Source organism: Chaetodon auriga, chromosome 22 (genome assembly GCF_051107435.1).
Source record: "Chaetodon auriga isolate fChaAug3 chromosome 22, fChaAug3.hap1, whole genome shotgun sequence".
NCBI classification, from domain to species: Eukaryota; Metazoa; Chordata; class Actinopteri; order Chaetodontiformes; family Chaetodontidae; genus Chaetodon; species Chaetodon auriga.
The window spans coordinates 9,763,078-9,881,383 of record NC_135095.1 but is presented as its reverse complement, the minus strand read 5'-3'; the positions used below and the strand labels follow the sequence as shown (position 1 = coordinate 9,881,383).

At 43.2% G+C, this 118,306-nt stretch overlaps 5 protein-coding genes across 12 annotated transcripts; 4 read left to right on the top strand and 1 right to left on the bottom strand.

The window, feature by feature from the left end:
• The first annotated feature begins 35,429 nt into the window (after nucleotides 1-35,429).
• On the top strand, nucleotides 35,430-65,614 carry prickle1b (prickle homolog 1b). 2 transcript variants are annotated; one of them, XM_076722480.1, is made up of 8 exons: nucleotides 35,430-35,653; nucleotides 56,310-56,507; nucleotides 57,253-57,366; nucleotides 59,453-59,590; nucleotides 61,914-62,117; nucleotides 62,247-62,433; nucleotides 62,591-63,589; nucleotides 63,683-65,614. In XM_076722480.1, the coding sequence occupies exons 2-8, from the start codon at nucleotides 56,322-56,324 to the stop codon at nucleotides 64,639-64,641; spliced, it is 2,787 nt and encodes a 928-aa protein (XP_076578595.1). In that variant the 5' UTR covers nucleotides 35,430-35,653; nucleotides 56,310-56,321; the 3' UTR covers nucleotides 64,642-65,614. The 2 variants fall into 2 exon arrangements, with proteins under 2 accessions (XP_076578595.1, XP_076578594.1); XM_076722479.1 differs by lacking the exon at nucleotides 35,430-35,653 and adding an exon at nucleotides 52,193-52,315.
• A 1,193-nt stretch (nucleotides 65,615-66,807) lies between these two features.
• On the bottom strand, nucleotides 66,808-84,306 carry pphln1 (periphilin 1). Of its 5 annotated transcripts, none has more exons than XM_076722483.1 (12): nucleotides 84,227-84,306; nucleotides 83,573-83,632; nucleotides 83,050-83,114; nucleotides 82,541-82,756; nucleotides 81,613-81,674; nucleotides 80,648-80,764; nucleotides 79,849-80,021; nucleotides 79,258-79,344; nucleotides 78,066-78,101; nucleotides 77,178-77,233; nucleotides 72,843-72,983; nucleotides 67,278-67,828 (listed from the first exon to the last, which is right to left on the bottom strand). In XM_076722483.1, coding segments are annotated over exons 2-12 (1,227 nt in total). In that variant the 5' UTR covers nucleotides 83,574-83,632; nucleotides 84,227-84,306; the 3' UTR covers nucleotides 67,278-67,555. The 5 variants fall into 5 exon arrangements, with proteins under 5 accessions (XP_076578599.1, XP_076578601.1, XP_076578598.1 ...); XM_076722481.1 differs by having other exon boundaries at nucleotides 79,843-80,021; nucleotides 84,227-84,304; XM_076722482.1 differs by lacking the exon at nucleotides 84,227-84,306 and adding an exon at nucleotides 83,938-83,959 and having other exon boundaries at nucleotides 79,843-80,021.
• zcrb1 (zinc finger CCHC-type and RNA binding motif 1) lies at nucleotides 83,850-86,406 on the top strand. Of its 3 annotated transcripts, none has more exons than XM_076722489.1 (8): nucleotides 83,850-83,940; nucleotides 84,582-84,684; nucleotides 84,833-84,861; nucleotides 85,045-85,156; nucleotides 85,289-85,396; nucleotides 85,515-85,624; nucleotides 85,705-85,780; nucleotides 86,050-86,406. In XM_076722489.1, the coding sequence occupies exons 2-8, from the start codon at nucleotides 84,601-84,603 to the stop codon at nucleotides 86,197-86,199; spliced, it is 669 nt and encodes a 222-aa protein (XP_076578604.1). In that variant the 5' UTR covers nucleotides 83,850-83,940; nucleotides 84,582-84,600; the 3' UTR covers nucleotides 86,200-86,406. The 3 variants fall into 3 exon arrangements, with proteins under 3 accessions (XP_076578604.1, XP_076578602.1, XP_076578603.1); XM_076722487.1 differs by lacking the exon at nucleotides 83,850-83,940 and adding an exon at nucleotides 84,293-84,434; XM_076722488.1 differs by lacking the exon at nucleotides 83,850-83,940 and adding an exon at nucleotides 84,346-84,438 and having other exon boundaries at nucleotides 84,586-84,684.
• Nucleotides 86,407-87,710: 1,304 nt separating this feature from the next.
• Nucleotides 87,711-103,028, top strand: LOC143315049 (YY1-associated factor 2-like). The gene is made up of 4 exons (XM_076722478.1): nucleotides 87,711-87,852; nucleotides 88,311-88,436; nucleotides 99,297-99,452; nucleotides 99,838-103,028. Exons 1-4 carry the CDS (start codon nucleotides 87,827-87,829, stop codon nucleotides 100,088-100,090), a joined length of 561 nt encoding a protein of 186 aa, XP_076578593.1. The 5' UTR covers nucleotides 87,711-87,826; the 3' UTR covers nucleotides 100,091-103,028.
• Nucleotides 103,029-104,036: 1,008 nt separating this feature from the next.
• On the top strand, nucleotides 104,037-112,118 carry gxylt1b (glucoside xylosyltransferase 1b). Its single transcript, XM_076722696.1, has 7 exons — nucleotides 104,037-104,325; nucleotides 105,109-105,322; nucleotides 105,469-105,600; nucleotides 105,930-106,181; nucleotides 106,394-106,517; nucleotides 106,643-106,815; nucleotides 110,121-112,118. The coding sequence occupies exons 1-7, from the start codon at nucleotides 104,123-104,125 to the stop codon at nucleotides 110,280-110,282; spliced, it is 1,260 nt and encodes a 419-aa protein (XP_076578811.1). The 5' UTR covers nucleotides 104,037-104,122; the 3' UTR covers nucleotides 110,283-112,118.
• The last annotated feature ends 6,188 nt before the right edge of the window (nucleotides 112,119-118,306 follow it).

Sequence of the window (118,306 nt, the reverse complement as noted above, 5' to 3'; positions counted from 1 at the left end):
TGTCTTCTCACATAATTCTTTTTCCACTTCCTTTGTCTTTTGTTTTCTCTCCTTCCCTTATGATCTCTTCATACATCTGTCTTTTTTATCTTCTTGCGTCTTTCCTCCCTCTCTAGCTCTGCGAATCAGACCTAACCTTTCTGTCCACTCCCATATTATTAAGGCGGCTCTTGAAATCACATTAACCTAATGCATGAGGCTCGACGCACCTCATCATATCGGAGCTGAACTCTTAAGAAAGCATTATGACATTTCCTCTGGATGAATCCAAGATCAACATACAGTATCTACATGACTGGATGTTGATCCATGAGGTCTATAGTCCTGACCTCCACTGTAGTTCTGGGTACATCAGCCGCCGCACTGGGTGGCCTTTTTCATCATGAGAATGTCCCACCAAAGAAAGAGCATCTGAAATACTTTTTGCACCCATTTTTCAGTAAAGTATTATGGACGAGCCTTTGAATCTAAGCCTAAAAAAAAAAAAAAAATCCATCATTTTCTGCTCTAGACATTTTTCTTCCATACGCTACAGATCATCTCACTCTGCAGTTGTAAGTCCATCACTCTTTGTCGCTCATGAGGCACACAGACTGACCTTTGACCCCTGTCTGCTGACCTTCTCCAAAGGTTGTATGTTTGGGGTGTAACAGTGAGCCAACAAGCACGCTCAGAGTGAGATAGTTATCATCTGAAGTGTCGAGAGGAGGGATTGGTTGGTCGGCATTTTTGTGTGTAGGTGATGGGCGGAAACCACAGTGTTTTTTTCAGTGGGGTTGCCCATTTTTTCATTTTTTTTATATGACATCATATTCCAAACAGATAAATGTCAATTTTGCGTGTGGATGTGTAATACTCACATTCTGGGGACATAAATCTGTTTACACAGTCATTGGACAGAATGTCGCCACAATGTAATTAACAAAATTTTAGGGTGAAGACTTGGGTTAAAGTTGGGGTAAAATTAGGTTAGGTTAGGGTTATTGTTAGGGTTAGCCAAGTAGTGGTTATGCTTATCCAGTATATTAATGTAAGCCCACCACTGCATATGTGCATGTGTGTGAGAGAGAGAGAGAGAGTACATGTGTGTGGGTATGTGCCTGGTGTCCCTGTACCTCAAGGCCCGATAATCCACTTGTCAACTGACCGTAAACTCGAGAGTGTGTGGTCGCCGTGACGGCTGCTGCCTGTGCGTGTGTGATGTGTGACATTCCTGCCATACCAGACGATCACGCAGACTAGGAGAGAGAGAGAGAGAGAGAGAGAGAGAGAGAGAGAGAGAGAGAGAGAGAGAGAGGGACAGATCTCGAAATTTAAAGTCACCTCAAGTGTGACCTGTGTGAAAGCCAATATTGCTTGATCAGTGTTAAAATATGCAAACGTGAAATGGAAACATGGTACACAGGTGTTGGCAGACAGAGATAGAGAAATCCAAAGAGGTGAGAGGAATCAAATGAGTTACAGATGGAGACTACGCCACACTGAACTGGTAAATCTGAAAACGGTTCATGTGTAGAAACACGTCTACGTTGGCACTGTCGACACACTGGATGTGTGGCATTCACCGAACTCCTTTGCTCCATGTTGGTGTGCATGCCAAACAGCAACAGTGAACACAACAGCTGTGTGGAGCTCAGCAGTGCGTGCCAAAGCTTGAGGTCCTTCTGTAGCCTCCGTGCACCATACACAGATCTCTGACAGTTAATAGACCTATTTAGTTGATACGGCGAACTTGTTAGGAAGCAGCATATTTGCTCACCCAGCAGATACAAGCACCAACCAGCATTTGTTTGGAGTCATGTTTCTGGTGACCTGACAAACCGAAGTTCAGTATTCACCCTCTTTTAGGTCTATTTTTGGACTCAACCAACTCCCAATATCTAAGTATTCAACTGTATTCACCAGCTAATTACTAGCTTTGTCTACAGGTAGTGTGCAGTGTGTTTTTATAGCTTTTGCTAGCTGGAAACAGCTGCCTGCTGTGGCATTGCAGTAGTTTATTAATTCTCTGTGGATCTATCGTTAACACACAAGTCTTTATGTGATCTATCGTTAGCGTAAAAATATTGATTCTAGCTGCTTTAAATGATCTGCCCTGTAAAAGTATTTGCCAGCCCAGGATTTAAGTGGTCATGACGTACTGCTGTTTTGCAAGATTTCTTAATGAAACAGCGTGTATCTGTCTTTCATGCCACCAGTCAGTCTGTTCTGTAGCAGTTTATTCGGTTGCTCTCTAATTTTCGGCAAAACTCCTCCACTCCCGTTCCCCAAATCCCTCTGTGCTCCTTAAAGCTTGCAGGATATTCACTGTTAACCCTCTCAAGATGGCCAGAAAGCACAAGAGCATCTTAAAACAATTATGGGCCTCGGCGTCATTAAAACAAAACTGCATTTGAACGGACAAATGAGCACAATGCTCTTTTTTAATGGAGGTGCTGCTAGGCAACCGATTGACAGGGATAATGTAACTGGAGAAAACAGGATCCCAAAACATCGGTGGAAACACATTTAGTCACATCATGCCTGTTTTGTAGCTTAAAGCAGAGATGCAAACACGCACTCTCAGTGGTCAGATTTATGACATCCTCCAACATAACAGAGAAAAATGGTTGTGCATAGTTGTGTGAATGGAAAGATGAATGGTGAAGCTATAAAGCAACACATAGTGCAGCTGACATTGTATGTCTTACCCTGCCTTGCTACGTGCTTACTGGCATGTTACATGAATCAGACAGTGTTTTTCTGTTGTACCATTATCATTCTGCATGAGCCTGCAGTGTTTATGGTTCATCTTACCGGCTCATTTCTCCCCTACAAAAAGGTTTCCTGAGCATCACGGCCTTTGATGCTGAATGTGATGAGTTGCAGTTAGACAGTAAAATCACACCAAAACGATCGATGCGAAGGAAAACCTTAGTTTGCTGAATTATGCGTGACAGCGAAGTGCCACGTTTTAACTCTGGTGTGATATGAGTCAGCTCCACCTTCATGATCCTCAGCAGTGTCATCCTCATCCTCCATGCTCTGTAGCTCTTTATTGATTTAAAGTGCTCTCAGGTATCCAGCTCACTTTTACTGCTCTGTCTTATAAAAACCGCATCCTCCTCCCGTTGAACGGCTAACCACCTCTTAAATCAGAGCAATAAAAAGTTCAATGTCTTGTTTCTTACATTTTCCACTTTAATTTGTCTCTCTCTGGCATCCGTTTTTCCCTCCTCTCTTGCTCTAAATTATCTTGTCTTTATCCACCTCCATCCTCGTTATTCTCTCCATCTTTTTTTATTAATTTTGCATGCAAGCTTAAAGATTCTGGGCAGAAGTTTAGCTTCACAGCCCACTGACAGGATGAAATACTGCCCTCCCAAGTGTTCTGCAATGAGCCTCTCCACACTTACTCAGAAAACCAGCAGGCGGTCTGGGCCAATGTGAAAACCATTTTCACAAGTCTTTACTGCAAGTCATGACACTTGGAAAACACATACATGTTGGTCACATGTGTTATCAAGACATATACTGTATATATAACAAGAACCCTGGTCTTCAAGCCAATTTCCAGTAGTCACTTTGCAACAACACTCAGGACTTAGACTTCCGTCAAGCATCTGTTTAAGATGGCCAGCTAAAAAAAAAAAAGAAAAAAAAAAAAGAGGCATCTGGTGCACACAAGAGCGAACTCCACATTCACACCACAAGCAACACCAATGTCAGCGGAAGTCTATTCACTTCCTCCCGATGAGTGACCACAGCAACTCAGCCAATGTGTGAATGATTAAAAAAGATTGTTAGCTGGGACAAAAAGATGAACAAACTGAACTTGTCGTGATAATCATCCATTTTCCAAATCATTGGTTTGCTATTTGGAGCAGTTCTGACTCCACACCACCAGACAATTCATTCAAGTAATAGTTTGATATTTTTGGGAAATATGCTTATTCATCTCCATGTCAGGAGTTAGATGAGAAGATACCTTTCTCATGTATGTTCATTAACTGGAGCCAGCTGGCTATAAACTTAGCTTCCCATAAATACTGCTGCTATTCACCAATTAGCTCCGGTGCATAACTGAAAACCACAACTTTATGTTTTTACATTGCAGTTTAGTGGTTAAGTAAACAATACAGTGCATTCATTATTGAGCTTCAGAGGCACTGGTAGACATACTTTGGGGTTTTAGCAAAGCAGGCTAGCTGTTTTTCCCAATTTCCAGTCTTTATGCTAGGTTAAGCTAATTGCCTCCTGACTCCAGCTGCTGTACACAGCACACAGATCTAAGCATCTAACTCAAGAAAGCAAATAAACATGCTTCCCAAAATGTCAAACGACTGCATTTATTACAAAACAGCAACTGGATGATTGTTATCTTAAATTACGTAGTCTTATTTTAGCTAACAAACAGGTTTAGTTTGTGAGTCATTTCAGGTAAGGGCTCGCAGTTTGTGTGAAACTCAAACTTTCAAGAGACGCAATCCAGGTCTGTTTCCTCAAAGTACAGGTTCTGTACTCTAAGTGTAAAGTTAAAGGTTTAGCATGTGTGGAAGGCCATCCTCCTCAGGCATTTCTGAGTCAGTGTGATTGATTTACTGTGTGCTGTGGTGAGGAAAATGCCTGCCAGAGAGATGGTATCAGCCTTACCTGCAGACTTAGAGCCCATCCCAGTCCATTAGTCCATTATCTTTCTGTCTCTTTCTCCCAGTTTCTCTTGACATTAATCAACATTTTTATGCAATAGATAATTTGTTTGGCCCCTGCCCCTCCCTGTCTGACTCTCCCCGTCTTTGTCTTCCTCCATCTCAAGTATCAAACCAGACGTTTCTCACTCGGGCAATTATTCAGACGACTGCGGGGTCAAACTGGTCCTTCTGCCCACGGCTACATTTCACCTCCTGGGAATGAGTGATGAGCTCTTGAACATAATCGCAATGCTGCACAGAGGCCATATTTCCCACTTAGCTCCACTTCTCGGTTGCTCCAAAATTTAGCATGAGGCCTGTCTGACCTTTTTCGAAATTTGGCAACACCGCTGATGACTCATACAAACTGCAAATAATTCACGGTTAGGGAGTTTATATAGTTGCTGTCATATGAAAACTGCAATGTCTATGATTTGCTTTTTCTTACTTTAACTGGACATTTGTGCATTTGGGATGTTAGATGATTTCTTACATCATTAACTTTTCTCATTAGTGCCAAACTTACTTTCGTCAGACAATACAGAATAGTTACACTGACCTGGCTGAGGCTAGCTGGCCTGTAATTAACTGGAAAGAGTGTTGCCAGACATCCCCTATCAGCAAATCACTGAGATAATGGTTACATTAGCAGCATCCCTGACACAGAGTGAGGAGACGTAGTGCTGCATTTGTCTGGAATGCGGCACCGACCCAGATAAGGAAACGGCCTGGACAAGCTACAAAGAGTGCGAGAGGCGAAGCACCAATCATATCTGTCTTTTTCCCCCTTTCTTTCCCACACCACACTCCTCATTTTCCTGTCCCATTTCTCTCATCCTACGCTTCTGCTTCAATCTCCTTCCTCCTGCCCTCTCCTCCACTTTTACCCTTTTTTACCCCCTTCATGTCGTGTCTTTCTCCCACTCTCAGTCCAGCTTAAAAAGAGCAAAGAAATGCTCTTTGACACCCTGATTCTCAGTGTAAATCTAACTGTTCACAGTGTAAGGAGCTGCCCTACATTTGGGTATATGAGTTATATCCCTGTGTCTGCCCACACACTGCTGGCCGACCCTACTATGACCACACTGTAATGCAAAGGTGCAGCAGCTAATGGCTGCACGCCCACTCACACTGATAAACACACATTCGCAGTTGAATAATAATGTACCATGATGTGTGAGATTACTTGCGATAAGCCAATATTGTTCAGGACGTGGTGGCATGTCTACTTCCCTCTTCTTCTGTCTATCTTTTGTTCTTATCTTTTTTTTAATTACCTGTCTTATCATCATGAAACCTCCTCCACATGTCATTATGAGGTCAGTGTTTGGCATGCATCGGCCATCTTGGGCTAATCGTGTGTGTCTGTGTGTATGTACATGTAGAAGCACATGAACTTGTGTGTCTGTGCCCACAGCTGGAGTCTGCACACTGTGTTGGGGGAAAACATTAGTAAATCCTGGCTAAGCAGACCACATCCTCTTCACCCTAAAGCCCTGCAGGTAATGAGACAGGGGGGTGTTACCTCTTAAAGGGGCAGCAGGAGATGACACGGGCAGGTGAGACTCATTGCCAAACAGCTCTTCCCACCATGTAAAGATGGTAGATGCACAGGAGGAATTTTTTTCCATTTTGTTGCCTTGTGCTAGTTTGTGGCTTTCCTCCAGTTAATTAACCTGTGTACTAACCTGTGGAAAAGCTGTGTAATTACTCAATTTTACTGTTTTAATGGGAATGCCACCAGCTGAGAGGATGTAATGAGAAACAGGGTTAGGTGATTTATTCAAAATGGCCATCAAACTGAACGTCGGCTTCAGTTGCACATCCTCACCTTTGTGCTCACCTGCGTGTTCAGCGACAGAAACAAGATGCTTCATGAATGCCATTTGAATCAGATTAGCTCTCAAGCATGCAAACAAGTGAGGCAATGCCACCAATGACAAAGCTAATTTGCGTTTGAGTATTTGATTGGGCAGCAACCAACTGTAATGTGCCTGCAAGCACGTGGTTAGAAAGGCAGTGAACATCAGGCTAGTGTCATGTGAAAGTGAGTGACCTCAGTTTACAACTGATTGCCTTAAAAGTGGCAGTCTGCAGCACCATGGGCAAATAAAACAGATTTTTTATGCTTTTTGGCCATGAAGCTCAGAGTCAGGCGAGGTAATCAATATCAATTTCATCTGTCAGTGTCCCAAATATCCAGCACGCATTGAGTGATCCCGGAAAACTTTTAAGTTCCTATAGTTAAGTTCCTATAACCTCTATTTCTGACTTTGGATTGAAACATATGAGACAGATGGAAACATTATTAATAAGAATCCGCAGAAAGGTAAAGAGGCCATGTTAGCCATACTAACAGCTCTGTGAGCCTGTACTGAGCTAACTGCTAATGTCTGCATGCTAACATGCTCAAAATAAAAATGTTGCTGAGTAGCAGGTACCTTGTTTACCATGTTCACCATCTTCAGGGATCAGGGATCAGCAAAGTTGATACAGTTCATCTTAAGGGGGGCGAGAATATCTGTACCAGCCACTAGTTGTTGAGAACTTTCGCTCAAAACCACAAATGTCAACCTCATGTTGGCCCTAAAGGAAAAGTCATTAGTCATCAGGATACATTGTCTGGGAAACCAATGTCTGTACAAGATTTTGTGCCAATACGTCAAGCAGATGTTGGGATATTTCCCTGGATAACTTGAAAACCGTTGACCTGCTGGTGGTGTTAAATGAAAAGTCAGGAGATCATTAGGATTCATCCACTGAGGAGTATTTATATCTGTACCATATTTCATAGAAATCTATCCAATGGTTGTGAACACATTTTGCCAATAAACAAAAATATCAACGTTGTGGTGCCAGTACAGGAAAAGTGAGGGCATCAACAAACTCAAAAGGATTCATCATCTTAGGCCCACGAATGTCTGCATGTTTCATGGCAACCCATCAAATGATTTTTGGACCAAAATGAATGACCAACAGACAGACGCGTTCTCAACACAATACATCATGCAACGTCAAAATGGGTCTATGCACTGAAAAGTGAGACAAATGTTCATTGTCCCAAACGACCAAACTCTGAGAACAATTAAGCATCCTTTTCCAGAGTGTGTGCTGCAAACATCAAGACATGCGTTACTCAGCTATTGTATGGAATAATACTACTTAGTTTCACAGAGGGGATGCTCTGACCACATCCTCTCCTCAGTGAGGGCTTGCGTTTAATCCCCTTGGTTTGATTTCACTCCTCATTGCTGTTTGTCTTCAGCTTAGTGGTCTAACACTGTGTCCACATCCTGTCTTTAGAAGCTGTGAGGGGAAAAAGGAAAAAAAATGCAGCATGAGTATATTGTGCAGTTTACATGCATGCATGAAGAACCCACACACTGTCCATCTTAACATCTTCTGGGTGAGCGCCAGCAAACCGTCAAACTTAAAGCTTCAAATATGCAACGCCTTGTCCACTGCCAAGTTTGTCATATGGAAACGCTACCATGATGAGCCAGCATCACTGCTGTGATTAATATGCTGTTTATAGCACAGCACGATGCAGGTATGCCATTGTGACTGACATTTTACACAAGTACACCACATGTAGAATTAGAAAATTCTTCATAACGGCTGCATTTAACTGAAAGAAGAGCAGCTGTGTAACAATGGTGGCAAACATTTTCACATATTGCAGCAAAAACAGGACTCTAAGACTGAATGTCGGGGTGAAATACTTGTTGAGATGAGTATTTTTTGTGGTGAAAGAGATGCCAACTGAGGACAAGGCAGCGGGGAGGAGAGCAGCGCAGAGGAGAGCTGGCTGTTAGCAGACATAATGGGAACCAGACCTGCTGGTAGAGAGGTAATTAAACTGCGCAGCACAATGGCGTCACCACTCGTAAACTCTTCAAGACACGTTTTTACCTCCTAAGTCTTCCTTCAATTCCTATTGACTCCTGTGTATCCAAGATCTGTAAAAAGTGATAACATTGAATTTGGTGACAGGATTCAGCTTAATGTCATCAAATCTATGTGGGGAAAATACACACACTGCCATCTAAGTCCCTGGATAAAGATTAATTTTATGAGGTTAGCTGAAACAGGGGGACAACTACAATTTTGATGTTGTTAATTTTCATTTCCTAGACTCTTCACAGTGTCCAAATCATTACATGCAAATGATAGCATACATAACTTAAAGCCCTTTAACTCAACACAGTGAACCCCCCTGAAGAATTTCATATTTCATGATAAACATTTATTGTTTTGCTGAAGAATAATTAGAATTATTCTGCCAACAAAGGACAAACAAAAAAATACTTTGGTCCGTGGTGAATGTTACTGTTTTTCCAATTTACCCAAAGTCAGATGAACTCATGGAGGCTATTTTCTACATCTCTGCTTGCAATTTACTTGTGGATGCAGACTGTTCAAGGTTTAGATTAGCCAACTTTAGTCCAATTATTGGATGTCTAGTAAAATTATGGAGCAATTCAAGTGGCAGCTATGCTCAGAGGTGGAGAATTACAGCTTCTGCAGCAGTTTAGCACTTGATTTCACAACCTAATGTTTCCAGCTTTCCTTAAACATATTCACAAGTACAGAAAGAGTCCTGCAGTCTCTGAAATTACTGTACAGGATGTGATGTTTAATCTTTTATATTGTATTATTAAAAGCTAGTGCCAAACCCACAGAGAACTATCACCCAACTCTACAGTTCTTCTCAGCTCTATGGAGAGTTTTAGTGTCTTTTAGCTCATTGTTTTGGTTTAATGGCCCACAACCATCACAACATATCTATTTTCAGTGAAATAGCTCTACAAACTCACTGTGCATTACCTGCCCAACATCACACTGCGTAAAGACGAAGTTTGCAACTAGCTGGTCAACATAATGGAGCCTTTAGCAACTAACATCTAATGTATTTCCTTCAGGAGTCGGTGAGCACAAAAAAAAAAGTGGAAAAGTGAGTTAAGTTTGGAATCCAGATGAATGCAAATCTGTGTCTGCTGGATGTGTAAATAATGATGTGATGGAACGATGAAATGATGCGTAAACGACTTTTAAAAGGTGATAATACGTCAGTGTTTAATGCAGCATGAATGCCTGTTTTAAAGTTTTTATGCCTTTCTGTCAAGGCGAGGAAAAAGACACATTTTAAAGTGGACAATAAAGTTATATTGTACTCTAAATGCACTTTTCTGTGGACACAGGGAGTGGATCAAATGAATCTGATGTGCAATCTCTTTGTTAACATTGAAATTTATGACCTCATAAATGTGTACGTGTACCTTAGATAGACCAGGAGGGTCTGCCAAAGTGTACACTGGTACAAGTCTGTGGAAGTGGTACTTCATTCTGTACATGTCACTATTCAACATATCTTCAGAGGGCATACAGAGAAATCAGACAGCATCCAGTTTGCTTTGCTTTCCCTCGCCAAATGGACCCAAGGTGTTTTTTTTCTGTACTGTAAACATGTCATTTTGGGTTAAACCTTATCACTTGCACTTTTCTCCCACTCACTCCCCCGGTACAGTCGAAGTGAGAGCACACCATTGCACCCTGAGGAGGGTGTCAGGGTTCAGGGGGCATCAGGGGGTGCAGGTCATGACCTGCCATGTCACGCTCTAATTGTGATTGTCATGTTGATGGAAAGGAAAGAGACTGGAAAATTAGCAAGCTAACATAAATTTTAATGATGGGTACTTGGCTGAGGAAATGTGTGTGTGTGTGCGTGTGTGTGTGTGTGTGTGTGTGTGTGTGTGTGTGTGTGTGTGTGTGTGCGAGTTTGAAACAGTTTGTGTGTGCAGGGGAGGAGGAGAGTGAGTTATTTTGTCTCGGGGCAAACGGAAACCATTGTTTAAGCCACAGCTCTTGTCTCATAAGTGTTTGCTGTTGTGGGAATGCTGTGGTTTTGGAGTCACAGAACAAGAACTTAGTGTTACACTAACAGAAACAGAAACAAAATGAGGAGGAGAGCGAGAGCAGTTGGAGGGAAGAGGAGAGCAAGAGAGGGAGCTGCAGAGACAAGAGACAATATGAGAAAAACAGACAGAATGAGACAAAGAAAGACAAAGAGCCAAGAAGAATTTGCATGCAAAGCAGAGACGGAAATAAAAACGAACTATATGAGAGAGAGAAAGACAAAGACAATGAGAGACAGACACAGAAAGAGGAAAAATAAAGGAAAATTCAGAGACACAAAGAGGAGGAGATCTAGGGAGACATGCAAAAAGACACAAAGAAAATGGAGAGAGGACAAGCGAGGTGATTCCTCCCATTCCTGTCTTTCCTATTTTCTGTGATCTTTCTCAACCTCGGGCCGTGCATATCCCCGGGCCAGTCCGCTGCTGGAATTTACAGTCCGGTGGGCCTGCCTGCTAATAAAACACATGTGGACTTGTAGAGGAATGGGGAGGGACAAGGTCCTGAGAACCGCCTCTCTCTCTCTATCTGAGCACTCACAGCACACACAGAAATGCACAGGAACAACCCACTCATATAGCTGCTGATGTGAATGCAAACTCAAACATGTTCTGTATCAGAAAAACGAGACAAAGGGCCATGCTGGTGGCTCTGTGAGGCTGCACAGCGGTGCTTGGAGCTAAATGCTAACGTCAGCATGTTAATGTGCTCACAGTGACAAAGCCAAAATGCTGATGTTTCGCAAATATACTGCTTACGATGTACCTAGCATGGTAACATTTGAGAAAACGTCAGGGGATCACCAAAGGATTCAGTCGGGATCTAAGTGGCAAAAATCTGTTCTGTCAATTAATTAAATGCATTTAACATATTTCACAAAACACAATAATGACTTGCAATAGAGCCCCTCAAATGGTCTCCTTCCTTACCATTGATAACCATTTCTGGACACACAAAAGCTGTCCTGGGATCAGTTAATGCCATATTGCAAATTTGTAAAGTGGATCATTGAGGGATTAGGCTACAAATGTTCCACACATGTCACTGATTTCTACTCAGAGGAGCATGAACACTGGCCAGAACAAAGTGGCCTCAAGTGCAACTAAAATCAGTCCTGTATGTCTTCCCTGCACTGTGGTACCAAATAACAACCGACATGAAGAACGCATGCAGCTCTTCACAGAACTGTCTCACTGTCTCTCCCTCTGCTAATTGTAAAGGTACCGGATTTCTGTCTTGCTGGTTCTCATTTTCTCTCTCTCTTGTCTTATTATTTCTCTGTGATTCATCCACCAGCTGTCCACAAAATATGTCCTTGCTGGGCAGATATGCTCAAGGATTATCCCCTGCATAGAAAAGCTTGCAATTAAATGTTTTATATACTTGTCTCAAGAGGAGTGTGTGTGTGACAGAGGAAAGGAGAGTGTGCGCATGCCTGTGTCATGTTCGCAGTGTGGCTTCAAGCAGAGATCCTGCTCCCAACTCGGGCCCTTCTGAGTTTTGTGAGACTCCAGGGGGTCGAGTGGAGAGACACAGAGATAGAGAGCCCTGTCACCGAAACCTCTCCAACTCAAGCTCTCTCCTCGTTAATCTCCTCTCCTCGGAGAGTTTGCAGAGATGCATGTCTGTGTTAGAGGACGACGCTCAGGTCGGCCTGCTGGTCAGCATACCTGTAAAGTGATGAGAAAGCAGGCACCAGAGTCATCCATGCTGTCTGTCCAATATAGAGGGTGAACTCAGGCGAGACTGTTTCTGTTCAAACAGGACTCTCTTTCATAAATCACGTGCTTCATTTCCACTCCCACGATTATCCTTAAATGGATGTAAAAACACCCTGAGTTTGTTCTTGTGCCTGCTCCAACTCTCAGTATGAGTCACTGCTTCTGCGACTTTGACAGCAGCCTTGGGATTTAATTTGTTTTCACACTGAGATACTATCTATCTATCTGTGTTTCATATGTTATATGATTGGGAGGATGTAAACAAAGACAGCGCAGACAGAAAACTCCATTGTTTCTCAAGCTGTCCTGCATCATCTGGACATGCAGACTGGGGGTTGGGCGATACGACAAGAGGCCAAATTAAGGCTAAGGCTCAGGCTGTATATTATTCGGATGAAGGCAGATAATGATGGTGGGGTGGGGAGGGAGTGTATAGTTATAGTGATTAGATAGACTGGCTTCTCGTAGGAACATCCTTGAGCAAGATCTGGACATGTAGTCGACATTTTAGATTAAAGTATCTGCAAAGTGTCGACAATAAACTCGGTCCACCCATGTTGGTCTGACCCAGGATCACACACATAAAGTAAGAGGGTGGGTGCATGGGAACTGTACAGTACTGGGGTGTTGGGCATCATTCGTAATTGGACAGTGTAAGGGTGTCACGTCAGTGGAAGGAGGGGCTGGAACGGTTATTTGCTCGCTGTATGTGCATTTTCTTTGTGTAATCTGTGATAATGAAGAGAATAGACTAGACGAGGCAGCGTATATGGGACACAGAGCAGGATTAATATATTCATTCATCTCCAAGGCTGGAACTGGATGAACTAAGTCACTTTATTGTGGACTTGTTTCGATATATTTCTGCAATTTAAAAAAAAAAAAAAAAAACTGGAAGCCCTCTGGCAATATTTGTCATTTTGTAAAGGCAGGTTGGATATGTCATTATGAGATAAAACTGTTTTACAGGGCCCAGCAGGCACAGGTCTGTGGAGGGGCTTTTGACCCACCGGTGCTTCAGCTGCGTCTGAACCTCCGGGGACTCATAGGGAATCTTCTCTTTGCATGTAAAAAGGAAATGGGTATTAAGTTCAGGAAACTTCCCCCCTGGTGTAAGTTATATCAGCTGTGTCCTTTATTGTCAGTGTTTATCCCCTTAAACATTTACTGTTCTCACAAAGAGTAAACCAGTTTGCCAGTAGTGAGGTTTTAGTTTTGCTCGAACCACAGCCACATCAAGCCAGCCTTTGAACCCTGTTAAATTTCTTTATTTTCATTTTATGGTTTTAAATGGTTTCTCTAAATTGAATCTATATTAAAGTCTATCTTAGAAGAGCTGTTAAAACCTGAAAAAAAATGTAATAATTTGGGTTCATGTGAGAGTTTGGAGTGAATAATGGAGGTTTGTGCACGTGGACATGAGCAAAACACACACAGGAAAGTTGTTATTAGTTGTATTAGTGGATGTATGCAGGGTTTTTTCTGTCTTTTGGCATGTCTGCATCTCTGTGTGTCTCTGGGCTGAGCTCGGCTTTCCTACGTGCTTCAGTGTGGGCTGGGTTTGTGTAAATGTGGTTTACATAAACCTATAATTGCTTTCACATCTCCGATCCCCGCCGCAGGCCTGTTCCTCCAGTGTCACGCTGCTGCAGTGTCAATAACATGCCAACCCGCATCATGACATACATAATTGATCGGTCTCCATGGTGACGTGGAACCTGAGGAGTCATCACCGTGGTGATCTTGACTGGATACACAGGTTTCTTTTCTGATGATGTCATAATTGCATAATTTGGTATGTGCTGTGTAATTAAAACCTTTTTTTCATGTTTCTGTCAATGACAAACTCAGTTAAGAGCTTTAATTCTGACATTGTTCAGGTAACGTTTGTCATTTTCAATCAGTGAGACACAGTTATTTTTGCCTAAATCTCACATATTGGGAAGATTACTAAACAGGACGTGGTAATGAGATGAGTAATCAGTGAAGCAGAGGCTGGTGAACCCGTCACAAATGATTTGTTTAAAGGCCACTGTGGTCGGCCGAGTCAGTGCATTATCCTAATGCAGTATGTCTATTCAAAGAAAAGAGGTCAAGCTCAGTATTTTTCATTTCATTATGAATAAATTGCCGTCAGCCCTGGGGCCCATCTATTTATGCCTTTTGCATGAACAATGGTTTTATTTGAAACAGTGTGCACAGTAAACCCATGAGAGCGAGAGTGGAAAAGATCCCATGTATGGAAAAAACTCCTTTCCACTAATTAATCATAATAGCAGCAGGTGTGTTTTTGAGCATGAATCAAATGATATCTGTGAAGCGTTATTAGAATTCTGCTGTAAACCGTAAAATGGAACGAAGTTAGTGGAGTAACACTGTGCCACAAGTTGAAGTGTATTAAAATAAACTATCATTGCCACAGGTGCACATGTGTTTCAACGTCTGACAGGTTGAGGAAAGCTGCAGTTTGACAGTTACAAGCTGAGACTGATGGGCTTGTGCTCGAGGACGAATGGAAAAGTCACCCAGAGTTCAGATACAGCTGCCCGTCTATCTGTCTGTCTGTCTTTCGGTCTGGCAGATGATCGATGTGGAGTGTCATTCTGCATAATGTGAAAGTCTCAGAGGAGTCAGCCAGAAAGGGCACAGCTGAAAGTGAACAACAAGGATGAAAGCATGGCACTGGAATCGGGAGGGGGGGGGGGGGATTTTGGCATTTAACTCCCATTAAGGTCATCAAAATTATATATAAAAAAAAAAAAAGTTGGAGGAAAACTCTGTGAAAAGTAGAACATGACTGTAGTTTGTAAGATTTGTCTGTCTCCATCGACGACCAATGAATTACAAAACCATCAAAATTTCTACACCTATTTTAGCTTTAAAGTGGTGATTTGATTTTTCGGGAACCTGAAAGAACAGGTCAGAAACTATGGAGTGATGAACCGTAGCTAAAGACATTTTTCTATGGACATATATTGAAATCATTTACGCAAATATAATACGCAGTAGCCTTTGATTCCCCTCCTGCCCAGACAGCCAGTACAGTAAAGAAATTAATGTCAACACGCGGCCTGCCTCCAGAACAGTTGAAGATGGTGAGCTGGGAAGGCAAACTCCATGGCATGATGGTGTTTGCCAATTTGAGGTGTGATTATCTGCCTATTAGAACAGCAGCAACCGGGCACAGCAAGACTATAATAACTGTGTGCAGTGAACGAAATTATCTCCGTGATGCACGTGTATGAAGCACAAACACACAGGTCTCGGTTTGGCCATGAATTGCATATATCCACTAATAATTACTCATTTGTGCAGGGCAGTAAGCGGGTGTGTTGTGTGTGCAGATTGATTGGCCTTATAGCCTTCATGGTGATGCTGTGGATTTATCTGATCTAAACATGTGACTGAATGGATTCATCTGATGTTGACACATACCGCTGCCCATGTGAAAGTTCTCAACAGCACATTAAACATGGTAGATGATTTAATCTGACATGAAAAGGCTTTACATGCAAGTGGAACCTTCGTGGAATCCTAATCTGGTGGCCCTGTTGGCAAGACTGCAGTGTTTGGCAGCATCTTCTAAAATGTACAGAAATTATTCATATAACTGTTTCTGCTTTGCCACCAGATTTCTATATTTATCATATCAACAGCCAAACATAAAGTAAAGAGAATTTAAAAAAGTAATAATTAAAAAAAGTTTCTAAAACACATTGCCTACCCCATCTTTAACTACATGCTTTATACGTGTAGTGAAGAAATACAGGATGTGTTGTTTTGTAAGGAAACTGGTCATATAATTTTCATCGTTTCAGCATAAACATATTTCAATAAAGGCCGCGTGTTGGTGACCTATATTGCTCTTTGTTATAGAAATAGTAATATAACAAAGGCTTTGTGTCCTCTTGCCCTCCCAATAATCACTCAATGTACAGTAAGTCCACATAATGAACATGTGGCACACTTAATCCTGAATGCACAGACTGTAAAACAAAGGGCTGCCTAATCCTATGGCATCACTTGCTAATTTACAGCAGCTCTTTGTATTAATGAGACGACTGGACTACACTCTTACTACTTTCCCTGTGCCAAACTTTAGCCACATCACTTACAGTTCCTCTCTTCATGTGGTAAATGCTGGCGAGCGCAGGCCCTCAGGCTGTGGAGTGATGGCGTCTGTTGCTCCGCACACTACCTTGTAATTAACCTGTTTATTTTAAATATGCTCTCTAAATAAATTTGACATCGCTTGATGTGATGGATGTGTGGTTACCTTCATGCATGGCAGCTGACTCCTGAAGAATTTTGAGTGTAAAACGGCCCTGTTAGTGCCTGGCCCCCCTTCGATTAAGGTTTGAGCTGCAGGGGGTCACACCACTGGTACAGCGTAATGAATGCCTCCACAACAGCAGGCAGTTGCAGTCACATGCATAAACACACACACATGTAAGAGGCTACAAACAAAAAGAAAACACATGCAGGTACGTATGTGCACACACTCATGGTCACTCAAGCAAACGAGGTTAGCCAAGCCACCGTGATTCAGCCCCCTTTCAGCTGCTGTAATGGTCGAGTGCCCACTTGTTCACAGTCATTGGTGCTGCTGGGTTGCATCTCTATCCTTTTGTTTCGACTTTACACCTTTCAGACAGAAGTACATAAAATATATGCACAGTGTCACTTTTATTGGTGCCCCATGAACACGACTTCAACACTCAGAGAGAGCAAGGTTTGACAGGCCATTAGCGATAGACATCACTGTTTAACAGACTGATCATGGGATGTTCCTGTGAGTATAATGGAAAATAATTACAATATTGTAGGATGTCAGTCAGAGTTGCCACGTTGTAATCTGAGCACTAACAGACAGACAAAATAGGAGCGTTTTAAATTCAGTTTGTGGCTCCTTTTTAGACTCTCTGGAACTCATCTTATTTAGGTCTAGAAGGGGTAAAAGGATGCAGGCCGTGCCATATGTTATCCACAGTGGTCATTTTCCTCCCTCCTTTCCATAACTAACCCAACTACGTGCCTGGAGAGAGTGGCTGTGCTGCTATATGGACTGTGCGCTTGGCCCAACGTCTTGTTTCATTGTGACTCGATCGGGTGTGAATAACAAGCATGGGCTTTGTGCGGGACACAGTTGGGCATTAAGAGATGATCTGCAGTGAACAAAGGATCAGAGGGTGTGAGGGACAAACTGTGCAGGACTGCAGAGGTTTACACACACTTAAAGATCACACAATATAGTAGACAGGTCAGAGAAGTACAGGATAATCTTGAGTCAGCCAGAAACCATTCTTTTGTATGTTTTCACTGTTAGGGAATGTCATTTTATGCATGAGTGCTTTTTCTGATTCACTTGAAATTGATACTGTTCTCAGATTGTGTTATTTAGAGCTACAGAGATTGCTCAGAACATTTAAATTCATCCAGGCGGGCCTGGAGGTTTCGAAGCAGTCTAAATCAGCATATGTTTTCGTGTTTTCTTCCCCCCCGTGCCTAAGTCAACAGTAATTGGGCCAGTAAGTCAATGAATGGTGTCTTTATTCCACATAGATGGCTGCAGCAAGGATCTGCTTGAAAATATCTCGTAGGTGGTCTCAGTTTAAGAGCAGACTGAAGCAGATCTAAATTACTGACCCAAACCTCGTCTTGTTATTCAAAATGACAAGATTAGCTATGCATAAACCAGGAAACATGTTTCAGGTTGCCTTGAAAAATGGATTTGGAGGGAGCCCACTAACAACATTAGAAGGCTGGAATGCGATTACCAGACTGTTGGTTTGCACATAGAATTGACTTTAAAAGCTCCAGACTTATGATTGTGATGCTTCTTGGTAGCAATTAGTTTAGTGGAGGTGTCAGAGTTGTAGGGCACACGCAGAGGGACATAATCAGACATGATGTATGGTTTCTTCTCAGACTGGGAGCTGGTTGGCAGGAAATGCACATCCATCAAACAAACAGCCAATCTATTTAGTCTCAACCTAAACACTTAAAATTGTGTTTAATTTGATTGATTTTTGCAAAAGGACGTGTCCAAACCAAATTTGCACATGATGCCTATTAAGTAGTCTTGTTTTGTGTTTCTGCATTTTGGCAGTTGAAGGTCGTTCAAAACAAAAGCCAATAGGGAGGTTTTTTTTTTTTTTTTTTCAACATGAACTCATTATTTAAATTATACTGTATATTAGGAATGATAATGTAAACCTGGCAATCTTGACAGGGCTAAGAATCTGTGTAAGCTGCTCTGTTGGGCACAGTGGTGTTTTGTGCTAAATGCTAACATCAACAAGCAAACAGTATTTGTTAATTAACACGAAATACATGCAGCTTAGGCTGATGGGAATGTCATTAATTTTGCAGGTATTTGGTTATAAATTAAAGTATTGGAAACAGTCAGACTTTGACCTGATGGTACAATAGGAATTGACCGTAATTTATCTTCTGGGGAGTTTGAATATCTGTACCACATTTGGTGACAATCCATCCAATAGTTGCTGAGATAGTTAACAAAATTACATGCCACTCCATCCAAAATCTTTATAGCTATCTCGGAACACTTTCTGTATATATGTATAAACATAGAAGAAAAAATGTGCCTAAGTTTTCCAGCATAGACATAAAAGTTTTGGAAAGAAATCTCTAAATCTCTTCATTTTCTGAGAACTGTTGGCAAGAAAACAGGAAACTGCTACCTCGGTATTTTCTGCTAGTTTCTGTTGGCTTCAAAACATTTCAGAGCCGTTTAATGTCACACATGCGACCTTGTGAACGTCTTTGTTTTGGTTGTGGTGAACTGAGGTCAGTCTGTGTTGTGTCCTCAGGCTAATAGCGGGTTAAATGAGCCTGGCGAGTAGCAAAGAGGGCAAGAGTCTGTCTGAAGGGTCTCAGAGCTGATTATACAGCAAACGTGGGCTTACACAATGCAATTTAAGCAATTAATAAATCTGTTGGGATGAATGAGATGATTTTTTTTTTTTCTTCCTTGGACGTTGTTCGGGTAAAGTTTTGGGCTGTCAAGTTCGATGTAGTGTTCAGACTGTTGAGTCAAGCCTGTAGGTCCAGGGTGTCGCCACTGGTTCCCCTGGGGACGGACGACCCTTGACCCTTGGAAGCCAGGGGGTCACCATGCTTTGACCTTAGCAGTTACAAGGTTGCATTCCCACTGAGAGGACTGAAGGCCTGGAACCCCAAGGCCACAGGCACACACATTCAGACAAACATATGCACACACACACACACTCACACTCACAAGCATAAACACTTTCAAAATACCCACTGAGCTCCTGCGCTCCGCTGCCGAGTCAGCAAAAACAGGCTGCTTGGTTACTTCGTTTTGATAATCAAATTTGACTTTGAAGGTTTTGTTGTGAACATTATTAAATTTCCCCAGAGTCACAAAGTCTGGCACGGCTTTATTAATTAGTGCAATGAGTAGCGAGTGATTTACGGTGGGAGTGTTTGGTGTCAGAGTTTAGAGTGGTGGAAATAGGTATCATTAGTCTGTGAGACGCTCTAAGTAGTGGCCATATACACATAATGAACGCTTTCATTAGGAACGTGGGAGGATTGGTTGTACAAGGTGAGCGTGTGTGTGTGTGTGTGTGTGTGTGTGTGTGCGCCTGTGTTGTGGCTGCTATGATATGCATGAGAGTACGCACGCATGCTTGTGTATGTGTACCTTTTATTTGGCTTTGGTTGGCGCCTTTTCTCATCAGGGTTACTGTATTTGGCAACAAGCAACAAGTTTCATCCACCCAAGTCTGTTTTCTCTCATGTGCACACAGAATTTGCTCTTTCCCTTCTGCCTTTCATGTTTTCATTTGTCCCTTTTCCACCTCCGCCCCCCCAAACTGCCAAATAAGTCCTCATTGTGCATTTGGGCAAGTTAAAGTTCAAGCACCATTTCTTCCTCACCTCACATGACCTGTATCAGTCTCCCCTCTGTTTCAATTTCAAATGCATTTGTGTGCCATTTATTTACCTTGTGTACCTGTATTTCCATCTTTTCATGTACTCAAGCTATTGCCCACTGATTCATGGTTACTCGCTTGCTGCATGCGCATGCCATACATACACTACTTTATATATGCAGCAGGTTGATGATTTCACCAGGCTTTAAGGAAGCCTGGGAAAGAACAATGTGCTACTGTGCACTGAAGCAATAGTGTTTTATATGGTGGAGCTGATAGGTGGTGGTTAACTAACTTTACAGATGATGCCGTAGCATTGCAGACAAATCATGGATTTCTCCAAGCAGAGGCAAAAAACAATCAATGGAGATAAAAATTAATTTGTACATTATCCAGCTAATGCTAACATGCTAAACTAACATGACTGTACCTGCTAAAAACCAGTTTAACACTGCCATTGTGGGCATGTTAGCATGCTGACATTAGCACTTAAGTCAAAGCACCATTGTGCCTAATTACAGTCTCATAGAGCTGCTTGTGTGGCTGTGGACTCTGAGCACAGTTGTACTAGACAAGACTGGACTATAAGCAACAATCAAAAGTTTTACACTTTGATTTGATTTTGGAAAAAATCAGTAGAAACTCATCTTGTAAATGAGGTTATCAAATCAAATGTTAATGTAAAATACTTTTCATAGGCTAGAAAGCCATATATTAGAGAGACTGCTTTTGTGAGAATAGTAGGTGTTACCTTCTTCAAATAGCACATCCTATTCACTTTTCATATTTTCACAGGCCACCTGCCTCATGAATGAAAATCCACTGCCCTCTTCACCAAACCTCGTCTGCAAAATGTGAATTTATGCAGCACAATCACACTGAAATGTTAACACGAGAAATGCTTTCTGCCCACATGTGTGCTGCTTCACTGCCAGTGGACGAAAGCACAGTGAAGCTGCACTTGCATGACAAAACTCAGCACGCACACGCACTGCCAGTGCAAAGCAGCCAATTAACTGCAGACAACACCAGTTCATCATTAACACTGTGAGTCTCTCAGTGTGTGTGTTTGTGTGTAGACAGAGGGATCTCTAACCTTATGTAATCTGTGTATATCCTGCAGGCTTGTCATCTGTTGGTAAATTAATCATTAAGTCCTGCTGCTGCGCTGAACCATCTCTGGCCTCTTCTCTTTTCCAAGCTGTGCTTCAAGCTGTTCTTTTATATAATACTAAATCCAGTGTGAAAATAAAGTATGATTTCTCTGTTTTGCATAGAATTACTGTTCCAACAATTACTTCTGTGATCAAGCTGCTCTTGCTCTGACACTGTCATTCCTCCTCTCTGTTGATCGTTAAAAAAATACAAGCTGATTTTAGCGCATTTTGCACTGTCACTCAAATAACATTTAAACACCTCTCAAGGAAATGAACCAAAATTAGACCTAAACCAAAGGCTCCAAGAGATGGAGTTGCATTTGGGATAAAATTAAGAGCTTATCCACAGGGGCATCATCTGATGGCTTCAGTCCCCAGAGACTCATTGATCTCAGCAGCAGGTTTTATCTCAATTCCTGTCTTCCCTGCTGGTGCACGCAGATGGTTATGTTCCGTCAAACGGCTTAAAAGCATCCTTAAAAAGCACCTTTAGAAGAGCAAAAAATTTTTTCCTCTGGCAAAATGTATTTTTGTGTCAATTCTTGTCCTTTCTCTCAGTGTAAATTCTCTTTTTTCTTAAAACACACACAAACACACGCGCAAACACACACGCACACTCTGTGGGAGTTGGCTGCCATGGTGGCTGAGTATGTGTGATGCCAAGGCAGCAGCCTGGTGCGGCAGTGACGGTGAGTCATAGCTAGCAAGAACACAGCGAGGAGCCATGGCACCCAGTCATTACATCACACACACACGCACACACAACAGGGGTCCAGACATTGAAAAAAAATCCAGGTGCAGCACAGATGCAGCAGCTTCTTTGATTCAAGTTAGATCAGTATGTTGAACTGATGAGTTTTCCCTCTCCATCACTCCTTGTCTGTCTGTTTGTATATTTCTCTCTTTCCTCTGTGTGCATTCATTTCTTCTTCATCTGTCCTCACTTCAAAGTTACATGATTTCCAACCCACTCAAACACTGGGCCTTTGCACCGTCAAACAACACGTCCTCGCAGAGAAGTTGGGCGCCAATCAAACAAACAAACAACCTCAGCAGAAGACGGCATTAAGCCTCCTGGTGATCACTTTGTTTACATACTTTAGGAGATGGCGATGCCGTGCCTGGTTGCAGAAATTTCGGGCGGTGTGCCACATGCATGAATGTGTGCGTACATGCTGACGTCTGTGAGCCTGCATGCGTCCATCAGCATTCATGGCCTGCGGTTGCATTAAAAGCCCCTATTAACGATCTAGAGATGTGATTAGATGGAGGAATCGATTACATCTCCCTCCTCTCTATTCGCTAACCTGTAAAGATCAGCTGGTTAGCACGGCACAGCATGGCTCTGCTCTGGTGGCTTTCTGCCTCATTGGACTCTAATGTAGCATGATGTGCAGCAACACAGATCAGGTGGAGTGGACTTGAATATAGGTTCAAGTAAAAAATAACCCCATAGACATTAGTGAACACCTTCAGCTGCTGTAATCAAGAATATATAATTAAACAATCAATGAACATTTTCAACTGAACTGACCAGAAATAACACAGGAACAGTAAATCATAATTTATGCACATTTAAGAAGCAGACAGGATGGACAAATAATAAAAAACAGCCTCTCCTGTAAAATGCAAGTCACAAGTTCACGCTATGCTTCCCATTTGTTGCCATTACGAGCCAAGTGCTCACTCTCGGTTTGAGCTGTTCTGACTGTTTCGCTCATCTGCTGTAAATCACTGTAATGGGAGTGCTGGCAAAGCGTCCAAATGCAAATAGAGCAATATGACAAGATCCGACAAGATGTAGAGTCATTACAACTTTGTATTCCTTGTGCTGCGGCTACGAGGTCGTAAACAACATATGGGCTCCCGAGGGTGGCATCTTTACTTTACAGATAGTTTGTCTGGAGATGCACTGTGGGGCCGCGGGTGAATGAAAAACAGCCTTTCAAACAGTTCTCTCTAATTCTCTCGCTCTTTTTCTTCTCCACCCACACACCTGAGCTCACCTGTGTGTGTCATTCTACACCCAGCAGCAGCAGCAGCAGCAGCAGCCCCTGGAGAGCTCAGGCAGGTGTAGTGTTACATCACTGACACACTTTACCATTAGCCACAGCTCATTAGGATAAACTGGTGCCTCTCCGCTCACTAATCACTGTTTGGAAGTTTGGGAGCTGAGCTGTGAATGCTTTTGACTTGTGAAACTGTGATACGATGACATGTGATGTTGTCAGACAGCTGGAGGATAGATGACATTGTTTGCATGTTATACGTCTGAATAAACAGTGTAATACCTAATGAACACCATGATTTCATCATACATCCATAACCCAAGCTATATTATAGAAATCCATAAAATGAGGGAAGCTTATCAATCATGTCAATATGAAATATGTTGCCATCCAACAATACCAATATGCAGTGGTACATTTACTCAAGTACTGGACAATTCTGAGGTATTTTTACTTGAGTATTCCCATTTTATACTTCTACTTGGCTTAATTTCAGATGGAAATATCGTATTTCTTACTTTCATACTGCATTTATCTGAGAGCTGTAGTGAGTAAATAATTAATTAAATTCACATTTTACACACAAACCACATCATCAGCTACAAAAATACACTACAATGATTAGTCATAAACTACTTATAAGTACGTAACGCAGTTAAAATTAGCTCAGCCGCAACCAGATGCAATTAAAAACCATGAACATGTTGCAACGCCGACAGATGGCATTCTGCAAGCACACGTCGCTGATAATACCGTTTTACTTTGTCATGGGATATTTTTAAATTGTGGTATTGCTGATTTAATTTATGGGATCTGAGTACTTCCTGTACCTCTCCTTATAAATGTAGTTGATTCATAACTTATTAGACTCTGTTGTTTATAATACTGCGGCAGTGACGGAATAATGAATAAGGGAAACAAAACCTACATTATATTATACATTTGACAAGTGCCCTGCCTCCGGTACATATCTTTGTTCACTCCCAGGTTTCAGACTCCTGGTTTCAGAAACCAGCATAAGCCCTTTTAAGAAACCTGGATACTGTGATACTCTCAAACCCCTGGATACAGAACACGGTGGCTGAGATGGTATGAAACCAAGAGACAGCTGCACACAGACAATCAGAACCCTGGATACTATTAGATACGATTAATGTCTACAGGGATATGAATAATTTGGTTTCTCATATTCCATGTAAACGCCACATCCCAATAGGAGCAAACCAGGAATAGACTCAAAACCAGGATACTAGTGCGTGTGTGAATGCACTCATTGTATGCATCCTCCGGCACGTCTCCTATCAAATATCACTACACACCAAATTTAGATGAAGCTGTCATGTGGGCTGCCAATTTGACTGCAGCCACGCACAACTGTTTGTTACAGTGATCAGTGATATGTAATTTAATTTGTAATTATTTCTGTTAGAGACTCCAAGAGAAGTTTGTCACCCAAGAGGTTCTAAGTATTGTTTTACGGGAATGTTTTACATAGAATTTGGGCATTTTCTTTGGTATAAAAATGTGAAAATTGTTGAAATTTTCCTATAATCATGGCAAACAGCTTTGGTGTAACAATGTCAGTGTTAAAATTGCCCTTTGTATTCAAACCTGCCCTGGTAATGACTAAATGATTAAACATTAATTAATCCACAGTATCTGCATTGCTGTCCATTCTGCAGCTGCAGAACTACTGACAGTGTTTGAATTGAATCCTGAATCTTTATTTATAGAGTGATATATATATATCTATGCATATCTAGCAGACTGTCGGTTATATATTTTGCACCATCCTGATGCCCCTACTGCCAAGTGTTCCAGTATTTACATGTTTTAATCCATTATTTGTTGACATGTCTCTCCAACGGGCTCCAAACTTAAACAAATCCTTGTCCATTTATTGCACTTGGCCTATGAAGTGATTCAGAGCCTGATGATGAGAGTGTCCGGACTTGGCTCAGCGCTGCTTTCAATACTTCCGAGAGATGGATGAGAGACATAGCAACACAGGGGGGAGAAAGTGTTTGAGACAGAATGATAGATGGACCAGGCACAGAGGAGGCATGTTCAGTGGACACAAGCCAAGATTTCTGTCGGAGGGGCGAAACCCAACAGGGAGAGCTTTCTCACATCCTCCCCTGGAGAGTTTCAACCCCTCCCCTCCACTCTGTTTGTCCCACCCAAATTCCCCCCATCCCTCATATTCCCCCTCTTTCCTTCTCTTTTTATAGCTCTCTCCTCCCATGATATTCCTCCATCTGTCTCCCCTCTTCCCTTCCTTCTGGCCGCTCTTCTCCCTCTCTCCTCCACTCCTCACGGAGGTGATGACAGAACTTCCCTGGCACGTGTTGCACAGATGAACCTCCAGAGTCTCTAGACACACACCGACACACATGCACGCCCATACACCGAACACATGTTGAATAGATTAATTCAACCTTACCATACCCACCTGGGCTGAGGAGGCCGTGATGGAACATGTAGTGAAGTCTGCAGCCGGTCTACATGTCTTACAGTGCAATATTCATTACTGCCTTATTATGAGATCTTATTTTCTTTGTACCATATATAGCAATATGTAATCAGCATCAGTGCCACTGAGACTATTGCTGTTAAAGAAACAGTTTGGAAAATACACCTGTTAGTTTTCTTTCTGCTTGTTAGATATGAAAATGAATACAATTCTCATGTTTGTACAATTAATATGAAGCTTCAGCCTGAAGGCTGCTAGCTTAGCTTAGCAAAGGAAGCAGAGAAACACCATAAACAAGATTTAATGTGTTCATTAGTGAGCTTTAGAGGTGCTGGTGATTTTGTTTCCTTTCGACAGAGCCAGGCTAGCTGTTTCCCTCTGCTTCCAGTGTTTATGCTAAGCTAGGCTAACTGGCTGATGATCTGTGACCAAGCTAACGTTTATACGTGTGTTTTGGGCTCTTTTCTACCTTTTTTGATTTTATGATTAATGGAACATGGAGAATGGGTGCCCCTCTTGCGTTAATATGATTGTTCAGATGAGAGAAAAAGTGCTCTGCATCTTTTATTTTTTTTCTTTATCTGGATTACGTCTTGCAACGTTGCCTTTTCTGGCGGTGGACACAGACCAACTCTGAGCATTAGAGGTTCAAACCATTGAGCTCAAAACAGCACACAGCCACTGGAAAGCCTGGACTCTTGTTAAGTTTGCTGTCATCAAGTAACTGAAATCCACTATGCAAATATTTGTTAAAAGATTTGGACCAGATGACAATTCCTGGAGAAATTTAAACTGGTATGCAACAGACATAATGAAGAAAAAGATGCATCAGACTACCTCACTGAGCCCCAAACTATACATATTAAATCAATATGATTTGGTGCAGGGCTCTCTGAAATTGCACAACACATTTTTTCTTGCCAGAAAGTGTTTTGTTTCTTCTCAAAGAAAATAATGACCACATTATCTGGCCAAAATCTGTACTTGTTTTCTGTCTTGAGCCTGTGGGAGCCTGGTTCTCTGCTTGACAAGGCTGTGAGCATTTGCTAAGGCCATACCATACACATTTTAGTGGGTGTAGTTTGATAGGATGGGATAAAACACAGCAGTGCATCATTGCTGTGTATATCATAACCTATATGTTAGGGTCGGATCGCTGATTACGCCCCGTGTGTGTATGCAATCTGTGCATATATCATCTGAAACATAACACAGCTATGAGTTTCTGTGAACGTGTGTGGATAAGAGGTCTCATTCGTACATCAGAGAGACTGTCCGTGTGTGTAACATGTGTTTCTCATTGCGTTTCATTTGCCTATCTGAGCCAGGTTCTCACCTCTGAAGCCTGTGGGTTTATGTGCAAAGGGAGAGGCTTGAAAAATAGATTGTTCTAAGGTTACAGATGCAAAGAGGAGACCTGTAATGTTTCTGACCACATATATGACTGAATGAATGACAGGGAACAGGAGTGCTGGAGGGGTACCTGTTATTTTTTGACCACCCGCTGTCGTTTTCTTCACTTGAAGGAAGAGTTCAATTGTTTGGGAAATACACTCATTAGGTTTCTTGTCAAGAGCTATAGGAGAGGATTGATACCAGTTTCTGTAGTTTAAATATAAAGCTGCTGCTAGTCGTGAGTTAAGTTAGCAAAAAGATTGGAAACAGGAAAAACAGTTTGCCTGGAATCAACCAGCCAAAGGTAACAAAATCCACATGGCTACAAAAACCAAAAGTGCATCAGGCTATTTCCCCCTGTGTCTTGTCTTTGTGCAAAGCTAAGCTAAATGGCTACGAATTTCCCAAAATGTCAAAACTATTCCTTTAACAAGTTCCAAAATACACCTTCTCTCGACTGATATGACAAAATTAAAGCAAATAAAGCAAAGTCAGCAACTTCTTCGATACGTCTTTGATGGGCAAAATGATGATACCTTTGCCAAGTGGATGCCAAATTCTTTTAAACAGCGGTTTGGAATTGAACACTTCATCTGCGGGAGGAAGACACAGAGTCTCCCGGGACACCTCAGTTAGGAAGCCTTCAAAGAGTTTTCAGCAAAAGTATTTTTCTAATATTTTATCTGTCTTTGACGCACTGCGGTCTGGGGACTGTAGGGAGGGCTTGACGTATTTGGCTAGAGTTGTAACAACGGCAGGAAAATTCATTTCTGGACTGTCAAAGACATTTGTTCTCCTTGGCCTCCCAAGGCGAGAGTGCAATCTGGGGTCTTGTCTTCCCTTCCTTTTCCTTTCCTTTCCTCTCCTCGCCGTGGTCGCTCCCTCCTTCCTCACTTTCTTTCACCCTCCCTCCGATCTCCACTCTTGCCCTTGGCTGACATATCCCCTGGATTTTGTGTGTGTGTTCGTACATGTGTGTGTCTGTGTGAGACATTCCTCAGTATGGTCCAGGAGCTCCGTGCTGTCACACACTTCCTCCCTGAGGCCAGATCCCTGAGGAGGGGAGGAGGAAGAGGAGGGAGGTTGGCTCGCTGCTTGAAAATACTTTTGAAAAATGCACAAAAGGTGCACATGTAGGAGAAACTTTCTTTCATGTACACAATATGCACATAATATAAAATACGACAAGCACCTCAGGTGAGTACGAGTAGTTGCATGTTGAAGACTGGTGATGTGATATCATGCATGTCGACAGGTTACTTCCTTTATTAGACTGAAACATACCAGTGAGGCCCCCCATGTCATTCTATCTGCTAGGCGGTGTGTGTGTGTGTGTGTGTTTTCAACTTGCCTAAATGCCTGATGTTGTTTGCTTTTTAGCTCGCCTCAGTAAGCCAAAAGGCTCATTTGTTTAACCCCCCATGCACTCGCCGACACACACACAAACACACACACAGACTCGCGTGCACTTGCAAGAGCTCCTTCTCGTAAAGTGTGTTGAAACAAATAAATGACATAACATTTTAGTGTGTAATCATCTCACTCCCCGTATGATCTACTTGAAATTTAGCTGAAATCCATAAAATGCTGCATTTTCACCTCAGTAATGAACACATTCACCCTCACACTGCTTTCAAAGGCAGCCAACATTACATCCTTTTAAAATACGCTCCTTTGTTTTACTGCTTCGGAGAGTTGATCATACACGGTGGCCTTTGGGTCGGCGAAGGCTTAAAGATTAGACAGTGTCATATAGGAGAGGTTGAGCATTAACTCCCAGAATGAGGTAATGGCTTTAAGATCTACGGATGGAAATGTGGACGAGTGGTCCTATATATGGTCACAGATTTGATCTGTGCAAGAGCAAACACAAATGTCTTAATGGTGCTGTTGGTGTCAAAGGAAATTGTGAATTATAATACACATAAAGATGAAGGGGAAGTGATTTATAAATGATGTAATCTAATGTGGGTGTGTTGTGTGATAATTGCATCCATGGTGTAGTAAAAGTTAATTTACTCTTATGATAAATGTGCTTTCTGTGACTCATATTTAAAGTTAAGTTCATCCATTGACCCTTAAGATCTGAACATGATAACAACAATTACTGTGTATAATATTCCACACCTTGTATACCTGCTAGCTCTATCACCCCTTGAGCTTACTGACACTGAAGAACAACCTCATGAACAACAATTTGAAGTTAGTGCTGCCATGATCCACCATGACGGTCCGAAGCCCAAATCTTGAGTTACAGGACAACCAATGCTGCTGCTGAGTTTTACAGTACAGCCCTAAGGGGGAAACCGCACTCCGGAGATGCATTCAGGTGTTACATTGCAGATGTGGATGAGGTTTCTCTGGAGGACAAACATTACTTTGCACTTCTGTAGATGTTGGAGCTAAGTGTCTTTATTCTGGATCTAATGGCTCAAAGTCAATAGAAGGGGCAGAAAAGTGGACAGTAGTGGTTTAACTGACAGCTCTGATGGAAAAATTTCGATCCCAACAATTGAACTTTTATGTCAAGTTGATTTTATGTATGTAATCCAAAATGACAAAACATGAATTTGCCTCAAAGGATCTCAAGAAATCAGATGTTTAATAGAAAATTCAAAGGCATTCATATATCAACCAATGATAACATCCGCTATTGACTTTAAAATACAGACATATTTGACATGTCCCTCCACAGTCACTTCCTTTCTGAAGGACTACGATTAAATCCTTTATGTAAGTCAAGTGTGGGTCTTTTGGCCCGGCTGTGACTGATGGGTCCAGTAATTGTGTTCAGGAGTGGGGGACGCAACAGGAAGCTGCAGGCAGCGATGTGGCGACTTCCATCCACTCGAGTTGAGCTTAACGACCACCCAACCTAATATGGTCAAAGACTCAGGAGTTAAACAGCGAGGCTTTCAGGGGTTCAAGTGCCTGACAAAGTGCTCAGGTATGCCAGCTATGGTAGCTTAAACTGCTGGAGGTCCTGCACAGGTTGGAGGTAGCACGCCGGATGTCCTTAGTGTCCTTAGCCTAATTAGGGCAGTTTGAGAGGTATCACCATGGGAGTTCGTGTGTGTGTGTGTGTGTGTGTGTGTGTGTGTGTGGAGGGACTAGATGTGCCTTGAGCAATGAACAGCACATCCACTTAATGGGATTAACATTTAACCAGTGCACTCACTCGCTGTTACACACCTGTCTAAAAAAACACCACACCAGTGAGTCAGGAAACTGTATGTGTGTGTGTGAGCGTCCCTGTTGGGGGGGGTGGGGTGTGGGAGGGGGCACCGACTGTTGATTTACTTCATTCAACAATTACCACTCAGAGGTGGCAGGAATTCCAGAAATGAGGAAAGATTGTGTTCCACTCCATCCACTCAGACCTTCCTCTCATAAAAATACCTGAATTAGTTGAATTAGTTGGCTAAGCCTCTCTTGTGTCATACCACATCTCACCCTTCAAGGTCCACTTGTCATTCTGAGTTATTTATTCCTCTTATGTTGCACATGCAGGTAGGGGGTGAGGTGTCGTGCTGAGTTACTCTTGGACAGGATGCCAGACTTTATTCAGCAACTGTTTTTTGTTGTTGTTGTTGTTGTTGGTTTTCAATGTTATTTATTTCAAAGTTTGACATTTTATGAAATAATGCTAATTCTCTTTTTTTTCCACCAGCAGCCAGTTAGCTGTGCATTAAGAGTGGAGGCTGAGGGAAGCGGTCTTCCTAACTGTCTGATCTGTGGGACTCTTGTGCCTCTGAGTTTATTGATTCCTTTCATCAACGCCTGCATGTTGGTTTTTTTTTGAGAGAGAGTTGCGCAAAGCCTTAAAAAAAACAACATTAATGCAGGAGACAGCAGGGAGAGAGGGTATAATGCTGAATTCAAGAGTCGTCAAACTGAGCAGATGAGTGAACAAAGACTGAGCTGTGAACTGGGTTAAAATGCAAACTAAACTGATGAGGGGATGAGGTGCAGGTGGAGAACTGGGCGGAGAAGCTCAGGTGAGGAGAATGAGGTGAATGAAACAGAAGTATGGGGAAGGAGCTGATTGGCTGGGGAAAACGCTGGGAACAGGGCTGGGCTAACGAGGCTGATGCAGGGCAGGTGTGGGTGAAAGCGTGGAGGGGAAAAAGGCTGGGGAGGTGCATGGAGAGAAAGAGTGTAAACAAGGAAACAAAAAAACAGAAAACCACTCAATTAAACAGGATTGTGACAGCAAAATGCCCATTTTGCACTAAATGCATACATGCAGTTTTTTTCTTTCCATTAAATTTGCCCTGGGAGTCACTACGTAGCTCTACAGTAGCTGAAGCCTGCTGAACATTTTACAGATTTCCTACATTTGTGACAGTTGAACGCTTGATTTAATGTGTCAGATTCCTTTCTCCATTCCAGAAAAGAAAAGTTCCTTGTGCGTTGCTGCATGCGTGGTCACAACAGAATTTGAAAAATGGCAGACGGAGTCATGCAGCCACTTAAAATCCTTCCACTGAGTGTAATCGAACCTTTTTTGCCTTCAGTGAACTGACGCATGTGATGACAGCTCAGTGATAACAGTGCAGAGATGACACAGGCAGATAGACTAATGACAGGGGAGAAAGACAGTGTAGATTACAGGTAGATAAATGTGATAAGTGACAGTGACCGGACGTGCTTCTCTAACAACATATCCCTCATAAAAATACAGAGAAAAGGTTTCTACTCTTTGTAGACATTATTTAAAAAATGTTCCTTTGCTTTCATCTCAAGGAGAACGAAGCTCAGCCCTGAGTTTATTTTTAGTGAGACAGTCAGAGGATGATTCAGACGACATTCCTGTTCACTGTCTCCTCCAGATGATGTTTTGGGGACGACCGGACCGTTACAAAACGCAGCCCAGATTCCCACAGCTTGATTGGCAGTTTCCCTTCAGGCCAAATCTGGAAGCACTTACCTCATTCTCACAAAGGGGGTTGGAGGTGTTGGAGCTGGGTTATACAGGGTCACAGAAAGAAGGAGCCTGATGGGTCATGACCAGGAAAGGAAACTTGAGTTTATTGCTTGATGATCCCGAACTATTTGGCCGGCTAGCTCAATTTGAGCTACCATTCAATATTCGGATTCAAAGCATTTTGGACACTATTTGTAGTTTTCCTAGCAGGTTGTTATCTCATCTGCCTGATCCAGTTTCATGGGGTTAAATGTCACTTTTATGTAGAAGTTCATCAGTCACCTTAACGACATGGTGTGCAGTTATCCAGAGTTTTTAATGACTGGATATCAGCTTTCAGACCAGGCTTGAAATCATAAGCCACATTTTTTAGTTTTGTTTTCACTGCCCGCCTTTAACACGATCAGAGAAGCAAAATCATAGCTTTTCCCAGTTGAACATGTATGACCAGTATCTGGGGCAATGAACCAGCCCAGATGAGCCTGGCATAGTTCAGGTAAGATGCCCTTTACTGTCTCCAACAACCAGATATGCTGACAGGAAGATAACCTCCTTATGCAGCGGTTTGCCATTCACTGCTCATGACATCCAAGCTGCTGTCACAAAGCATGCAGTCCCACATCAGTCTGGATTGTTTTCAAAGCAGTGTTCCATAAAGAAAAGAGGAGATGGGAGGGGGGACCAGAGATGTACAACGTCCTGCGCCTGGCTCTGACACTTTCATCAACCGCGCTGTGTTTCCACGCAGCAGAAGGTGACAGGGGCAGGATTTACCGACCCAGAGGCCCCTTTTGTGCTCTCCACGCTGCACTGATCCTCGGCTTCCTCTCTGGCTGCATGTGTAGGCCTATAGGCTTACCTTTTATACCCCTCTCCCTCTCTCTGTGTCTGCTGTAAATAGGCTTAATGTTACAGATGTCTGTGTGTGAAGCACAAAGAGCCGAGGCGGAGCACAGAGGCCGTCTCTATTCCACGTTGAAGCGAGGAGAACAGGTGGAAAGAGAGCAATCGGGACACGGAAGATGATCGGATTTCCCGTTAAAAAGTTCAGCAGCTACATGTGTGTTGTAAGTGCGAAGCTGTGGATGTATGTGTGTGTGACAACAGATGAAATGAGTGGTGAGAATAGCTGCTCATGAACAGTTTATGAGAGCTCTTGTGGAGTACCCTTTACTGCTTTTTTGCACACTGTTGTAGGCACAAATGAAATATTTGTTAACATCTGTTGCCAGGATCTGAACAGCTTGTTTCAGTGTTTGGAGATCTATGAGTTATTCCGCTGCTGCACTCATTGCAAGTCTCTCTGGTTAAAGACTAAAATGTGAAATCTAAGTTGTAAATCAAGGTGTCGGATGCTGTCAGAGCAGCAGCCGGCAGGGTGAACGAGGGCGTCCATGGGTCCCTCGCTGTGTGGGCTGCTGGCTGGCTGGCAGGGACAATAAGCCATACTGTTTGACCTGCCCTGTCTGTCCCACTGCCAGGTTCACGGACATTCAGACGGCTCCACTCACTCCCCTGACTCCACAGCTGAGACCCAAACTTCAATCCAAACTCTCCGCTCCACAAATCAGGATCTGCTGCCTTTTGAAACTCTTTATGACTCAATGTTTGTCCATCTGTGTGTCTGAGAGAGTTAACTTTTCAACAACCATGACTTAAAATAGCAACATGAGTCAGGTTTTATTGATTTTTTTCATTAAACTATGACACTGGCCTCATAATAGGTCATGGGCTCGCTTCTGATTGGTTCCTCTCATGACCATGGACACTTCATTTTATTCAAAACATCTTATGGTGCTTACATTGGGTATATTTTTGTACAGACAGTCTAGCTCCAGTGTTATCATGCTCTTAACACTGAGTTCCAGGTCAGTTATTTAATACTTTAACTGATGCTCTGGTGGATTCATGCTTGATCTAAATCAGTGGTTCTCAACCTCTTCCTGTCATGCCCGTCTTTTGCCACCTGCACCTCCTGTTTGTGAAAAAGCAATCTCATTTTCTATCAGCCATCAACAACACTGTGGAGATCAGAAGCAAGGCAAGTGAACCCAACAGCCAGATAGACATTGTCATATTGCCTTGGACTTCTTTTCCTGCCTGTAAAAAAGTCTCTTGATTATACTTTAATGTACTATATGTATGATTGTCTGTTTCACACATTACTTCTTACAGCCATTGGTGAAGAAATTAAACTTCACCAGCAACAGTGAGAGCAGGGCAAACTTATTTTTTAACCTTAATCTCTGCAGATGAGGATTTGCAGAACATTCAGCAGCACCTTCCCTCACTTCCATACAGCCACAGACCCCCACCTGACCTGCCCAGTGCAACCACTTCCTACTGTACACTGACCACTGCAGCACAGGGTGGTTTAGCATCCTGCTGCTGATGGAGGCGAAATCACTGTCAGACACTTACCAAGAAAACAGCTGGTGAACCTCTGACTCGCTCACTTGTGCATTTGATTAATGGCTTATTGAGTTTGCAAGTAGAGAGAGCCACTTTGGATAATTGAAATACTGCACATACATGTGGTTTCCTATATCAGACAGGGCTTGGGATAACATACTGCACAGCACATCACACGACCACGCATCATGACAAGGTGACAGGAGGCCACTGTGTGGTGCATACGTGTAGCCTGTGAACATACAGCATGACAGACAGGCCCTAGACAGGAAGCCAAACTGACTTTCACCAACCACCTCCAAAACCTGGATAAATCTGATGTAACAGTCAATCTATTTCAATCAAGCATTTCTCATAAAACTTTTGTGTGTAATTTATGAAGATGAGGTGAACCCAAGCACATCTTATTACGTAACTGCTGCTGTGTTCCTGTGAGTATTTGCAGAGCCTCTGTTGTGGTCCATAATGAGTTCACAATGACCGAATTATACTTTATGGTATTTTTAACACTTAAACTCTAATGGGAACCTCGCATGTTTTTTTGTTTTTTTGTTTTTTTTTTTTTCAAAAATAGACCATGTGGACTTGATTATGCTTCCAAAATCTATCCATAAAATGATGGATGTATAAGCTGTGTGTCTGTAAGTGAGAAGGAGAGGGAGGCGTGTGTGTGTGTGTGTGTGTGTGTGTGTGTGTGTGTGTGTGTGTGTGTGTGTGGTGGAGGAGGAGGAGGAGGAGGAGGAGAGGGAGGAGGAGGAGGGGGGTTCATGTTTAAGCCAATAGGCGCAGAGCAGCGCTAATGTCATTTCTCGACGCTTTAACTTTGTGCCAGAGCTGCGCAGCGCTCAACCCTGGTGAACGTCCCATTCTCTGTGTCTCTATCCAGCATGCACTGAAAGACTCCATCCCTCGAGCTGAGTCAGGACTGGAAGCGGCGCTGAGTGCTGTTTGTTTGGATGTCGTCAGCCCGGATGCCTCCAGAGTCGTGATTTTATTCTGATAAACGGAATATTCAGCCCCGACCCCGGACCAAGTTTTTTGCTTGTAAGAGGTGAGTGTCACGCTCAGAAGTATTCCAATGATTTTCTAATGTTTTAAATATTGCAACCTTGCTGCTTTAGTGCACATGGGTGTGTGTTGAATCATGAATAAAAGCTGTATGTCAAGTCCATAGAGGCTTGTTTTAGCCTCCATCTGCTGGGAATCATCATGCAGCAACAAGGTTCGGAGATGGAAATGATTTGTGTCTCCATTACTTCATGGCCAGACACACCAAAGCGAGAAAACAAAGCGATAGTCGAGGCTCTGTTAGACATTTTCCCTGAAGGAAGAGAGAAAAAAAGTGAAAAACTGTGGCTGAGTAGGGGGGATTTTTTTAGTTTGGAGAGTGCGTGTGCGTAAAGACGCGCGTCATGGAGGGGTTGCATTTTGGTTTCCAGATGTGTGAACTCAGCTGTTGCCTGTCACTCAGGTGGTCTCTCTCGGTCTGTCTACGTGCTCACTCAGAGTCTTCTCATCCAGCTCTTGATCTCCCCAGAATCGCATCAGTGTTGACAGACCACAGCCCAGACCCACAGAAACATGTCAAAGTGAAGCCACATCACTTCAGCCGCACAGAACAATTAACCAAAGAAAGCGCTTTCTCATATCCAATCATACCTTTTAAACAAACTTTGAAGTGCTTGCCTTTCTTTCACCACAATCAAGTTGTTTCAAGCTTATGGGTGATTTTCTCCATACCATGGCACCAATCTGTCTTGTCTGAGATACAGAATGTTGTTTCAACGTGCATGAACATTTCTATAAAAAGAATAAAGAAAAATGTTGAAACACTGAATGTGAGTTTTGTATAGGGAAGTCTTAAGATGGTCTTTTCAGTGCTGTGTTATCTGTATTAAAGTCAGTGGTGGCACCTAGTGGTGGAAGAGATTTGTAAAGATGCTGCACTGAGAGCAGCTTTTGATTCTGACTCTTAAATCTAGGAAGAAAGCTTGTTTACTGAAATCTAGTCAGTCTCTTAAATTGAAAAGTACTAGCATTTTGAAATAGGCTGTTCTCTATGTGCAGTTTGCACGCCATGCAGGCTTGGTCGCTGCGCTTGAGTGACAAACTGCTGTGTAGTTAGCTGATCCAGGATGAGAGCAGCCGGGGATCAGGTGACTGAGGTGTATTCCCCCTCTGTGGGAGGCCAGTCCGCCAGACTATGCTACACTTTGCTGGGGGTATACACGCTGCAATGCTAAGCCTTTGTTAATGAGTATGTGTGTGTGTGTGTGTGTGTGTGTGTGTATAGAGGTGTGTTTAGGTGTGTGTGTGTGTGTGTCCTTGTCTGTGTGTGGTACTGGGCGCCAGTGCTCGTGGATCTGCATGTCTGTTGTGGGCTTCTGTGCGTGTGTGTGTGTGTGTGAGTGAGTGAGTGAGTGAGTGAGTGAGTGAGTGAGTGAGTGAGTGAGATGAGAGAGAGAGAGAGAGAGAGAGGTGTTTGGAACCAGGAGTTAAGCTGCTGTTAATTGGTCAGCCATTTGAGCCACATGGGAGAGTCAAGTCAGGCAGTAGCAGCTGAAATAATCGGTATGCTTGACTCGACGATGGAACATAACATCCATTCTATGCTTTTACTGGATGCTGAACAGAGCCTTTTGTCTCTACACTTCATGTAATAGCTATCATCCATTGTCGCTTGTGTGCAGCAGTAGAATTAGTTTAAAGATAGTGAAACATTTTGGAAAAAGCATGTATTTGCTTCCACATGTCTGTACTTTAAATATGTAGCTAGAGCCAGCAGTCGCTTAGCTTAGCTTAAATACTTGAAATGGGGGAACAGCTAGCCAGACTCTGTTCAACAGTGAAAAAGCTCATTAATTAACACGTTATGTGATATTCATTTAATCTATATACAAGTCTGGAGTTAGTCACCCTAACCCTCACCAGGCAGAGATTCCAGAAACCACCCCCAGCCAAGAAATAGCCAGACACATAATCAACCATAAAACCGCTAAGTGTCGTATTTACACTTTGGTTTTTGTACAAATTAAATGAACAAGACATAACTTGTTCATGAATGAGCTTTAGACGTGCTGATAGGTGGATTTTGACATCAGAGCAGGCAAGCTTATTCCCAAGAATTCCAGTTTTTGTGCAAAGCTAAGCTAGCTGCCGTATTTAGCACACAGACATGAGAGTGGTGTCGATCTTCTCATCTCGTGCTCTGCAAGAAAGCAAATAAGAGTATCTCCCCAAAGCCAGCTCAATTAGCGTTTATGTCCTCAATGGTGAAGTTTGTTTGAAGGTTGTTGCTAGCTTCGCAAATAACAGAGCCAGGGTGAAAAGGTTGATTTTGTTTAAACACGTCAAAGCGAAGAGAGGAGGAAGATGTTGTGGCTGAGGAGGATGTGAATCAGAAGGGAGGATGTGAAGCAGCTCTGGAGAAGATGACCTTTGAGGTTTCAGCGAAAGACAGACGATGACTGGCCATGTAACGTCACACATTTATGAGCCTGGCTTTGGCAGGGGATGTGGACAGATTATGAATGCATCCTTGACTTCTTGTTGCATGGCTGTTTTGAGGCCCCCGCTGACACTTTGTTTATGGACAAATTCTAAACTGACAGACTCATTTTTCAGTGCAGTGTCTCTCGATTAGAGGGTCTTCATTTTCTCATATGCAACCCAGATTCTCATTCTCCAGCGGGGTTTTGAGTGCCAGAGAGGAAATCCAGCCTGGAGATTGTTTTGATATTGTTGGACACTCTCCTGGAAAACCTTTTTGCTCAGCGACGAAGGGTGTTCTGGATTTAGAGCCATTGGCCACTCGGTTAAAACACCTCCTCTGATCACAGCAGTAAAAATGTTTGAAGAGCTCAAGATGTGCCGTGTTTCACCTTTTCTGTTTGAGGCAGAGTTGATTCGATTCAAAAGGAGGTTGTCGCATTTAAAACAACGTGGAGACAAAATTCTGAAAATTTCACTTGATGGTGGGTAACTTAAAGCCTTGGTTAGCTTAAAGTGATGCTTTTCTGTTCCCCCCAGTTATAAATTGTGCTTGAGAGCAGTTTCTCACATTTACAGGGCTTAATGTTATAAACATAAACTAATAATGTGTGCTCTTTCGATGGTTTGCTGCAGGCTGGCTCGGGTTCAGGGGGGTCATGCACATTCACAGATTTCTTCTGTCCTAGTGTTTGAGTTGGAGCACAGATTGGCATTAGATTAAATAAATGGAACCATCAAGAAACATAAACATGAATGTGAAGTGTGTGTGCATGTGTGTGTGTCTGTAAAAAAAAAAAAAAAAAGCGAGACCTCCATCTATTAGTAAGCCAACACTGTTCTGTCTGTGCGCCTCTGTCAGCCTTATACCTCAGATCAACATGTGTACACACAGGCAAGTTTATGCTGTCATACTGGAATTAATCGAGTGTGGGGTTGTGTAAATCATTCCAAACCTCAGAAAACACACCCTCATACACTCACACATTTAGACACACTCACACACACACACACACACACACACACACACACACACACACACACTTGCCAAGGAGCTATCCCCTGTAGATGTGAGTGAAGGGCCAAACAGTGAAGGACCAATCAGTGAACGGGCTAAATAAAACAGTGAACAATGACAATTTCTTAGAAAAAACAAGTCTTGAGGTAATATCATGAATTTTACACAATGACCAAGTTATACCAGCTATCAGCAGCCTCATCTCTGGTGCAGTGGGTGATTACATATAGCCAGTGCTGGGACCAACCATGACCAAGCAAAAATGCAACACTGGTCACAGAAAAGATGCAGAATCACTGCTTTTCTATGGTTTGTGTCATTATATGTTAAAATGTGGCTCGAGCAAAACAAGCAAACTAAAGATGTCAGCTAGCATTCTGAGCAATTATGGACTAAACATCTACATAAGACATCAGTTGAAAATGAAAATAATCATTAGTTGCATCTAAATCAATACAATTTCACTGCATGTGATGGAAATGTCTGTTCAGACTCTTTGCTAGGTTGTTGCTGCTCGAAGGAAATATTACACTGTAAATGGAGAAAGACAAGCTAATATTGTGTATGTATATTGGCCTACAGTAGCCATAAACCATAGCTAGGCTGAGGAGGTGAAGGGTGCGGTGTGTAAATGTGTGTGTGTTGGGGGGGCAGGGACTGCAGTCCTTGATCTACAAACACTAATCGTGATCCTTGTGCTCATTGAGTGGTTACAGACCAAACCCTGCAGGCCGCATTGGCTCCACAAGCCTGGTATTATGGTCAGCTTGTGGGGAGGAAAAGTAATCCAGGGCTTAGAAGAATATCAGACACTGAGTAATGGACTCTGAGAGGGAGTTGCAGTCAATTCTGTGTCAAAACTTGCAGCACAGCTGAAATAAAGTTGCCCGCAGCACTTGCTAAGCGATGCAAAACGGAGGTGTTGTTGAGAGTTCCTGACTCGTGCCTCCGAGTGAGAGTCGATTTGGCACCACCTTAATTACCTATACACACAGCTCTATTTGATGATGATTAAAGCCACTCACACACACAGATACACACACCTGCCCAGACACTGCCAGTCGCCAGCCGCAGTGGTTATGGAGACATTAAAGGTGATGATTATTAGATGATAATAATTAAAAGGCTTTAAAGCTCAAGTAAAGGTAAACCATATAGATAGAAGCAAAGTCTCATATAGGAAGACAAGATTGCTGCACAAAACAACCACGTAATTATTCCCAGTCAAATGACCACCCTGAGGCAGAACACAAATGATAGCTTTCAGTTTTGTTTTTGATTGGGAAAAACATAAAAGGTCTCCATAACAGATTCTGGTTTGTTGGGTGCGACATCGTTCATACAATATTGCTGTTGTGATGCAAAAACCTCCCTAATTCCAATTTCGGTGATCATGTTTCACAGTTTGATGTTTGGTGGTTTCATGTGTTCAGATGAGGGACCACCCTTTTCTAAATCCACGGGATAATGTCAAAAATGCATCACCGCAGAACTGAAAACAATCCCTCTGTTGTTAGTGAAAAGCTGACATTTCAGAGATACACGGTTTACATGCAACAGTCATGTCGTGAGCAGAGTGAATGTGATCAAAAACATGGTCTCGTTTCATCAAGACGGTGAAGACTTGCAAATGTTTGCATCATGCAAAGAATAGATTTTGAAAAATGCCCTGAAATGCAAATGACACCTAATCTTTTTGGCATGAAAATAAAGTATGTTATGGATAAAAGAAAGAAATCCATTATCCGACCACGGTTGACTAAAAATAGCTGAATTCAAAAACAGAACCAGGCCAAAAACAAAGATTAGAATTGTTCATAAATATTCCAAAATGGATCTACAGGGAAGCATTTTATATGTGAGTCTGAGATTGGTGTTTGGATGTTTGCATCAAGAAAACTTTGCCCCTGCCTGCCCTCCTGAAATTGGTCTCATGTGGTCTCATGTGTTGGACAGTGTGTTCCTGAGGCTAAGGCGAGCTCCTCAGCAGAATGTCTCAACTCAGGCCTAATCGGAGACAGTCTGCTCTTTCCTCCCTGCATTTCTGTCTCCCACTTCACCTCTCTTCCAATATGCATGAAGCCTCGGAAGACACGGGATGTTCTCATGAATCCAGCTCTGTTTTTTCCATGAACGAATCAAGCCGCTTCAATAAACAGAAGCAGATGAAGAATTGAAGCTTTTTTGGACAAATGTAAGTTGCACAATTTCATCAAGATGTCCCCGTGATGAGACATTTAGTTGACATTTACATAAACACTCGGTTGCTGGGTGGTCGCCTGTCTGCAGGAGTCTCAGGAGACATGCCCTATCTGTCACTGTATCTCCACGCTGCCTCACACCATCCCAGAGGATTACATCCAATCTGATGCCACTCGGAGTCAGGAAATGGCCTGTTGTGATAAATACTGTGTAAATGAGGGTGGGGAAAATTACAGGATTTTCACCAAATTTGCCAAAAGCTTCACATTTGCTTTTTCCTCAGCACTCACAGGAGTGCTTTGCTTTCACTACAAAATGCACATTAAAGCTGCTATAAATTAGATTTCATCATAACATTTAAACAAATTTGAAAGTGGTCAATCATAGTGACGAATCTACGGAAGAGATCTCTTGCCCAAATCTGCCCTACCGAGTGTTTTAGTGTCTTGGTTTTCTTTTGCTCCTCGTTTGGTTTTTCTGGTCCGCAAATGTATTCTTTTACTTCATTCTCACAGCTCTCATAGGAATTTTCGGCCACAGCAGGAAGCAAAGAGCATGAAAGAGCAGACAAAGTTAGCAACTAGCTGGAGAGTAGTGGAGCATTTAGCAGCTAAGAAGCTAAATACTTTCCTCAGGAGTTGGTGGAGACCAAAAACAGAACTTAAAGAAGAGTGAATTATGAATTTACATTTGCCAGGCGGCCAAAAACACAACCCCAAATGGATGGCAATGCTCCTCTGTATCTAGTGGATGTGAAAGTAGGCAACTTTGTGCTTGCATGTTCAACATATCAACTTACAAGGTGCTAATGTGAGTAGTGTGCTCACAGCTGCCAAACAAGTGGCCAAAAATCTGTTATTGCAGGTTTAAATTACATTTGTTTGTGCACAAAAATGTGCCAAGCATATCTGGATGGTACATACTCCTCAAATTGAAGCATCCACTTTCTTATAATAGGTAAATTGTCTGCTTATATAACCCGTACCCCCCATTAAAAAGCCCCCAAGTGCCGTGGTGCTCTGTGGCAAGTAAGCAAGAGGCAGCGTGGCCTTCAGCGAGGACAACTTCTTCTCCCTCTCAGAGAGGCAGAATGTAACAGATATTCACCCGTGGTGGTTAGCTGATGAAAGCTCGGGGCTTTCCAAGTGCTTGTCGCAAAACCAATACAAACAGTGATTTGACAGTTGTCTGGGTTTTGGCACTGTGAGATCCATCCGCTCCTTTTTTTTTTTTTTTCTTCACCAGAGAAAGGGAGCTTAAATTGCCACTTGCATTAATGAGGTAGTAAATAAATGTCTTTTGTGTTTACACTAATGACCTCAAAAACCAGACAGTAAACTGGGGGGGCCAAGGTGTTCATTATCCCGGACCAGCCACCCGTGAAATCCAACATGTGCGGGCTTGTTTATGTGTGTACACATATATGTATCCGTGCACATTTGCTTGTTTCCATATGCTTTTGTTTATTCAGTGCTTTACATATAGCTGTTAGAGTGTGTGAATGAGTGCGTGTGCATGTTCCCTTTAGAGAAAGCCTTCAAGAATCCCCCTCAGGGCCTTTCAGACATCTGGTTGCGGATGGACAGCTTATATCTCCAAGTAATATGTCCAGTTAAGCCCCTGGGAGCTGCCGCAGTGCACATCATTACAACTCCTCCTCCTCCTCCGGCTTTGCTCGGAACTTCGCTGAAACCCTATCGTTTGGTTCAGAGGGGTACAAATATGCTGTATATCCTTTTATACTACTTCCTCCCCGGTCCGTCTCCCATCTGTTGCAGATTAGTCTTCAGTGTGTGTTTAGAGAGCTGAGCCTGTCGCCGAGCGGGACAGATAGTAAACCCAGAAGGTTTTAGTCAGAACTGTCAGGTAGGTCTGAATTAACAGAGAGGCCAACTGAGGATATGGCTGGCTGAGAGGGAAGCCAAGGGGGAGGGTTGGATGAGAAAGACAGGCGGCGAGAGGGTAAGACAGGCTCCAAAATTACACAGCGAGCCCACCAAACGGTTTGTCTGTTTACCCATGAACCTCAGGCCCGCTACTCGAGGGTCAGTGTGGAATGCCAACAGCGGCTGCCCGGCCGAATTCAACCACAGTGCCTGGGAGAGGAGGGGAGGCAAACACCCCGCAAAATGGCCAGTCACGCCACTTTCCCTGTGATAGTGAGTTTATTTAAGCACAGAGCTCAAAGCCACTTTCATATAACACATCCCCTCGATATCTGTCGCCCTTGTGGCATCCAAACCCGCCACCAAAATGTTAGCGTTGCCGTGCTGAGCTAAGCTGATATCGCTCAGCTGTTTTGTTATCCGTCTCTTTTCAAAAAAAAAAATCTCTTTCTCTCTCAATCGCTGGCTCAGTAACCCATATGAAGCTCAACAAAAAGCACCTTGGGAATGAGCTATTGGAACTAAAGGCTATATGGTTTCACACACACGCCCTTTCCTGACACAACGCTGTCTTGAGAACTGTGCCAGCCGCATGTAGGCCAAACTGCAGCCCGCGTGTGACAAAGTGCCCGAGGCTGCGAACTTGGTCAGAGCCGCCGTTCCCAGCTCTTGTTGTGTTTCCAGTGCTAAATTATGGGAAAGTGTCGGTGCTGGTTGTGTAATACACAGCCGGTTTATGTGTGTGTGTGTGTATATGTATAAGTGTGTGTTTGTCTGTTCCGCTTGACTGATGTGCCATCCCTCCGGGGTCCTGTCATTAAGCCTCTGTGTACACAACCCCAATCCCTGGCCTACATCTATCTCTTATTCAGAATTCATGGGGGATTCATACACACACACACACACACACACACACACACACACACACATACACACACACACACATACAGCTTTCCCATATTAAATATGATGCAATGCTGCTCCTTGTTTTGCATGATATGTCATCAGATGTAGCTGTTTTTACATTTGTTTCTCTCTTTTTTCTTTTTTTTTTGGGGGGGGGGTGTTTTTCATAAGCGATGCTTCTATCTAGTCTGAGTGGCACAACTCATTAAAAGCTCTGACTTATCTGTTTGTTTTGGCTGAAACATGTGACACACTGTAAATCAGTCAGACGGATTCACAGATTGATGGAAGGACTGCACGTTATGGCAATAGCAGTGCTGCATCATTCTCAGTTCAAAGTATCGCTCAGGCCAGTAAAAATAAAAAACAAGTTTATTTCTGACGAGTGCAGCTGGAGTGTGTCAACTTTTATTTTCCTGTTAACAAGAACAAGGGGAACTGGTTTCTTATCTTTTAGTGTCTGTCAGCTTTACATCTGTGGCCTAAATAACTGCTTATTTGTGACTTTAGCAAGAATATTGCACTTTTTGTCTTTTATTTGAAGTATTACAGTTTGTTGGCCTGACATCAGTGGGTCAAACGTGAACGCTGTCCTTTTCTTACTCAGTCAAGTGTAGCAAAGCTAAAGAGACATATATCTTTCCCCTGTCAACAAGAACAAGACAATCTGGTTCTTGACGTTTTTCATTTTAATCATCAGCCCATCGCTCACCGCCGTTACAGTTATAAATATCAGCCTGCTCTTTCTCTTTTGTAGAGGATTATCACTGTGTGTGTGTGGCAGTGCGATCGCATCAGCCTGGGAGATGCTTCAAACACACACACACACACACACACACACACACACACACACACACACACACACACACACACACACTGTTGTGTTTTCATCACTTTTGAGGACATTACATAGACTTACATTCACTTGCTGGGGACTTTTCACCACCTAACCACTACCTGCCTAACCATAACCTTAACCTTAACCCTAACCTTAACCTAAATTTATCCTTACTCTAAGCTTGACCTGACTGTGTAAACACATTCATGTCCCCACATGAGTAGAACAGTCAACACATGCACACACTTCACTGTAATCACAATCTGTTGTTAATCTATTGTTTCGGAATACGTATTAGGGGTTTGTGGTGGTGTTTCTCACTTATATTCCAGCTGGTCACTGACATGGTAAGAGTGTGTGAAAACTATCCCTTTATTTCATGCAGATTCCAGGTATTATAAAGGGTTTATCACACCATGGCCAGTTGAGAATAAGTCTGTTAAATGTAGCTGCCTATTTTAGCGCCGCTTATCATTGAGAGTAAGATCGAGGGGGGCTCACCCTACGATTAAACCAAAATCAAGAATTCATTAGATTTGGCAGGTAAAACGTTTGCATGCACACCTCAAGTGCTCGAATGTGCTGGACAAAAATATAAACACAGCGGGAAGAACACTGTGTACACTCTGCACTGCTGCCAAGGTGTACCATTTATTACAAACACCATGCACTGTCTGAGAAGAAGAGAGCTGAAACATCACTTGTATGTGGTGTTACTAAAAAAAATACTGATCTATAGAAGCAGTACATCATTGATTAATTCCCAAGTCACATATTTTGGAGTCTCTTTTTGTTATAGATACATATCAACAATTAAATGTTGTAATGCAAGTTGGCATAAAATGTGATTGTAGAGAGATAGATATTGCACAGTGGAATAAGTACAAGTATTTATCTTTTTATGTAGGTTACCATTATTTTGAAACGTAGAATAATATATTTCATCATTATTATCAGTTGTTTTTCCACGCTGGATATACAACCCAGTTGCCTGATGAAACAGTTTGTATCTAAGAGGACACTTTGGTTTGGCAAGACAATTTAGCCTGCAGGGACCATCTCAACTTGCATGCAGTCCGATTCAGGTAATGACACGTATTAAGCAGTTTAAGGGAGGAAAACCTTGCCAAATCATCCAAAATAATGATAATAATCATAATAATGAATAAGTTATCTTTCGACATGTACGGGAAACGCCTTTGTACTGTTTTTGACAACCCCATTTAGCACTGAAACAGCATTGTTCCTCAACATGCTCTAATCAGCCTGTGAGTAGGGAAGGGATTTCCAGAAAAATCCACTTGAATGTCTGAATAATTGGCTACATATGCAGGGATATAGGCAGAACCAAAAGCACAATAAAGATTGACAGATACACATGTAAGGCTGAACAGTAGCTGCATTGAGGCAGCGATTGTTTCCATTTTGCAACGATTTATCCAAAATGAGATACCTTCTATTTTGGAAGAGAATGAATAGAACTTGTAATGGCATCTGTTGGATGTACGGCAGTGACTGAAGTCAGCTCTAGTTTCCAGCCCGTAAGCAGAGAGCTTTATTGATCTTGTTAGAAATCACAAACACAAGCTGCAGATGCAAGGTCCATGTGCAGAGGTTTCCTGTCTAGTCAAGGAGTACACTTGTAAAAGAAGGGTCAGTTAAAGATAGACTCTGAAAATCATGGTGGCAACAGAGGAACGTGATAGAGGTCATGGGATCACCACAGTCATTAAGGTTCATCCTCTGGTCATCATAAATGTCTACAGAAGTTCCTGGCTATCAATCCAATAGTTTTGACCAAAGAGGTGAACTGACCCTCCAACCAAAATAGATCAACATCAAAACTGGACTGCCCACTCTGAGTTTTACTTGAAAGCCAAGTTCTGAACAGGAGGAATCATAGCTTTTAAAGCTCCCCAACCCAATCCACCTCAGCTCCCATCACAGTTACCTGACAATTTCCTGAATTTTACAGCACTTTTATAGCCGCTCCCATTGTCCCAGAGGTGTGTAGGTAACACCCTGCAGTGGTTAACAAATCTCCGCAGAGGGTTTTATGACCAGAAACTTAAATCACACTCTGCCTGGGTGTGTCAGGGAATATTAACACCAAACTGGTGAGACCACTGAGCAGCACTTCCACGGACCTGATCCGCAGCAGCGAGTCGAGCTGGTGGGCCTTGTTAGCGAGGGCTAAAGATCCATTTCCTGGTGTGAAAGGCCGCAGAGAGGCGTCTGTCGGATGAATGGGGTTGAATGGCCAGTCATAATGGATGTGAATTGAGACACGGATCTGAGGTCTTTTTGTGAAGCAGATGTGTGTGTGAGCTGGTTTGTCAGCCATTGCGCACATGGCCTGTGTAAGCAGGACATTGAAGATGCATAGCGGAAATATCGATGTATTTATTTCTAAAGCTATGTGTGGAGGATCCATAGGACAAAAAATTGAAATATACTTGCAGAGGACAACCAGACAACCAAGTTTCACTTTCAGTGAAATACCTACATGGTGATTTAATTGTCTGGGCTTGTCAGCTTGCGTTCAGTAGCATTACTTGTTGTGTTAGGAAGTTTTTCAAGATTGTTCTTGTCACCTGACAGTCTATCCATGAAATGTTCGGGAACATTTCCTGCATGGGGAATGGGAGCAGGGATCGATACTCAGGGAAATTTGTACCGCCAGTTTCCCATCTCTCATAACATTTCAGGGAAAAGCACGTAAATAGTCACTGATTAGATATCTGAATCCACACTGAATCCCGATCTACACCAGCGGTGTATTAAAGAGCGCAAGACAGAAATGTTCCTGAATGTAGCTGCATGTGCCAACAGTGAAAATCACTGGCGGTGCGGTTATCACACTAATTTACAGGGGAACTTACTAACAATGCAAGAAAGAGGCTGAACACATCAAGCAAGTATTTGAGACAAAAGTGTGCCAGTTTTCCAATTTCAGTTAGTTTCAAGCTTACCGAGAAACAGACAACATGGCCGCTGATGGTCAACTGCGGCTGTCAGCGAACAAGATGACATTGTCATTGTGTCTGTTTTTCCTCCAAATTCTGTTTACTCATTGATAATTTGCATGACCACTGTGACCTCCCAACCCTTCCATTTAACAGGATTATATGAACATAGATTAGCACATGGATTACAAAGTTGCCATTGAATGAAGTAATTGTCCTGAAAATGTCAAAACATTTGCAAGACAGTGTTTGCCTTCAAAGCCATTGTTGCTTATAATCCCGTGCAGAAGAGCTATTTGCACAATCTTAGATATTTCATCAGGTGTTTGTACTTCACGCTACTTAAACATCAGGAATGGTCTCCATGCGCTGCTTGAGCTTTCTGTTCTGTTTGGCTTTTTTTTTTTTTTTTTTGGGACAAACTGTCCCGCAACATGCTGGGACATGTCACTGTCCTTGTTGATATCTGTTTTGAACAACCAGAGGGATGTCTCCCCTGATATTTACATTTGAAGGGATCAGTTAAACCCCTTCTTGCCTCCTGGGGATGAAAGACAGTCCTGGCAGTAGAGTCCAGGTGTGAATGACTGTTATAAATGAAAATGAAGCACATCACTGCAGAAAAGAGCACGTCTGCTCAGCACAGTAAAGGTTAGGAAAAGGCCAAATTACCAGTTGAGTTCTGTTCCAATAGATAAATGAAATGTGCAGCCAGACGGAGTGAGTAAGTGTGCCTGGTATGTGTAAGAGTGTGTGTGTGTGTGTGTGTGTGCAGTCAGTGTGTAGTCCAGACCTGGTCTTAGATTTCAAGTATAGAAAAGGCCACTAGATCTTGTCTGAACTCTGGTGCAAAGCATTTGCCAAGGAAAGAAAATTATGCTCAGAAAGTCCTTTGAGAGACTTGATCAAAAGATTTCTGTCCAAATTACTTCTGACTTTACTTGGCTTAAGGTTAGGCCGATATTTTTGGCCAATAGTATCCTCTTAAATAATACTGGATATCAGCCAAAGTTTCCTCCATGAAATCAGATTCATTTTCATTTAAAGTCAGCATGTTTCTCTGTCCTAGGACAGTTGTGGGTGGATCTGTCAGTCTCAGATAGCTGCTTGTGAAATGTGAAGCTGCAAGTGAAGTGATACGATTTAAGATAACAGAGTACTTGCCATTTTCTGACATTAAACAGGACAAATTTAAAGCAGTTCTAGCTATTGGTGAAACTGTGCATGTGTGCACATGTGCTATTGGTGCATCATGTGTTTGTATTTGCAAGCGCCAGTGTCAAAGGCCACTGCATAAACCCTCCATTAGTTCGTTCCTGCTCATCAGTGTCAGACATTTGAATGAGACCAGGGTATCATCCATTCAGCACATGTCCAATGGCTTTAAAGAGTGCTGATACATGATGTCTTTGCCTGATAATGGCTAAGACCCATTAAAAACCCAGTTTATATTGCAAAGCAAGGAACAGAAGATAGCTAGAGAGTTAAGTTGTGATGCTACAAATTCGAAAGCCCATGGATGGGCTCCATGGATCCAGAAATAAAATGCAAGACCAAGACCACGATGAACCAAACTGACACCTTCAACACCAACAATAAGGCTTCATTTAAAGAACTTTCTGCACTGTTGCACCTTCTCTCTTCATAGAGGAAGCAGAGGAGACAGCAAGGTCATCTGTCCTCTTGTGCTTTCTAGAGAACCATGGGTCTATGGCCACAAGTCTGAAGGACTGATATCTGCCCATTGTCGGGGACAAAGACACTCATCCTCTGACCTGTCCTCAATTCACACCAGATCATTCCTCACCCACTCATTGTCTACTTTCATTGTCTGTTCTCGTCATCTGAATTAAGCACTTGTCTGTCCCAAAAATAGAGGTTTTCCTCTTTACCCGTCTGTCTGATGTAGGATATCCAGAGCTTTCAAAACGTATATCCAGATAAATATCTCAGGAAACTTGATGCACATCTTGCGGAGGGTTAAACACAAAGTGGCTTTTGCAGAGCAGTGCCAGGACCCTTGGAAAACTTGAGAGCTTTTCTGAAAGGTTTACCCTCTGATTGGACTGCCAAGCTCCCCTCTCTCCTCTCATTCAATTTCAAATATGCATTGGCATGCCTGGAAAGAAGGCCGCACTGGCAAAGAACATGGACAGTCCCATCTCTATGCACAGAGTCTCTCACTCTATCTAGCTAGTTAGCTAATGGAGTCATTTCTCATTTGTAACAGGTATTTTGGCATATGACAAACAGCTCTGTTGCCCTCTCTGCAAGTCACTTTGTGGGGTTGTCAGGGGAGAGGGCGTCTTTGTCTGCTGGACAATTGAGTAAACTCATTTGTCATTTTAGACTGTTTAAATGAAGCCGTTGCTGCTTTTCAGCCTTTCACAATGACGGATGGTGCAGAGCTTGTCTAAGTAAATTACATTAAACTTCCCCACGCATATCAAGTGATTTTTTTTTTTGTATTTTGTCCACTGTTTAATATGCAAATTGTTTTTCTGCACTCTTTTATTAGCAATTTTCTGAACAATAAGTGCATCTTTTCCACATTTTCTAGTTAGTAGCGCAGGTGTCACCTTTTTCACATGCTGGATTTTGGAGTTCTGCCAGACAGTCAGGAGTTTCCTGAATTGAAGTGCTCCTTGGCAGTAACGTCATTGTGATGCTGTGCCGAAGTGAGAGATGGGGACAGGGGACCCCTCTCCTCTCACTCATTCAGCCGACCAAAATAGGCAGGGGGTGGTGGTGTCAGTGACAGGGTTAGCAGACAGAGGCCCCGCGTGAGAATTTCCTGAGAGGGATGAGGCTGACTGGGGAGGAAGCCCACTTAAAGTGGTAATAATATTTTGGTATTAAAAACTGGATCACGCGGCTACTTGTATGGAAAGGAGGTTGCTTGCAGTTGTGAACCAACAGAGAATAATCAGCCACCTGAGCTTTATGGAGCGTTATAGCAGCTTTCAGCTTGTTTTGCTTTTCTGACCTGTTACTGTTGTTTTGTTTCATGCTCACAGCTCTCATTGGCGCCATTTTTGGGCACAGCAGGAAGCTGTTTTCAGCAAAAAAAAAAAAAAAACACTGTCTGCTCAGCACCAAACGACACACAGAGTTAGAGATGAGCTGATGTTTTTCGCACGAGCTGGTGGAGACCAAAAATAGAGCTAAAAGGAGAGTGAGTCATTAGACTCAGATTCTTTAGGTGGACACAAACACGACTCCAAGCTCCAAGATAAAATACAGTTTATATCCACTGCCATTATCCATTTTCTTAAAGAAGGCTTGAATTTCATCAGATAGCTTCTTTTTTTTTTTTTTTCAAACCCACTACACACTTTAATTTGACTCAGATTTATGCACAAATGATCAGTTTCATTGTTGGGATAATGGCGCAGCTGCAGCAACAACACTCGCATGAACCACCACGTGATCTAATCAGCAGCGGAGTAGAAATTAATGTGACATTATTGGAGCAAATGGTGGATCAGACTGGTTGACCCCAGGAACCAATTAATGACAGACAGAGCGGGAGGGGGCACTCACTTGCATTGTAAATAGAAATTTTCTCTTGGAGGGAAGTATAGAGCAGGGGAATAATTGTGATGCACATAACTACAAATATTTCAAAATACTGAAGGAGGATTTGTGCTGTTTTCCGCTTTTAGGCCTGCCCCAGAAAGGAAGGCAAACCCATTTTTTTCTGCAAGTAAAAAGCTGAGTTTGAAATTGACTTTGGGATTATTTACCCTTGACTACTTCTCATAAGGCAGTGAACAGCGGAAAGAATAAGACCGACTGAAAGAAAAGACAAAGAGAGGGTGAGAATAGAGTGGTCATGTCATCTGGCTCTCAAGAATCCTACAGCCCAGTGGGGGGGTGGGGTGGAGGGCTTGGTGTCACTCTGGTGGAGGAAGGGGTGGAGGGATAGGTGGGGTGTTGATTTTGTATGTGTGTGTGTGTGTGTGTGATTGAAGTGCAGTGGCAGGCGATTTGCTTTGGAGGGGAGGAATGAGGGAGGGGCCGACAAGGCTTGGCTGCCCCAAGAGCACACTCTCACACACATTCGTCCAGTTAGTCCCACACACTCACAGGGATCAGAGACACTCCAGATAGAGACGTCACCTCTCTGCCCTCCTCTTTGCTCTTTGGACCTCAAAATTTTCGACTGCCAAATGAGCTGCTATCCAGCTGCGGAGTGAGTGCATCTTTTCAGACTTCCCTCACAGCTGACTGTGACTTTCAAAAGACGTTTGGAGGGAATACTTCGAGGCTAAGTGGGATCTGGATCTGATTAGATCTGTTGAATTTGATGCTGCGGACATGCAGCCCAAGCGCTGTCTGACCAGGGGATTGTGGAAGTGAATGAGAGCTTTATGTGAAGGTGGAAAGAGAGATGCTTTTTCTGGAGGTAAGAGGAAAATAGATGAGTACACATCCTGAAACTTGCAAGTGCTGAAGGATTTTGTTGAATGAAGAACACTTTTGCAGCTCTGCCGTGGAAAATGCCTGCGCCTAAGTTCCACCGTTGCTTAGATCTGTATGAGGAGGCATGCAGTGGATTGTGGGAGTTTTCCTTGGTTTAAAGCAACGCCCAACTTGTTGAAAAAAAGGAGAATGAACAGCCAAGCTTGGCTCAAGATTTAAGTGCCGTGTGTCTGAGAGGTGATCCTGCATTTGTGTATAATGTGACAAAGTGCATGAGTGTAGGTCTTGCATCATGTGCCTGTGTGTATAGGTGGTCTCACTCCAGCTGTGTTAAGTCTCCTGTGCACCCCCTGACACCCATTTGGCCTTAAAATAACACTCTTCACCAGTCAAAGAGCGATGACCTCGGCCTTTGAACTCCACAATTTAATGGTTTTCCTAAAGCAAATCCCACGACGTTTATTGAAAATATTCTCTTTTTTTTACTGTTTTGGTTTCAGCAAGTGCTCAGCCTCCAAATCTGTCCTTTGAATTAGGTAAAGCTGTAACTATTTTACCAGTTTGACATTTTAATAAATATCTCCACACTGAGGGAATATGATACACTCTAGCAAAATCTGTAAAAGTCAAACTTCTCTGTAAATTGGGATGTATTCCTTTAGTTCGCCCGAGGTTGTGTTCATTTGAAAATAATATGTGTTTGACTAACTAATTCCTCGGTGAAGGAGAGCCCCTTTAAAAGTGTCAGTTAAGCGGGGGGGAGGCACACGTGATTAACCGTTAGCTGGCTACATCTGGCCAGTGTTTACACAGAGCCAATGTTGTGACTCAAAAGTTTCATTATTTAACCCCCTTAACCTCCTCCTGTCACGTCTCCGCCACGGCCCGGGTTTAAAGGAGGAACGGTTGGACATTTTGTTTTTGTTTTTGACAAAGACAGCCATTGTGTTATTGCCAGCGGGTGACATGGTGTAATGTGAGTTGCTGTGTATGTTGGCTCAGGAATCCGCAGTCACCTTTCTCCCGTGACTTCTGGGATGAGAGGCAGGAGAGTTGAAGGGCAGGGGAGGACAGACAGAAATCCCCAGAGAGGCGGTGAATGAGACCAAGCTAGAGCTGAGAGGAGCAGTCAATTAATAGATTAGTTGATTTTTGACATTGATTTAATCATTTTAGTCAAAAAATTGCAATAATTCTCCGGTTTCAGCTGCTCTAAAGGGAGGATCTGCTGCTTTACTTTGTCATATGTGATAGAAAGCTGAATATCTTTGTGATTTTGGACAAAACAATTCATGATTAATCAAAAATGGAAAATAATTTATGTTAAAATGTGTTATACTCAAGTATTAATGGCTCGGTATTCGTGAACCCAGATCTGCACAGAAACATCGTCCAAACAACTGTAGTGCTATTGAGAAAGTGACTCAAAATTATCTCGGGGGGGAAAAAAAAAAAAAACTGAGTTGATCTATTTGCACCACTCACTGGTCTTAACTAGGTTAGGTGAGATAAAGCAGAACCGGTAAAGAAAAGCTTCTGGGTGATAACATTATCTATCCTACCATAAAACCTGATAGATTAGTCACTGAAGAACAAAGCTGCAGTCAAATACCCTTTTGTTCTGTGATAAGAGCTTCGGTTTGACTTTTAACAGCATTTCTAATCTGTAAATTCACTGTTATGAGGCCCTGGGCTTCATTCGACTGTATGCTAATTGGGGGAATCCTAGTACTGGGGGGGAATACTAGTCACAAGACTGGGGTTTGACTCCATAGTGCAGGTTGTGGGAGGCCTTGAGGGTGAACTGAGGAGGTAGAGGTGACATTTCAGTGAGGACGGGACTGCACGACCGGGGCGTTTGGTTTGGATTCAGCTGCAGCCGCCCTGTGACCTTTGGAGGGGGCACCAGCAAGAAAATCAATCTTTAGGGGATCAAAAAAAATGACTTTCAATGTGGGAAATAGTAATGGTGACCACAAAGTACAGGAGACTATGACATCAATTTAAATAAACTTAATAAATACAGATGTAACAAAGATTTAAATTCCCATTTGCAGGGATGTTATGTGAGACGGGACAGTTAAAAAACTGTTCAGAGGGAGGTGGGGTCAGTTGGTTTTCCATGCTCAGAGTTAGTTTTTATTTCAAATTGTTACATGAAAAACTGGTGTGTGCACCTATTGCTTATTCAGTGACAGAGGTAATAGCTGTTTATTTAGTAGAGTAGCTGTAATGATCTGTAAACAGGGCACACCATTTGTTATATTTACTATAATTTTAGCATTTTCTAATGTGCGATCTGTGCTGCATGGAAGTAAGTTATTGCTTGATAAGCCATGGGAGGGTCTTGCTTTTTCAGAAAGTAAAGTTCAGCCCCCCCCTTTCCACGCCACTAATTTTCATACAGTCCCTAAGCACCTGATTATCACCTGGGACAAGCATGAATGGAACTTAACTGCTTCACAGTCACAGTTAACTTGCATAACGTTTGGTCATCAGAAGACCCTAACATCCCTCACATTGCTGCTTTTGTGCAAAACATCAAACCGAAATAAAGTTTTGAGGGTCTGTGTGAAGTTTCCGACTGTCTCACCCAAACAAGTTCTATTCTGGTGGAGATTTGCATGTCAAAGAGGTAGTGCGGAGCAAATCGCAAGTGGCCTTTTCAACACCTTTGACCAAAGTGCAGTTATCAGGCTGAGAGGGCTCCAAAGAACATGGCGGCTGAGATAAGAGGGACTACCGCTGAAGGCGGGACACACACAATGACAAGACCGATTAATCCCTATTCATGTAGCAGACCAACTGTTATCAGCTTGTAAAGAAGGAGACACAATCCAGTGTCAAAACAGACCCTTTCATAACATTGACCACTAGTTAGAAGGGCTAACTTCTCCAATATGTGTATTTTTCAGTAAGTCGCAAAGCTATAGCATCACAACAGTGTGATTGGACAGTTGCTATGATGGTCCTGAGGCAACAGCATTATGGCTATAAGAACAACATGGCGACATCAGATCGCGCACAAGAGCAACAGATGTTTGTTGGGTAACAGCTGGAATTATCTGTGGTGTCATCGTACGGCAAAGCATTGCAATCCCAGTTCAAAGGAAGGGTCTAAATGTATGTGCATATACACCTTTCTTCACAATAAAATGTCCGAACAAGCTTTTAATTTGAAAGATTTTACACTGATGCACAGCAAGTAAATTTGCACATTTGTCCCTGATACAGATGATAAGATTTAAATGGAATTACAGACCTTTCCAGGCTGCATGCTTTATCTTCATGTGTCATGCAATGTGAGATAAGTCCAGGAAGGCTGGCTAGAGCCATGCATGGTAGTTGAATGAGTGCACCACACTGGAAAAAGGCTGCTATGATTTTCCATTATATATCATCATAAGTTTGTCCTAAGTTCCCTTTGAAGGTGGTCAAGTAGTATTTTGGCCACTTTCTCAAGCATAATTCTGTATCGGATAAACAAAAGAAGTATGACATACGGTCCTGCACTAATGGAATGGAAAATAACATATCAGTTATTCTGACTCCAGAGGCTGAATTGTGAAAGGATAGAAATTGTGTGACATGTCAAGGAAAAGCTTTGTCCTTCTCTGTTTCCCTGTTTTAAAAAGGAACAGTCAATGCTCTTCTCAGTATTTGTTCGAGCTATTATGTTAAACACACGAAACACTGCTGGGAAAAACAATTATCTTGTTGAGACACAGAGAGATTAAAACTAATTCACGGGATTGCAGGCATATACAAAATGCAGAGGAATTTACCTAAGTGCAAAAAATCCTCCATCAGCATGAGCCCGGCCAATCGGTGACAAGAAGAGAAGCAGTAAAAGCCCGGGCTTTGAGTATAATTAAAATATATATCGAACAAACAGAGGAGGGATTGGAAAAGCAATTTAAAAAATGAAAGGCAGGTTCTGTAAATGTGATTCCTAAATCCACCCTTGTTATCCACAGCGCCCGTGTGTGATGAACCCGGATCGCAGTGAAAGAGGGGAGCGCCCTTCTCCTCGAGGCCCGGAGATGGAGCCCCGTGCTGGTGGAAAGATGGGGAAGATATCGGTGGGCTTCCAGAGGAGCTCCACCTCAGATGATGACTCTGGGTGTGCGTTGGAGGAGTATGCGTGGGTGCCACCGGGAGTCAGGCCTGAGCAGGTTGGTACACCCCCCCCCCCTTCCCACACACATACACACAGACACATTGCAGTTTGGTGTCTGTGTACCAAGAGGTTTTCCTTCAGAGGATGAGAGTATAAACCTGTATGCCAACAGGATGTGGTTTTAGTTTCAGTCAGGCTGTGTGTGCAGACCTTCTGTTCTCTATGCCATAGGAGCAGATTAGTAATGCTGCATGCTGGCATCCAACATCTGGCCCATAGATTTCCATATTATTTCATGGAAATGCACATCGACAAACAAAATGCTTCCTCTTCCCCTGTCAGCGGGAATTGTCATAGGCAAACATTAACATTTCCAGTCCCTGTCGGTATCTTATATGTGGAGAGATTTCACAGTCAGGCGCATGTGACTGGATTGACACTGACATGTTTGCCCCACAGTGTCAGAAAGAAGGACACACAAAGCAGCAGTCATCCTCCTCCGATATCCAGCTGCCCTCTCCTCTGCCTGATCTAAAGCAAAAGACGAGAAGGCATACTGATAGCACGGCTGGCCTCCTGGCTGCATCACGTCTCACTCGTTGCCTGTGGTCTAACTGACAGTATAACAGACAGAAAATGACAATAGAGTCCTTTAAACTCCGTTTTTAAATACTACACTATGAGAGTCTGGCACTCCATCTTCTTGCTTCCTGAATCTACAAAACAAAGCTACCAAAGGACTGACAGAGATGTCATTTCCTTCTGCCGTCTAAAGTTCATTCATCTGTCCTCATCTGCAGGTGCAGATGTATTTCTCCTGTCTACCAGAGGAGAAGGTGCCGTACGTCAACAGCCCCGGGGAGAAGCACAGGATCCGACAGCTCCTCTACCAGCTGCCACCGCAGGACAACGAGGTAGAGATGATGAGAGAGAGACACTGACAGGGTTTGAGAGAGAGAGAGAAGGGCAAAGGGACGTCTGTGGCAAAGAATGAAACAGGAGCTGCTGTTTTTTTTAGCGAAAATATCATGAAGCTAAGAATACAATAAATGCAACAGTGGAATAAGCTTGAAAAGAGCATTTAACAGCAGAACCAAGCAGAGAGATAGATGGGATGTTTTCAGCAGCTGAACATTCAAAGCTTGATGAAGCTGGGCAGCAGTTAACATGTCTTCCCACTCAAATTCAGCCATTTTTATCACATCAAACAATCATGCCACCTTCTTCAGACTTCTAAATGCTACTAAAGGGCCAGTCTGCTAATCTGAAAGCTGCTACTTCTTTCAAATTTTGTCAGAAACCAATAAACGTGCCAAAGATATTGCAGCTGAGCTGACGGATGACTGAGAGGAGGAAGTCATCCTCCCTTTAAATGCAAATCATTTCAAGATTCAATCACAACAGCGGGTACAATCAACAACAAACAAACAACCAATTATAAAATTCAGGCAACTCACCGATGGAAGTCTTATAGTGTCCATCAAACTGCAACGAAAATAGTCCAGATGATCCAACCCAGCAAGACATTTAGTCCAAAACAGTAATCCACAGAAAGCTCTTTTATCATGTCAAATTATCCAGCAGCGTTCTACTCCTCCACATTTCCTCCATTGTAACTCCAACAAGCATACACACACAGGTGATGTGCTGGTTTCAAGATGGCTGCCGCACTCCAATCTTTCAATTCACACCTCACTTGACCAATCAGGATCTTTAATTCATCTTTACAGCAACAAGAGCCAATAAGAGTCCGCGCTGAAAGGAAGGGCCATGTTCTCTTCTTTAGTGTAGAGGTCGAACCAGCTGCAGCCAACTGTGCAGATGACTGGCGCTTCATATAGCCAATGAAATCAGTGGGTGATTTACAGCCAAATCAAGGAATTCAGCGCAAATAGGGATGTATGTATGTATGAGTGTTATCTTGTGAGTGTTATCTTTCAAAAGAGACTGAAACCAAACATGCACTCAACTTAAATGTTAAACATATCCTCAAACAAAAAGTGTGGTATCAATGGCAAGAAGGCATTTCACACGATAGCCAGGCCGAATTAAACTAAAGCCAGCAGCTGAGTAAAGCCTCAACAGTCTTACTGGACTTTTCTTGTAAAGCTAAAACAATAGGCACATTCCCTCAGCCGTATTACTAAAAGCCCTGTTGTGACAGTAAAGCACATGCCAGCCTCTTCTGTATAATAGCTTTATGGTGTGTAAACCAGCACTCCTTTCACATCTGTGTTAATAGAGTTTACATTAGGAGATATGGCGGACGTGTTATCACCAGAGGGGAGGGACGGATGGGGGGGGTTACTGTCTGACGGAGGTGGTCTCTGCATGCACGCATGGTAGATACACAATAGGAACACTCAACACACACACACACACCCACACAGACACACACAGCCGCACCGTGTTTGACTGAGCGGTTTTATGATGTTTGTCGGCAGACCTGGTGGTTGAGGAAGCAAACTGCCGGAGGATTCCTTGCGTAACTGTGGTTCGGAGGGATAAGCACTCCGTGTGTGTTGTGTGTGTGAAAGACAGAGTCAGTGAGTGTGTGTGTGTGTGTGTGTGTGTGTGTGTGTGTGTGTGTGTGTGTGTGTGTGTGTGAGCTCACATGCATCATCACATCACATCGTTTACTGTTGTTTAGGGAACAACCGAGCTGGTTGTTAGGATAGTCTTGGTCTTTTATCTGGGCCTTCATCACCATCTCTAAACACAGAGGAAGGGTTTGTGTATTGCTCACGCCATCCTTTCAACACAGCCTTCAAAGGAATTAGCTTTAATTAAACCCTTTTCCAGCCATGTATGGATTGCGTGTGCTACACTTCCCCAAAAGTTGAGAGCAAAGATGAAAGATGAACCATCAGCAGTAACGGGCAGCTGTTATTAAGTGCTGCTTCGCTCTCTCCTAACTGGTTTCCCTCTTGGCCATAAATCGACCGCTCTTGTTCTTTCAGTTTCTCAACTCTGCTCCGCCCTCTCTTGTCTCTTTACCAGGTGCGTTATTGCCACTCTCTGACTGAGGAGGAGAAGAGGGAGCTCCACATGTTCAGTGCCCAGAGGAAGAGGGAGGCGCTGGGGAGAGGAACACCCAAGATCCTGCCCCGAGCTCTGCAACACACCCGCTGTGAAAATGTAGGTGCCACACATGGATACCCATGAGCACGCACACATGCATATGCACACACGTAGATGGCTTGCGTCATTTAGTGCTCATATAGCCATAAGGTAAGCTAGCCTTACAAGGAAATCAACTTGTGGGTCTTAAGTTATTTATATCACAAGCAGCTAACGCCCACTATCCCATTGAAACGCATAGCTGCCTGAGGCACAATCCTGATTGGCTAATGCAATGGTTTTAATCAAGGACATAAACTTCCTCATTAGGGCGAGAGGGGAAGCGAGGAAATTGGGAGGCTCGTGCTCAAGCCGAGCGGAGAAGCCAGTTCCTTTGGAGGAATTCGGAAAATTTCCTGCCACCCATCTATATCTCAGCATGACAGGCTACAGAAAAAAAAGTACAGTTTAACTAGTAATTCTTGCATAGAGTCTTAAAATCCTACATTTTCCAAACAAGACACAGTATGTGGCACATAATTCCACCTCTATAATTACACGCAGCTCAGCTCAGTACATGCAGCTGGTTTGAAGACTCTTTTTCTGGAAAGGAGTGGGCAAGTTTCTGCATCTGTCTCTGAAAACTCTCAAACAAAGTGGATTTACTTAAGTTGTAGATGTATCCGCTGGTAAAACCGAAATTCCCGTTGGATTATACACTGTGTATAAGCTATTAAACATAGAAACAGTGTTATGTAAGCATGTGCTGTCAAAGGAAAGTCCTTTGTGTGGAAAGGAGAAGGTTATTTTTGATCATTTTTCTATGAGTTTGCTGACAGGAACCTCAACTTTGGGGAAAAGAGAGACATCTAGGCTCCATTTTGACATTCCGCTTGAAGTCATAGTGAGCAGTGAACAAACACAACACTGCAAACAATCCTAAAACATGACCTCTGTTTCCTACTTTTGATTTGGTGATGGAGGTTTAAACATAGCATCCACCGCTATTCAAGCTGCCCTTGATCATATTTCTGAAAAATTCCCTTTCAATGCAAAAAACATAAATATTAGTGTTATGTGGCTTCCAGCAAATTGAGCCCTGACCAGTGAGTAAACCACATCCTCTGCCAGGCATCAAGGAAGAGCAGGCCAGCCATGTTAATTCCCCTGGACAGGCAGATGAAGTCTGTCACCACTCAAACACAGATGCTGCCACAGGGATGCAAGTTCACACACACACACACGCTGAACGAGGCACAAATCCTTAGACATGCTGCTAACACACACGCTGTTACTCTATAACCTCCAACTCTCTCATCCGTGCAGGCACACCCACGCACATGTACATTCATACACTCATGCAGCCATTTGTACACACTGTGCTCAAAAGGATATACTGTTCACACACACTTTGTCAGACTCCAGTTTCCTGGTGCTGCAATCCCAGGGACACCCGGCACCCCTGTCTCCAAGGCCCCTCGCTGTCCACCCTGGTAATAATGGTTAACAGCTGGGCATGCTATCTCATAGCTGCCTATGGGCGTCTCATAGCTCTGCTGGGTTATATAAAGACTTGATTGCATGTTCAGACACGCTCTGACGATCTCAGTCATATGATCTTTCAACTCAAGACCAAGGCCTGTGTAGTCTGTTTAAGCTTAACGGGACAAAAATGCTTCCAATTCCTCAGAGACCCCCAATGAATAATTGAATCCAATTAAAACAGAGAGAAATAAGTTACTTAACTCGAGTCAGCATTTGTCCTACAACGTCTGTTGGTCAGGTTGAGTGTTAGATTTACCAGTTCTTGAAACTGCTTCCAAGTCAACCCAATTGCTTTAAGTCGATATTTTGCATCTGTTAATACAAAGAGTTCTGCTCAGGAAGACACTGGGTGGGGTTGTCACAGGTGCAGTCAATCTTTTTTAATAGCAATCTGTGTTTTCGTTGCCTTGAAAAGATTACATTGCTGCTGTATTTCTGCCATGATTGTCATCACTGATGTGTTTAGAATGGATCATATTCCTTTGGCACATACAGTATGATCACCTGTTGTTTGGCCTTCTTTGTTTTAGCCTCACTACGAGTGAAACATCAGCAGATATGTGATATATTTTGAATAGTTATCTCCCTAATCTCGCCTTTGTTTGTGTTGCATTCCTCATGTGCCACAGGCATCAACTGTGCCACACATATGTCACTCCCTTCTGTGATTGTCTCTGTGTTTATCTCTACAATTTCATTCTCAAGGTAGCATACTTATCACCAGATTTATTACGAATATGAAATAAGTAAGGTCTTAGCTCAACGATAAACCTGTTTTGTGCATTTGAACCGCTATGCATTAGTAGATGCCTGACCTCATCTCATGGATCATCTGTTGTTTGTGTTTGATTTCCAGTGTGGTGGAGGCATCAATGGAGGGGAGATGGCAATTTTTGCCTCCAGAGCAGGGCCGAGCCCTTGCTGGCACCCAGCATGCTTTGTTTGTGTGACATGTCAAGAGCTGCTGGTGGATCTGATCTATTTCTACCAAAATGGCAAGATCCTCTGCGGAAGACACCATGCTGAGCTTCTCAAACCACGATGCTCTTCTTGTGATGAGGTAAGATGCAGCAATAGTAGAAGTAGCCACAGTACTCAATGTTTGTGTCAAACAATGAACCATGTTGATGACAGTGCCAACTCCAATGAGTCTCACAGAACTAACAGCGGTATCCGTGTTTCTCTTTAGATCATATTTTCGGATGAGTGCACTGAAGCAGAGGGTCGCCACTGGCACATGAAGCACTTTGCTTGTTTCGAGTGTGAGACAATGCTAGGGGGGCAGCGCTACATCATGAAAGACGGCCGGCCCTACTGCTGTGGCTGCTTTGAGTCACTGTATGCAGAGTACTGCGAGGCCTGTGGTGAAAACATTGGTAGGTTATACTTGTGAGGTGCTATAAAGATTTTTACTTTGCTTATTTGTTTCTCAGATCAAAACCATGATCTTGCCGATGCATTTCTTTGACTTTGTGTAGAAAAGTACCACAGCTAATGCTTTGTTCCTCTTTTCTTCATCCCACAATCCTTTAGGTGTTGACCATGCCCAGATGACCTATGAAGGTGTACACTGGCATGCCACAGACCAGTGCTTCTGTTGTGCCCAGTGCAAGACATCCTTGCTGGGTTGTCCCTTTCTGCCAAAGCAGGGTCGAATCTATTGCTCAAAGGCCTGCAGCCAGGGGGAAGATATTCATGCCTCTGACTCGTCTGATTCTGCCTTCCAGTCTGCCCGCTCACGTGAATCACGGCGCAGTGTCCGCATGGGGAAGAGCAGCAGGCCTGCCGAGCAGTGGAGACAGTCCCAGCTGTTTAACCCCCCTGCCACTGTCCCCTCATTTGAGTATAAGTTTGGAGATGGAGAGGGTGATGGAGATGCTGATTGCGATATTGGCATCGTAGGGCGCAAGCTGGCCCGTCTCGGCCTGGAGGAGGAGAGGTTCTGGAGGGAGCGGGACGAACAGGATGCTGGTGGAGAGGAGGATCCAGAGGAGTGGGCACAGCATGAGGACTATATGACCCAGCTGCTGCTTAAGTTTGGTGATCGTGGGATGTTACACCAACTTCAGCAGCCATCCCTTAAATCCCCCAGCCCTAGCAGTGACCGAAACAGACTAATAACTGTCTCTGACCCATGGCTAAAGCCTGATACTACATCTATGGGGGTTACCGCCTCCTCTCCAACCCCTGCCAGTCCCACCCAGAGCCAGACTTCCAGTCAATCCAGAGCCAACAGCCTTAGCCCTGGACTGATTAGCAAGAAGCACCTGCCTGAAATGTACTGGGCCCAGTCCCAGGATGGATTGGGAGATTCAGCTTATGGAAGTCATCCAGGTCCTGCCAGTGCCAGAAAGATCCAAGAACTTGAGTTGGACCAGGATCAGGACCAATCTGGGACAGGAAGACAGGCCTTTTGGCCAGACACCAGGCAGTGGTATGAAGACTCCCTTGAGTGTATTGCTGATGAGCTGAGGAAAGTTGAGCAGGGTGCTGGAGATTCCATGGACTCCCTGGCCCTCTCAAACATCACTGGTAAGGAGACTGTTGCATTCTTTCAGTGGAAAAATTGGCTTTCTGTGGTATTGAACAACTGTTCAAATCATGTTTCCTGCTTGCTCTTTTTAGGGGCATCAGTGGATGGAGATGGCAGGGACAGACCTATGGTCTACACCCTTGCCATGCAGGATCCCTCAGTGGCAGATGACTGTGAGAAGATGAGCAACATGGGAACCTTTAATTCATCTCATCTTCACCACAGTGCTAACTCTCTCAACCTTAATCTGGAGAAGGGAGATGAGGAGGAGGTAGCATTGGCAATGAGGGGAGGCACATCAGGAGGACTTCTCCCATTGTCCCCGCATTCGGAAGGCCTCCCTCCCTCCTTTGCCCATGCCCCAGCTCTGAGAAGGAGCAAGTCCCAGTCCAGGCCTCCTCAGATGGTCAAGTTTTCTGAAGACACTGTGGATAATGGATATAATGATGGGTTTGATGTCAATATAAGAAAGCATCCCATGAGTGAAAGGCCACAGCGGAGGGTGTATTGCCCAGATGAGATGGGCAGAGAAAGAAGCCGCCCAACGAGCCACCATGGGCGCAGCAGGCAGCAGCACCACCACCGGCAGGGTCGGCACCACAGGAGCCGCAAAACCCGCTCAGACAACAACCTTCACATGGTGCCTTTGGATAAAGCACAGAGGCCGTATGAGCCCCAGCAGCAGGGTTTGGTAAACCCTCCCTGTGGTGCCATGCTCCTACAGCATCCCGTACACAGGATGCCCATGGCCTACTCCCAAACCCGATCTGACTATATCCGCCAGGGCTTAGCTCAAGGTGACCCACGGGTTGAGCATTTCATGGGTCTCTACAGAGATGAGGATGACTCCTGTTCAACTTGCTCTTCCTCCTCATCGGACTCTGAGGAGGAGGGCTATTTCCTGGGCCAGCCAATCCCTCAGCCTCGAGCGGCTGCGCGCTACTATGCTGAGGACTACCCAACAAGAGTTACAGCCCTTTCATCCCACAGCCATGGTTCACAGACTGGTCGCAGAAAGAGCCACCGCTCCAAAAACTGTATCATCTCTTAACAGCTCAGAGTGTATTTCCTTTATAATCTGCACTACACTAAGCAATAAAGTCAGATTTTCTGATTATGTGGTTTTTGCAGATCAGATCAGATTTTAGGAAGGCAGTTAAAACAACCCATATATACAGACGGCGAATTACGCCCTAAAGTGCGTGGCCAAATGTCAAGAAGCATATCGTATTTTGCGCCAAAATCTACTGAAAGAATAAAATCAATTCAACCTGCAAAGACAGCAAAAGACAGACTGGATCTGTGTAACACATAGTCAGAAAATCTGTTTTTTGTGTGTGCAAGTTTGGCCTAGATACTAGGTCTTATTGAATTTTAGCACTAATATGATGCATGGACTGGTTAATTTGGAAGCCTTTCTTTAGACAGTGCAGCCAAAATTATGTACAGAGTTGGCAGAGTGGTGACATCAAACTTCTTCTTTCATTCAGCATTTGCCATTTTTTTTCATTCTTTTTTAAATAGCAATATATTTAGTGTGCATTAAAATTGCAACATATTGCACACAAGAGGTTGATAAAGTAGAAAATAGAAACAAACCAAATAATTATTTAATGCATAATAGTACAAAATGATAATGTATATATTAAGTTAAGATTTTAATACTGGTATTTTTATATCTGTGGTTTAAAGAAGTGTTTGTTTTGAAGTGTATGATATAAAAAAAATAGTAGTTGTAATGGTAAACAAACAGACCTCGTTAATATTTTATGAGAAACAACAAAGAAGGTGCCACTTCATAAACTGTGTTCTTCACAGTAAAGTGCCATGTTACTCTGTAACATCTCTTATTACATATATTCCAAAATGCTCACTATTGGTGTACAAAATATAAAACTTATGGCAGTAACACCTGCATTTTCCATAGTCAGCTGATCTGTTCACTACCCTTGCTCTGACATAACCAGCTAAATGCTTTGTGATGTAAAGACGCTTGTAATAAATATTTTTCTCCTCTCAAAGTTTCAGGAATGATTATTCTTTTTCTCAAATGTATATGTAACGAATATATTCATTTTAAGATTACATGTTGTAGCCCTCAGACTGTCGTGGTGCTTTTATAGGCATGGAAAGTATGTTAGGAGTCTATACTGTACTAAAATCACATACAGTGACACTATGAAATGGAGTTAAACAATGCCAGCAAACTGATCCTGAAAATTATAGATGAAATCTATGATGCTGGTAGGCTATTTATGTAATTTGTGTTAAAGGCAAATTTCACATTTTATGTGGATGTCAAATCAGTGTTGATAGTAAACACAGTGAAGCAATAAATTCCTCAGTGCATGCTATATTGACAGAGAAAGCGGAGTTCTCCTGCAGCAAAATCTATCGTTCTTCTGGCACCAGTGCCATCATCTGATGTGAACAGTGACCTAGTTGGTGTCAAAAAAGAACTACAGTATTTCTCTGGATAGCCATGGGGCCTGCTTGAGGACACCCAAAAACAAAACATCCTCGTCCTCTTCACTTGTATTGCAAACTAGCTACACTTCAGCACTGAAAATGGATTCTGAAAATATCAAAGTGCAGAGGGTGTTATGGTTGAAGATACATTTTAGTGTTTTGGCTGACTTGGGTTTTGAGCCATATTTGTTGGTTGAAGCAATGCAGCGGAGAGAGACTGAGGCTGCATTAGCCATGCAAGAGGATATGGCTGGTGGGGACCTTCCAGAATCTGAGCTGCCAAATGCTAACAACTCGTGGTGCCTTTGCTCAAACTAGGCTACAATGTTAGCAGAAGCTGAATCATTCAAATTTTTGTTGGGTGCTGTTGCCAATACAAACCCAAACAGCCTGTGTGCCTTAGTATGCATGAAAGTTTCAGTCCTCACTTGGACAGAGGGGTGCTGGAGACCTTCAAGATCCCAAAGATACACTGGAAAAGACAACCAAGACCAGCAGGGCCTAGAGGACAGATGACCATGAGTATTTTTGTCACCTAACGCTATGTTTTGGCCAATGAAATAATAGCTACAAGCTTGGGTAGTGATGGGCGGCAATTTGGGCTTCAGAAGCTAACACGCAGTGCATCCTGGTACATGTAGCAATTTAGCACGCACTGGGGAATTTACTGCTTCCATCGACACTGATTGGACATCCAACATAAAACACGACGAAATTTCCCTTTAATTGATCATAATCACAGCAAACCTTAAAATAAACAGAAATCAACTTTACTCCATCCTTCAGAGACATCTCAGTTTGTGCAAAGCTTTATCTCAAGGTCATCAAAATAATCAAGCTTTGTGCAGGTTTTTCAGGTGGGCAGGGAGGAGGAGGCACATGGGATATAAAGTTTGAAAAGCAAAATCAGACAACACAATGAAAAAGGAACCGAACTGGCATTTCTAGACAGTACAAAGTCATACAAGAATGTAAAACTGTAAATTTAGCAGCACCAGGTCATCTATCTGACTGCTACAAAATAAACTTGATATACCTGAAATAGTAGAAAACATGGTCTTTATCTGGCTTTTCTTTTGCAAAATTGTGATCATGCTGGAGGACAAAAACATATTTTCATCAAAACAGGTTAAATAATGAAACCCATGTTGACCAATCTAAGGTGATGTGAGACTGGTGGCTTTTTAAATACGGACATTTTTTTTTTTTTTTTTTTTTGGCCAACATTTGATAGAAAAACAACTTTCAAGAGTATTTAATAATTAATACCTTTCAACAGAGAACTTGAAGGTAAAAACAGTCTGTTCAAAACTAACACTGTTCATCCCCGCATACAATGCAACACCACATCCTCTCCGTGTTGAGATGCTCTTCAGGTTGCTGTGCTGTAGAATCAGTTCAGTCCAGCAATCCAAAATGTGTCCAAGATATCCACCATGTTCAGCAGTCAATCCTACCATGCTCAGTCTCACAGAGGGTGGGACCAGGCCACTGTGTCAGTAAGATGAGCTGTGATTGACTCCCGTCTTTGAAAGTTTATGACCGGTCAGGGGTGTAGTTGGGGTGGTCGAGTCACAGACAGAAGGTTCTGGCTGCCGTACCGCCTCGTCCAGCTCGCTGATGAAGTGTTTCAGGTCCTCCAGGCAACGTTCACGGATCTCCCCGAGGTTCTCCCTGAGAGGAACCTGCAGCTGCTTCTCCAGGTTGGGGTCTTTAGCCACCAGCATCTTTACCACCATGCCAAATGTCTCACAGTCCTGACGGTACACCTTGAAGTGGACAGGAATATGAGTCAGAAAAGGCATAACAAACAGCCAAAACTTTACTTTCAAAACACTCTCAAGGCACATTTACATCCATAGATCTAAGACAGAGAAGTGTCAACAGGTAGAGGTCAAACCCTTTGAGAGAAAAGCTCTTAATGAAGGAGATGAAAAGTCGTTTCCTTCCTGCTCTACCTGGCACCTAGGTGTAAATATTCCAGTGCCATTGAGCCCGAGCTGATCATTCTGGTGTTAACACACATCATGTAGTGTCAAAAGATAAACACTTCTCCTCTCAAGTTTAATAATGGTCCTTTATGTAGGACAGGGCAGCCCAAGAGGCAATAAAACCCCCCTTTAGTGGCAGCTCAGGGGCTTACAACAGGTGTTAGAATGACAATGAGGAAGAGGTGTCTTCTTTAGAAGCTGCTATTTCACACAGAGCCTCAAATGTCTCATGAAAAACGGAGGGAACCCACTGCTGTCACATCAAGTGTTGACCGTCACATAAACTGTAAAATCTGCAAAGTACAAAAACAGATTTGTTTCCAACTCTTCATCCTTCACATGAGTTAACAATGAAATTCCAGACGGGGAAAATGGAGGTTTCCATCTTCTAAAAGCTCCAGATGTGCTGTGGATCAATTCCCACACACAAGAAATTGAGACAAATCCTGCGCCTCAGTCCTTGTTCTCCAGAATAGTTTTCTCCTCATGGCTTGAACAGAATGTAACAACATAGAAATGACACTGCAGCATCGTGTCATTTTGTTCAGGTGCAGGGGTTTGAAAGGCAAACAGTGGAATAAAAACAACCTTTGAATGATGACAAAGGAGCACAAAAAAAACAGAGCTGCAACAATCATTTTCATTTTTGATTAATTTGCCAACTATGTTGACTAACCAATGAATCATTTGGTCTTTAAAATATCAGAACAGTCAAAAGTGACAACTCCAAATGACTTTTTTTTGTCAAACAAATGGTCCAAAATCCAAAGATACTGAGTTTATTATCGTATGATTGCATTTCTGTCAAATGACAAATCATTTCAGCTCTACCAAAAAAAAAAAGTCATCAAAACTTTATTTCTCAAAATAGTTATGGGGATTGTATTACCCTAAAACCTCACAGAGACTTCGAAATGCTCATGGTCATCAAAGTACACATAAGCAACCCTCCGTCCAATCTGGCCAGGGACCTCCGTTGCATCTCTCTCCCTCGTTTCCTGTTGTCCCTCCACTATTGCCATCTAATTCTAAGGCACAAAATGCTCCAAAAATACACATCACACATGAGGACCTTTTCTAATTGGACGGTGTGATGCTCTGTTTCTATAGAAAAATGGCCAAGCCCACACTGACAGACCTCAGGGACACACCTCAGATTCTCTATGGGATGCTGCTCTATCCTCTCTCCGATTTGCTCCATCTGTCCCTCCACTATTTCATGACACATTTCTTCCTCTAGTCAGTCTCTCTGTGCCTCGTTTCATCTTGCCTCCATCTCTTGGTCAGTTCTCCTTGCTGATGAAGTGGAAGCGAACTCGCCCACTGATAGTTATTAAGTTGCATATCAAGCCTGTGTGTGTGTGTGTGTGTGTGTGTGTGTGTAAAACTAGGCCAGGCAAGGGTGAGTTTCAGTCATTTGCCGGATACCAACAGAGGCTTCTGTGCTGCAGGGTGTTATTTATAGCTTTTCACAATGTTCCTAGAGCAGAGAGCATAATCGGAGTACAGATCATAAATAAAGATCTGCTGTCACACAGAGTTAATGCACTTGCAACAACACATGGCATCTTTCCAAGTTCTGCATTTAACAAACATGTCCGCGGTTACATAAAAGCTCCATAACATTCATCTGCAAATATTGAGCTGATCAGAAATCAAGGACAGTTATTTGGGACAGGTAAGCATTTCTGGAAGTTACACAATGCAGAATAAAATTACTGGAAGTGGGCAGTGTTTTCAGTTATCCCTCTTAAGGTGACCTGAATTGAACAAGAGGATAAATCAGCTCACAGGAAATTTGTGGTGAACATTAGGATACGAGCAGTTTAAGGAAAGAGCGCTGACGTACAATGAACACGCCACCTCTTCTGGGCGTTTCTATGCATTCCCCATGTACAATAAACGATCAAGTGGAAGACGTTACACAACAGCCACACTGACAAGTCTGTGCAGAAAGCAACAACGCATTGTCCTTTTAATCTTTTTCACGTCCCACGGTCTCATTCTGATGACTAGTGAATTTATTTATCAACTTTTCGGAGGAAGTATCCAATCAAGTGTGCTGACAACAAACTCTATAAATATGGGGAAAGTTGTTCTTAGATAACAATGCGCTGAAAATGTACTTCCTGTATTCAAACGCACTTCCTGAAATCCCTCCCTTGTTATCCAATCAGGAAGGAAAGGACCAGTTCTCGACGTTGGGGTGGGGTCGGTCCACGACCGTCTCTGCTTCTGAAAACTTCTTTAAACTTTATTTTAGCCTGTTAAAACAGGATTTGGAGTGAGCGTGTGAGCCTGCCTGGCCTTGGAAAAGAAGAGTGAAAGAGTTGGGGTTTGAGTCCAGTTCTGCCAGTCTTTGTACCTAAAAAAAACCCCACTGAGGCTGGAACTGGCTGACTGTCTGTGTTGTAGCCAAATATATTTAGATTCCTCAACAAATGAAATAAAACTCCCTTTGTATCACAGCCTGGACTGTGAGGAGTAAAACATAATACTCTTTATTGCCTCTCATGCCTTGTCACTCACTATAACCAGTTAGTCTCTACTGCAGCCAAAGTCAACTCTGACAATGAGAACGGGCTTCAGGTTGAATTTCAGCAGACCAATTTCACTTAACTACACAAACACACACTGAGACGCTGGTATAACGCTGCCCAGCACGATGTCTGGCAGATGATGGAAAGTTCAGCCTGTGATCTGAGAAAAGTGAAGGGACAGTTGGGGAGCTTTCCAGGGGAGCTACTGGACTGGAGAGTGTTTGTGTCCGCCTGTTTAGAAGAGATGGCTAGACCAGATTGGGTGCAGAAAGCCAAACATCTGGCTGACACTTGTCAAGTGGCTGAACGCGAGAGCCTCCTGCAACAGAAGCACTGCTGCGACTTTGCAGAGCGCATGTGAAAGTGACTTTGTTGTTTCGGACTGAAAACGAGAGGCCAACTTGACAAGTGCTTATACATTTTCCACTCGCTACTCGGCAAGTAACCAAACATGATGAGAAGAAGTTATCTCAGGTCTTGATTGGTGTTTACAAAGGTTTTAAAGGGCTAAAGTGTTTACCAATAAACACCAAGCCAGACTTAAGATTGCTCTGATTCCATTCATCTTTCCGTTTTTTTCAAGACTTGTACAGAGAGTGATAAGAAAAGTATTTTTTTTTGCATTTGATTACTTAACTTCTATTCGTACCTGGTTGCGTGCAACAGAAACGAGGGCTGACTTCACTTATAATCATGACTAATCAAGCCAGTCTTTCATGACAGTCCCAGTGAGGACTGCCAAGTGAAGAGCATCCTACACGTAAGTGATCTGGATATCACAAAAGCCAAAGAAAGGATCAGGAGGAGGAAAACTGCTCAATCTGAATCTGAGAATCAGAAATCCTGGAAAGAAACCTGAAACTTCACATCCCTGGAATACCCTGTTCCCTCTCATTTTTCATTTTCAACAGTTATATTCTTTCCAGACCACGAGAGCATGAGTTTTACTGACAAAGGAAAGACAACATAGTTGACAAGGCCATATTAAAATACCTTAAGGTTATTCTTGACATTTTGAGTCTTGGTAATCATTTTCCAAAAAAACCTACATGAAATAAAACATTTGAAACGCTTCAGAATCCCTAAAATCTGAAACAAAGCTCACACCGTGGAGCTCGAATGAACGGGAGGAGACACAGCTGGGGAGAAAGAGACAGGCTATAAAACAGGGCCAGAAGTTGCAGCGTCAGCAGCAGTGTTATAACGACCTATAGGCTCTGAGGCACGGCTATATGTGAGAGTGCAGCGTGTGCTCCAGGGCAGAGCTGGCTCAGGTTTATGGTCCCAGTAAAGCAGCAGTAGTGCTCACTGGTGCAGGAATGGGCTTCATTAGATCACTGAGCAGCCCTGGAACCTCGAGCCTGAGGTGGTTTAAGCTCCGTTAAGTGGTCGGCCTCGCAATTTATTGTATGCGCAAACCAATACCATATCTAGGCAGCACTTGTGTTTCTGCTTTCATTTACTGTATGTGTTCCTGTGCCATGAACCTCCATCCTACTGCGCCCTGTGTGCAGGCCTATGTGTGTGTGTATGTGTGTGCGTATTTGTAAAGAAGAGTCAAACACTGAGGGAGAGTTGTGATGTTTGAGCCATGTGGGATAACAAGCTGGTGCAGGGTTTAATGAGCAGTTGTTGCAGTTACGCCAGTCAGGATGGGAGACTAACAAGAACCACCAGGAAACTGCTGACAAATCTGGCAACCAGCTACTTTGGCAGATAATTACCCATCACTTCAACAATGTTCTGAAACTGATATTTGGCTATTTGGTGAATTTTAGGATGTACCCACCACTGTGACTGGTGGACAGGAATTTCCTGCCTTGTTAGGAACCTAATAGGTGGCTGTTCCAGTAATGCCTACCCAGTAAAGTAATCCACGTGTGAGTTAGAGGAGTCAAGGCCACCATATGCACGGGGCTGTTTGCCAGGTTACAGTATGTGTCACGCATGCACCAAGCTGACATTTATAGAGAAGTCTTACAAATTTCCAACTTGTAATGAGAGGACTGTAAATGAAGTGCTTTTCCAAAAGGGGCAACCGAGAGCTACTGACACAAAAAGTTTATACAAATGCTACATGAAAACCAATTAAAAAGCCCAAATAAATAAACAGACAGGTAAGAATTGCAGATACAGCATCTAATACAAATAGTGATGTATCAAATTTAAAATTTCTTGTGTTGGCTGAGTTTGAACAGCTGACTGCTGACTCGTTTTAAACTCTCGGAGTTGTGATGAGTGTGGATAGGTACCTTCTCTATCTCCTGAGCTTTGGCAGCGATGGCCAGGGCTCGCCGCTCTTGAAAGTTTTCCGCAGACAACTTCTGGCAGTCCTCCACGACTGGAGCCACTGGCGGCTCGTCTTTCTCTCCCTCTGGAGGATGGCTCTCTTCCTAAAAGTGGAGGCGAAAGAACGGGTGAGTCGCCGTTGTAAGGAAAACTCAGGAAAAGGTACCACAGGATGAGAGTGAAAAGAGGTGTTTTGATCAAGAAATGTGTGCCACAAAAGCATTAATGCATGTTTTGAGAGTGTACTACTACTGCTGCTGTCAAGATGCCACAATTACAAGATACAGAGAATGGGAACAGACGTACGGTCAGCAACTTCTTCTTCTCATGCTATGACCTGACCTACTGTTTAACTTTCCTGCATATCTAGGCTAAATCCTTGCATACGCCTCATCAAGCACATCTTTCCCCACGTTTCTACAGCTGAAAAGCCTCAGCACACTGTGCTGATCCGTCCTTACGTCTTACGAGTCAAAGAATTAGGGATTCATGGGAATTTCAACACTATTATAGGAAAGACGACCGAGAAGCTGCACACCAGATGTGAATCTTCATTTTTAACACTGTTCTCAGTACTTAGCAAATTATGACTAAAACCTGGCTTAACATCAAACCTATTTTTCAATGTGAATTGTAGAAACTGACATCTCAGCTGTTTTTATGTCTTGAGAACATGAAATCTGGCCAGACAAGCCCTGATGAACCATCTAATGGGTAGACTGGAAACTCTAGTACCCATAAGTATTACTGTGAAAGCCAAAAGAAAGAGCAAAGGGGGAGAAATGAGGCCAACTTGGATCACCACTCAATTTCTTTTGCTCATTTCCTGATACTATTAGAGTTTGAAGGCCAGGGAGCAGAACTGCCCAGCCATGACTAAAGTCCAGTCATACATTAAGGGAAACAGGCCAGGGACTAAGTCATATTAAATCTCTAGATGACTGAGGGAAGTAATTACAGGAGATGGTACATCACAACGCCGAGTGTGGTCTAAAATAATAAGCACAACTCATAAAGCATCATCCAATTATTCCTCCTTCCCATTCCCTCCCTGAAGCTATGCTTGGGAGAAATGTGTACGGTTGTGCATGTCTGAAAGATCGCATTTGTCAGCCTTCAGCCTCCTTAGACTCAGTGAACAAAAAAAAAAAGCAAACCCTGTCTGAGTCTTTCACTTCAGCTTGCTGGGAACACCCAAACCTGGAAGGATGTCACACTATCAATACCAAGCTTGGCAGATACACTTTGTGCAAACTAGACTAGAATTAAATGTCATCTGTCGGGAGGTAATGGGTAATCTCTTTTCAATGTAATGCTAACAATAAATTCAACAAAAGGGTATTAGAGCTAAGCCATTCTTTCTTCTTATCCCTCTGCCATGAAAAAAGGCCTGCTTGGTTCAGTGAGCTCTGAACTGAACTTTGAAGTTACAACTGCTGGAGATACTTAATTACTGCGCAAAATGAATTGGTGCCGTATTTCTTTTACTTCCACTGAAAACCTGCCAAACACATTTGGGGACAGATAAAAGTAATTAATAATCTTCAATAATTCAAAACAGCAACCTCATTCATATTAACTTGTGTTGCTAAATGCACTTGGGGTATGAAGGAAATCACTAAATTAAGCAGAACAGGACAAAACACTGGAAACAAACAGCAACACCACAAACTGATGATATCCAGCCATGGCTAGCTGTCAAACAACTAAATGCTAGCTGCTCTGTCAGGATGTCCATAGGCACAGAGGTGCTCTGAACCAAATGCTAACGCTAGCATGGCAACATGGCTACAATGATAATGTCACCGTAAATATAAGGTTTAACATATTCATCATTCAAGTCTAAAATACAGCTGAGACTGATGGGAATGTCATCAGCCTCAGCTCATAGTTTCTGGTCATAAATCAAAGTGAAAGTATGACCTGATGATGGCGCTGAAAAAACATTAACAGATCATCAAAATTATTACAATGCAACCTGTGAGAGACAAGTTCTCTTATCAGATTTCATGGAAATTATGCAATAGTTGTGGAGATATTTCACTTTAAACCATAAATGTTTACTCAACGGTGGCACCACAGAAAATGTCAGAGATCATAAAACCATCCACATGCATTGTCTGGGAACCATGAATAAAAAGTACTAGACGAACCAACATAGCCTTCTCTGGAGCTACACTGCCAGCATGGTGACAAATACCACAATAACTGACCTCATTCTGAAACTACAACAGGTTTATTACCAGTATGATCCTCTGATCACTTGTGTTTCTTTGCCTTGTTCGCACCACCAGATCTCAGTAATTATCTTGGCTGGTTATCATACTGTAATTCACACACATTTGATGCCTTGCATTGCGCTAAAACCTCATGGTGACCTTTTCAGTAACAGGGCATGCTGTCCCACCCACTTGGCCACCGTGGCTCTCAGCCAGAGCTGGAGCTGCTCTTTAGGTTCCCTCTTTGGTCTCCTCTGTCTGGGATGGCTCCAGAAAGCCTGCGTGTGTTTGTTGAATCCCCACAGCAGGCAGCGGCTGGGGCCATAAGTGCAAGCTTTACTGGGGGCACAGCACAAGCCTTTCATCTTGGCCAAGGTTATGGGTTTGTGCCCCCAGAACAAAAAACAACAATACACCACAGGCTAGATCAAACACAGAAAAAGCAGCAGTGTGTGTGTGTGTGTGTGTGTGTGTGTGTGTGTTTGGAGAGGTGGGGCACTTTCATCACAGGGGTTGATTTGGTGGTGGTGGGTGGTTCTTGCAAAAATGCACATCAGGAGGAGAAGAAAGGGCCGTGTTTGTAGCTTGTGATTTCTGACATCTAAAACAATGCATGGGTTTACAAAGATATCCAAGTGCCCACCATGCCAGTCAAAAGGACGACCCAGTGAAAATACGACAAACGCAGCAACATACAAACTACCTCCAAAACGTTCCGCAAGAGATCTCAGGGCAGCGAATGAGATAAATAAGCGGCATTCAGAGATACAATTTTATGGGCTTTTTGATCAAAGTCATGTTGTGCACATCATGGGAATGTTAGACTGAATGCCTCAAATTAAAGAGTCACTGACGCGGGTCAACTGCAGTCAGCAGCGTGTAGCTGAGGAAAAAAAAGGGTTTAAAGCTTTCAGAGTAGCCAGCAAACTCTGTCCTTTAACTTTATGTCATTTTTGAGTGGCTGTTTTACCAAAAAACAAACAAACAAACAAAAAAAAAGCATTGCCTTAGAATGATCTAAAAGAAATGATTTCACAATTTGGTAGACACAATTGTGATTGAAATAGTAGCTTAACCTTACCGAAACACATGAATCCCACAGGAGTTAAAAAGGTGCTGCTACCCTCAGATGATGGAGACACTTCAAGTCAATCCATTCTATAAGACACCAGTGCAGGACAGGACACGCTGGTTGACAAGTTTGTCAAGTCTTTTCATGTGACCCCGATGCTACACATCAGTTTCTCACAAACACACGATCATTGACCGGCTACATGCGCTAGACAGTCACAGCTACCATACACAGTCAGTCATAAGAGAAGAAGGAAACAACTGTTCATTGTAAACAGTCTAAACACATCCCAACGAGTTCCACGGGGACTTCTGGCTTTGCGGCTAAGATCCTATGATAAAATTATGACTTGGGCTACTGAGTTAGCCTCTTCGCTTCTGGGTGGCCACAGCTAAAGGCACTGCGCCTAATCACATCTGATTGCATTTACACTCCTCTGCGTAGTTCAAAATGGATGATACCAGCAAAGCAAGCTGTTATTTGTGCAACAGGCTGCAGAGATCTGCGTCCAATACTGACTCGAGGCAGGAAAAGTATTTTTTAAAAACCAAGAGCACCTTAAGGGAGGATGGCTGGGACTTTTGTCGACACTTGAGCCCTTCTCCCTACACCATTACAAGTTCCTGTGATTGAAGTCTGCTTACAACACAGGTAAACAAAGCGCAGGCCTGATGGCTTTTATGCTCCGCGTGAGGGCCACTTTAAAACCCATTAACATACTTCAATGGGACTAAACACTTATTAGAAGGATGGAATTTAAGAAGTTCCAGATGCATCCTGCTGTACAGTGACAAAGTGCATGACATGCAGTATAATAAATACAGTACGTTTGGGACTGGACTCCTGTATTTACAATGTGGAAAGACAAAAAGCTTATATGTACAAAAAGAAGCAAAGGCTTGTGTTATGTTCTTTTTCATTCAAGTAAACGTCAAGTAAAATTTGAAGCACAAAAAAAAAAACAGTACTGACGTTCTAATTCATGTGTTTCATGTCCTTGTGCTCACCTTGTTTGAGGTTGTGCTGTGTGGGGAGCCTTCTCTTGACAGGCCGGGAATTTTGTCTGAAGAAATAAGAAAGGGACGAAAAAAAGGGTTTGACACAGTGAGACTTGAGGGAGGGCTAAAGTATAACATGATTTGGAATAAGAAAATTAGAAGCTAGAGGAAGGAGGGAAAACAGCAGGAAGCATAAATTCAGTATGTCTGGAAAGTGAGTATGTGCTTCTGGTAGTCAGGGCTCCGTAAAGGTGTTGATGTTTGGTGCCAGGGCTGTAACATCTGGAACAATCTAGAAACAGATGGTTCACAATCGTGCTCCGAACTCCGACGGATACATTCACTGCAACGCATGTTCCCCCTCATCAATTGGACACCACCTCCTCTCACTCTCCATTTGTTCCTCTGTCAGCTTTCTTCAACCATTCACGACTTTTAGCCGACTGACCGAGTCTACCGACAAACATGAACTCTGAGGACCTCGCTGTGAAGCAAGAACACCCTGATGTGGAAGCATTGGCTTCAGGAATATCCATCAGACATCCTATACCCTTTCCCTGTTCTTCCACACACGACCGGGTGGCATCTTTATGAGGCCTGACAAAGTGGCAGACAGAGCGGGGAGGAAGGCTGGCTGCTGGACACATTAGAGACCCTTTCCGTCTCTCTCGGGTTACCCAGACTGGGAATAGGTTACATTTAATGATTGTAACCTTTGTATATATCTGAAACAAATCCTCTGCATGTCATCTCATAATGCTTTCATTAAGTTCTGATGAGAAATGAAATTGTGTACTTCCTCTGAAAACAAGATCTAAAAGTAGAAAACCACTGCCCAACTGCATTTGGTGCAACTTTTCTATCCCGTCTGCAGCAGCTATACTGAACTGTACTTACCAGTCATCTTGATCTGAGAATAAGTCTCTTCATACCCTGTAGGAAGACCAAACCGTAAGGTCACTGGCTGTGTACTTTACATGATAACGAGGCCTTCTTATGTTATAGTAATCTAGCAAGCACACACTCCCTGAACGCTTCACTGAAAATATGATTAATCATGTCATGCTCTGCTTTCAAGACGTTATAATCGTACATATCCAACATTTTGAACACATTGTCAAATATTATTTGGCCACATAAGGCTGATTAACTTCATTCTGGGGTCCACTGAGCTCATTTCATGAGATAAAAGCATCAATCAAAAGGGAGATCTAAAAGGAGAGATGGCCAGCACTGAAGATGGCTGCAGACCAAAATAACACTGCAGTATATGCAGAAACAGGAGCTTGATCTACAAACTTCCAACATGCGGTAAACAAGGAGACACTAGCATTTTTTTTACAGTCCACTTGATCCAAGATTTAGTGTTAGCCTTCTGAGGTGCATTAGTTTTGTGAACCAAGTACAGTCCAGTGTCACTAACATCAACTGGCATTAAAATTGCTCCTTAGCAATTAAGCAATGTGCACAAATGCTTTGATAGTCTGTTTCTCCACTATCCTCCCAAAACTACTCCTGATGGCTGTGCCATTTGTGTGTGTGTGTGTGTGTGTGTGTGTGTGTGTGTGTGAATGTGTTGTAAAGCACTTTGAGTGGTCAGTAGACTAGAAAAACACAGTCCTTTTACCACTGCAGTGGCAGAACCACTAACAGACCTCCATAACAGGTAGAACAATGGTTTATATAACGAAACGCATTGCAGCAAAGTCACTTCTCAGCACTAAAAAATAAAATTCATCATCTCACTTCAGACCTGGGTGACAGAATTTCAGTGTCAAATAGGCTAAGGTTTATAGCAGATGAAGTTCTTTTAGGTCAATAGATGCTACAGGTTATCTTGCATATGTTTCATTATATCCTGTGGGCTTAAACTTGGTTTCAGTTAAACATTTCAAGCAAGTCATTATGTCCTCCATCCTTGCATCCTTCTCCAGACTTAGTGGCAGGCATCTTTGAGGAACAGAAAGCCACAACATTTCCTTCTAACTTTTTTCTGACATGGCAAGGATGCAAGGAGACGTGTGAGGAACGACAAATCAGCTCACTGTCACCCAAGTCCAAGCTTGTTCTCGTGGCTCAGTGTACAGACCCAAACTGTCGTGTCCAGTCTGTTGAGGAAAGAGCGCCCCCCAGAGGTGGTCGGAAACACCTGCGTGACCATCTGGACCGTCCACACCTGAAAAGCCAGTCAGTGTGATTATCAGTCATGGATGACACAGTGAAATAATACAGGGAAACGAAGAGGTCTTGACAGTGAATGTACATTTTGTGCTGAACTTTAAGGCAAAGTCTTACTGCTCATTTTATAATGTCCATGTTTATTTTTGTAAGGTTGCTGCTTTTCAAATGACTGATATTTCACTTGGTGAATGCATTTTCTTTTCACGAATTATAGCCAATAAATGACTCATGACTGCATTTGCAACTGAAGACAGAGACTATAAATGCTCTGCTTCCTTTTGGTAGTATTGGCTTTTTGTATACGAGTAGGTTCTATTAGCCAAGACTGCAGCTTTTTCCATCTGTACACTTTAGGATGTGTCAACTCCAACTACACATCTTATATTCCAAGAATTAAAATTCCCCTTGTGCCAGGATGGACACAAAGGAAAAAAGAAGAGCTCCTTGCTGCATGAGGCGATGGGAAACATCTACAGGGGAAATTTCTACATACTCTTGCCTTGCTGTGAGGGAAATGGCAGACTCTTGGCTCTGTCTGGGGAGTAGCCTCTGCTGCTGACACTGGAGCCGGAGCGACTGTGGGGGGAGCGGGCCACCTCACGGCGCACAGGGGAACGCTCTCGGAGCGGCGGGAACGGGGCTGCTTTTCTCCTGTAGTGGTCTCTGTCCTCCCTGGAAAAACAGAGGAGAATGTGTGGGAGGTCATCATTTGAATGGTCCAAAGTGCTCTGTGGATGACTAATGAGCTCCACTACTCCACCTGACATAACGATCTCCAGTTTCAGAGAATCTATACACAAGTACTTCTACCATCCCTTTTTGTTAAACAACACATAACTGAAGATTGATGTGAAAACCGACAGTATGTTACAGCTACAGTGACACCAAAATCAGAATTTGAGATACGGAGTGTGAGAGAGAGATGACAGCAAAACAGACAACAAGAGCAACAAACAAAGAGCAAAAGAGTAAACAGTGAGAACACAAAGGATGCAGAGCGAAACAGAAAACACTGAAATTATGACCTTCAAACAGCTCATATTACATAAGACTGACACACAATTTGGATTCAATTACTGATAGGAAAACTGTTTCTCCCCTTCTACAAGCTTGGTAAATAAATGCACCAATGAAGCCAAAACCTATACAGGATTTTAATCTGACCAAATCTACTAATAACGCAGTTCATCTCTGTATGACTGCAGCACTGACGGCTGCAATGGATAAGATGCACACACACGAGCAATGACGGCATCTGAACGCCCTGCTGCAGTCATTCAGAATGCATTCACTCATACCCTCTGTCCAGGTTGAGGATGGCTTGCACGAGTGTGTCCTCCCCGCTCTCTGGGAGTGATCTGGGCGTTGGGTAGATGGCCTGGCTTCGCACGCTGTGAGGTGGTGGTGCACGGGCGCTGAGAGGGTAAAAACACAGGAATGTGTGGTCAGTTACATGCTGTCCACACACATATTGAATAACATAGCAGCAAGTACCATTTGGCCAGTTTGTATTACAACCTTAAGACACAAGTCCTGCCAGGATTGCGTATTCATGGTGTGGGTTTGCTTCACTGAGCATCTCTTTGCCCCTTTTCCAAATTCTCAACTGATCTCTGACCTGAATCCACAACAAACCCACCAATCAACAGGCCAGAAATGACCTTGGTGCCCTTTCACAGCTCCAAATATTTGTCTGAAGTGAAAGCCCCTGTCTGCCTGCTAAGTGGTTGATCTAATCAGGACAATTTGTCTGACATTTTTTCCTTATATTGCATGTGTATACAGCTGTGGATTCTTAGATTTAAGATATAAGCGATATGCTCAGTTGTGTTATCTTATTTCCTCTCTTTGTTGTTTTATCCAGGTGAATGAACTTCAATCGACCATAAAATATATCATTCACTTTGGCACTGTCAAACAGCACAGGTGCGACCTGGACCCAATATCAACGTTCTCAATAACAGAGAATGGGGAGCGTTTCCCACCAGACAACCGCACTCGTCTTTACGACACTACAGCAGACTTACACAAAAGTCAGACTTAATATTTCTTCTGCACTTCTGCAGAAATCCCCCCCCTCCTGATTGGCCTGAGCAGAGGAATTAAACACAGAGGACTTGTTCGCAACACAAGCGCATAGAAAGACTGTCCCCTGCTGTCCATAAAGATAACATCCAATTTAAATGAGCCTTAAGAAGTATGAAGTTATACCTGATAGACAAGTTTCATTTTTGGGGAAAAAAAAAAAAAAGAAGCAGTTTACCCAAACTCCAAAGGCCGTCCTGGGTGTGGATCTTCTCTGGGCACTCTGTAAGGATAGTCCTCCTATACAGTAAAGAAAATGTAAAAAAGATAAAATCCATGAGTGAGACCTTTGATTCCACTTTTTCTTCAAACAATTTCAGCGTGTCCAAAAATACAGATGTTCAAGAAATGTGTTATACATCTGTCTGAAATTACAATGTGACAGGTTTTGGTTTTAAATGTTCACTTCACTTGCTTGCATTGAAAATTGCCCCCTCCAGTTCATTTAATAACATGACTGTAAAACTGAAAAAAATACAATAAATATGAATGTCAACACAACAGTTACAAAAATAAATAGCAGCTATATCTCTCATAATGGAGTGCCAAAGTCCAAAAAGGCAACTGACACGCGTACAATAAATAATTGGTTACAATGTTGAACACACTGCATGGAAACATTTCAACTTGAACCTTCAACTGTAGCGCCCTCAGCTGGTCAGTGATGAGAATGCACATTAAACCAACAATATTAAAATGATACGCAGCTGCAATATGTCCACAGCTGTGCAAAATGGTACATGTGTTCAAAGATCTTCATCACTTGACTTCATAACTTTAATATATGAAAGTGTTGGTGTAAATTGATACTTTAGGTACAGTGAGTCTGATGCATGTAGTTGTGTGAGTACTATTTTTAATTAAAGAATATGTGAAAAAAATGAGTACATAACAAAAATACTTAGATCTGTGAGGCACATTACGGTTGCTTACCAATGTGATTCAACAATGACTTTGTGAAGTGGCAGATGCTGATATTTTTTACTTTCAAAGCTAACTTTTTGGCCCATGTTCACGTCTGAAACAATCTGCTGCACGCAGTTTTATGTGTACAGTGTACAATAAGCTATACAACAGTGTTAATTGTATGACATTTATGCTCTCACCCTCCTTGAAGGTGGACCAGCCCTGCGTTCAGCAGGGAAATGAAGACCATCACCATGGTAGCCCCTCTGATCTTCGTGGTAACTTCGTGGGCCTCCTCCATTTGGGAAAAAGCGCGGACCTCCTTCATATTCATACCCACCGCGGCCATAGTCGTCCTCTGGCCTGCCAAAGGGGCCCCTTCTCTCCACTCCTCCAGCTGCTCGTGGGTATGGACCCTGCCGGGATTTTACATTTTCAGTTAAACTTGTTTGTTTTTTTTTAAACAGTTATTGGGTGAATTTTATTTTCTCAACTTCTCCTTTAAGATGTATGTCTGCTGAAATGATAGATGGCAACACGTTGGATAAATTTCTTCACCTGATAAGTACAAGTGATGTCATTTCCATGCGGGGATAACAAAAAAAGTGAGGAAAGTGTGGAGGGAGGGAGTCTCACAAGAATATACTTGTGTGAACACAGTTTTGAAAATGAAGAAAATAGACTGTGAAGTGACTTTGTACACACTCACCGGTCTTTCTGTTAAGAAGCGTTCATCATACACTTCTCGCATTGCCCTGTCTCTCCTGTATGTCACTGCAAAAGGCAGAGAGTGAAAGATACACATGACTGTCAAAAGACGGTTCAACAAAACATATCATGAAAATGAGTTTCTGTATTCACTGTCGAAGTCTTTGCACAAGACAAGTTCTGCCAGCTTCTTTGAGGAGCAATATTCCAGTAAAACTTTATCACTGGATTAGCAAGAACATCAAATCATATTCTATATTTAATTAGATGACTGTGGGACTTTTATTTTTGTTTTTTGTTGTGAAAGCGTTTTGGTTTTGGCTGGTGAAGGCTGCAAGACTAAGGACGATTTTGCAAACTCTCTTTACTCTTTACAGTATATAGACCATCCCAGTTCTTTCATGTGCCACTTGAGATAATTTGTGACATATGATTCTGATCCTTACTTTCAGATTTACGCAGTAGTGGCATTTCAAAAAATATGAAATGAATGTACTGCATATAAGTGTTATTCACTCACTTACTTTTGGACTCAAGGACTTCTGTGAATCAGGGTGATAAAGGGAAACGATCCTCAACACAATCTGTAAGAAAAAAAAGATGTAAAAAAATAGTGTGACACTTGGATTAAGTGTTCAAGCAGCTGTTTTGAAGAGAGTCTATGTCTACGTGCATTAAAAAAATGTTACGTTTAGCCACAAATACATAAAAGTATGAAATAAGATAAGACAGAGTGCACTGTGAGACCATGAGACGTGATTCAACAACTGAGCCGGCTAAGGTTTTGCTTTGCAGAATGGACTTCACCTACTGACGAATGTCCAGTTGACCAACAATACCACACTCCACACAGCACCAGCTTGATAGCACCCAACCGACAACCACCTACCCGGTGAGTGACAAAATTCCTCACAACATCTTCTGTGATGGTAAATGTACTGATTACTGTCTGTCAATGTAGAATGGACGGTTAGCATTGCTAATTAGCTAGCCTCCGTATATGCTGCAAACATCCGCACGTTTCATTTCATCCAAGGGCAAGTTAACTCATCGCTACTCACACACAAAAATGATAACTAAATATTTACGGCAAAATATGCCATCTTCTAGATACACGGTTGTTAAATAGCCCTCAATAAAGGTGTTGTATTCCATACAAATTAGCAAAACAATCTCACCTTCCTCCCGTACAGCTAGCCTAGCCTTTCCCTTTAGCTACATGGACAACGGCTCTTTTATTGGACGAGAAATACGACTACGTCATCAATTTGCGCCGTACAGACATGGCGTTTGTTTCCTTTTGGTGTACGCTGGTAGCTTTCAAACACACAAAGCTCTGTAATTTTTAACGAAGTTGATAGTCTTCAAACGGTAGAGGCTGTGTTGGTAAGTAATTTAGTTAATGCAGTCATCTGCTTGAAGTAACGTTCGAATGTGTAGCGCTAATGTTGGCTAGCCTGTTAGAAGCTGGTGTAGCTAGTTGTGCGATACAGTTTTTATGCTCATTTAGTTGACATATTTTTTCTTTGATAGTAAGTCGCATGCGTTGAGGATGAGCGGGGGTTTGGCACCAAGCAAAAGCACCGTGTATGTGTCCAACCTGCCATTCTCGCTTACCAACAACGACCTACACAAGGTTAGTTAGTCCCTAAAATTGTTGATCGTACAGCGTTTATCAGTATAACGAAATAAAGTTGAGGATGCTTTGTTTGGCAAAAATTCCACTGTGGTTTCCGAATCATAGAAACTTCCTTGCTGAAACAAATCACTTTGTCTCATTTCAGCTATTCACTAAATATGGAAAAGTTGTAAAGTAAGTATTGGCTTTCTCATATTTTACTTTCTACTCTTTATATTTTACAGCACCGTATAAACCAAGCAAAGTAGTCAAAGAACACATAACCCACAGCAATCATTTAAAAGCTGTGAATACTTGCCTGTAATGTAGCAGTTACAAGTTTTAAATAGGTACTAATAACAATCGTTCTTATTTCAGGGTTACAATTGTAAAAGATAAAAACACTCGCCAGAGTAAAGGCGTAGCGTTTGTTCTCTTCCTGGACAGAGAATCTGCTCATAACTGTGCAAGAGCAGTGAACAACAAACAAGTGAGTTCATTACACATGAAGACCATTCGTTTTCGCATACAGTCTGACACTGAGCATCAGCTGCAGTCTCCTTGTCACTGATGCTTCTTTAAAGGATATTCTCATTCTCATGAGGGACTGTGTGTCTTCCAGTTGTTTGGCAGAACAGTGAAGGCGAGCATTGCCATCGACAATGGGCGAGCAACTGAGTTTATCAGGAGACGGAACTACACAGACAAAACTAAATGTTATGAATGTGGGGTCAGTGCATATTTAACTTTCTTTCGTCCTGTGAAATTGTCAAATTTTATATTGAATTACAGAATTACAAATGCAAGTGTGTTTTTTTCCCTGCCCTTTGAATGCCATCACATCACAGGATACAGGTCATCTCAGCTACGCATGCCCCAAAAACATTTTGGGAGAGAGGGAACCACCCAAGAAGAAAGAAAAGAAAAAGAAGAGGAAAGCTCAGCAGTCTGAACATGTGTGAGTATCCTATGGCTAATATTGTGAGATATTTGATATTAGACTGTGTCACTTTTGTAATTCCTACATCTTTCTTATAGTGAAGAAGAAGAAGAAAGTGAAGAGGAGGGAGAGGACCCAACCTTAGATAGTCTGAGCCAAGCCATAGCTTTTCAGGTACTTGTGTAGATATGGAAAACTCAACTCAGTGGAGACATTTGATTCAAGATTTTGCATCTGATTTGCTGAGTTAAATTATGGAAAGTTTTTACCCTTTTTTGTGTCCCTGTGGCCGAAACATCACTTGAAATGCAACACACTGTGTCAAAAAAGAGGAGAGCAAGGAGATCATAAGAATAACTGCTGTATGACATTGGAACTATGGCAATTTGAAAGTGGACTTTTATGTTTGAGCATTATTCTTCTGTCCTTTTGTGTCCCTCCAGCAAGCCTGTATGGAGGAAGAGGACAAACAGAGGAAGCAGGCGCTTTTGTCTCAAGAGGACGGTGCTCATGCTTCAACATCCTCAGACTCCAAGAAGCCGAGGATCAAAAAGAGTGCATACTTCAGTGATGAGGAGGAGCTTAGTGACTAATAACACACTGTTTGGACCAAAAAGTTGCTTTTCAAATATTGCTTTGTAATGCTTTATATTACTGTGGGGTTATGTTAAAAAAAGATGCGTCCATTTACTCTGATGAAGTTAGATTTTTTTTTTGTACATAGAACTGAGATATATTTAAGTGGATTGTGGATTTATTGAGCGTGTGTGTTGTCACTCAATAAAAACCTTGTTTCTTAATGACAGATTCATTGTGGGTTGTGCCAGTGTTCACGGCAGAATCAGATAAAGGATGCTGAAGAAAAGGGGGGGTTTTTTTGTTTTTTTGTTTTTTTTTTTTTTTTGTTAATCATGCATAAGTTAACACAACTGATGCTGAAAATGCATGATTAATTTACTGGCTGGATTTTTTTAATGTATGAATAATGTTTCCAAAAAATGTCAAAAGTGGTGGGTGACAGATGTGTCAGTTGAGCTTAAGGTTGTGTTTATTTTTTATTACCAGCAGACAAACTAAATTCTAAAATTGGCTGTATATTTGAAATTTAACATAAAAAAGCATTGCCTCTTGTTTAGTTGGCACGTATCCAAAGCGGATTAAGCGACATGCAGTGACCTGGGGCAGTGAATGAAAATCCTAAATATTTCAACAGCCAAAATGCAGCAGCTGGGGGTTTCCCTGCAGTGAAGTCCCATCATCGGGACGGAGATAATGGAGAGTCCAGTTGCTTGTTGTTGAAATGTGAAGGTTTGGGGACAGTCCCAGCCTTCGAAAACCATCACGTCAAATAAGATTCTCGGTACAGCGGTTCGCTTGGAAATGTGGCTTATGATGCTCTCTTGCGTCAGCACGCAAATAAAGCGCAGGATTCCCCGATGTTTTATGCGCATGTTATCTGAACTTCTGTGGCATGTCTGCAGTCTGCCAGTCAGATTCAGGGATATAAGAGGATTCCCAGTACAGTGAGCTGGCGGCACTGTCGACACATTACTGTAGACGCAACATCACCGACTGGGGCTTTTGTGGCATTACAGTGCTGTCGGAAATTAGAGAGCTCCGTAGCTCATGAGTAGGAGAAATGATAAAGAGACAACTGCTGCGTTGACAGACAATTTTCTCCGACGTGTGACGACTACCAGTGAAAGTATTAATGTGTAATCAAATGTTCCAACTGCACGTCAACGTCCCTAATTTCTGTTTTACATTCCTTCGGAAATTCCGAGTACAAGCTGCGCTGTGCCAATAACATTTAAATCAAACACAGCATGAAAGATGCTTATATTTGTTTCTCGACTGAAAGTGCGCAAATTAATTTCTCGGCTGCGTACATATGACAATATATTAGAGAATGTAGAAGAACGGCGTCTTAACAGGTCACTTTTGTGATAATAACCAAGTAATACGAGTATTCACAGTGCCCAGAAGTACCAGCTTAATGTGAGTACGTGAAGGCGGCATAGATTCATCAAGAGGAATGTCAGCCTCGGGAAGTAACCCAGCCTCCGATTGGCCACAGCAAATCACGTGGCCATTTCCCAAGCGGAGTTTCCACGACAGCTGGAAGCCGAGCGGCACAGGCGCATCGCTTCTTTGCTAAAATTATCGGAAATAACACGACTTCTGCTCGTCTCAGCACCTCCAGATAAACCCTGGTCTGGCATGGGCGACAAGAGGAGTCCCACAAGGTAACGACCGAGTGAGAGCGTCCGAGATATTCAAGCTAGGAGAGGGGAGCGGACATCGACAAGCGCACGGGGGAAAAAAATGGGTTTTCTCCACGGTCTCTCTCGCTCGCTCTCGCTCTCTCTCTCTCGCTCTCGCTCTCTCTCCCTCTCTCTCGCTCTCTCTCTCTCTCTCTCACTGCATGTGTGTATGTGCGCGTGTTGCCGCGTGTGTGTGCGCGCGCGCGGGTGTTAAAACCTCATCGCCAATTACAGTGTCGGATCACAGCGCGCTTGCAGATGATTTCCCAAATCCTATAGGCTTACCCAGATGTTTGCTATCGATAGCCTTCGCGGATGCGAGCTGAACTCACTCCTGTCTCCTCTCGCCCCCCTTTTGCTCTTCTCTCCTGCCTTCCCTTTTTCTTTATTTTTTTTAATGTTCTTTTTGTCTTTTTGTTTTCACATTTATTGTTTTAAAGGCCGAAGCGTCAACCGAAGCCCTCCTCCGACGAGGGGTTTTGGGACTGCAGCGTGTGCACGTACAAGAACACGGCAGAAGCTTTCAAGTGCATGATGTGTGATGTCAGGAAGGGGACATCAACAAGGTAAGCCGATGGATATACATACATTACCTCTGGTCTCTTTTGCATGAGCGGGTCCCAAAGGAGGGGCTCCCCGGGGACTCTGGGGCTGCCCTCCCCAGCAAAATGAGGAGCAGTTTAATCTCACTACCACCCCTTTTCCTTCAAGCAATTAGTGCATTTGTACCATGAGACGATGCATTAAGATAATTGTATTTTTTTTTTCCAGTTATTTAACTCTCTCCTCTGCTGCCTTTCTGTACACAGTTCACACAGGAAACAGAAACAAACATGTTGCAAGCTAATTTGTTTACTGTAGTTTTCTGGTGACAACTGCATTTATTCTGGGTGTTTTTGTGCAACAATATTAACAATTGCTTTATCCGTGTCTTCCTCAAACGCGACATGTCTTAATCCTCTTTTCACATTTCCTCTGAGCAGTGCATTAGTCTCCATGTTCTTGCCCCGGTGTTGACACTGACCTCTGTGAAATGAGGGAGAGGGGTGGCTCGCTCTTTAAGCACACACATCCATCTTGTTGCCCTGGAGATATTTGTAACAGACCCGGGTGAAGGGTGGGGGGGGTTAGAGACGTCTAATACACACACACACACACATAAACATAACATACAAATTCAAACACACAGCATGTAGGTACACACACTCTGCGCCCTCTGTGCTCTGGCTGATATTTGTCCTGACATCAGTGATTTGGAGCAGGAAATGACTGTTATTCCTGAGTGGCAGTCATTATCAGGATACAACAAAGGGTGAAGGAGAGGAAGTGTGGCTCCGGGTATGGGAAACGGTGTGTGTTGTTCTCCCCCTTTAATGCATCGCCAATTATCCTCTCCTGCATTAGCACAACTTTCCCAATGATTTAACTACAGCAACAACAACAACAACAACTCGTCAGTGCAGTTGTCAGCTTTGATGCCTTTTCGCAATTGTCGGATTTCTCGTGTTGCTGCATGCACTTGTGTGCATGTGTGTTTTTGTGTGCACGCACGTGTGTGTGTGTGTGTGTGTGTGTGGGAGGGCTAGTTGTGAGAAGAGGTTGTCAGAGCAGCTGCCAGACAGACAGCCATAGCTCATTACTATGCAACAGCTTAATCAGCCTGCTGTCATCAGAAACACACACACACACACACACACACAAACATACAGATGCACTCAACATGCAAATTTTACACACGACTGCACGCATATTCGCACACAAACACGCGTTCTTAATGCACACTCGAGTGCGCGGTTGTTGCTCACTCAAACACAGAGATTGAGTAGCAGCAGACATGTTGTTGTTGTTGTTGGGTTCAGCTTATTGCAGTTGAGCGGTGATTGTCGAGAGGACACTCCAGGGACTCTGTGTGTGCTTCCATAAAAACAAGCGGCCCGCAGCTTCGCCAAGAACCTGTCTGATTCCTCGCGTCACCAAAAGCTGTGACACCCTTTGTCTTCCCCATATGGGCATTTTTTTTTTTGTTGGGGGGGGGGGGGGGGGGAGTTGGCAAGGACACAAGGACCCAGAATCCCTCGCTGCACCCCTGACACTCCATGACAAATTTAGAAAACGTCCGTGAGAAGGTCTTATTTAATGTTAATAACCCACTTGTCTTCTCAACTGCAGTGCTGCAGAAATGTTGTGTTTTCAACAGTCTCGCCGTACACGCTGCACACACGCGGGCTAATGCTGCAGCAAAATGGCCACACAGGTGGTCGCAGCTGTTAACGACCGAACACAACAGACAAGTGGATTTCTCAGCAAGCAAGCCAAAGGTGCTAAAGGGCAAACGACAAGCAGAATATAAATGTAGGGCACGGCAAATTCCCTCGCTGGTTACTAAACAAGCATGACTGAGCTATTACTGCAAAGTAATGAATTAATGCTTGACACAGGCATGGAGCGTCCAGTGGTTAGAGGAAGTGTCCCACAGCCTGAAGGTCACAGGTTTGACAGGCAGTGTGTGTGGAAGTGCTTTAAATTAGCTTATCACTTGTCATGGCTTGAAAATGCCAACTCACCGCGTAAAGTGTCACTTTTTCTAACCAGGATCCGTGTCTTTTCAGACAGCACTAGAGATGACGGATGCTTCCAAAGATGGCATGTTTTAGGCCGCGGCGGAGAAATATTTTAGGAGTTAGAGAGTTTGCAGGTACATAGATAGCCGTCAAGAGATAAAGATGAATGTTTTATGAAGGTGAGGTTTAGCAGAGCCTAGATCTCCTCTGATGTGGGGAGATGATCTACTGCAGGGACCCAAAGCCGGCGGCTGATTGAAAGCACGCTGTTGAGTTTGACTGAAGACAGGGATGCATCAGCAGGATTGGACTCGCTTATCGGAGGAGGAGGCGGAGTGAAATGGAAGAGGGAGACAGAATGACAAAGAGGGAACCGGCTGATGTTCCGCTAATTCTGTCAGCGGCTCGGGAACTCAGCAGCTAGGAAGTCACATTTGAAGCGAGCGGGACCTGCGCCTACGTCTTTAGAGGGAGCGCTCTCCGGCTGCACAACTGATGCGGCTGTGCAGATTGAATTGGAAGAATATGTTGTTCCTCTAGCTGATAGCTTACAGTATTTAATTAAAGCTGTCTTAGAGGAGCTATGGGTTCACAACATCTCATGCAGTCTCATTACCTTAAGACTTCGTGGGGGGAAAAAAAGCAAAAGGGACATTTTTATCTTCCTGCCGCTCTTTGGGCTCCGTCCCAGCCTTTGAAACCCAGCGTGACAGATGAAAGTCACAGTGCAGCGGTGTGGTGCTTAAAAGGAGGCTGTTTGATAAGTGCAAGGTCACAGGTTTGATTCCTACGTCCAGAGCGAGCGTCCTTGAGCAAGGGCCTCCCAGTGCACCCACTATGACTTCTCCTGGATTAGAGTGCCGCCTTAATGTTTGAACCATATGATGGGAGGTGAGATGTGTCGGAGTCGACGCTCGCGTCTGGAGTCAAAGCTGAAAATGTCATGACAGACAGCTGTTAAACCCAAATCTAAACAAACCGCCCTCAGCCAAATACTACTGGATGTAATAGAGCGGCGTGTGTCTGTGTGTGTGTGTGTGTGACCTTCTCTGGTGTCTCGCCTACACCACCTGCATCTGTTCACCGAGCTGAGCTCTGACAAGTCAGGCCCCACCAGGGAAACACTCACTGTGTGCATGCTCGGCGCTCAGGAGCTTGTTTAGCAGCATTATGTTTCCACGGGTCAGGACAGTGAGCTTGATCATGTTCCTATCAGCTCTCTCTCTGCCTGTGGCTCTCCTGTTTGTGTTGACTTTCTCCCCACCTTTATCGCTTCTGTCTCGCAGCGATTTGGTGTTTGCTCTCTAGCTGTCTCTCTCTCTGCGTCTCGCTCTCTCTCTCCAGGAGTTGAACTTAACCTAGGGCGTCTCTCGGTGACAGATTGACTGATGTGCAGGTTTTGTCAGCTCCGCCTAAACAAGCACGAGCCATTCTGTGCTGGCTGGGAACCTGTCAGCGTTTGGCTTTTTAGATGTTGTTTTATCATCCTCCGCACAAGCTCGCCCTCACAGTTCATGTGCAGTGCACACACTGAAACTGGGGCTGTAATTGTGCAGTTGACTCAGTTGCAGCTGGTTTAGCCTCTTTAAAAAAACGATGCTTTCAATATGACGTAGTCCAGAGTATCCAAAGCAGTTTAGGCAAGTACGTTAAACCACCTGCAAGCAGAGCTACAACTAACAGTTCTTATTATCTGACTCATCGACTCATCTTTTAGTCAAAAAAAAAAAGTCGGAAAATAGAGAAAAATGTCCCCAAAAATTCCAAGGTGACATCTTCAAATGTCTTGCTCTGCCTCACCAGCAGTCCAAAACTCCAAAGATATTCAGTTTAGGCTGATATGAAGCAGAAAAGCAGCAAATCGTGGAGGTTTTATCCAAAGAAGACGTAATCAAGTATAAAGAAGATAAGTGCAATGAAATGATATCACAAAAAAAAAAAAACAGAGTGCAGTGAAAAATGTCTGATGCAGATATTGGTAGAAATTGTTGCCATTTCGAAGCTTTTGCATGAATCCAGCCAGCGATTGGTTGCAGTAGATATCCATTATAAATAGCAGATACTGATCAGCGCGCCGGAGCTATCTGATTGTGTGAAACAGAAGCTGCGAGCCGCGGCAGAGAGTTGCACCGTAAAGTTTATCTGCAGACCGGATGGCGGATTCTAAATTTGGGATCAAAATGCAGCACAGAGCTTCTCATGCAAAAAGGAAAGGATTCATTATCTCTCTTTCCGATCTGTTTGTTCTCGGAAAAGAGCCACATTGATGGAAATGTGTGCAACTGTCACGGAATAGCAATATGTAATACAATATATGCATGCATTAAAACGCTGCCTGAAGAAATAAAAAGCCATTTGAAATGCACAGCGGAAAGTGTGAATTAGCCGTACTTCCATACTGTTCCACTGGCTTTGCACACATTTGTACTTACAAGGCTTGAATACAGAGTTTCCTCTTTGGCAACAAAACTCTTATATCTCAATTAGACGTATTATTAGCTTTTAGCAAGGTTTTACACACCTTTTTTCAGCCTTTTTAAGAATCAAACAAATGCTTTTTCAATCAGAGGCTAATCTGGCTCTTCAGCAGGCGAAGTGAGTGGGAGAAAGCTAATGTAAAGCAAAAATTAGCACTATTTGGCTGCTGCATTAATGTCGGCGTTAATTACCTGATGACACGAAACATGCAACTAGCGGAGAGCCACACATTTGGTTCTCATCTTAAAGGCGTGTGTTTTCATTCATGTTTCGTGCTAATAATGAAAATGTTGGGGCTTGTTTTGTGTTGTTGTGCAACACCTTTGGTGCTAAACGCTCGCGTCGCGTACGTCCTCAGAACAGCAGAGGGCTTAACGAAGCACACTCAGGCTCCTTTTTCAGACAGTCTCGCTTTGTGCGGCGTCGGTTTTCGAATAGTTCTTGAGCCGTGAGTGATCGTTCCAAGTGAAATCTCGAGAACAGGCACCAACCAATGCTGATAAACAGGTTTCATGAGCTGGATCTGCAAGTAGACAGTGACAGCATGAACTGCGTGTGGTTATTTATATGAGAAAAGCCGACTGCTGTAAAAAAGATTCATGCAAATTATCATCAGGTATCATTCCTGTGCAGCAGAGTGCTTGTCACCGATCAAGGTTCGATTGTCTCATCTCAATGATTACATCCTCTTTTAAGTCGCACACACACACACTCGGCTCAGTGGTGTGGGTTACTGGTTTTAGCGCTCACACAGCATACAAACACAGAGCGTACGCCGGGGACAATGAAGCTGGCTGTTATCACGTCACTGTGGCTCAAGATTATGGCTACGTGATAAGCCTGTAATTACTGCGGTGACACTGATGCATGACATACTGCTCTGTGTGTGTGCGGGGGGGGGGGCCTGTGTGTGAGAGAGGAGAACGTGGTGTAGTGTGGCTGGCGGGCTGTAGAAGGTGTCATAAACCACAGGACGCGGAGAGCCATCTGTCTCTCTCTCTCTTCCACACATGCACACACGCACACACACTCACACACACATGGCGGTAGCATGTACAGGCAGGGAGAGACATTAATCATCGGGTTGGAGGAGCTCCCAGGAGCAGCCTCCAACCCGCTGATAGAAAACCTGACACACACACAGCTCCACCTAGATTGAAAGAGTGTTCAACAGGGCATAAAATAAGCTATTTCACAATGATCTTACAATCATCACAGAACAGTGAGACGACTTTTGTTTATAGCAGCACACTCCAGTGCTTATTTTCAGCCCATCAGCTGTCCTGTGGCCTGTGTGCTCATCACGCAGCGCGCTCGGCAAATGTTAGCGAGCGGGCCAAACATCTGCAGAAGTCTGTACGGCTGTCTTCTGGATGTGGCACGTTAGAGCGAAAAGCCAGGGATGATAGCCAGAGGTGCCCCGTCAGGACACAGGGTTTGTACGAAGGAACGTATTTTAACCGTTTTCAAGGTTGGGAATGTGCTTCAGTATGCTTCTTGAAAAATGCTTGATTTTCAAAACATACAATCAAACCTAATATGAACAGTGGGTAAAATCATAGACTGTATGATAAATAGTGGCCACCGTGACGTCAGCCCAATGGTTTGTGGATGACTGGTTGGAAGCCTTGATTCTGGCGTTGTGGCCGTCGCAAGCAGTGAATTTAAAAATGAACTCGAACTTGAAACTAGCGATTGAGACCATAAACTCAGTCAAACTGTTGACTGAGGTAATAAATCAGATGACTAGTAGCGTCATTTTCTCATGAGCTTACCTACAGTCGGGCTTCTTGCAACCAGTGGATTCGCCCCCTGCAGGCCATTGGAAAAAAATGCAGGTGACATGACACATGGTTGTGTCATGTCACCTAGCCACATGGTTGCTGTGGCTATAAAGGAATTCCTTCATTTTTCAAAATTGCATTCAATTTAGATGCAATCATAAATACTTTGAGAGTCTGGAGAATTTTTGATTCAGATGCCTTAAAGTGTTTGAATTTTACTGTACAAACCCGGAGGACTAGAAACACCTTTTCTCGCTTTGAATTTCAAGATAAAAGGGCTAAAGACTTTCAAAGTAAAACACCTCAGTGCACCTCATTTGTATGGACCTTTGCACAAACGCTTCACCTGCCCAGGTAGCGCCTGCAGTGGAGGTTGTGTATTTGTAACAGCACCAGCTTTCAGTTTTATTAAAGTCTGTCCACCCAAAAACATCATAAAACCTGAGCGGTTTCTTCCTTTTAGCGTTGACATAAATCAGGTGGTAGGCTTGCTTTGGTAGAGAGTAGTGCTGTGAAGAAGTGTGAGTGGTATATTTGGAAAAAGTGGATTTTTTTTGAACATTGAAAGGCCGCAGAATCAATCTTTCTGATTTTGAAGTGTTGCTTCATGAGCTTGTGAAAAGGTGATGTTTTGGAGATGCATCGCTTTCACAGGACGGTGACGCGGTGGTGTGTTGCCCATTCGACTGAGGTCAAAACTAATCACATAAAGCCGACTCATTGCTTGAATTTGATATCTCATTGTCTCTGTCGTTGCTGTTTTTCCAAGTCCGTCTTTTTACAAAGTGCTATGATTTGTCTTTGAACCAGTTCTGGCTCACTACCACGCCATCTGTGTCAGTTGCTGAGTCTCTGTCGCTGCGGCGTCGATGACCTGTTTGTCCGCTGTGGCAGAAACTTCGGCGGCCCGGCCAAACCATCCTGAGTCATAATTTGACCACCTACTGAATTTGTCATGAGCAAACATTCGCTTTCAGATCGTGACCAAATCAGGACCAGAGGAGATATTTTGCGGCGTGGAGCGCAGGCCAGAGGTGGAGGAGTGCGAGGTCAGCGGGTGCATCAGAGGGAGAGGAGAGTGCAAAGGGGTAGAGGAGGGAGATAGCGATAGACGGTGTGTGTGTGTGTGTGTGTTTGACATATTTGCAAAGAGGTCAGCCAGAGTTCCCCTGTCAGTGAAATGTGTGAGGGATCAGTGGGCAGCATTTGTACCTTCCAGCCCTTCCAGTCTGCTGCACAGGACAAGCTCGCCTTTAGTCTGCCGTTAAAAGCAAAAGCTGTGAAAAGACCGTGAGCCGGAGAGCTTGAAACTGAAAATTACGCTTATTTTGCACGTTCAATCTAAAGCGAGATGGAAGACGGTCGATTGTTTTGCACTCACGCTTTGGAAATGTTAGAATGATCTTATCGAGCTAGGAACAAAAAAAAAACAGGAAGAAAATGGGTGAAAAGGTGGTTCTGATGCTCGCGAACGCGCCTGCATCGCCTCTCAAATAACATCTGAGACGGCCTGTGCGTTTACCTGACCACATCCTGCGAATTAAAAGCCCCCAAATAAAGAGACTGTGATTAATCCCCATTGTTTTCTTCAACCTCCCTTATTCAAGGAAATAGAATTTGCCGTGTCGAAGCCCTTCTCGTAACATCCTAATTTCCCAGTGTGGGACTCCATTAGCCGCTGTATAATAGATGGCGTGAGCGGAGCAAATGCTGTTTGGAACAACAGCTCCAACACGCAGTATTAATGTCAGAAAGAATAGGCCGTTACATTAGGCACAGAAATTTCTGCTGGAATCAATAAGCGCACACAAACACTCACTCAGCTTCCAGATGGAGGCCAGTGGCAAAGGCCTAAGTGCTAAGATAATAACCATCTGATTGGGTTAACAGAGGCAGCTCTGTTTAGAGCCTCGCCGTAATATCAGGTTGTCCGTCTCCTCTTTCACCTCGAGGTTCTTGAACTGGCTCTATTAGTGAAAATCTACTCCATTGTCATACATGAAGAGGACGGGATGAGCATAATACGTTTACAGTGGGACCCAATTGCTCAGTCTTCAATAGAAAAGATCATAATGAGCCTCAGGTGACAGTTTTTCTTGATCGCATTTAAAGCAGAACGTACAAATAGGGCACGAGTAGTCTATTCATTTCATAGTGAATCACACAGAAGGAAAGCACGTAGTGGCATCCTGAGCAGAAATCAAAGAAACCCAGAAAAGGAGGTTATGAATGAGGCAGCCAGTCGCCTTGTTTTTCATTTTGGGATGCCTGGCCCGAGGGCAGGATGGTGGACTCTGTTGTGACAGTCGGCGCTTTGTGCGCGAGCTCCGGCAAATGCAGAAAAGCAGACGTTTCTTCATTGTGTCGGGGTAAAAAGGGTGTCGAGGAGTGCAGCAGATGACTTGAGCTGCGAGCAGAGGACTCTGAGAGGCCGCTGCTTTTATTGAAAGAGGTGTCAGCGATTCTGCGGCGTGTGCTGACAAGACAGACATATTAGAGGATCTCTACATCTCCTCCCTATCAGACAGTTATGTAGGCCAAGAGACCCATTTGCATTTCACTGTAGCCTCGCTAGCATCACTGCATGTTCTGTGAAGGCAGTGATAAAAAAAAAAAAAAACTGACTCTGGGAGAGACTCTTTGAAGCTGGCCCTTAATTTAGGTCATTGCAGTACTGTTAAACAACAGCTTTGCCCTTAGAACAAGACGGCAGACCGGCAGCCGTATATTTCCTCTTAGAGGTAGGAGCCACTCAATTAAACTAAATAGGCCACCAAGGCTCATTTTGGCGAAAACGTGGCGCATTGCTCAGCAACACTTGGCCAGGTGCTCAGACTAATTTTGTGGATGGATTTTATCAAGTCCAGTGCATTTGTACACTCTGTACTTGGACTGTGTTGCGCCCTCATAATTACATTAGGCAGGCGCAAAAAGGACATTTTTCATGAAGCACCTGGAGGCCAGTGTTTTGTAATTGCGATACTTTTTGAAGGGTTCATACACAGGTTAGTGCACTTGAGTGAAGCTGCTCTGCAGTGTTACCAACAGAGGTGCGGTTTAAGAGCACTAACACAATGCTTAGCTTAAACTCGAGGATGCATGTTTTATGAGCAGCCGTTCAAAGCTCACATGTCATGTGACAGCGGATCTGTTGCTAATATCATAAAAAGCTGGTAGAACAGTGACACTGGCTGTTATGAAATTTGCTTCTTGGGTCTAATTACGAATACGACGGCTGCACGGGGCTCAGAAAGCACACTGTGCTCTTCTGCTGTTCTCATCATGCCCTCGTGCTTCCTATGCTCGCTGCTGTGTGTGTGTGTGTGTGTGTGTGTGCGCGCGCGTGCATGTACTGCACACGTACCTAAATGTGCCTCGGCGTGTGCGTCGTCTGCTGACCGCATTGCTTTATAAAGCGTGCATGCGTTTTCATGTGCACCCAGTTTTGATTTGTGTACACCCCTCTGGCTCTCGCTGCAGTATCTGCATGCTGCGATGTGCACCGGTGCATTCATACACGTATAACCGTGTCTACGCGTGAATGTGTTTGCGTGCGCGCACGCATGCAAAAAGCAGGCACTAGATGTGTAGGCTCCCTCAACAGATGGCCTTTTCAACACACTCGCCTCTCGGCTAGGGCTCTTGCCAGCCTCAAAAGACACACACACACGCACACACTCCTGCACAGAAATACGATCGCAGCCTTCGTGCATGCAAACTGTTGCCAGAGCAATTGCATAATGTATCATTTTTGAGACAGCAGACACTCGTGGAGGATGAAAATGTGACTGTGAGGAGGAACATTCGGTAACCATGTTCCAGTTATATTTGATATTGGATTTGCCTGTTAGCATTTTGTTGAGCCTGAGTGTGAAGGTGTATCATCCTCACTTATCAGCGAGCCCTGTTTTCTCTCTCTTCAGTAACAAGCCAGGATGGCTGAAGCCTGAAACAAGCCAAGGCAGCAAAAACAAGCCACGCTGTGTTTTTTACATAATCAAAATCGTATTAAAACATGATGGAAGAGATGAGGGATCATACCCCTGAGAGGCAGGTGACACCATTTATGACTGTTTACACCCTCTGCACGTTTAATACAAATGTGACTGTAGCCGAGGTCACTTTTCTAGTTTAGCCTCTAGTTTAATAAAAGCGTGAGAGCGCAAGAGACGTACATGCACGCACACCTGCTGTGTATTCTGAATTTAGTGTATTCTGCACACTTAGAATTCCTATCACGTCATTGTGTTCGCTGAAACAGATCTCATCTCGTCAATATTTATCCGCCCGTGCGCTGGAACGAGCCCGTGCAGGTACACTACATATCTCACAGATGGCTGAATCCGGGGTTTTACTCTGAATGCGCTCAGCGTGCGTTGCCACTTGCTGTCAGTGCTAAGACTTCAGCAGCACCATCCTAACCAGCACTGGCAGTGATTATTGGCTCTTGATTATGGTGGTACGCTCGCACGAAGCCATGTGTTCACCGTGATTTTCCCTCTCATTAATCTGCCGCTCTCCCTCTCTCTCTCTCTCTCTCCCTCTTTATGTCTCTTTCTCTTCCACCTTCCCCACCGACCGCCGCTCCTTCTCGCCGGATCAGGAAGCCTCGTCCCGTCTCCCAGCTCGTCTCGCAGCAGCAGGTAACGCAGCAGTTCGTGTTGCCCTCGCAGCCCAAAAAGGAAAAGAAGGAGCGAGTGGAGAGGGAGAAGAGCGACAGAGAGCCGGCGCTCAAGAAGAACAGTCACAAGAAGATGAGGTAAACAAGCTGACATGGGGTGGAGGGATCAACAGGAATCAGACATTACAGGGATGCATGAATAAACACTATAGATGGTGTTTATGTTTCCGCCTGACTTTAGGGCTGATGTGTTGTCGTATTTCATAAAAAAACTTCAAAAGATGGAAGCGAAGAGGGTGGGAAACACCAGAAATAAATTTCAAAGCAGTGTCTGGAAGATGCTCTTTGGAGTTTTCAGTGACACTGCAGCAAAAAGATCAAGGTGTTTTTCACTGTCGGGTAAATCGAGTTGATGGTGTTTTGCACTTCCTAAAGCAAGTGAAAGGGCTGATGAATGCGAAACCTCGTGCAGGACTTTAAACAATACTCTTAAAACGCTTTTCTCTTGGTTTTTTTTCCCCAGGCCCAGATTAAAAAACATCGACCGGAGCAGCGCCCAGCACCTGGAGGTGACGGTCGGGGACCTGACGGTCATCATAACGGACTTTAAGGAGAAGGCCAAGCCCTCGTCCACCTCGGCGACGTCGTCCAGCGCCGCCTCCACGGCCGACCACCACAGCCAGAACGGCTCCAGCTCAGAAAACACAGAGAAGGGGCTTTCCCGCTCCTCCTCGCCCCGAGGAGAGGGGAGCTCGGTCAACGGGGAGTCCCACTGAGTCGCCCCCTGGAAAACCTCCCCCGGCCTGCACCCACATCTCATCTGCAAGTCCACAGGAGCATCATGCCTCGACTTCGCAGCTGCACAATAATGACTAAATCTGTTTTTTTTTTTTGCCTTCTTTCTTTTTGGATATTTTATCAGGAATCATGACCCATTCGTCAGCATCAGCACTGGAATCCTGCGTTTAGAAAGCAATACGAAACACCTTTTGCTCCATCTTTGACGTTTTCGGGATCGACACTTGCTGTCGTCGAAAGGATCCCACAAGCTGTCCGAAGCTCGCTACTCGAATATATACTGAGACAGTTTTATTCTGACCAACGACTTGTCCAGGACTGACCTGAGACATGTCTGAGTGAACGTTTGGACGAGCTTTGTGGTCCTGCACGGTTTCCTTCAGCTGCCTGTCAGTGTTTCTGTTTCTTCATACTTCTGTTGGATGAACTGTGCAGCCCCACCCTTCATCTTCAGCGGCCGGCAGAGTGACCTCTTCTTCCCCCATGTGGAATCTTTACCTAACCTGTTAGAAGCCTGAACCATCTATAACACACTCTCAGTGTCCCGACACTGACCCTCCAACCTCACAGCGAACCTTTGCTCCGACCTTGATACTCCAAGCTTTTACTTCTGGACTGCCTCTGCTGTAGAGTGACTTTTTTGACGCAGCATAGCAGCTGTACTGCTGTACCGTTTGGTGTTTTTGCGTAATGTTTGGAGCAGGTTGTTAAGTTCAGGTAATGTGTGTTATGTCCGTTTGAAAGCGCCGGGCAGGGTGTTTTAAAAGCCGTCTTTTAAATGGTGCAGAAAGGTGTAGTGTTTGATTTGAAAGGGTAATACCGGTGTGTGTTTTTTGTTTGTCTGTTTTCAGTTTATGCCAGTAATCGATGCTACCCCTCTTTTGCATCATTCCCAGTTTGTTTGCACACAGTCACCCAGGGTGGAGATGCAATCAGTTTTGTTTTTCTACCTTTGCAGCCATTTGTATTCTGCAGTAGACAAACAACTGCAAACCTGCATTCAGTGATATTTTTTTTATAAAAACCTAGACTCAAATTCACTTTGTGAACATGTTCTGAATTAGCGACCCTTAAGCTACATGCAGCTTTTAGCTCATTGCTTTCTGACATACATCAACCACGTCCAGCAAACCAGTTCAGACAAGCTGTTATTAGACCTCAGGAGATGGAAGGCAGCTTGTAGCTGCTAAAGGAAGTCATGGCAGCTACTTGCTAGCTTAGCTACCAAGCTAAATGGGTAAATACTGGGCTAATATTGGTCAGAAGATAAGAGGGATGCTCGTGTTGGTGTTTGTCTGACGGATATGCAAGTGGTCAATAAGTTGCTAACATTTTAGCCATAACAGCTAGAATCTGTCTCTCAGGGCTTTGTTTCTTTGAGTTGAGTTGCTGTACCCTCCTTGCTATCAGAAATATCGCTTAATGCAGCTTCATACAAGTTCTGTTATTGATTACAGTGAGCATGAAATCACTTCCTGTGTGGCATTGTACATACATGATGTCAACAAACCGTGTTACCAATCAACGACACCCTTCAGGATATCGTTACACCATCAATACTATCACATGACTCCCACACAGTGATGTATATCTACGCAAATGCACTAACAATTCTGCAAAGACTTCCCATTTCATGACATTTCTGCTTGGATTTTGCGTGCTTTTATTTTCTCAACAGAGCTAATTTCAAGCCAGGTGTGTGACCGTAAGGTTTTGTTTCAGAGACACAAAAAGAAAAGCTGATTGCACAACGACTGAGGGATTGTCAAACTAAACTGTGGAAGGTAGTTGAAGGTAGCTGGAACGGACACCGGTATTCTCCTTTGAATCCCTGCTGCGCAGACGGGGGCTGCACGCGCTCAGACGGCGCTCATCCTGTTCTGTGGACCCGGTCTGGACACAGCACGACGCTTCTGCAGCAGGACACGAGAGCTTTGACTCCTGGACATGCACGCTTATCAGCTGTATAGGTGACGGCGTGCGGCGTGATGGACTTCTGTTTAAATTCCTCCATTTTGATGTAGCAAAGTGGGGGAGCTTTAGAATCTACTAAACTCCCAGCAGAACAACTATAGATCAACTTAACTACACAATAACTTATAAAACCTGTAGAATACTACACAGATAAAATGGATATTTCTAAAATATTGTACTACAATGTTTTGATGTGGTTGTATTATCCATCATACCAGTGTTACTGTCGAGATTTTTACTTTCACATTTTTAGCACAGATCCTGAGAACTGTCATGGCATGATAATATTATGGTCTCGGTATATTGTGGGACAGGCTATGTCTCTTAGTTTGTTAGCATCGTTTCATGTGTCGGAGGCGCGTTCTCATTGGTTCGCCACACTAGCTGGGACTAGGTGCGTGGACTGGTGGGAGCTGTTGTTCGGTTGTGGCAAAAATGGAAAGACTCTTAAGAATATGTTAGTTGTCACTTGTTGATATTTTTTGGTTTTGTTTTGCTTTGCCATGCTCAATTGTTTCGAAATGTGTGAACTTGTTTATTACATGTCTGAATAAGAAAATAAGAAAATTCAAACAAAGAAGTGTCTCTCCTTGTGCACAGTTTTGCTTTTTTTTTGTCACTTCCTTTCATCCAGGCGCGTGCACGCTTAGTTTTGTGTTTTCGCTCTGTTTTTAGCTCCATCTGAGGAACCACTGAATAACTGCCGCTCATCTTCATCACAGTAATCATCAATTTGTGCACATCCATTGAACAGTGGTTTCAAAATTCTTCATGGCATCATTGTATAGTGGTATTATACAATAGTTACACATGGTTTGTACATGAATTAACCCCCAGATCAGACAATAACTTTCTTTTCCCCACACTAAATGAAAATGCAGTTGACATTCAGGTCTGTTGTTTAGTTCAGCCACCTCAATAAAGATGACTTAAAGCCATGAATGGGTCTTTTCAGAGGTGAAGTCAATTGAAAATTGCTGCAGACGGAGCCTGAGGGGGGAGGGAGAGGGAGGAATCAACTTATCGCTCCCACCCTTCCCCCATTGAGGGTCCCGACCTCCAGCGTCTCTTGCATGATGTGCATCAAGCGAAAGACATGGAATCGAGACAAGCACCGGAAGTTTGAGCACGCCTTCAAAATAAAAGCCTAAAATGTAAAAACACGAGGGATGCAGATTTGCAGAACCTCAGAGACAAAGTATTAAACGTTTTCATGAACGTGTAACAATGAATAATGATCACAAGTATATAATCTGTATCAGGGTACATTCCCAAACCTTTGGTGTTTCAGCTGTATGCAAGTACGTTTGTCAAATGTGAAAATTGTTGGTAAAAGGTAAAAAGGTAAAAATATGGCCATGGGAAATAGTTTGTCTTTCACTCACATAGTTTTAAGAAGAGTGATAGAGCAAGCCACACATGTCTGAGCCACACTGTCAAGCATTAGCATGAAAAAAATAACATTGATATATATATATATATATATTTTTACAGTGCACTACTGCATAAATTGGTCTGAAATGTCAATAATGACCATGCAAACCTATCTAATTTCTGTTTTTTTTTTGTGAACTTATTTTACCCACCCCTATATCTGAGCTGAAATTCCAGTCTTCACATGTTAATTCTAGAAAGGAAATATGAATATAATAATATTTTGTAATATGCGGTATCAAACCTACTAAAATAAAATGAGCATAAATGCATAATATGCTGTAGGGTCAAAGCAAGAAAAAGAGAGCTATTACATTTTGTTCCATGGTTTTACACGTTGTTAAATTATTACTCAAACATACAAATAACGTGTAAATAAATCTTACTATACTGTAGTCTTCTTTTCAAAGCATGATCGTGGGCCAAGAGTTGCAGAGCTGTGGTATGGCCGCCAGAGGGCGTTAGTTCAGCGCCTGATACGAGTTTTATTTTCTAAACACTGACCGGAAGTACGTTACCACAGCGTGCACATTCACAGTTGCTATTAATCGCCAGTTTCTGTGTCATGACTTTAGCTCCGAGTTGCGTTTTTAAACTCCATAATGCGGCGTTACATTCGTGCACTATTGTTGTGCACAGTGTTTGCCGTCTTTTCGGGCTTGTATGTTTACAGTAAGCTGCTTTACTCGGACGTGCCGGTCGGAGGAAATGGACCGAAGCGGGTTCTCATCCCACTGAGAGTCCCCGGAGGCAGGCGAGGGGCAGCGGACAAAACTGGGCCCCGAAGCCCACACTGGTATAACAGGTAGGACAGGATTTTCAGGTCTTTGCTGCTTTAACGGGATTCAAGGGGCGTAAAATATTACATTTCATACAATAAGTGTGGCTACATATGTAGAAATGTACGCGGTAGCATACTTGTCATGTATAGGAATGTGACGCTAACTGACGGAACGGCTTAATGCAGACAAAGTAACGACGCACAGGGCGAGCTAACGTTTTCTCTCGCTATGATCGAAGCCAAGTGACGCGAGACTTGGGCAGGTGTGAAGCATCACTTGCAGCCCTCCTGCTGGTTCCTAGTTTAGTTGGTACATCACTGATGTTACAGATGCAGTTGTCATACGAAGAACAGCCAACAGCAGTAGGTCACCCACTGACAAAACCAAACTCATAATTTGGCAAATGTTCATTGAAAAAAGCCAAAGGGAAATGCATGATCAAATGTTTGATGGAGCTGCAAGTCCAGCTTTGTTTGTTTTCACACCTCACTGTCTCTGCCAGCTCTTAGTGTTTGCGCAGAAGGACAGATGGGAAGCAAAAGGAAGCGTTTCCTAATGCTTTCCAATCCTTTGCAGAGGTCACTGGCCAGTCATGGCTGCAGGGTGGGTCCACAGTGAGCCAAAATATAATCCATGGGGTGTACTACCACATAGTAAACCTGTTAGCAGGCTCACCATTAAGTGTTTGGTCAGAAAACAGATGTAAAAATCCCTAAAATGAAAGAGTTTACCATGACATAAGACAAAGTCCATAAAAAGGGCTTGATTTTTATAACATCTGTCCAACTCTCTATTGTCTCCCTCAGGTACATCATGCGTCAGCAGGGACAGGTGGAGGCGGGTGGTGGTGGCGGCCTTCAGAGCGGACCTGACCCTCCCATGCACCTGGCTGTGGTGGCCTGTGGGGAGAGGCTGGAGGAGACTCTCGCCATGATCAAATCTGCCGTGCTTTTCAGCATCAAGCACCTCCACCTGCACATCTTTGCTGAAGATCAGCTGCACGCTGGCTTCATGGAAGCTGTGAGTTGGAAATATTTGGAAAGTTAAAGCGTGAAAACTAACCTGAAAATTTTCTGCTCTTGACTGTGAATGACCTTGAGTTTGTGTGTTGACCACTGCCTGTACTTTATATCCCTACCAGCAACTTAACGTGTTATCTGTTTCAGCTGGAGTCGTGGCCTGGTTTCATTTGCTCCAAGTTCAACTACACCGTCTACTCCATCAGCTTCCCCAGTGATAACGCAGCCGAGTGGAAGAAACTCTTCAAACCCTGCGCCTCTCAGAGGCTCTTCTTACCAGTGAGTTTCTTACCAAGAGAAAAAGCAGAGAGAAAACTTGAAGCTCTGAATCGGAAAGCCTAGTTGAATCCTCCAATAAATCTGGGATTGCTACTTGTAAAATACCAATTTCATTTGCCATGTTTTATAGGTCACCATCTTCACTTTTGGTACTGCCTTTAGTTTGCCTTTACACACGATACAGGATGTTTTGCATTCTGTTACATGGAGGAAAATCTCCCTCTTAAAGCCACTGCAGAACACACTGCCAGCATGCACCAATCAAAACACTGGAGAACATCCACATTATTGATATTCTAAGTGACCTCAGTCTCTTTGCATCTGTGCAGCTCATCCTAAAGGACGTCGACTCGATCGTGTACGTCGACTCAGACATCCTCTTCCTGCAGCCCTTAGACCGCCTGTGGGCATTCCTGTCCCGCTTTAATTCCTCCCAGCTGGCCGCTATGGCCCCGGAGCACGAGGAGCCCCGGATCGCCTGGTACAGCCGCTTTGCCCGCCACCCCTTCTACGGCAGGACGGGCATCAACTCAGGGGTCATGCTCATGAACATGACGAGGATGAGAAGCATGTTCTTTAAGGTAGGGCTGAAAGCTGAAGACACACAGGAGATATTTAATCAGCTGGCCGTGTTTGGTTTCCTGTAGCGTGTGCAGTACCTCTGTTGGCCACAAGATGTCATCCTTCTGCTGCAGATGATGTCGAGTGAAGCTCCCAACACTTAACCACTTGACTTTATTCAAAGACACAACAGGCATCTTTTTGACTGTTGTGTCCATGTCTGTGTCAACAGAATGACATGACGTCTGTGGGGCTGCGTTGGGAGGAGCTGCTGATGCCTCTGCTTCAGAAATACAAACTCAACATTACCTGGGGAGACCAGGACCTCCTCAATATCATTTTCCACCAAAACCCTGGTAAGACAGCACATGCACACAGCCTCAAACTGAATAGGGATTAATACTGACAGTCTGTCCAAATGTAAATGTGGTCATTCACTTATCAGACTCAAGTGTTTCTGTTTGTGCGCCTCCATTCCCAGAGTGCTTGCTGGAGTTCCCATGCCAGTGGAATTACCGTCCAGATCACTGCATCTATGGCAGTAATTGTGTCTCAGCTGAAGAGGACGGCATCTACATACTGCATGGAAACAGAGGGGTCTACCACGACCACAAACAGCCTGCCTTCAGGGCTGTTTACGAGGCCATACGAAAGGTGGGCGTGCATGTTTGTGTTTGCTTGAATACAGTCGTCCATATCGTTGTCCATATGGCTGTGTGAGTTCAGCTACAGCGTGCACTACAGGCCTCTTCATGTGTTGGTCCAAACATGGATTTGATACAGCGGGGTTTATGCACTGTTCAGACCAGTAAAATACAGAACTCTCTACATGTAAAACAGGCTGTATTAACATTAAACTCCAACAGCAAACTACCAAGATTTATCTTCTTTAATGTTCTCAAATGTTGCCCCCAGTGCATAAAATTAACTGCACTTCCATTAATCTTTAATTAGCCCTTTTTTTTTTATTGTTCATTTTAGCCATCTTGTGAAAAAGGTCGTGAAGAGGCCCTTGCATTTCTGGGCGTGTTTGGTCATCTATTTCACTTCTAACGTAGATAACGATACATCATATCAAGATGTGTGCAGTTCATCTACAATTAAATTTAATAACCAAAGAAAAAAAGAGTGGAATGACTAGAAACACTTGCTTTCTTGTGAGGGGTTTTATTGCATTGCATTTTCTGTTTTCATCTACACATACTGAATGCAGGATGTCAGGCAGATTCTCAAAAGGTATTTTTGGGAAATGAAGTGTCTACAGAGCAGAGACTGAAGACTGCACCTTGTTAAAAGTCTCTTGGGTACATTTCAGTTTAAAAACGCAGCCTGGTGAGCCTTCTTTAAGTGTTGCAGGTGTAATTTAGTGCATCGTCTAATGGAAGGAGCCCTTTTACAACCCCAGTGACACACCTGCTCTCCTCCACTGCCCTGTTTCTTTGCCCTCCCAGATGAGGTTTTTGGATTGGCGCTGACCCCGAACACTGCGAGTGTTAGCGACATCAGATTGTCCGCGCTGGAAAACACACATGGCCACCATTTTCAGAAGGTTGGAGTGAAAGCTAATTTCCCCCGTGAGGATGTTTATGGGTTGTTTACCAGCACTGTAATGATATTGACGACACAGCTGGCATTTACTTAATGAAGCCATCAACATTTGGAGTCTCATTGCTTTCCTATTAACAGAGCATTGAACATAGATCAGAGCGATGGCTGATCCATACCTTATCCATGGCCTGCAGTTAAAACTACAGCTTTATAGGATAGGATCAATGACACACATGTACGTGTGCTGCCACAAGTGAGCAGCAACCCCCACACAAGTGCCCACAGCACGCACCAACACAGTTTTTCCAGTAGTGTATGAAGGTATTGATACTTTCATAGATATGTGATTAAGTCTAGTTTGCTGGGAGGATGGAGGACTATGGATTGATCCTCTGTGTGTTTAATCTCAGCGGACAGACAGTTTCATTTGTTTCTTGCTTGTTCGTGTGCAGCAGGACCTCAGGCAGAACCTTTGTCGTGTTACAGAGTGAATAACTAACAGGACAGAGTTACATCTGCAGCTCAGGGTTCAGAAAAGTGGCAGAGGAAAGAGGATGAAATGAACCTTTTTTCAATTTTTAAAGATTCCCATCCCTAACCTGGTTTATATGCCGTGACTGTAACAAAACACCTAACCGGGTTCAGCTCTTCTTCAAGTAACACGCAGGTTTGTGTGAGGATCACAGGAGGCAGTCAGAAAGGAAGACAAAACTAAAGCAGATCTGAAAGGGTCACACAGAGAGGAAGGCTAAAGAGAGAAGTCTCTACAGAGTGTAAGCAACAGAGGCAATCATGGCAAATGGATGAGTGCTGGGTAGAGAGCTCATGATATACTGGGGCTGATGACCAATATGGAGCAGGTGTGTAATCTGGTGAATGCTCAGGTGAGGGGAGTGAGAGCGAGAGGACAGGCGAGGAATGCAAGGTCTGAAATTGGCGTTTTACACCTGTGTTTTTCCTACTGTGACCTGTCTTCATCTGTCCCCAGATGTGTGCCTGTATGCAGAATTTAGCTTTGAAACTGGAAGTGCATCAGTGTATCAGTTCCAGTGTTCAAATCAGTGAGTTGTTTGGTGTCTAAAAAAGGGTGAAAAACATCTGTCAGTGTTTTCTGAAGTCCAGCATGACGTCCTCAAAAGTTATTCAGTTTGCTCTCATTGAGGACTAAAGAAACCACAAAATATAAGTTGATATAACTGAGCCTGGTAGTCACAAGCTAGCTTTCTGTGGTCCAAATTCACAAAATGCAAACAGTAAACATGTCCTATACATCACCCAAAAGCCAATATGATCTGTTGTCAGTGTCACAACACGTCATTAATTCTACCTTTGAAAATGTGTTTTTCTTTCAAAGCAGTTCGTATTCTTAATAAACTGGAGGCGGCGGTGTGTAAATCAGTGTCCGTGCCCTGTATCCTCACACAAAGAAACGAGAACACGAACAGCAGCGCTCCCCCCCGTCTGTCTGTCTGTCTGTCTGCCTGTCTGCGTCTCAAACACACCGCCGCGGCCCGTCCGTCATAAAGCATCTCCTCCCTCCCTTCGCTGCGAGAAGCCGAGCCCAGGAAGCAGCAGTTAAATTTTACAGCCGATGGTACGTTTAGAGTGGGAGTCTGCGCACCAACAGTGCCCCATCAGCCACACAAAATCAATACGCCAACTGTAAATGCAACTTTATGACCGGCGGGTGTGTGCGTGTGTGCGCTCATAAAAACGCCATTCTCTTTGTGACCCAATATCAGGGACCCAACCGCAAGCAAATGAGCCGGCATAAAAAATGGTAATTCCCCTTTGATTTCCTCGGAGCGTTGTAAAGGCTCCTTCATTATTGGGAAGACATGAAATTTCTTCTGTAATCCCCTCTTATCACTGGACGGTAAGCCCATAGCATAAAACTTACTCCTACAACGCGATCTCCTTTATGTTTTGCCCGGCTGACCGATCAGGTCAGATTTGGAGTCCCATCTGAGTCCAGCGTGCTTTGTGGATTTACTTTTTAATTTATCCAGGGAGCGATATCTTCCAAGCACAAATGCTGCCCAAAGCACCACTTTGCTTACTTACTGAGGGAATCTGATCAATTTTGCTGGAACAGCAGGGTGTTGAGAGGCGTCCTCAGGGGAGTTTGGACAGCAGTTTGGGATTTCAGCTGTTCATTTGAAGTTTCCGAGCCCGCTCCTCCAGCCTTTAGACCACCACCACCCCCGTTCTTCAGCTCTCTGAAGAAACAGGGAGAGAGAAAAGATACAAAGCGTCTTACTTGGCAACATGATGGATACACAAAAGTCTCCTTCAGGCCAAATATCTGCCTTTCTATTAGGACAGTTCCTTGTTTGAGCACATAAGGTGTGTCATCTACACTTTTAATGCACATCCCAAAAGTAACTAAGCAGTGAATTTTGTCGTTCCAGTACTCGTTTGGTGCGGATCCCGTGACGTCTTTGCTGGATCCTTTGGAGAAGGAACTGTTGAACACGACACACACATATTGTGGTAAAACCCACCCGCTCTTCACCAAGAAGCTGGCACACAGCCTGGCAAACATCAACAGGAAGGCCGCACATGGACGGTGACAAAAATGGATCGCACTGATGGGACAGAGGCCAGAAGGGGAGAGGCTGTGCAGTGACTTATACAAGCAAGTCAGTGCAAATCATGACTGGCCACACAGACTTCTTGTGCTTGAGGAAGAGACTGTACATCTTATTTCTAATCTTGCTGAATTCTGCTGTTCAAAGCAGGGTTTTTTGTTTTTTGACTGAAGCTTAAAAAAATGCAACCACGACAGACGCGAACACCCCATTAACACCTGGTCTGACAGCGGGATCCGCGTCCAGATGCGTTATCTGGATAATAAAAGATCCGATCTCGCCTTTGCGTTTACACCTTGCGCTTTTAACGCGTTCTCGTTATCCTCATTGAAATCAGACCTCTGTCCTCCAGAGCAAACCCTGCACATGAGAAATCTATGGAGGCCCCCAATCAGCCCCAGACTCCCTTTAAAAAACACAGAAGTTTGTGAGTTTCTGAGCTGGGGAGCACTTCACAAACTCTGTGAAACACTTTCTACAACATAATCTTAATTATTTGTCCCCTTTTTTAAATTCGGCGAGTGAAATACATGAAGATATTCCTTACTGTGCATGACATGATAAATTATATACCTTGTTTTTCCTCATCCAGCTAACGGATACAGATCGCATGTCAGTCAGGTGTAAATGGGGTCAAACTGTTCAAATAAAGTGAAAATGTCTAAAGATGAACAGACAGCTTTGACAGCTAATGAGCACAGCTTTTAGATTATTTGTTGAACAGCTGCTTAAAGCTGAATAAGGCAGTTGGGATTGTCTCAGACTGAGACTAATAAGCTCACCTCTCGTAAGTTGCTCTGAATAAGAGCGTGATGTAAATGCCTGAAATCGACCGTAAATGTTTCAAAGGTAAGTCGGCCTTGTAGCAAAGTACTGAACTGAGCAGAGAAGAATATTTACTATACATGTAACCATGGATTTATTTTTCCAGGTTTCAACATTTAATGTTTTACCAACAACTTGGCATTGTCTTTTCAAAGCCAACAATCATCTCGCCTGTCCCATGAAAGCATTCTCCTGTCAGTGCCTTTTGTTACTGACTGAAGGTGAATGTTCGTAACGGTGCAGAAGATAACGGTTTGGAAGAGTAGCTCTTGACTTTCCATATTGGAGAATTTATTGAACCTTGTGACACACTCTTATTAAAAGAGACCAAAATCATACCAGAACTGGACAAAGGCGTTCAACAGGGCCTGTTTTTGAGAGGCGTATGCACTGGACCACTTTCAACCACTTCCCTATCAGAGACCATGCACGGAAAAACGATAATGAGGGATTTAAGACAACAGTGAAAGTGATTACGTGAATGATTTCTGGAATAGTTCTTTGCCAGTCTACATTTTAGCGATGTCAGGTGACGCGACTCGACACAGAAGCTTGTTTTTGTTTAACTTTCGTACATTTCCTTACGTTGTGTTGAGCATGTTTCGTGAACATAGATGAGTAATTAGACGTCATGTACTCCTTTTTTAAAAGGATTTGTTGTGTCAGTGTAGACACACTAAAAGTCCTGTATCACAGTTGATGATACACAGTGCAGCCAGCATTCATTGCTACTGAACATGTGAATAAGCTACAAGTTTCTCTCCCGATGCCAAAGTGTTTCTTCTTTTAATGACTGTAATTACGGGCTTTGCACCGTTGAATGTATCTTGAACAAGAAAGGTCAGAATGTTGTTATCAGTGCTTATGTTGGTGTGGTTGTGATGTAAGAATGTCTGTTGTGTTTACTTGTTTATGTGTCAGGGTGTTTAAAAAAAATAATATTACAGTGTTGTTGTTGTTTTTTTACATTAAAGATCATTTCAGTTTTGTGGACTTTGGCCTTCACTGTGTCTTGTTTACCCAGCAGAGGGCAGCATTTTTTGATATCCTCACATCCACTTGTGCTTATGGATGAAAGACATTGTGTAGATACTTTTGAAAAAACAGCATCTGTTTTGCAGGAGAAATATAGCTTAATGATTAAGGATGATTATGTGGAAACAAAACTACTTGAAATACAACAAATTAATGTAAGCGTTTTGAATTAATATTGCTAAGACTTTGGCCCTCTGCTACATGGGTCATCTCCTATGAAATTGTCTCTTTTTATCAATATAAGACATCTTTCTTTGTTGATTCTATAAAGATCTAAGTTGAAGATTGATGCTATATTTCTGTCGCCTTCTTGGGCAGATCAATGGACTTGCCAATAATCTACCACTAATCCATCACCAGCCGTGCTACACCGTTTATGCCTCAGCTCTGAGGTGCTCGTAAAGTGTAAGTGATGGACCAATAACGCAATACAGGTGCCTGTCTGTGACACTGTACGGCGTGGACTACGGGGAATGAGTTTATGCTTATTCCCATTAGGTGGAGGATACAACCATCCATTTATAGCTCCAGAGGTAGTTTGATTCATCGCACCAGAAATATCCTTCATTCATCACTATATATCCATATGAGAGCTTATCAATTACCTTTATTGACCTGTGTGCTTAAATGCAACATGTAACAGGCCAGGTCCCCAGGGAGAGAGGGAGACAATGGCTTGAATTGAGCACCATGTTGAAAAATTCAATATCATCCATCCTCCAAGGTTTCATTTTCCAGAAACTACATGTTTTATATCCTAATAAATAACTCTGATTTTATTTCCTTTGTGCCATCACAGCTGGAAGAGAAACTGGAGAATAAATATGTGACCTCCAGCGTTTAGAGTGGGGTCAGAGTGGGTAGAGGGGAAGATGAGGGGAAAATGGGCACATGGCAGAATAAATTATCCTACTTGCATGAGTGTGTCTGTGTTTGTGATGGAGAAAAAGAGAAATAGATATTTTGGGAAAAAAAGGGGGTAAGGTTGGCCATTTTTCTGCATTGTCAGAGGACAAAATGTTGAAGAGGAGAGATGAGTGCATAGTGGGAGGACAGAGAAACGGCTGATGGAGTGTGTTAGCGATGAAAGAAAAGAACAAGGCTGTCATAGCCAATATAGCAATTAGGGCACTTTGTTGCTTCAGAGCTCCATCTTTGGGATATTGCTTTCCTGAAAACAGAGTTGGACCTCAAAATGGTGTCATCAAAAGAAAATAAAAAACAGAGATTTGGAGAGAAACAAACATGTTCCAGGTATATGCACCATTTGGTGGAAGTATACTGTAGCCATGAATAGAAGAGTGGGCTAATTATGAACAGCATTCATTGACCAAATAGGGGGAAAACAACCTCTAATATAAAGAAAAGGAGGACTCTGCAGCTGAAACTGAAAATACAAGAAATGCACCATGACCAATCTACCACATCACATTTATTTCACCGCTGGTCAAGGCGGAACCTTCGCTGCTAATCCATCACTAATTTATCACTTGTAATGTCAGGTTGAGGCACAGTCACATCATAGACAACAACAAATCATCCTTTCACACATTTTGTTGCATCGACTGCCTGTGGTGAGCATTGATTTTTCACTATTGTGAGAGAATTATTTGCTCCTTGAGTCAGCATCACTTTCTAATAAGGCATTACGAGGGGTTTTTAATTTGTTACTAATGGATTTCCTGAATGTTCCTTGAAACTCCGCTCTATGAAGCACTCCTATTGGGGAAAGGTGTCTAATATCAACAGCAAATCGGCCATTTTTTAGAGGACAGCAACCGTCACCCGTACATTGTCACCGCACATCGAGCTAAGCAGCCTCAACCCGCTGACGTCGGCGTTCAAAGTCGGGTGATTATTCTCTGTGAGAGGCACCTTTCACATTCGACATGCTAATCTGAGCGATCGTTAATATGAAAATATTGATTGATGCAGCTTTAAAAAATGGACTTTGACAACTGCAGAGCATCTGCAGCCCAAACCCACAGCCCAGATGTGGTTCTTATTGATGGTTTATTGCTGGTCTATAAAGCATTAATGAATTATTCAGCAACCATTAATAAAGTTAAAGCTAAAAAAAAAAAAAAAACCTTTGCAAGTATGCCTGATTAGAGAGTGGTAACTTTTTCAGTGTGGGCTCTGTGAGCTTTGGCTTTGCTTGGTGATATACATGTCATTTATGGTGGGTGGATGCTTTGATCTGAAGTAGAATTTCCTCTTATCCATGTGACTTGCCACATATAAAGACAAGACAGCATCTGTCCAACTCTGACAGCTTGAGTCTGACACCCGAGCGGTCTGCATAATGCACACATGTTCAAAGCACATACACACAGCTGTGGCGAGCGGAGGTATTTAAGTTGAGAGGCATCACACACACACACACACACATATATACTCTTTTACTATATACGACTTCTGCTCTGCACATTTGAGCATGTATGTCATATCACACTCCTAGATTGCGCAGCAGGGGGTCATTTACATGTTGTAATAGGGTCTACATATCACTGCTGGAGGAGATGAGTGAGAGAGAGGCACGCAAGCCTGAACGTTCCCCACAAACGGGAGCGTCTTGTTCTGCTCTTCTTATTTACATGTGTGCGACTCAAGGGTACATTTGAGGCCCAGTGAGATGGAATATGACATCTTTGCTCACGCTGAATCTGCTTCGGTGATCCGCTGGGTGAAGGGAAAGAGAGGGAGAGTGATGGGTGTTTCAGCAGACTGGTTTATTTACTTCACAGCTTATATTCTGTGTGTGTTTGTCAGACTGGACACGACAAATGCCACGAAGCCAAGCCAAAGGATGTCCGCCCGGCTCTCTGTGAAATCTCTGCTGCTTTCAGGGCAGCCAGCACTCTGGAATCTTCCACCATTGTCAGGCTTTCTGCCAAATGTAGTCCTCGCCCTTGTTTTTGTCCTCATCACTTTGTGTGCATGTTCCTTCCTTCTTTCCTTCCTTACCTCCTTTACATCCTTTCATTTTGCCCCGCCATTCCCCCGTCCTCCCTCTCTTCCTGCATTCCTAAATTCTTATCTTTTCACATTATTTCTACAAGAATCCGCCTTTGAAATCAACCTCAGTGTCTGACCCAGTTTCTCATGCCTGATTTCTTTTTTTCCTGCACCCATCAGAGGGCACGCAAAGTTCCAAAAGACAAACCACACTGCGAATACAAAAATACCCAATACACTCATCAAACTTTTTTTTTTTTCCTGTGCTGCTCAAGAAATGGTAACAGAATGGTTTCAAAGACAGATTGTGTTGCAGGAGTTCTCACCTCCAAACATTTCAAGAGTGTGAGTCTGTGCCTACTTAGAAATGCTAGCCTTGGGGGTATGAGCTCCTTCGCTTTGTACTAGACCACAAGCACACATAAGAGCCAAAACAAGGCTGCAACACGAAGACAAACGCATCCAAGGACAACAATGAGACGTTACTGTCTTGTCGAGTGTGTGAGGTTGTTGAGCCGCCGCTTGCACAAATTGGGATGTTCACTGGGGTTTTGAAGTGGTTGGAGCACCTGGATTTGCTAAATATAAAAACTTGTAACTGTGTCGAAAAGCACACAGCACCATTATGCTCTTCAAAATATTAGTCACCAGTGTTTTAAAAGAAAAGTTTGACATTAATCTTATTAGCTTTTTCAGTGGAACACAGAGACTACTCTCATCGCCGTGTGAAAAATATCAAGCTACCACCATCTATCTCAGCTTGTAATCAGCAGCTGCTGAGCATAGAGCAGCTACTCAACTTCAATTTGGTCCAGATTAAACCAACATTTTGTGTAATTAGTGATCTTTAGAGGTGCTGTTTTTTTGTTACCTTTGGACAGAGCCAGGCTAGCCGTTTCCCTCTGCTTCCAGTCTTTATCCGAAGCTAAGCTAACCAGCTGCTGTAAGCTACATTCTCACTGTGCAGACATGTGAGTGGTATCAATCTTGTTGTCGTGTATTTACCAAAATGTCCAACTATTACTCTACCAAATGTGTCATCAGTCCAAATTAACAGTGAATGCATCACATTCCTAGTATATTTTCTGCAGAGAGTGGGATGGCAACACAAAGCTGCACATTTATATGCACATGTGCACAATACACATTCACAGTGGGAATACATACATGCACATCTCTCACACACAGACCACATCTGCTCTCCCCCGTCTATAGATCCCATATAAAACTTAAAGCCGAAGCAGAGGGGCCGCTGAGATAGAGGGGCTGACATCAGAAATGAGGGTGACCATGCTGCTTTTACATCCCAATGTAAGCTGACCCTCCTCCTCTTTTCCCTGCCGCATCCTCATCCTACAACAATAGATTTCCCATCACTGCTCCCTCCTTCACTCCATCCCTTAATCACAGCTCGACAATGTTTACCCCCGGGAGTGATCTGATTCAGAAAATACCTCAGCACGTGCTTGTGTGTGTGCTCATACACATGTACTCGTGAATATTTGTTCATAGGTGCAAAAATGACAGTATGGAAGCATACAGTATGCATGTGTGCGAATATGTGAGTATGCACACACACACAGTCATGTGTGTGCTATGACGTATATTGCTTTATTGTACTCCAAGAGCCCAGAGCTTATCTTTTCTGTTCTGCTCTCCTTTTACCCCACACTCCATATTCTCTGTCACTCACAGACACACTCTCTTTCCCCTGCGAGCTTTTCAATTAGGTAATTACAGTGGGGCTGAATAGAGCCTGTCTGGACACTGGCGCTCTATTGTAGAAGCACCTGTCCCCCCATAGACAGCAATTACCTACCAGGCTGGAGGGAAGTTTCAGGCTATTGTCTGTGTGCATATATTTGTATGTGTGTGTGTGTGTGTGTGTGTGTGTGTGTGTGTGTCTGAAACAATGACTGTCTGTACTGTATATGCATCTAAGCAGGTGTGTTTGTGTGCACACTCATTTCAGCACTAAAGGGTCTACTGTGTGTGTATATATGTGTGTGTGTGTGAGTGAGTGTGTGTGTGTGAGAACCAATGCCGTGCAAGAAGAGGTTGCACTTAATTAATCATTTGCACGGCAGTGATGGAGGGAAATTTAGAACGTTCATGTTTTCAATGCAATGTCAACCTAATTTTCATTGAAAATATGTGGACTGTGTGTGGTAAATGCCACTGCTGCATTCAGGGCACATCAGGGTACGTGAGCAGCTTGCCGTGGGAGCAGAGCAGCGGGATTTTGCCTGGAGGGTGGAGGAGTTTAGATACTGTGAGCAGCACGTTCATCACGTTGTTAAACACTTTGTTAACATTTTAATCCCTGCTTTGGAGCGGACCAGAGTGGGTTTTCTCTCAGCGTGAGCAGAAACTAAGAGAGTGGCAGAGAAAAATTTAAGCAATTTCCAAATGCTTTGAGCGGGGCTGTGAATAGCTGCCACCCCAGTTCACTAATATGTATATCTGGCCACACAGGCTATGCTCAACAAAAGTATGAAAAAGTCATGGAAAGACATGGACAAGCAAATTTAATTAACTTCATGCAGCATCATGCACAATGATGATATCAAACTAAATTATATCAAGCTACTACAGAAGATCAGTGATCGTGATGGAACAACGATAGCTAGTTATCCTCCCTGTCAACTTTTGTTTACATTTTGTTTTTCCCATCAAAATGCATTGTGTCTGTCCTTGATCAATGTGCATTTTGCATTGATCGATGAACAAAGTGCAATGAAAACAGACTTAGCAAATAAATCATGACATCTATGAAGTATGTGACCTAAACATTCACTGAAGTTTCTGCTTCACTGAAGAGCTGCATGATGGCAGCAGATGAAAACATCTGATCTGTTTGGAGCGATAAGGAGACTGTAACAGCAAATATGTGAAAGAAACATAAATGTCATATTTCCATTGTGTTCGCTGCATTGATTCACACAGTTTGAGGTTTGACTAGCGCTCGTTTAATGAAGTAATCCTGCTGCGTCCTCTTCTTCTGCAGTGGTTGAACCATCTCGATGAATGATCTCATAATCACACCGCCATAGTGGAAGGAAATGAGGAAACACACAATAATTAGCATTTTCTTTTGCAAATTTTCTCGAATTTGGTTAAAGGTCGCTTTACATTTGAGGAAAACTTGCTACTCTTTATTTAACATAAAGCTGAAATTTTCACTCTAC

Bases quoted from the DNA above. Each gene is read 5' to 3' on its own strand.
- prickle1b (XM_076722479.1), top strand. The intron at 56,508-57,252 runs GTTGGTACACCC...CCTCATCTGCAG, and splicing joins CGGGAGTCAGGCCTGAGCAG to GTGCAGATGTATTTCTCCTG. The intron at 57,367-59,452 runs GTAGAGATGATG...TCTCTTTACCAG, and splicing joins TGCCACCGCAGGACAACGAG to GTGCGTTATTGCCACTCTCT.
- pphln1 (XM_076722481.1), bottom strand. The intron at 79,345-79,842 runs GTATGTAGAAAT...CTGGCTTTTCAG, and splicing joins TCCCTCACAGCAAGGCAAGA to GTGTGGACGGTCCAGATGGT. The intron at 72,984-77,177 runs GTGAGCACAAGG...CTCCACTTTTAG, and splicing joins ACAGCACAACCTCAAACAAG to GAAGAGAGCCATCCTCCAGA.
- zcrb1 (XM_076722489.1), top strand. From the start codon at position 84,601: ATGAGCGGGGGTTTGGCACCAAGCAAAAGCACCGTGTATGTGTCCAAC. The intron at 85,397-85,514 runs GTCAGTGCATAT...ATCACATCACAG, and splicing joins CTAAATGTTATGAATGTGGG to GATACAGGTCATCTCAGCTA. The intron at 85,781-86,049 runs GTACTTGTGTAG...GTGTCCCTCCAG, and splicing joins GCCAAGCCATAGCTTTTCAG to CAAGCCTGTATGGAGGAAGA.
- LOC143315049 (XM_076722478.1), top strand. From the start codon at position 87,827: ATGGGCGACAAGAGGAGTCCCACAAG. The intron at 87,853-88,310 runs GTAACGACCGAG...ATTGTTTTAAAG, and splicing joins GACAAGAGGAGTCCCACAAG to GCCGAAGCGTCAACCGAAGC. The intron at 88,437-99,296 runs GTAAGCCGATGG...TCGCCGGATCAG, and splicing joins AGGAAGGGGACATCAACAAG to GAAGCCTCGTCCCGTCTCCC.
- gxylt1b (XM_076722696.1), top strand. From the start codon at position 104,123: ATGCGGCGTTACATTCGTGCACTATTGTTGTGCACAGTGTTTGCCGTC. The intron at 105,323-105,468 runs GTGAGTTGGAAA...TATCTGTTTCAG, and splicing joins ACGCTGGCTTCATGGAAGCT to CTGGAGTCGTGGCCTGGTTT. The intron at 105,601-105,929 runs GTGAGTTTCTTA...GCATCTGTGCAG, and splicing joins CTCAGAGGCTCTTCTTACCA to CTCATCCTAAAGGACGTCGA.